The sequence below is a fragment of the Myxocyprinus asiaticus genome, chromosome 40, assembly GCF_019703515.2.
Source record: "Myxocyprinus asiaticus isolate MX2 ecotype Aquarium Trade chromosome 40, UBuf_Myxa_2, whole genome shotgun sequence".
NCBI classification, from domain to species: Eukaryota; Metazoa; Chordata; class Actinopteri; order Cypriniformes; family Catostomidae; genus Myxocyprinus; species Myxocyprinus asiaticus.
The window spans coordinates 25,802,523-25,946,701 of NC_059383.1; the positions used below are offsets into that span (position 1 = coordinate 25,802,523).

Consider the following 144,179-nt stretch of genomic DNA (forward strand, 5'->3'; position numbering starts at 1 on the left):
GGAGCCCACAGGCATCCTAATAAGTCCATGTATTGTCATCATCTGTCTGCTGAATTGACCCAGGGAACAGCTCTGTCAAAAGATAAACCCCTAATTACTTTGGGTATCAGTCTTCCTCTGTTTGTCCACATTCTCCTATGTTTATCTATTCAATCTAATTGAACAAAGCCAGCATATGTAAAAGGCCATGAATATGTCCTTGGAGAATGTGCTTAGACCTAATGGTGAACTAAACAGCTCCCTTGTAGCTCATTAAGTTCTTAACAGCCAAAACTGGAGGATAATGGGAATAAAGGATGCCTTCAATCTAAATCGAGGGAGCTTTAATGTGGAGATGCATCTCCATTTTATAACACCTTTGAATTCATTCATACGGACAAACAATCGCAGTAAAGTGAGATCTAATGGCCCATCCAATTCATTGCTGTGTAATTCTTGCTACAAAGTCATGCCAAGCAGATAAAGATTATTTTATGTGTTAATTATCTAATTAATAGTTCCTAGTCAGTGATGTTCTATGTAATTACTTTCCAGCCAAGCTAAAAGTCCCTTACATGAATCTTAAATTTCTCTCAAAAACCACAGCATTTAAAATTAAATCAAACTGATCAAGAAAGTGTATGATATAATTTTCAATTGAAACAATTAAGACCTAAAAAGAAGCAATAGTGAGGTAAGCCATAGTCTAATGCTACTTCCACAATAACCTGTTTTAGTTTGAAAACTCTGTTTTAAGTTTCCTAACATCATAGTTTTTAAAGTTTGCGGTAATACAGAACGTTTTCAAAGGTCTCCATTTTCAGAGATGCTACACGACTTTAAAGTCTGAACAGATTTTAAAAATACTAGGTAGCCTATCATACACTTACAAACTTTGTAAATGGCTACAGATAAAAACTGGCCATTCACATTAAATGACTGAAGATCACACACTACCTGACTGTCAAGTTTATTCAATCCAATCACAAACTTGTATGGAAACAAACATGTACAGAAGCATTGCTGTTACTGTTGCTGCTACTCTGTGTTCTGAGTCATGAAAGACAAAGGCCAAACACATTTGGGTGTGGCCTTGTGTGGGAAGACATGGTCTCTAGAGACAGCAAAGCGAGTTGGAGGTGAGTGTTGTTAAAAGGCAAAGCAAAGTTTATTTATATTGAACATTTCATACACAATGGTAATTCAAAGTGCTTTACATAAAAAAATTACAAGATACATAAAATACATTTTAAAACCAATTTAGAACAAGAAATGACAAAAAAAAAAAACAATAATTAATTATTAAAATGAATTTAAAAAGGAAAATTATAAAATGATACAGAGATAAAGTGATACAGCAATCAGAAAGTGCAGAGCTAAACAGATGTGTTTTCAGTATGGATTTGAATTTGGCTACTGTTGTAACACATCCTACCTCCTCTGGAAGCTGGTTCCAGCTGCGGGTGGCACAATAGTTAAACGTGGTTTCACTTTGTTTTGACTGAATCCTCTGTATTTCTAACTGACTTGATACTAATGATCCGAGAGGTATGTTAGGTTTGTATTTACATCAAGCATATTCATAATGTATTTACATCCTAGGCCATTGAGTGATTTATGAACTAGTATTAGTGCCTTAAAATCAATTCCAAATGGAAGCCAGCATAAAAACCTGAGGACTGGAGTTTTTTGGTTCAGGTCAGAATCCTGGCGGCAGCAGCATTCTGACTGAGCTGCAGGTGTCTAATGGTCTTTTTGGGAAGGCCGGTGTGGAGTCCATTGCAGTAATTCACCCTGCTGGTGATGAATGCATGAACAAGTTTCTCCAAGTCTGACTTGATACAAAACTTCTAATTCTCGCTATATTTTTTTAGATCATAGTAGGCTGATTTGCACTACCGGTCGAAAGTTTTGAAACACGACTGAAATGTTTCTCATGATCTTAAAATCTTTTGATCTGAAGGCGTATGCTTAAATGTTTGAAATTAGTTTTGTAGACAAAAATATAATTGTGCCACCATATTAATTTATTTCATTATAAAACTAAAATTTTATAAAAAAAAAAAAAAGTTTTTGAAATTGATGACTTGGACCAAATAATAAAGAAAAGCAGCCAATAAGTGCCCAACATAGATGGGAACTCCTTCAATACTGTATAAAAAGCATCCCAGGGTGATACCTCAAGAAGCTGGTTGAGAAAATGTCAAGAGTACATTTCTGAAAATTCTAGGCAAAGGGTGACTTTGAAGATGCTAAAGTATAACACACAGTTTGGATTTATTTTGGATTTTGTTTAGTCACAACATAATTCCCATAGTTCCATTTATGTTATTCCATAGTTTTGATGACTTTACTATTATTCTAAATGTGAAAAAAAATAAAAAATAATAATAATAAATAAATTATAATAAAGAATGAGTAAGTGTTTCAAAACTTTTGACCGGTAGTGTAGTTATTGCTTTGATTTGACTTTTGAAACTAATGTCAGACTCCAAAATGACACCAAGATTCTGGACTTGGAGCCAAGGTATGTGTTCACCTTGGGAAATTCACCTTTGTTGCCAAATACGATGACCTCTGTCTTGTCTTTGTTTAACTGAAGGATGTTACGACACATACAACTGTTATTTTTGTCAATGCACAGGCACAGAGTGTCTATGGGGCTGTAGTCATTTGGGGATAGTGCTAGGTAGAGCTGGATGTCATCTACATACCTATGGTACGCAATCTGATTCCTTTTCATAATTTGGTCTAGTGGGAGCATATACATGTTGATCAGGGGTGGTGAAAGAACTGAGCCTTAAGGGACTCCACACATCATGGATGTTCACTCAGATTGATGGTTGCCTAACCCCTCCCTTCAAGATGACTGACTGAAAAGACTGAAAATTGTCCAAGCAGCCATTTGAGTGTAAGAATTTGTTCAGCTGATTAAAAACAACTTTTCAGTTCCACTTTGAGTGAGCACTTGCTTTCCACTGCCTACTCACAATATGACTTCAGATTTAAGTCATGGAGCATCTTACACTAGGACATTTCCTCTGTAGTCATAGATAGTTGGATCAAAAATATCAAACATTTTGAATATACTGTATATGGGTAAGAAATCAGAGTCGGTACCCATCATATTCTAAACGATTTACTCTGATTGCCCAAAAATCTGCAGACTGAACCCGACAAGCCCGGACTTGTGCTGTCAAAACAATCAAAACTAGTGCTGATGAGCACTGACTCAGCCTGAATGCAAATCGGGGCTAAAATTGCCGTTGAAGTCATGTAGTGTAATCCAGCCTTTATCAAATTAAAAAGTGTAAGTGTGGTGGTGGCCTCAGGTCTTGGAAAATTCTTCGCCTAAACAAGCAGCACACTCAGAATATAAGGCTGCATCCACACTAATCCGTTTTCATTTGAAAACACATTGATTTGCCATCCACACTGAAACAGCATTTTCCTCCACTGACAAAGCTCTTGAAACACTGTCAATTACTGCATGGAAAACAACGACATTAGGAAACCAAAAACTGAGTTTTCAAACTAAAACTGATTAGTGTGGATGTGGAAGCCCATGAAGTCTATCTAGGAGAAATTAGGTTAAACAACAAGACAACACAATCTACAGTAGGTCTTGCTTTGGTACCTAGTACTTAGGCAGGGTTTCTACAGAGTTTTTAAAATCAAATTTAAGACCTTTTTCAAGATCTGAACAAATAAAATGAATACCGTATCCCCATACCAAAACAAACCCAATCAATCTCAAAATAAATAATGCATCACAGACTCTTATTTAAACTGGCAGGGGCACACATTCAGCATGGCCTTAACATTGCTTATCAGTAAAACAGGGTAGGATATACTGTATGCAAGTTTAAAATACTCAAGGCATGTTTCCCACACAAAAGATTTGCTGATACAATAATTTGTTGAAAGAAAGGCAATTAATCTGCTAATAGTTTATACAATTGTAGGGCTATGGGGTTGAGAAAATAATAATAAAAAAAAAGGTTTTGTGATTCATAGTGTGGAACTTTTAACTTTAAAGGTTGAAATACACTGGGGACTCTTATTTTGAAATATTTGCGCTCCACTGCTTCCAGCTGCTCATTCAAACATAAGAAAAATAAAACATACACTCCTACAATGATCTACAGTGTATTACAATATAAACAAAAGTAAACACTGTCATATTTCATCAACACTATATCATCATCAACAGGTGATCATTCTGATTAGTGATCACGTGTCATAAATTTCCGATATGGCCTAATGATTGCGAACTGCTCTGCAACAGCTGGGAACACTCACAAGCCCCCGCGTGCTTGGAGAAAATACAACAGTTCCACGTTTTCACTTTGAAAGATGCAGCGCATGCATTTATTGAATTAAACTGTATTCTTTTTAAGTTTGATAATCACATTAGGTCATATCACGATTCCTGCCTTTCCGCCCCCAAATTTAAGACCTCTTTAAATGATAATTAAGACTTTTGTTGTATCATTTATGATATTTAAGACTTTTTGTGACCTTACATTTTGGAAAACTGAATTTAAGACTTGAGACTTTTTAATGATCTGCGGGAACCCTGGTAGGTTTAAGGACTTAATGGTTCAAATCATGCTTCTCCTTAATTACAACCACAATTAAATCAATAGGGGTCTGTGTTATGATAATGGACAAAATGTCAGAGCTCTAATAATCGGCTGGTAAACAAGGACTAAACACCCACCTTTCATAATTTACTGAATCATCCAACCACACTTTACATCACATCGTGTCACACACATGGTCCCTTTCCGTAGGAAGGTAGAATGACCGTACTGGTATGAGCCAGTCCCTGATAAGCTTTCATTAATGCTTAGCAGTTCAGTGGGGTTTGTCAAGCATGGAATAAAATGCGGTCAGATGCAATTAGGCATCAGGAAAGCTCCGGTAATTGTATCATTTTCATCGTCAGCATGCTTTATTGCCCCACGTCTCTGAAAAGCAAGAGTCTGCAAATTATTGCATTAGAGCTGGTACTCATCTTGTGGCCTGCACACTGCTTGCTTATTAAAGTACCGTCAGTGCAGCCACTCAGAGTTGATGAATCACCAGCTAATCACCTCTCTTTGCCCTGCTCCATCATCTCCATACAACCTCCATCTACTTCCCTAAACACTCCAACCATTTCTGTCTTTTACCCATCTTGCCCTCCATATTGTATCGTGCGACACCAAATCATGAATTTCTCAAAAATGCGTTAAGTTGTAGTTAACTGACTTTTCACCATAGTGGCAACTATTCCTCAAAGGAATAGTTGACCCAAAAATTAATATTCTGTCAACATTTACTTACCCTTATGTCGTTTCAAACCCATATAACTTATTTTCTTCTGAGGAACACAAAAGGATACTTTTTGAACCATGCACTGGTTGCTCTTTTTCATGCCATTACAATGAATGGGACTGGAGATTTTAAATAAAAAAAATTAAAAAAAAGATGCAAAAGCAACATAAAAGTATCATAAAAATGGTTCATACAACTTGTAAACTACATTCCTAGTTATACAATAGCTTTGGGCGAGGGACAGATTGAAATTTAAACCATTATTTACAAGGGAAGCAGCGAGGTCTGATTTATAAACAATTATTATTATTTGTATCTTTTTAATGAATCAATTGAAACTGGTTCACAAAACGGCCTAAATGGTTTAATTCACAATGATCCAGTTCTCTAGTTAACAGCTCCCTGGAAAGACTATCACTAAATAAGGACTTAAATATCTGTATGTTTCTCACCAAAATCTATCATACGGCTTAAGAAGACTTGGAATATAGCACACAAATCGTATGGACTACTTTAATGTTGGTTTTTCATCCTTTTTGAACCTTAAAGGCTCCAGTCCCCATTCATTGAAAATGGAAGGAAATGAAATGAGCAACTAGAACATTATTCAAAATGTCTCCTTTTATGTACCACAGAAGAAAGTAAGTCATATGAATCAGGAACAACATGAGGGTGAGTAGATGACAGAATTTTAATTTTTGGGTGAACTATTCCTTTAATCAGAGTACTGAACACAATGTCGCATTACATTGTATCTTAATTTGAGAGAATACTTCTAATCCCATCCTAAATGGTCAACTGAACGGTGTCCCCACAAGGGGGTGAGTGCCCAGTGAAACCCAGTCTGAATGATGACTTGTAATTTTATGAAAATAGGCAGCGGGGAGACCTGGAGAAAGGAAATTAGATTTCCTCAGTCTGTCACTGGATAGACAGGGTCGCTGAGAGTAGAGCAGGGTTATGTTTTATGAAGATTTCTTTTTTGCAAGCTTTCATCACTCATGTGTCACTATTTAAAGAGTTCAAAAGAACTGCAGCTTCTGAGTCTAACGTCCCATAGAATGCTCTCTCTGCTTCCAATAATCCTTGGGTCATCTGTTAAAATCCAACCAACTGTAGAATCAATCTACACTTGTTTAACATCTTCACGAGAGTTACAAACAACAGAATTAAAGCTTCCAAAAGCCCATCAACAGGATTTTCACTTTCCTCCTCCTCTCTGTGTTTTGTCTGCACTGGCGCAATTCAATGCAACGTGTTATTCACTTTGAGAAACTGAAAAAGTACACAGGGGAAAGCAAAATTCATCCCACACAAAAACTGCCACCATTTAAGGCAGCATAAAACAGACCTTTCATTTTGATTTCCATCCCATCTGAGGAAAGAGCTATGATGTTGTTTCTTCAGTTGACATTTCCTTTGGATTTCTGTTTTTTGGATGAACACCAAACTCTTTTTTTTTGAGTGATCAACGTTCAATGGCTGCAGGTGCTAGCTCCCGCTGACAATGACAGGCCATTTCATTTTATGCAGCCCCACAGTGGAACTCCCGCACGTTCTTGCCATGGATGAAAGCATCATTTTCACTGGCCATCAATTTGCTCCAAGTTCCACACAGCAAGCACACCACCAAAAAGCTCTCGAAAACTCAGGAGCAAATCTCAATCCATCTGTTTGTTTGCCCCATGTTCGGCAAATATAAATTCCCAGGTTCAAAGCAGTGGGCTATTTTTAAGTGTATTTCTCCTCAACAAATAACAATGTCATGGTTTCCTGGAGGGAAGATTTTTTTTTCTAAAGCATAAATAACCTAAAATTTTACTGGTAAAGAAGTTAAAGGAGCTTTACGGAGCTTTTCATTATCATGGACATACTATAAAGGCAGAATCAAGTATTACAAATTATCTTTACTTCTTCAAATCTTACAAATTGCTTAGAATATCTAAAATGCTTCTGCTTAGATGCTATTATGTCACAGGCATCATTTTTTGCTGTTGGTGTATTTTTCTAAATATGTATGACTTCTTGCAGCAAATAAAACTATCACATAATCCTCCCACTTCCTAAGCAATATACTTTTATATTATGTTTACTTGCATTAACATGAAAAGGTTAAAAAACAGTGATGATTAGGAAAATAACTCCAACATTCTATTTTAATTCTAAGTGCCACATCTGTTACTTTGGCATAGAATACAGATAAAAGTTTTGACATCAAATGTTTTATTTAACTGTGGATCAGTTCAATGAAACGATGTCTAGAATTGGATTAAGAAACACTGTTTATATTAAAATCTTTAAAGGTATGAGCTTGCAAACACTATCTTAAGAACTTTAACACATTGTATATCTTGATTTTACGTGATTTTGTGTGAACACGCCACATGACTTGACAGCAAAGCAGCGCGTAGCAATATGGAGACATCATCAGTCACGTCTTGTCTAATGAATCTAAAGTTTACAGTTTGAAGATTGCTTACATTGTGCGTGCCGTAATGTCAAACAAAATAAAAAACTAAATTTGACTTCAGATTGGCCGCAGAATTGAGCAAACATTCAAATAAAACAAGCAAAAGCTAAACAGACTTAAATCTGTTCTGCTTTGTTGAATACCAAAAATGACAGGCTGAATTATCATCACATCTTCCGTCATTAAAAGAAAATGACCAATTATGTGCCCCTGTGGCTTCGCACATTCACATTTCAAAGACGTCAAAGAAACTCGAGTGAAAGCTTCATTCTCTCTCATTATCGAGTCTGAACCTGTCCAGTGATTTTTCTCATTTCAGCAAATGAAACATTTGTGCAGACATGTTGCATGTCAATATTCATTTGCAGAGAAATCCTTCTTCACAAGAACATTGTAAAGCAACAGACCTGAAACATCTGTTTGAAACATCTGCGTCTGTTATGTAAATTGAAAGGAAGAGTTTCTGATGGTCTCATAACAGATGTGATTACCACCAATCCTCAGAGTGCTCATATTCTCCATTTTGTTTTACAGCAGTCTGGCTTCTCATATGTATACTCTCATTTGATCTAAACATAAACGACTACAGGCCTCCACTATTTCACCATCCACAAATCATTTATTGTCTATTCAAAGTGACAGTGGTAGCACCACATGGACTTGCCTATTTCAGGTGGAAAATAAATCAACGACATTAGCACCATATAACCTGAACCAGTTAGCCACTCTTAGCAGGTGAAAAATAGGACCACACCAATATCCTTCCTGGCTTTGAAAATAAAATTAGTTTGAGTGTTGATGTTCTTTTTATATCCGTGCTTCAGCTCTAAAATTAATGCTTAAAGGGTTAGTTCACCAAAAATTTACATTTCCTCATGATTTACTCACCCACCTTGCATCCCAGACGTGTATGACTTTGTTCTGCTGAACTCAAATGAAGAGTTTCAGAAGAATATCTCAGCTCTTTTGGTCCATACAATGTAAGTGAATGGGTGCCAACATTTTGAAGCTCCAAAATCCACATAAGGGCAACATAAATGTTCTCCAGAAAACTCTGGTGGTTAAATCCATATCTTCAGAAGCGATATGATAGGTGTGGGCGAGAAACAGATCAATATTTAAGTCCTTTTTCACTAAATTCTCCTCCCTGCCAAGTCAATCTCCACTTTAACTTTATGTTCTTTTTGTGTTTTTGGTGATCTACATTCTTCATGCATATCACCCCTACTGGGCAGGGAGGAGAATTTATGATAAAAAATTACTTAAATATTGATCTGTTTCTCAACCTCACAGATCATATCATGTCTAAACACATGGATTTAACCACTGGAGTCATATGCATTACTTTAGTGCTCTCTTTATGTGAATTTTGGAGCTTCAAAAGTTTGGCATCCATTCACTTGCATTATGGACCTACAGAACTGAAATATTCTTCTAAAAACCTTAATTTGTGTTCAGCAGAAGAAAAAGTCATACACATCTGGGATGCCAGGAGGGTGAGTAAATCATGAGGGAATTTTCATTTTTGGGTGAACTATCCTGTTAAGCTCAATTGGTTCTTAAGGTCTGAAATTAACCAAGGCTTGGGACAAAATGCCTCATATTTAAAATGTAGGGCAAAAAATGTCCTCATGTGGAGGTCCTTTATTTATAATCTCTTATCTTCTATAACATTTGGTATGTTTCATAATATTCTATTCCAGTTATGGGCTTCAGACCCCACATTGACCCATGTGCATGCATTTGCTGTCTCAAGAGTTGAGTGTTGTTGAAAGTAGGTTATAAATGTTTGTATATATATATATATATATATATATATATATATATATATATATATATATATATATATATATATATATATATATATATATATACATACATATATATACATATATACATATATATATATATATATATATATACATATACATATACATATACATACATACACACACACACACACTTATTGGATATATTACAGCTATAATTGTTCCAATTGAATTTGACAAATAACATGTTTTTTATATGGTCATAAAAATATGCCATCATGAAGGCTAAAAAAGGGTTTATTTCAGACATTAGTTCTTACAAAATATTTGTCACATAAAGGAACAGCATAATTCTTCTTTATTCTGGTAGGACTTGATATTTAAGTAAAAATTACATCAAATAGTGCACAAACTGTCCAGTAACTGGTTGCTATCTAAATGCTTGAATGTGTCATTGTAACACAAGGTCATTTCTTCAGCCATGACCCAACAGTAAAGGCTCAGCTACCAGGAAAATCAATTAATATAATTTTCAAAAGTTCACTGTAAAGATGTTTGTGGTGATGCCAAGCATGGATTTGCAAACAGCCTCCGAGTCTCCGTTTGACGGGAATAATAATAATGTTGAACAGCTGCGATTTTGCATTGGCTTATTTGGTGAGCATTAACTAGAAAACTTTCCAAGAAGTCAAAGGCAGCAGTCGAAGGCACTGCTATGTTCTTCCCCTCAGACTGAGCGGTAATTACACTTGCAGCCCAAGCCACATCACAGACAAAACAGAGAGAGAGAGGGAGAGGGGAAAAGAGAGGGGCAGAGAGCTGTATTATAAGCTGCTGTCTCACTACTAATTTCAATTAAACAGTCATCATTAGCAAGAGCCACACTCTCCTGTGAATTCCCATTTACTTTGTTTACCTGCAGTGGTTGAGACATACACACACACACACACACACACACACACACACACACACACACACACACACACACACGCACTTAGCTGCACACTGGCAAACATACTTTCACAGAGACACCATACACATCAATACCAATACATTTCATATGCTCGGTCCCTTCTATTGATGTTTCCGCACTATTTAGAACACGTCTTTAGTCAAAAACAACCTACACTAATTGTACAGGTACAGTCCCTCTGGCATAGCCTGGAGTTAAGTGCCTAAATTAAAGCAACAATGGTGATAAATCAGCAATCAATATTTCTCCAGAGCCTGGGAATGGGATCGGTTTAGAAGTCATGCCTAGTTCATGTCCCTGTACTACCAGTAGAAAGAATCTGGCCCCAGCTCCATTTTTTTCAAATATCAAAACTGAATGATTTTTATGACTTTCGATTCTGTTAACGGTTCTTGCACGAGCATCTCTTACACCGATGCGGACAGAACGGCGCATCAAAATCCTCTGTCAGCGTTTCCCGAATTGTTACTTAGCGGCGTCGCAACAGCACTCTAGAATCTACAGGATGAAACATACAGCGCAACTAGTGTGGTCCGATTCCCAAATGAATGACAATTACAAGCCCATTCTTTTGAGTTTAGAACGCGAAACACATAGCGCAACCAACGTAATTTGATTCCATACTTAAGACGGTTCTTTTGTATCTACAACGTAAAACAAATAAATAATGCTTTTCAAATGAATTACTTTTATCAGCCAGTGTTTTCAGTTAAACAAAAACATACCGAATTGCACGTCATTCATTTCACCATGTCCAACTCTTGAGACTTCAGAGTAATTACTGACTGGTTGTTCTTACGACAATGTGTAGAAGATATGAGTTTTTTTGTAATTAGTGGTTTTTTATAAAAATGAATGAAATGTCTTGTGCATAAAAACCTTTTGCAAGAATCTGTTCTATAAAAATGTTAAATGATCTCATCATTTGGTAAAAGACTGCTGAGGGCAGTAAATATAAAAAGAGTTGCCATTCATATTTTCAAATAGTTCTTCCACAAAAGTACTAAGAGTCAGTTAAGAACCGGAATCGTTAAGGGGAATTGAAATAGGAATCCGAAGTGTAAAAAATCCTGTTGATTTTCATCTAGTCCAGCATACTGTATATGATAACTCCTTCAATACTGTAAAAAAACATCCCAGGTGGCACCTCAAGTAGTTGGGTGAGAGAATCTGATCTAGGCAAAGATTCTATTTTTTTTTTTTTTTTTTTTTTTAAATTGAGTCACTACATAATTCCCATACTTCTATTTGTGTTTTCATAGTTTTGATTAATTAACTATTGTTCTAAAACCAAGGAAATTGTAAAAATAAAGAACGATAGTGCATGAGCACACATCTCACCTCCCTCCTATTCCTGCCCAAGTTATGGGTTGTTTTTCAAGTATTTTTAGCCATATTCTTTAACGTTGAAGTGGCTTACATACTGTAAGCCCGCCAATGGACCACACATTCTTCTTTCATTGCGTGGCAAAACACTTTGCATCTCTCATTTCAGAAACACTAGGGAATCACCAAATACAAATCCTCCGAAGCGGCAAGTCATTGTGGCCCACTGTGATCTGGAGATCTATGTGACCACACTCGATGGTCTGCAAAAAGATTCTCACCCAGACAAATTGGCAGCGGTTTGTGTCGTCTTGTCATGACCCATTTGCTATGTCAATATGCATCTTACTCACAAAAATATGAGACAGATACCCCAGCATCTGTAATGGTGCATTTGGGGATGCAAAAAAGGTGTTGGTGATGCACTTCTGACATCTTTCTAAAAAGACATGTAAAAATACACTCCTGTTCATACTCTAGCAATAAAACAAAACCCTGCTGAAACGAACAGCATTGCTGGTCACACGCATATGTTGTGTTTCGGATGCTGGTGTACTAGAGTCCCTAGGCTTTTTATCTAGCTAAACCAGAAAGACTGACTTAATCAACAAGCTTCAAAAGAAAAACCATGCCAGTCAACCAGCTAGATCAGCACCAAACCAGCATAAACCAGCCTGGACCAGCATGTAAATTCACACTGGTCTAAGTTGGTCTTTTCAGCAGGGTATTGTACATTTTAACAATGTTACAAGACTGAACTTGCATAATATAAACAAGCAACCTCCATTTTAGATAATGCTCCTCTAAGGGAACTTCCATATGTAAACTTCACTTGAGCTGACCTGAACTTTATTACCTCACCCCACGGTCTTATGTTTTCAATTACAAAGGATTAGCAGTGCTTTCCTCAGCCAGAACATGCTTTTCTACATTAGAGTAACTGATTCAGGTATTCCATGTCTGAGCTCCAAGTATACACCCGCTTTTTGCAAAAGTATACACCCAAACAAAATGAAGGATAAACAAATGTAATGCCTCTATAATGCCCCCTAAGCCTCAGGAGAGATTTATAGGGCAGGTGTCCACCGCACCACCCACTAGAACCATCACAATGACCTTTACATTTCATGGGAACTTTGGGTATAGCCTCAGGATGCTGATAATAATATAACAATATAGGGCAGATACTGTATATTCGCATCCCTCAGGCCAAACCTGCCATACATATGCATGTACCAAACAAATTGTCCTTGACCTATAACTTACATATCCTGTGTCACTAAAGTCGGATCACTAATGACACATACATACCGTCACATGCCTGCACGTACATATAAATACACACATCTGGTTTTTGCAGAACATTGCTTATGCACAGTTAAAGGGATAGTTCTCCAAAAATGAAACTACTGTCATCATTTACTCACCCTTATGTTTTTCCAAACCCGTATGACTTTCTTTCCACCGTAGAACACAAAAGGACTTTCACTGAATCTCTTTTGCATACAATAAAAGCAAATGGTAACTGAGGGTGCCATTCTGCCAAATGTATGCTTTTGAGTTCCACAGATGAAAAAGTCACATAGGTTTGGAACAATGAGGATGAATAAATGACAGAAGTTTCATTTTTATGTGAACTATCAATTGGTCCATGCCATTAAGAACTTGTGCACTTTGCCTATACCTTGTAGGTCAATGCCCGGTGATAAATGTGGCATAGTTAGCCATTTCTGACAGTAAACACATTAAGACAAAGCAAGCGTGCTTAAGGGCCCTTTGAGTCTCTACTGTACAGAGTGTGTGAACTAATTAAACAGTCTCACAGTGTGCTGTTTGGAGTACACTGCCATAACCTGTCAGGGCCATGTTGTATCACACCACAGGGAGATCAGCAGTAGACTAACAAAGAATCACCTGAGAGCATTTATCCACATTCAATAAGCTAGATGATGTGGCAGGACTCGGGTAGGTCAGACCACACACTGTCTGTGAGCTGAAAAGACAAAAAACAAACTGTTGTACAGGCACCTGTCAAGCTGCAAATTAGGGAAGACTCGTGGGTGTTTTAATGAAAAAGATTACAGAAAGTCATTTAAACACCGTTCCTGAAGTATTTTAAAACGATCTAAGATATCTAGAGAAGCCCATCTCTCTGGTACTGGAATATTAATATTATATTTTGATTACCGGTAATCATATGTCAAGGTAGTCACTTTCATCACAATGACAGAAATTAGAAGAACCATAAAGATATGAGTTGTACTTAAAAAATATCACGCTCAAATGCAGCCATGGAAACGGGAGCATGAACATAGCTCGTATTTGTCTCCGAGACAAGAAAAACACATTCAAATTTGTGGATTCTGAATTTGATTTTCTCTAACATAAATAACAGTTTGCTTTAAGACATCGGTCAGCTGATAAACAATTTTTACACTTTTTAGTAAAATCTACTTAAATTACATGCTTAATAGATGACACTGAATAATAAGATGGGATATGAGAACATTTTATTTCTGTCTTTTGACAGTATTTTTGTCTTTTTAAAACAGTAAAAATATCTAAACATCCTTAAATATGATACATTTTAGACATAGTAAGACAAATACTTGAAGGAAAATTTAATACATTTCTCTTGTTTTAAGCACAAATCTAAGAATTTAGCAAGGTTTAAGCTTCAAACTAGAAAACAATTTGCCACTGGGCTAATGAAAATAAACAATATCTTGTTTTAAAGACGTAGCTATTTTTTTTTTTACTGGAAAACATTTTATATTTGCATAAAGTGTAAAACAGCACTGCATCTTAGACTGAATTTTTAATGTCTGTAATTCTATATTTTCTGTCAACATCTATGGACATCTCATGCATATGTTAATAACTCACAGCGATGATGAATCTTACTTGTTGCTTAAATACATTTAACATAGTATACCCAATCGATACCAAGAAGGCCAAATTGTGATGGATGCACTTTGTGCCGACACAGCGCTCTGAACTCTGCAGGGTAGAAAGCTAAGAGGTCCCTTAGCTACTGAATTAATAATGAGCATGGGTACTGCTGATTAGCCCACATCTCTCCCCGCAGGGCAAAAATGACCCTTGTCTTAACAGCTCAAGAGCCCTGATTGATTAGCTCCTCATTATTAATAGATAAGGGTTAAGACTTTGATACGACTGGCCTGTTTTAAAATACGCATCACACATTATCAAAGGTATACGAAAATAGTACAAAATATATGCTGCATGCATACTAAATTCAGCACAAATATAGTCAAGAATACCATTTGCTAACACTTGTTACTCTTGGTAGCTAAAATCATTCAGTTTGGTCAAATTTCTTCACCCACTAAGTGTGAGATGAATGAAACCAAGCCCAAAAGCACAATGTAGTTTACCAGACTCTGTTTCCTTAGTCGATGAGTCTCAGTAGTACATGCTCTGCAGGATTCAAGGCTGCTAACAGTACTAGCCTTAAAGCCGTAATCAATATGTTGGGTTTGCCACTTTGAGATCCACAACTGTTTACCACGGAGTCCAACCTTGAGACACCTAAAAAACTGAGAATTTTAATGAGTAAGAGAAGACCCGTATGAAAAACTGAAATCTGTATGGATTAAGGCAAATCTTAGTACAGGTCAGGTGCAAGTACGGTCAAAGGGTCTCGTTCTCTAAACACATGTACAATTGTGTAAAAATCTGTGCAAATGTTATGGAGAAATTATGATTATGAAGTCAGCACATCCATTTTTTTTCTAAATTTAGATACATTTTTACACCAACTTAAATCACATGTTTGCAAAATCACAGACTCCTGGGGACCTTAAGGCCAAAGTATATTTCGGTTGTCCGTGTTGCAGATCGGAACGCACACAACTTCGGCAGACATGGACAGTCCTTGTCTGTGCGCAATGTCAACTGTATTAAAAGAGTATCAACAAAGCAGTTACAGGGAGCATGCATTTTTTTGAATGTTTTGTGTAATGCCCTTAAGTAGAAAGGGTTAATAGTTTGGGAATGTATTAAGATAAATACTAAATGCGGGCAGGCATGCGTGCTCTCATTTAGAATAATCCGGACTGATCAACATTAGAACTACTTTGAGAGAATCCTCCTGTTGTGAATCCGGTGGAAATTTTGCAGAACAGTCTTTGTGCACATTAAAACAATTTAATTTTAAGTGAATGAGAGACCCAATGTGGTTTTGTACTTTCCACTTAAGGCAATTCAAATATGTTGCATCAATCACAAAAGATGTGACAATGGCAGTTTCATTTTGATATCTGCACACAGTAGAAACTGACTAACATTTAATGAAAAGTGAGAAAATAAAAAAACAAAAAACAACGAAAGGGGTGGTCACACTAGGCTTTGAGCATGCAAAATTATTTCAGACACCGCAACAGACCAGGATAGGATGTCACGCGGGAGGGCTTCTGGTTTTAAAACAATTATATTCAAAATGTTAAATACACCATGTCCTCGCTTTCCTACAACAATAAGAACACATAGCTTTTAAACATGTATCCTTTGCATTGGTCAGTGTGACATTTTGATCTTCTAGTGGTCACTCGTATCACTTATATTTGCAGGTCAGAATTCAACAAACTTTTGAATGCAGCAAAACAATTTCCCTGCATGAGTTTGCGGTTCCGGTCTCCTGCATTCAAACACATTTATATGGGAATGAATGGTGCGCAAAGTGTAGTGTGACTGTCCCTTGAGGATTTTAAAGGTCAGCTCAGATCATCTCAGAATGCTTACAGGACCTGTGCTATCATCAAGCAAAAGTCTGGATCATTTTGATCCAAGAGTTCTACTGAATATGAAGGAAATTAAGATCCCACTTGATTTATCCTAACATTTGTTCAGGCATATATAACCAAAAGGTGCAAATGCATTTTTGGGGTTATACCAAATTCAACACTTTACTGAATTAATATCAAAGTGCCTGAGACCAGCAATCAATCACCATTTGTTTTCTGTGCCCCAATGAATCCATATCAATTCAAAAAAGTTTACAGTTAATTAGTCATACACCGTTCTCAATCTCCACAATGTCCCCTTGAAGACAGAGGGAAAGAAAAAGCTGGTAGGGCTGACATGAAAATATAAGATGCAAACCAAGATAAAGAAAATGTTGGGCTTAGGTGCAGAAAATATTGTGTACACATCCTTCCAATAATCACTGCTTTATCCATCTGGAATCAATCTGTCAGCTACATTGAGCTCATGCCTGTGTGTATTACACCAGCTCAACACAATCTACAGAGAAAAATAGCCATGAGAATGCAGAGAGAACACTTAAGCCTAACATTTACAATCACCTCAATGTTAACCCAGCCGCGGGAATTTGGCCCAATCCCCTTTAAAAAAAAAATAAATAAAAAAAAAAAGAAAAAACACTCTTCAAAGACTTAAACGGAGTGTATCATATGACTATATTAAGACAAGACTTCTATAGCACAAAAGAGTAGGACAGCAATCAAGGGAGGCTGAAAGAGGGAAAAAAAGAAAAAAAAAGAAAAAGATTTAGACAGATGTGAAGTGTTCTCACAATTGTCCATTTTCTACAATGAAAAATTTGATTCCAGAGTTCACTTCTTTGGTGTGCTAGTAAAAATGCTCAGCACAATTGGGCAGGACAGGGCTTCAGTTTCTTTTGTACAAAACTGACTATATTGTCTAGCAAACTGTCAGAATCTATAGAGATGCACAGTGAGGGAGGAAACAGCTCACTGTAAATTGAATTTCCCTTCACTGTATGTCTAGCAGTGAGAGATTCTATCAACAGCCAAGCACTGTGATGTTATGAAGGAAACTTGTCAACCCCCAAAAATAAGAAAAGGGCTGCTTGACAAAGACTTTTAGACTTTATTTATCAAACAGTAGGATACACATGACATGGTGTCAGTGAAATACTTTCAAGATGTCTCTCCATGGCTTAGTGTAGTGTGCAATAAGATTTTTACAGGAAACTACAAAAGGAATAACCAACAAACAGTAAAGCAGCAAGGCACCGATTTCAGTTATTCTTTGGGGTATTCAGCCCTCTGGTGGTCAAATGAAGTACTGTATTGAGAAATGCTGTGATCAAATAGTTTATGAACTAATGTCCAGCAAAACCTGTAACTTGACAAGTTTCAATATGCACCAAGAATGTGAAAATCACCAAAAACAGAAGAGAAAGTTAAAAGGAAAAATTACTTAAATATTGATCCGTTTCTCACCCACACCTATCATATCGCATCAGAAGATATGGATTTAAACAAGAGTCTTCCGGAGTACTTGTGTTGCCTTATGTGGATTTCGGAGGTTCAAAATTTTGGCACCCATTCACTTGCATTGTATGGGCCGAAAGAGCAAAGATATTCTTCTAAAAATATTCATGTGTGTTCTGCAGAAGAAAGTAAGTCATGCACATCTGGAATGGCATGAGGGTGAGTAAATGAGAATTTTCATTTTAGGGTGAATTAACCCTTTAAATGTTGCACAACATCTGTGCAATCCTATGCACAAGGTTCTTTGTCTTCGAACAAAGTGTATCCCATAACACTTAGGGCAATAAAGTGTGTTCTCAACATCAGTAAATGCATTCATTAATTTTCTTACTTTAGAACAATCTTTCCCCAGCCACTTGAAACATTAAATCCAAACAAGTGCAGAACTCTTGGAATGATACAGTCGGATCAATGCAAACAAACGTCTTTGCATATTTTTTTATTTTTGCCAATTTCAAGAGCACTTTCCCCATTTCAGTGTTACCCTGACAGGTTGCAGAACAGTTTGAACTTCACACTCTTCCTCTGAATGAGCACTATGCCAGTGCAGGGAAATCCTCTGGATCATCTGGGTTTGGAGCCTTAGGAAACAAAATAATTTAGCCCCAAACCACTGCAATGCATGGAGTCTCACACAACATTAATATTTAACATTTAGTTTCAATTCCTACCTTGCAAAGTCCTTAAATTATAAGCCTTGCATTTCACAGGACTGTGTATTGGTTGCATCAGAAAATGAATGCCCCAAACAATATTAAAATTTACCACTTCATATTTTTGTGGAGATCTTTGTGATGGCATGGAGGGAGCCCCACGGCCACGACCGCCTCGTCCACCTCTCCCACCGCGAGAGGGCCGAGCCAGGATGCCAAAGTTGATTTCCAACTGACAAGTGATGTCATTGGTCGGGCGGCGGAAAACCACATCCTCATCGTCAATGCCATTATATTGTTTCTAAAAAGAATGATGGCAAAATTAAACGGTCGTTATGAGATTAATTCAATCAAAAAATGAATGAACTTTCTTGCTGGAAAAATAAATAGTACAAATTCCATAAGAGCTCATCTGTCTCACAAAAGATAAGCCAGTGCGCTGCTCTGCCTCATTCTGTACCTCTGGAAATGCTTCAATAAAATTAAGGCACATTAAAAATCTGCATCCAGAAAATGACTCTTACCTCAAGGAATTTGGATTTATGAATCACCACAGCCTTTGATGGCATAGCAGAGTCTGCCTTACGAATATTTAGCTCCACCTTGGGCCTGCTTTGCTCCTGTAAGGCCTTCCACTCATCCAGTGTCATCTCTATGGCTACCTCAATCACTTCCTCAGTCTCAGAAGGCCTGCAGGAAATGAGGAAGCATACAAAACCATCCATTAAGAACCATGAGCGGAAGTTCCAAATACATAAAGCTAGATAATATGATTCACTGTCAAGTATCATGTGCATAACAAAATATTCCTTGAAGTTGTGTGAAATGGACCTGTTTTCTCCATCAGCCTCTACTGCCTCGGGGGTCTCATCGGTTTCACAGACCTGTTCGCTAGGTGACACCTCTTCAATTTCACTACAAGAAAAATGAAAACCATTTCAAAAGAAAAATCACTAATAATGTCATCCAAACCTGTGAGATAAGAGTTTAAAACTTGGTATAAAAAGTGAAACTTCACCTCATCTGGTCTCTCATAGAACCCCAGTTGCGAGAGCCACTGCCACTACGCTTCTCTTCGGAGCGGACACTCCTGATTTAAAGTAACATCTCATTTATTATCAGAAATTGTGTTTCCTTATCATCTTGGAGGGAAATTTGACCAAAAAAAAAAAAAAAAACAACTCACCCCATGTCATTCAAAAAATGTGCACTAGATTCCAACTCTTCTGAAGCCATATAGCTCTGCGCGAGTAAGGTTTTCAAGATAATAACGAGTTAAATTTTGGTCTGTTCATCACACAAAGCCATTCAGAAGACTTGGAATTTAGCAGATGAGTCATATGGAGTATTTGTATTATACTTTAGGTGTAAAGATTTACAAGTTTCTCCTTTTGTGTACCATGGATTTAAAAAAAAAAAAAAAAAATAAAAAAAAACTTGGTTTGCAATGCCAACAAGGTTAGTACAGGTGCATCTCAATAAATTAGAATGTCGTGGAAAAGTTCATTTCAGTAATTCAACTCAAATTGTGAAACTCGTATTAAATAAATTCAATGCACACAGACTGAAGTAGTTTATGTCTTTGGTTCTTTTAATTGTGATGATTTTGGCTCACATTTAACAAAAACCCACCAATTCACTATCTCAACAAATTAGAATACATCATAAGACCAATAAAAAAAAATCATTTTTAGTGAACTGTTGGCCTTCTGGAAAGTATGTTCATTTACTGTACATGTACTCAATACTTGGTAGGGGCTCCTTTTGCTTTAATTACTGCCTCAATTCGGCGTGGCATGGAGGTGATCAGTTTGTGGCACTGCTGAAGTGGTATGGAAGCCCAGGTTTCCTTGACAGTGGCCTTCAGCTCATCTGCATTTTTTTGGTCTCTTGTTTCTCATTTTCCTCTTGACAATACCCCATAGATTCTCTATGGGGTTCAGGTCTGGCGAGTTTGCTGGCCAGTCAAGCACACCAACACCATGGTCATTTAACCAACTTTTGGTGCTTTTGGCAGTGTGGGCAGGTGCCAAATCCTGCTGGAAAATGAAATCAGCATCTTTAAAAAGCTGGTCAGCAGAAGGAAGCATGAAGTGCTCCAAAATTTCTTGGTAAATGGGTGCAGTGACTTTGGTTTTCAAAAAACACAATGGACCAACACCAGCAGATGACATTGCACCCCAAGTCATCACAGACTGTGGAAACTTAACACTGGACTTCAAGCAACTTGGGCTATGAGCTTCTCCACCCTTCCTCCAGACTCTAGGACCTTGGTTTCCAAATGAAATACAAAACTTGCTCTCATCTGAAAAGAGGACTTTGGACCACTGGGCAACAGTCCAGTTCTTCTCCTTAGCCCAGGTAAGACGCCTCTGACGTTGTCTGTGGTTCAGGAGTGGCTTAACAAGAAGAATACGACAACTGTAGCCAAATTCCTTGACACGTCTGTGTGTGGTGGCTCTTGATGCCTTGACCTCAGCCTCAGTCCATTCCTTGTGAAGTTCACCCAAATTCTTGAATCGATTTTGCTTGACAATCCTCATAAGGCTGTGGTTCTCTCGGTTGGTTGTGCATCTTTTTCTTCCACACTTTTTCCTTCCACTCAACTTTGTTAACATGCTTGGATACAGCACTCTGTGAACAGCCAGCTTCTTTGGCAATGAATGTTTGTGGCTTACCCTCCTTGTGAAGGGTGTCAATGATTGTCTTCTGGACAACTGTCAGATCAGCAGTCTTCCCCATGATTGTGTAGCCTAGTGAACCAAACTGAGAGACCATTTTGAAGGCTCAGGAAACCTTTGCAGGTGTTTTGAGTTGATTAGCTGATTGGCATGTCACCATATTCTAATTTTTTGAGATAGTGAATTGGTGGGTTTTTGTTAAATGTGAGCCAAAATCATCACAATTAAAAGAACCAAAGACTTAAACTACTTCAGTCTGTGTGCAATGAATTAATTTAATACACGAGTTCCACAATTTGAGTTGAATTACTGAAATAAATGAACTTTTCCACGACATTCTAATTTATTGAGATGCACCTGTATATGGCAAAATGTTCATTTTTGGGCAAACCATTTCTCAACATGACAGCAATAGACCTTATTTACAGTAGTGCCATATTTGATTTTTAATGGGAATGACAACAAGGCAGTGAGGGATAGACGTAAGGTCTCTTCAATGGGCTGTTCTGCAGTTTAAAGTGTTTTTGGATCGTTCCAGGAACAACACATTCAAAAAATATATATATTTTCAAGAACACCCAGTTGACAAAAAGCTCCAGACCACATGAGTTGTGGAATATCAGATGTGTTCTAGGAGCTTTTTGCAGCTTTATACCGTGCGTGCCATTGAAGAGATGGTATGTCTACCCCTCACAGCCTCCTTGTCATTCCCATTAAAAAAATCAAATATGGCGCTACTGTGAATAAGGTCTATTGATCACTGCTTACGTTCTGTCACTGCCACTATGCCTTTCAAATTCCCTCTTTCCCCTCTGGTCAAATCCATCATTGGATCTTGGATATCCTGGGCCTCGGGCTCCTCGTCCTCTTCCAGTAGCTCTTCCTCTATTAGCCCTGTCCAACACATCATCCACTGGCCTTCACAGAGGAAGACAGATTAAGGTGAATTCACATTAATTCAGGCAGGATTATAAATAAAAGACAAGCCACCTTATTAGTACAGAATTAGAGACCTTTACCTCTCAACCGAGAAACTAAGGGGGGTGTCGCCAACATTGCATTTGCGCTCAAAAGTCACACGTCTTTCAATTTGTTCCTCAACCTCCCCATGAACAAGACGCACTTGGGCTACAAATAGAGATACAAATTACTGAATGGGACAGTTAATCCAAAATTAAAATATCATCCTTTACTCACCCTCATGTTTTTCCAAACCCATATTACTTTCCTCCATGGAACACAATAGTAGATTAGACAAAATGTTAGCCTTAGTCACCACTCACTTTTATTATATTGAGGGGGTTAGATGCAATGAAAGTGAATGGTGACTGAGGCTTACATTCTGCCGAACATTTTTTTTTTCCCCGCATTGAGAAGGAAAGAAAGTAATAAGTGTCTGCAACAACTTGAATACACAAGTAGATGTATTTTAACACTTTTCAAACCTAAAATAGTCATTGACCCTTATGTCCCAAACCCATACGAATTTCTTCAGTGGGACACAAAAGGAGAACGTTAGCCTCTGTCACCATTCACTTTAATTGTATGGGGCGGGAGAATGAAAGACACAATGAAAGAGAATGGTGACTGACCCTGTAAGTACGTATTTGTTACATTAAAGTTAACACATACAGGTTTTGAAACAAAAGGGTGAGTAAACATGACTATTTTAATTTTGGGTGTACGATCATTTTAAATAGTGACAGTTTAATTTAATTTTGGGTGAACTACCCTTTTAGATAGTGACGGTTAAATTTTCCTTTAAAAAAAAAAACAAGCGACAGTTGTTATAAATTAAACTAACATAGGTTTAAACGATTCTGAATAAAATAAATGTATCGCTAATTTATCAAAGGCATGTTTACAGAAAATTATTCGCCTTTGCGTTGAAAAAAAGTACCAAACGCCATATGTTGCCTGTACTTCACCCACCTTGTCCACCTCCACCCGCGGAAAAAGCGATTTTCCTGTCCATTTGAGACTCTTTTTTTCCAGCTTTCGTGGTGGATGAAGTTTTCTTTTGCTCTTCTTTCTTCTTCTTTTGCTGTTTTCCCACCTGCGCCGCGTGTAAGATGTCAAAAGGGTCGGACTCATCGTCGAGCAGCTGGCCGAAACGATTAGTCACGGCGCATCCATATCCCTCATCAGGCATCTCCTCCACTAACTCCTTCATCTTTCTCGATTATTTCAAGCGAAGTGAAATAACCGATTTACAAACGATTTCGATCATGGAAGGATCGCAAATACTCAAGAAGGTTGCTTTACAAAGCGCCCATAGATGGAAGTATAATCTCTCAGCACCAATTAGCATAACCGTCAGCTGTGACGTTAAGCTAATTGAGTTCAGGTATATTTATAAGCAACTAGTCTCCGCCCCGGAAGTCTACATAATTTTCAGAGTGCGCTCATGAATATTAAGTTCTGTTCAACCAACCAAATTTATTTGAAGTCATATTATATAAAATTAGCTGTCGGAGCCTCTAATGCCTTATACATTTTATTGCCCGCATACTGAGAGGTTGAATGTTTTTAAATGATGACTTTGTGAGCAACACAATTCTAAATCTATTGTCATTCTATGACAAATAGGTAACATTTGTATACATTCCCGATGTCTTGATGCATTCCTATCTCTTTGACACACCCCTTAAATTTGACCATAAAGTTATAAGAAACACTTTCCAGTAAATAAAGATGCATTTTTTAAATATTTGCTATCATAAACTAAGTGCTGATAAAGTATTGGTAGTTCATGACACCTAATGTCAACAAATACAACCCCGTCCAATGTCTCTTATAAGGCCTACCATTTTAAAAGCCTTTATGGTGGGAGCACACCTATGCCTTAAAATCCTGCCTACATAGGCAGCTCACTAAATTTTAGAATAAAACCAACGTTTACTTTAATAATACGTTTAATCTGCCACCTAGTGTTAAATCAAAAAAAGAGAGAAAAAGACAGAGGTTCTTCATGGTGTTTATTGCATTCAAACACAACAATTGTTTCCAGTCTTTGTTTGAAAATACAATTGTTAAAGTGATAGTTCACCCAAAAATGAAAATACTCCCATCATTTACTCACCCTTATGCCTTATCCCAGATGTGGATGACTTTCTTTCTTCTAATGAAAACAAATTAAGATTTTAAGAAGAATATCTCAGCTGAGTAGGTCAATACAATGCACGTGAATAGTGACCAGGCCTTTGAAGCTCCAAAAAGGAGATAAAGTCAGCATAAATGTAATCCATAAGACTCCAGTGGTTTAATCAATGTCTTCTGAAGTGATCCAGTTGGTTTGGGGTGTAAATATATTTTTTTTATCTTTTCCACTGTACATCTTGGCATTGCAGTCTCTAGGCACAATCATGACTTCAAGCTCGATTACACTTACTAGTGCTTGACGCTTGCGCAGAGCGCCATCTAGCGCTATAGGAAGTGTAATCAAGCTTGAAATCATGACCACCAATGAGACTTCTGTCAAGATGAAAAAGGAGTTATATTTTGGTCTGTTCTCTCCCAAAACCAACTGGATCACTTCAGAAGACATTGATTTAACCACTGGAGTTTAATGGATTATTTATGCTGACATTTTGGAGCTTCAAAGGTCTGATCACCAATCACTTGCATTGTATGGACCAACAGAACTGAGATATTCTTCTAAAAATCTTTGTTTGTGTTCTCCTGAAGAAAGTCATACACATCTTAGATGACATGAGGGTAAGTAAATAATAAGAGAATTTTCATTTTTGGGTGAACTAACCCTTCAACACCTTAAAAATGCACAAGCGTACAATCTCATTTCATTTTTCGTCCCCAAGACTCTATAGGTCATTACCAATTAACATTATAATGCTATGCATTTAATTAACTATTTAATAGCCCTGAACATAAGATACATAACATGTTTTACAGTGCATCCTTTGGTTTTGCATAAAGGTAACTGCTACTGAAGAATTTACAAGGTGTATTTACATTTATGTTGTTTCAGGTTTCTCTGGTCCACAAAGTTCTTTCCACAGCTCTCACAACTGAATGATTTCATCCCAGTGTGTACTCTCTGATGGGTCCTCAGATGTACAGCCTGATTGAATGTCTTACCACATACATCGCAACCAAAAGGCCTCTCCCCAGTATGGATTCTCATGTGCATTTGAATACTGCTTGCATACCCAAAGCTCTTTCCACATACGTCACAACTGTAAGGCTTTTCTTTAGTGTGAACCCTTTGGTGCACTGTGAGGGCAGCTTGAGAGTAGAATTTCTTTTGACAATGATCGCAACTGAACTTCTTCAGCAAAGGACTGACTAATCTTTCATGATGCTTCTCTCCTGTATGTACAAGCATGTGTTGATTAAGAGAACTGGGGAAGATGAAAGCCTTATTACAGATCGAACAGACACAATCTCTCCTTCCTATGTGAATAATTCGCTTGTGCCTTTTCATGTAGTCTGAACTGGTAAATCCCTTCCCACAAATATCACAAAGAAACGGTTTGCTTGAAGTGTGTTTGTGCGTGTGAATTTTTAGAGCGTATGCAGTGGTGTACCTCTTCAAACATATAGGACAACCATACAGCTTCACTCCTGTGTGACCTGCTCGGTGTCTGTTGAGATTTCCAGAGGTGGCAAACTTCTTGTCGCAGATGTCGCACGCATACCGTTTTTCCCTCGTATGCACAAGCATATGTGCTTGCAAATGTTTTCGAGCGCTGAATCGCTTGTTGCAGAGGTCACATCCGAACTCGTACGTTTTCTCAATGTGACTCTTCTGGTGATTTTTCAGATATCTCTCACAACTATAAAATGCACCACATATCTCGCAGCAGTATGGCTTCTCTCCAGTGTGCAGCGTTTGGTGATCAAGCATGTTTTGTTTAATTTTGAACTGCTTGTCACATACAGGGCAGCTGTAAAGCTTTTCGAGTGCTCTGCACCTGTGTCTACCGTAAGAGCGCTTGCCAGGAAAAATCTTCTGACAGTTTGGGCAAGTAACTGTCTTCTCTGCCGTGTGCAGACGCTTGTGCTTCTCCAGAGAGGCCTGAAATACGAATGACTTGGAACATATATCACATTTGAATAACTGAGCTCCAGTGTGCATTGCTACATGTCTGATAAGGCAGCTCCTCATGGTAAAACGCTTATCACAGTAGGAACACTTATAATGTTTAACATGAGCCCGAACATGGTTAATGAACTTCCACCTAAGTTCAAAACACTTCCCGCAGGTTTTGCATCGGAACAAGCCATCGTTCGATTGCTTTACTATATTCGTGTTGGAGGTAATGTCAGGCTGAATGTCTGTGTTCTCGATGATGATATTTAAGCCTTGCACAAGTGATTCGTTTACATCCTGACTGGTTTCAAAGTAAGCACAAGATTCATCTTCATTGTCGTAGTTATTTTGGAGCAAGCCTGTTAGGAGAAAAATAGTGTGTTTTCAGAATAAACTAAATTGAAAAGGTACATTTTATATATTATTCTATTCTATTATTATTATTAGTTGTTGTTTTTTAATTGAAATATTGGTAGACGTGTCTTTAAAGGTGCACTCAGAAATTTTTACCACTTTATAAAAAGTTTTACACACAATTTTTTTTTTTTTGAAAAATGTTTGAAGTCATATACACTCACATGAGATGAAGTCATTTCAGTAGCCTAATAAAAGCAGTTTTATTTTAGACTACAAGGATTGGGTCTCCTCATGGGGGCCGCCATGTTGAGATCAAATGACCAGCCGAATACTATTCACTTTACCTGAGTATCCCCTTTATTGGACAAAATCATTCACTGAATAAATGTATCATTGTTGACTGTTAAAGGGATAGTTCACCCAAAAATGAAAATTCTCTTAAGTTTGTTTGAAATCTTTGCAAATTTATAAAAAATAAAAAAATAAAAAAAAGATGTAATGACATGAAAAAAATCACATCTACATAAGTATTCACAGCCTTTGCCATGACACTCAAAATTGAGCTCAGGTGCATCCTGTTTCCACTGATCATCCTTGAGATGTTTCTACAACTTGGAGTCCACCTGTGGTAAATTCAGTTGATTTGACATGATTTGGAAAGGCACACACCTGTCTATATAAGGTCACAGAGTTAACAGTGCATGTCAGAGCACAAACCAAGCCATGAAGTCCAAGGAATTGTCTGTAGACCTCCGAGACAGGATTGTATCGAGGCACAGATCTGGGGAAGGGTACAGAAACATTTCTGCAGCATTGAAGGTCCCAATGAGCACAGTGGCCTCCATCACCCATAAATGGAAGAAGTTTGGAACCACCAGAACTCTTCCTAGAGCTGGCCGCCAGGCCAAACTAAGCGATCGGGGGAGAAGGGCCTTAGTCAGGGAGGTGACCAAGAACCCGATGGTCACTCTGACAGAGCTCCAGTGTTTCTCTGTGGAGAGAGGAGAACCTTCCAGAAGAACAACCATTTCTGCAGCACTCCACCAATCAGGCCTGTATGGTAAAGTGGCCAGATGGAAGCCACTCCTCAGTAAAAGGCACATGACAGCCCGCCTGGAGTTTGCCAAAAGGCACCTGAAGGAATCTCAGACCATGAAAAACAAAGATTGAACTCTTTGGCCTGAATGGCAAGCATCATGTCTGGAGGAAACCAGGCATCGCTCATCACCTGGCCAATACCATCCCTACAGTGAAGCATGGTGGTGGCAGCATCATGCTGTGGGGATGTTTTTCAACGGCAGGAACTGGGAGACTAGTCAGGATCAAGGGAAAGATGAATGCAGCAATGTACAAAGACATCCTTGATGAAAACCTGCTCCAGAGCGCTCTGGACCTCAGACTGTAGCGAAGGTTCATCTTCCAACAGGACAATGACCCTAAGCACACAGCCAAGATAACAGAGTTGCAGCTATGGGACAACTCTGTGAATGTCCTTGAGTGGCCCAGCCAGAGCCCAGACTTGAACCCGATTGAACATCTCTGGAGAGATCTGAAAATGGCTGTACACCGACGCACCAACCTGATGGAGCATGAGAGGTCCTGCAAAGAAGAATGGGAGAAACTGCCCAAAAATATGTGTGCCAAGCTTGTAGCATCATACTCAAAAAGACTTGAGGCTGTAATTGGTGCCAAAGGTGCTTCAACAAAGTATTGAGCAAAGGCTGTGAATACTTATGTACATGTGATTATTTTTTTCTTTTCGTTTTTTATTTTTAATAAATTTGCAAAGATTTCAAACAAACTTCTTTCACATTGTCATTATGGGGTATTGTTTGTAGAATTTTGAGGAAAATAACGAATTTAATCCATTTTGGAATAAGGCTGTAACATAACAAAATGTGGAAAAAGTGAAGCGCTGTGAATACTTTCCGGATGCACTGTAGTTCCTCACAATGGAAGTGAATGGTGGCCAGAACTTTGAAGCTCTAAAAAGGACATAAAAGCAGTATAAAAGTAATCCATATGACTCCAATGGTTAAATCTCTATCTTCAAAAGCGATATGGTAGGTGTGGTTGAGAAATAGATTAATTCAATATTGAGGTAATTTTTTTAACTATAAATTCTCCTCCCTGCCCAGTAGATGGCGATATGTACAAAGAATGAGAATCACCAAAAACGCAAGAAGAATATGAAAGTGAAGATTTATAGCAAAAAAGGACAAAAAAGTGTTTCTCATCCACACTTTTCATATTGCTTCTGAAGATATGGACTGAACCACTGGAGTCATATGGATTACTTTTATGCTGCCTTTATGTGCTTTTGGTGCTTCAAAATGTTGGTACCCATTCACTTGCATTGTATGGACCTAAGGGGCTAAGACATTCTTCTAAAAATCTTCATTGTGTTCTGCAGAAGAAAAAGTCATACAAACTGGGATGGCATAAACAAGGTAAATGATGAGAGAATTTTCATTTTTGGGTGAACTATTCCTTTAATGGCGCATTCTACAATTGTTATTGCTTTTGTGTTATGCTGTATCCACAACTGCAACATCAGGCGCAACATTAACAAAAACATGACTGAGTCCACCTTTAAAGGGATAGTTCACCCAAAAATGAAAATGCAGTCATTGTTTACTCACCCTTTTGTTGTTATAACCCCATATGACTTACTTTCTTCTTAACACAAAGGGAAAAATTGTGAAAAAAAGTGTGTTCAGTGATGTCATACAATGGCATTTTATGGTGAAGACCTCTTCAAGTTTTGAAGGCATACAGTAAGGTTTAGTGAGAACCAAACCGAAATCGAATGTATTTTTAGTGAAAATGCAACAGAATTTTCTGTAGAACAATAGCAACAGAATGCACAGCCGCCGCTCACGAGATGGGCCATCCAGGCGAAAACTCATTTTGTTTCGCTTCAACAGGACCACCAGCACTATTAACAACAGAAAACACAACACAGCTGCACACTAACCAGAAAGCAGAACTTACAAAACATGTCTATAGAGTTTGAAGTCGAAGAAAAGATGCATTTCTATGCCCAGCCTTAATTGTTTAAACTGGAGTACTCTGAATCAAACAAAGAGTTGGAAAAGGCTGATGTAGCCATGCATTCACACTCAGAAGCTACAGTCAGACTTACAGGAGACCAGAGTGTTTTGGAGGTTTGGGATGTTTCTCCAGAGAGAAAGGCAGAGGGCGCTCATATGTGTCCCGTCTTCTCCATGCTGAACCGGTGACAGACCTCAGCCTGAAGAGAGCTGAAACTCAGCTAAACATTCGGTAGGTGTTGGTTTTAGCTGAATAGTGAGATGCTGGCTTCAATATTCTGTTATGAGAAAGATTTTAGACCGGTGCCAGTTCACAGCGGACGGGGCTGCACGGTGCAACACCACAAATAAAAACTCTGATCGACAGAATGTCCTGTTGCTCATCATGGCTGGCTAGGAGAAGAACTCTGATTAACACAGAAAAGACACATTTATCACGTGTTGTTTAGTGTCTGGTTAGGACACGTGTGAATGTGGCTGCCTGCCTTTTGGTTCTTCCATCTCTCTGTTTTCCAAGTACTCTGGTTCAAACAATTAAGGCTGGGCATATAAATGCATCTTTTCTTCGACTTCAAACTCTATAGACATGTTTTGTAAGTTCTGCCCTCTGGTTTGTGTGCAGCTGTGTTGTGTTTTCTGTTGTTAATATTGTTGATGGTCTGGTTGAAGCGAATCAAAATGAATTTTCGATTGAACACCCTATCTCGCTAGGAGGGGCCGTGCATTGTTGCTATTGTGCACTCTAATGAATGCGTACAGAATAGTAACGGTCGGTGAGCATTTTCACTAAATTCACTAATTGTTTACTAAATAATACATACGATTTTGTTACCTTACTGTATGCCTTCAAAACTTGGGTCGCATAGAGTAATTTATTATACTTCTGAATTATCCTTTTGCATAATTTGTAAGCTTGAAGAGGCTGTCACCATAAACTGCCATTGTATGACATCAATGTGCACAATTTTTTTCACAATTTCTCCCTTCGTGTTAAGAAAAAGAAAAAGTCATAATGGGTTCTAACAACACAGGGGTGAGTAAACAATGACTGAATTTTCATTTTTGGGTGAACTATCCCTTTAAGCACTGCATTGTCATCTAATGTATGTGTCTTACTTTGAGTGGTCACTTCAATTGTTTCCATAGATGGATCGACTGAATCACATGTTTCGAGCTGCACAACGAATTCTTCGTGAAGAGTTTCAAACTCAATATTTAAATCCGGAATTGTGTGAAATCTCTGGTGTTTCATTAAGCATTTCATCATTTTGAAAGAATTCCCACATGTTAGACAATTGAAAGGTCTTTCTTTGTGTAAAGCATAGTGAATGTCCAACAAGGCCACATCGTTGAAAGACATTCCACAGGAGTCACAAATTAAAGGCTCCTGCCTCTCTACTGCAGCCACATTTGTGCTTGTAGAAGGTTGGCTTTCACCTGAACACCCCACTAGATTTACTGCCTGTGCAGAGGAAAGCTGTTGGTACTGATTATTTGCTGCAAGTCCAGAGTCAACATCATGATGCTCTGTTTCCACTTCATCACCATTGTTCTTTTCAGGCTCCAAAGGCACACTATCAGGCTCAGATGTGGCTGCTTCACCCTCTGTGAGGAGGATACAACACCAAGACCTCAAATCATTAATACACAAACACACACACACACACACGCACACACACAAACACACAGTTGGGTCCAAATATCTGAGACCACATTGAAAATCTGTGATTCACAATATAGCATGTTCTCAAATGCCTTATTGCTTTTATAAAATTGTAAAAAAAATAAATAAGCTGCACTGAATTTTATTAAGCAAGATATTACTATTTAGGCAGACAAAGTCATAAAAAATAAAAAATCTCATCTGTATGACCAAATATCTATCCTTCAGACTGGCAGGATGCTGGCTGTCAGCATTGTAGGGGCAGATTTCTAGAGCAACCGTTTTAGTCATCTTTTTTTTATTAAAGGAATACTTCACCCAAAAAATGAAAATTCTCTCAACCTCATGCCATCTCATATGTGTATGACTTTTTTCTGCAGAACACAAATGAAAATTTTAGAAGAATATCTCAGCTCTGTAGGTCCATTCAATGCAAGTGAGTGGTGGCCAGAACTTTGAAAATCCAAAAAGCATATAAAGGCACTTTCACTTCCACATTCTTCCTCTTTTGTTTTTGGCGATTCACATTTTTTTTTGGTGCATATCGCCACCTATTTGGCAGGAAGGACAATCTATATGATTACCAATCACTTGAATTGTATGGACCTACAGATCTGAGATATTTTTCTAAAAATGTTTGTTGTGTTCAGCAGAAGAAAGTAAGTCACACACATCCGGGATGATGAGAGAATTTCATTTTTGGATGAACTATTACTTTAATCAATTTCTACGAAGTACACTGCATTGTTGTGGAGCATCCACTAAAATTTGCACCATCTGTACACTCATGGTTATGATGCTGTGACAATAAAGTGATTTTATTTTATTTACCATGACAATAAATGACCATAGTTAAATTTTGAAATCTCTGGAAACATGCCTAGTAATGAATAATTGTTCATCCAGAAAAAGTTAAACTTGTCAAACTCAAGATTTTACATTCAAGTTGGGTGATTAAGCATAAAGATTTACCATTTGACGTGTCTTGTTTTGAGAGCTGCAACTTTGCTGTAGCTTCCAGTATTTGAGCCGTGATGCGATCATAAATCAGCTTTACCATGGTCTCTACTGTTGCTTTACTCAACATCTCCATGAATGCTGAAAACTCCTTCTGAAAATCAAGCAAATTTGATGACTCGTTAATTGCATGCACCTTTTAAAACTTCCTGCATGAAAGTACATGGTTAAACTAGATTTACATTTTCAGCTATCTATTCTATTGTTTCATTATCCTTGTGTTCTGTCCAAACTCTGGCTTTCAGAGTGCATATGATGCTCAAGGGTCTTCAAAGGTTGCACTAATGGTTGTTTGGGAAAAATTAGAATTCAAAGTAATAAATAGGGTCACAGCTTATAACCAAAAAGGAAGGTTGCATAGGCTCAGTATAAATTAGCCTACTAGGCAAGCCAAATAAACAGGTTTTATATATTTCTATCTATTCTATTATGCATTTTCAAATAGATCCATTAGACTCATTATGGTGCAGTTATTTACACTTAATTAAAACGGTATTTACAAGACAAGCAACCCTTCACCAACTTATAACCAGAAGCTTGCTTAAAAAAAAAGTTTTAGAAACTGCAAACATTTTTCTGCTCTAGAACTTACAGTTTTGGCTTGATTCGCCTGCTTGAGTTTGTTTTTGTTGACAGTCCCGCCCTTGTTGCTCTTTAACTCCTCTGATAAGACAGTGGTGAAATCAGAGAGATGTTTGCTCAACTCCGACACCACACTTTCAACTAAAACCCCCATTACGGAGGAGAGCAGCTCATGGATTGCTGCCGTCATGGTCGGGAATGATTAGTCAGCACTTTAAAAGCAATATGTATATTTACTACCTCAAATTATGGCGTAAATGCACGTACAAAAATATCTTAGCTAGCCCGAGCCATTTTCTTGTTTGTGGCGGGTGTGCGAACAAACGGAAGGAAACGTTTTTTTCCACACTGAAATATCGAATGTATTTTGACAAAACAATTCTGCCACCTACAGGATTGGAGTACGTAAGATACTGCGCTCAAGTGGTGAAGTTCACTGTAAACTGTAGAGAAGTGACGAATTTAAGTCAAAAGTCTGTTGTTTTTAGTGAGAAGTTTTAGCTTGCCTTCTGAACTGAAGGTATAAATCAATTTTAGGCCCCAGCACTCTGCGGAAATATAAGATGTTCTGTAGATCAGGGGCATGTTGTGGGAGCAAACCTGAAAAAGGCATTCAACACTGTTAACCATGATACTTTTTTGTCTAAATTAACTGCTTTTAATTTTAGTAATCAAACATCTGAGTGGTTTCCCACTTACCTACAAAAAAGAGAGCAATGTGTGATAATTGAGCTGGAAAAAATCTTGTTTTTTAACAATAAACTAGGAATACCGCAAGGTTCAATTTTAGGTCCACTGCATTTTAGTTTAATTATAAATAATTTGCCAAGTTGCTGTTCGGATATTAAGTGTCAGCTTTATGCTGACGATACCGTTTTTTACACATCAGCTAAAATACCAGCAAAGGCAGCTGAGATTTTTTAAATGCAAACTTGGCTCCAAAATAACCACCTCACTTTGAACGTCAGAAAAACAGTTTCTATGTGTTTCTCTAATAGAAAACAAAAAGGAACAATGAAAATTAAGATACAAAATAAAGAAATAGAAGAGGTAAAAGAGTTCAATTTCTTAGGAATTATTTTAGATTCTCAACTCACATTTGATAGACACGTAAAGAAACCTTCAAAAAAAGATAAAGATTAACTTACATTTTTTCAAATATATTAGACTGCATTTTAAAGTGGGCGGCTCAGCTCTTTATGCATGCAATGATTTTGTCTCATATTTCAAGTGAACAAGTGAATCCACAGTAAATCGTATAATGTCACTTTACAATCAGGCTTTAAAATCGGACAATATACCAAATCATGTGCATCATTGCAATATTAAAAAAATAATAATAATTAAAAATTCTTAGGTTTAATTTTATATATATATATATATATTTATATAAATTTGTCTTACATAAAATTGGTGTATAAATGTATCCACAGTAAAGCCCCACAGGTATTATGTAAATTGCTAAATAGACATGATGATAGTAGAACAACAAGGAGCACAGCGAATAGTAAATGTAGGGTTCACTATCGTAGAACTACTCAGGGGCAAAGGGCCTTTTCTGTGAAGGGTTCCCAACTCTGGAACATACTACCATCTGAAATAAAATCAATAACAAACATAAAATCTTTTATAATATTGGTTAAGCGTTGGTTTAAAAGAAACCAGAGCTGGACTAATTTTTAATTCCCAAAGAATTTAAAGAATCTAATGTTTTATACTACATATGTCACCAGGGTTGGGAGTAACCTTAGTATATATTTAGCCATTTTTTTGTAAATTTTATATATATATATATATATGATTAGTTTATATTGCTTAATTTATGTAGTTTTTAATGAAAAAAACCTATCTTGGGACCGGAGATGCAAATTAGTATGTGCTATAATCTCTATGTACAAGGCATCTTTTTTAGCTTTTGTGCTGAAATCATGTTTTTGTAATGTCCCTATACAAATAAACCAATAAATAAATATTAATTAGCTAAATATTTCTTATATTTTCTTATATTTTTATTTCTTATATATTTCTTATAGGCATAAAACATCATTGTGAAGTTTATATTAATTAGCTAAATATTTCTTCTATTGCTTTTATTGCTCTTCATATATATATATATATATATATATATACATACATACATATATACACATACAGTACTGTGCAAAAGTCTTAGGCACATAAGATATTTCACAAACATTTGTCCTAAAACAGTTATTTATATTTTCAACTTTAGTGTGTCACTAGGAAATATAAATTTTAGACTCCCAAACATTACTTTTGCAAATAGAAAAGATTAGAATAGAAGAACAGGGAGCCCTGCAACAGATGTCATGACCCCTACAGAGCTCCCCTCTGAATATCGTGTCTGTCTGAGATTACATGAAGAAGCAGAAGCATTTGAGATAGCCTAAATAGATAGAAGAACTGTGGTGAATTCTCCATGAAGCTTGGAACATCCTATCTGTCAACAACCAAGAAAAACTGTGTCCAGGTGTACCTAGGAAATTGGTGCTGTTTTGAAGGCAAAGGTGGTCAAACCAAATATTGATTTAGCTTCTTTTTTTTTTTTTTTTAACTAGACTTTGTATGATGTTAACTGATAAATGAAAACTATTCATGAAATTATTATTGAAGAAATCCTTACTATGCAACATTTTTGACAAGTGCTTAAAAGTTTTGCACAGTACTGTATATATATATATATATATATATATATATATATATATATATATATATACACACATAAATATTCCATATTTTAATATAATATAATATAATTCTCACCTAGAAAATTTAATAGAAGTTGTGAAGTTGTGAATTAAGACATTTATGAATTAAAGAAAATATCAGGAGATACAGGTCATTTAATTACATTTTGTGGAAAAATCATGAAGTTATTTTTACAAGTTGTGAATTAAGAAAATTATGAGAAAAATGTAGCGCTAATAAATTATTTAATAATATCTTGTGGAAAAATCATGCGTTACATAATAGTGGTGGTCAGCAAACCAAACTTTGATTTTTAGTGTATTGGATTCACAAAAGACAAGAACATCTCTTGAATTTTGACACAACCTAATATAATATTTAAATACTATCAGAGGAACTGAACTGAAGTATTTGACTTCTGTTCTACTAAATGTTAATACAAGTTAATACAACAAACAAATTGTTAATACAATGCTACAAAATGTAATTGACTTCAAAAATGAATAAAGGTAGAGACAAGTCAGTCTCTTTTAAATTAGAACAGTATATCAGTTTTCCATAGAGTCATTTGTTCCGTTGTTGCTGACAGTGTTCACAGAGAATAAACTCAGTTATTTGTAGACTCTGCTTCAGCTGCTTGGCCCTCAAGCTGTGGACTCTGAGGAACAGGACTTTGTGGAGTGGAATTCTTCACAGCAGGAGTGTACGTAATGGGAATCACTCTCTCATTGCCTGTAGATGTAGCTTCTTTAGGTGCTTGTATTTGCAGCTGGCCATTACGTAAAGCACAGGTCACCGCCTCAGGACTGACACCTTCAGGAAGGTCAAACTCTTGCCTGAATTCTTGGCATTTGTACGAGTATGATCCTTTCCCATCTTCTTGCTTCTTCTCTGTTTTGCCGCTCACGCGCAACTTCCTGCCCACTTGTTTGACAGACAGCTCCTCTGGAGAGAAATCCTTTGTGTCTAATGTTAATGCATATTGGTTTCCTTCCTTTCCGAGTTGGAATGAGATGGGTTTGAAAGTTGTCATGGGTGAAACGTGGTCAATTTCATCAAAAATCCTTTGATGCAGGCGTTCCATGAACTCCAGGTTGTGCCTCATCTCCTGCATGTGCCTCATCATTTCTTGTTCAATCTGAAAGAAAAGAGGTCTCGTCTCGGGCCAGAGACTGCGCACTGGCCAGTGGAAGTCCATGAATGGGCTGAGATGAGGCTGAAATGTGCTTGGGCAAAGCATTTTCAATGGATGTTCGGTGCTGTGTTGAGCTGGTCAACTCTTCTAAGCTTCTGTACCAGTAAACAAGCCACGGTGCTTTTATACGCTGCCACAGAACGTTCCAGTAACATTCTTCTATTAGCACTGCAGTGTGTGTCAGCCAGTGGAGGGCTGCTATGACTGAGCAGTTGCAATCATGTTCCAAAACAAGTCGGTTGTATTTTTGTGATCCATCTGTTAAATTCCAGAGAAGTACATCATTGTTCTATTTACAGTGACCACTCAAGCTGTCTAATGGGTCTGCATAACTTTCTATAAACAGAAGAGGTTAATGCAAGAGGATAATACAACCTTCTGCATTCATACTTTTTTGGCTTAGAAGTTATCACTCTTTGAAAACAATACAAATAATATCCAAAATGATAACAAATAAAATAATGGAATTATAAATAAAATAGTGGTAATCAGTACAATGGTTACTGAAATAAATAGTTCAATGACACATACCATATTTTCTTTCTGTGTCAGAGCTTATATCATATTTATCTGTCATGTTTAAATTTAACTTATTCCAACATGCTTTCTAATTCAACAGGATTCTGAAACTGACACCTTGTTGGCAGTGCCTCTAGCATCATCACTTCCTGAAATAGATTCAAATGGAAGGAACAAGTTTAACTCAAGTGGAAACAAATATCAAAAATGTTTGGACTTTCTTAACATTTAATCTAGAAAAACAAACAAAAGGTACTGTTTGGTGGAGACTGATGCCTTACTTAAGATGTATAATAGAAATAAACTAAAAATACCGAACTGGGCAGGGTGGCGGCATTTGAAAAGATGTCATATAAGCAGCTTGGGGGATTGGACGCATATGTTAAGAAATGAGACAGGTATTTGTCCTTTCTGGAAGGCTCTTAGTGTGGAATACGTGGAGAGACAAAATTGTGGTAGTAATTGTGGATTTTGTTCTTTGAAAATGTAATTTGTAACGTATTCTGTTAGATTACTCAAGGTCAATAATGTATTGTAAATACATTGGATTACTTCTTCAGCACTGAAGATTTTTTCTCTTGTTCTGCCAGTACAGTAAGACAAAATACACATGTTAAAAATACATTCTCTAAAAAACCTAAATATCTTATGCAGTGTTGTTTCTAAAACAAGATCAATCAAATTGATCTTGTTTTAAGGATTTTTTGATATTTTTACAGGAAAACAATACAAAAATTATTACCAATACGATTTTTACCCTAATATCAAAGGTCTTATTAGAAAAAAAACATTGCCTGAAATGTTTCTCATGATATTAAAAGTCTTTTGATCTGAAGGCTTATGCTTAAATGTTTGAAATTAGTTTTGTAGACAAAAATATAATTGTGCCAACATATTAATTTATTTCATTACAAAACAAAAATTTTATAAAAAAAAAAAAAAAAAAAAAAGAGTTTTTGAAATGGATGAGTAGGACCGAATAATTAAGAAAAGCAGCCACTAAGTGCCCAGCATAGATTTCTGCAAAGTCTAGGCGAAGTGTGGCCACTTTGAAGATGCAAAAATATAACACAGTTTTGATTTATTTTGGATTTTGTTTAGTCACAACATAATTCCCATAGTTCCATTTATGTTATTCCATAGTTTTGATGACTTCACTATTATTCTAAAATGTGGAAAATTAAGTAAAATAAAATAAAATAAAATAAAGGATGAATGAATAAGTGACCCTAAACTTTTGAACGGTAGTGTATATACATATGTGTGTGTGTGTGTGTGTGTGTGTGTGTGTGTGTGTGTGTGTGTACATTGTGTAATTTTAGACTTTGACCACAGGGATGTTTGTTGAGAGACAGGGTGTTGTTGGGGAGGGGGAGGGGGAAATAATGGGAAATAAATGGGAATTAAAGTTGATTCTTGTTTATTCTGTTTTTGTATATACACAAGAATCAATAAAAAGTGTTAATAACAAGAAATAAACTAAAATTAACAGTGACATATCTTGTCACACTTGTCAGTGTTTTTTAATGAGCCCTACCTACCGATTAACAGAGTTTACATGGTGGCTTTGGAAATGAAAATTGAAACTGAAATATAAATGATAAAATAAAAGATAAAAATAAAATTAAAGGAATGAATCAGCTCTCCTCACTTACTCACCCACACTCCATCCACGATATGAATGACTGCTGAACACAAACATATATTTTTAGAAGAATATTTCAGCTCTGTTGGTCCTTTCAAAGCAAATAGATGGTGGCCAGAACTCTGAAGGTCCATGAAGGATATAAAGGCAGCATAAAAGTAATCCATAAGACTCCAGTTGTGAAATCCATGTCTTCAGGAGTGGTATGTTAGATGTGAGTGAGAAACAGATCAATGTTTAAGTCAAATTTTATACTATAAATCTCCACTTTCACTTTCTCTTTCACATTCTTTTTGTGTTTTTGGTGATTTGCATTCTTTGTGCATTTCACCATCTTCTGAGCAGGGAGGAGAATTCATAGTAAAAAAGGACTTAAATATTGATCTGTTTCTCACCCACACCAATTACACTATATCGCTTCTGAAGAAAAATATTAAACAACTGGAGTCTTAAGGATTAATTTTACTTTTAGCCTTTATGTGCTTTTTGGAGCTTGGTACTAATTCCTTTGCATTGTTATTACCTACAGAGATTAAATATTTACACATACCTTCTCACAACGAAATTCCACAGGCGAAATACAGTCATCTCAATGGAAATCCGCACGATCGTGAATTCCGCATGATGGACTTCCAGTGGCGAAGAATTTCTTTGCACTGATTTCGAGTTCAAGTGTGGTGAACTTTGATAGGCGAAATTACTGCATTGACAAGTAGGAAGTTGCTTGGTTTGGCAGTGACCTCTGTGTGGTGGTGCATCATAAATAGCTACACTGAAAATTCACAATGGACAAGGATATAATTTTAGCTGAATTTTTTTTTAAACTTAAGTCTCACAGAGTTTAAAGTGCAGCATTAAAAAAGGCTGCTTGACAATTATATTTTTGCTAGATTCACACATGCCCTACATCCGCCCACACCACGTGGAATTTCACCATAAGAAGGGCGCCTTTAAAATCTTCATTCTGCAGAAGACAGAAAGTCATACACATCTGGGATGGCATGAGGGTGAGAAAATCATTTTTGGGTGAACTATACCTTTAAAACTGAACTTTGTGTTTTAATTTGAATTCTGTCACTATTATTGTGTTAACATTAAGAAATTGCTTTGAAAAATATAATTTGCCATTTATGCCTCAAGATTGTATTGAAAATGGAATGTCAAATCATCAGTTTCATTTTACTTTTTAATGTGAGTGACAATGCATAGTCAAAGTGAATTTTATTTTATAATAAATTCATAATTTTATTGTTACTTATGACCAGTCACAGCACCAACTGTATACGTTCCCTTTAATATTCATAGATTTAAACAAAAATGTTGATGTTTGGGTTAAAAAAAAAGTTTATGGCAACGATTTCATTTGTCAACTACCCCAACACAAGTAGGTACTGGCGTGTGAGTCTCTCCAGACTCCAGTCGTTGGAGACTCTTCGACTCCATTCCAATCTAAAATTTCGCCTAGAGTTCCAACAGAGCCTGGGCCGGCCAGCTCACTCAATCCACTGCTTGTTGCATCTGATTGCCACTCCGTGATAAAGTTGAAGTTTTTCTGTAACTGCTGGTCAGTTTATCCTACCCAAATCCAAACACTAAAGTTAGTGGGGTGGGAGAAGCTTACTTTAGTCTAGATGGCTTCCATGCCGATGGAAAAACAAATCGCACATATTTTCTTGCTTGATTCACTTCAATAACAATTAAAAGGCATATTACTCCTGCTATTATAACAGCACACTTTTAGTACTGTTCAAATTAGAGACATTGCATAACTTTACCTTAAAATGACTGGTAACTATGTCATTCCCTTGTTGCTGCTCATTTCCACAAGAAAATAACAAGAAAAAGGCTGGGTCGGAAATCATTTCATTGTCATATAGAAACTAGACAAATTGAGAGAATCCACTTCCCCAACCACTGTCCCTTGCATTGATGTTATACTACACAAACTTCCAGTAGCGGATCCTGGCATAGGCGATATAGACAGGCGCCTAGGACAGTAACGCTCTCAGGGGCAGCACGACAGGGTACCTGTCTCGCCTAGGGCACCATGTAAGCCAGAACTGCCACTGCAAACTTCCGAAAGTTTTAAAATCTGTCACAACCTCTCTCTCTTTTGCAGGGCCATAGCTAGTGGGGTGAAAGGTGGTAACGATTCTAGGGGCCCACAGGTCCAGGGGGCCTCACAACAAATTCGAAACTTTATTATTTTAGAAGGAAAGGGGCCCTGACCAATATACAGTCAGGAGGCCAGAATACCTTGCTACAGCCCTGCTCTTTTGCACGTACATTATCTCTCACTCAAACGCACATGATGAATGAGGTGGTGTCCCACCAACCAACAGGTGTTTGTAGAGGATGTGATTGGTTCTTAAGAATGGCAATTCATTATTTTGAGCCAACCACAATGTCCTGTTCGTAAAGTTATGGAGTCAAACAAAAGAATTGATTCCAGTATCAGAGTCGACTCTTCAGTATCAGACTCTTATGGAGTCGACTCCCCATCACTAATTGACTTCCTCTCCTGTCTCTGAAGATGTCCGTACAAACATGGTTCCTCTTGTACAAGTCTCCCCACTTATCAAGGTATATTTAGTATTAATCGACAATGTTCCTTGCACCATAACTCTTGTCACACGTGTATTTTCTATTCAGATACTTTACACTTTGTTAGTTTACGTTGGTGACCTATCCTAAGTGAATAGTGCTAAATGTGTAGCCTAGCTTAGCTTAGCCTGGTTGGCATTGGTCAGTGCCAATAGAGCTAATCATGTTAGCCAGCTAGCTGTCTATCCATAGCAATGCAATGTCAGTGCTAATGCTAACTGTGAGTAAAGTGTACGATGTGTTTCCATGCATTAAAAAAAAAGGAAATGAACGCTTCAAGTATATTGTTTGTGACTAAACAGATTGTTATTTGCATGTTATTGTCCAAGAGTCTGAATGTAACTCATTTAGTTAACAAGGTATCTGTGGTCATTCTAGTGTTTTCGCACTGAAACTGTATTTCCTTTTTTATGTTTATCGACTTTGTTGGTCGTATTATTTAGTAAAGAAAGTGGGTTGTCCTTAGCAAGTTCGTCAACAAGCTAGCATGGACATGAAATCTTCTTTCTCATATTTCAGACAGTGGGCTGGTCAGCCTTACTAATTGGTTTAATCTATGGGAAACAGAGATATGGTAAGTGCTGTGTAGGTGACTTATTAGAAATAGACTGGCATTCAAAAATCTGAGACCATTAGTGATCAGCACATCAATCCGTGTTAAACGTGTACTTTTAGAATTAACATGTTTATCCATGTTATGGTTAGAGAATGTTCCAAAGAGCATCATGTGTGCTTCACTGTGCTTCAATCTGACTTTTGTGTATAGAGGCCAGTGTCACTAAATTGCATATTTGAATAATAGCATAGAAATTGTACAGAACTGTAAGTGGGTCGGTGACGTGATGCCATTTGTTTGTCCAGATCTATTAAATAATTCAAAAATACATGAAACACAAAAGTTACTAGAATACACCTCTTCTTGATGAGCATATTTTCAATTTCTGAGTTTAAAGTCATTTTGGTATTTTTTCTGGGGCTTAAAGTAAAAAATGTCATGTGTCTCATTAAAAGCTAAAATTCTTGAAAAAAGAAATTTTGGCATGAGTAGAGCAAAATAATCTTCTATTAATATTTCTTTTAAAAAATATCAGTGAATCAATTGTTTTAAAAAACAGGTGGCCATTTTATTGTTTATGTTGGCAAAAACCATAAAACTGATTACTCCACATGGCATTTTAAAGTCATCTTTTTTTCCTTTGTAGAAAATGCTATAAAGGTTTTTCAAAAAGTTATGAAACCAAACTAGACACAATGATTACATTTCTAAGAACTTGACACAAGTGTTTTAAACTAGATTTTTAACATCTTGAACAACCTTATTTGTCAATGACCCAAGTATTTCTCATTCATTTTATTCCATACTCCTCCTTTGTGATAATTGTCACTTTGGTCTCAGACTTTTGTACACCATAGTACAGTATGCTTGTTGACATTTTGATACAGGCTTTTACTTTAAGTTCCACAGGGTATCGGGGTGCCTTGTTTTCAGCCTCAATAAAGTTGTGCTTTTACTGTATTTTTCAATCAAACTGCTTATCAGATTATCTGAAACCCATTGCTGCTGAAGAAAGGAGGATTGAGAAAGAGAAGAAACTCGGAGAAGAGCAAGAGCTGATTTGCTGAAGGTTTGTAACCCCCTCTATCACATTTTATGTATTAAAACATTATTTGTGTGTTATGTTATACAAATTATAATGTTAAGCATCTCTTAATGTTTTGTATTTAAAATGAACAAAACTGAATTAGAGGGAAGATACAGTAATGATTAAATGTGTGCTCTCAACATGATGTCTTACGAAAGGATTTGGTCAGTTTTATTTATCTATTTTGTAAGAGATTAACGGCAATGGTTTAGCGCATTAGAATACACCTATGTAAAATTTAACTTTGGGACCAAAGTTGGCTTCAGTTTAATTTGAATTCAGCAAGTCCAGGTATACAATGTAACAGTTTCCATAAGAATGCAAAGAAGTGTTATTCATGGAAAGGAATTTCAGGGCATGTATTGCATCGTGGGTTATGATTCACAGAAAGTAATCGAAGCTCAGAATGTGTGGCAAAACTTTAAGACATACTGTATACTGTAGTTGTAATGCAGGATGTAGACTTGATCCATTTTTTATTTTAAAATCTTAAATCTTTATATCTCTCTTTACTTCCACAGCCAACTCTTACACCATTCTCAAGTAACTCGCCAAGATGTATCCATTCCAACAATGCTCTGAGATGAATTACTAGGACAGTTAACATATCTATTTTTCAGTAAAGGCAGAGGAAGTTTGAAAATGTCTTTTGCATGTTTTTTGTGTTTTTGTTCAGTTGTCAGTGTTCAGGTTATTCTGATTAGCTATAGGCAGCACATGGACCTTCCTTTTTACAATAACGTGAAAAAGAATGTTTGAATTAATATTTTTTTTTTAAAATTTGGTATTCTGATGTTTGACTGAATTCAGTCAGACTCTTGTGTGTGTCTGACACAACAAGAGAATCTCTCTGATGAAAAGGAACAGTTAATTTTTAAAATAATATTGTATTATTTTTATCAAATGAAATGCTTTTATACAGAACCTCACAGGACAATATAAAATACAATATTAGAGTTTATTTTTTCAAATAAAGTACTGCATAAAAGAGCATCACAGATGTGTGAGGTTGCTTAAATATAATACAATTACTATTGATTTATTATTATGAGTATTACAGTGAATATTAAATAACTATACAGAAGTGATATTTCTGTAGTACTTTTTTCCATTTAAATTGAGCTTTTATTTTGGAGTCATGCCCTTTCCGTTTCTGTGTGTTTTGACAGTAGTTTCTCACTTCCTGAAAATCAGGTTGCTTCGTGACCCAATGTGATTATTAAACCACAGATACGCTGCTTTTTAATTAAATTAATACAAAGTGAATTACAAACAGACAATGCTCATGATGGTGTGTTTTGTGTATGAGCCAAAGAGCTGTAAAAGGGATGAGTAGCCAGTGTCAGCACAACACCCGCTCCACACATTCACAAGCGCTCACATTTGAAGCGTGCAGAACATGCAAACTATATATTTATCTCATTAAATCACAGTCTTTGCGGTTTATAATCACACTAAGCCATAATGTAATTTTTATTTGTACGTCAGATGGCATCGGTTTTTGGTATATGAGCATTTTTATGAGCACAAGTACAAGTATGCGCGGTACCAGTTTTGTTATTGGGACGTCCCTACTCTCTGGGTAAAATATGATCATTTATCATGGGGATTATTCAGAATGTGTAGTAGACCATTTTCTTTTTTCCGCACCACTGATGTTTATAGTGGGAGGACAGTTGTGTAACCTGACCATGGTTTAACATAAATCCCATGATTTAGGTCAAGCCAATACAGCAAAGAGCTGATTTTGCACAAACGCCTCATTGCTGCTTAGCTGCAATGCTACACTTCCTTTACTATTAAAATAAGCAAGATAGCTATTTTTTTATTTTATTTTTTAGAACAACTCTTCTTTATTCAACTTATGTACTACATTTTTGAAAAGGTTTTAGTTCATCTGAGAAGCCAGTATTGCCAATTTTGGAGAAAGATTTTAATAGAGACAAAATATTGAAGGGTGAGCATCAAGTATCAAGTGTGTTGTAAAAGATTCTCAGAAGATTTGTAGTAAAATGGAACTGTAAGTTGAGCAATTCAAATAACCTCTACAGATGACACCCTGACATCTAGGAAGGGAAGGGTGGAAATTGCTGATGGTTCTGACTGGATAAGAGGCTTTCTTAGCGAGTGAGCCATTCAGTAGAAAATGTCACCATCTCTCTAGTATGAAAAATAAATCTTAAATTAGAAGAACAGTTTGTTATTGTATACAATGCTTATTATACACATTAACTTGTTATACTATGCAAAACAACACAAAAGTTCATAAAAATATATGCTTTAATTGTCACAGTATTGAGCATACAGAAGTGAATCTTAACATGTTTACCAATTTATTTGGAATCACCCATATTTGATGCTGAGATGTGGATGGCTTCAAAGCATTACATCTGACATATATCATGATTCTTGTAACATGGTGAAACTTGCTCTGCAAGTGATTTAAATTTGTGCCACACAAGCCTTATTACTGAGCCCTCACTTTCAGATCTGACACATTGATTTAAATATCAATTTACTTTCTTACTTCTGGTCCTTCACTACTTAAATTGATCCTTTTATTGAATACAAATAGAAGCAGCAGCAGTTTATACTGATGTAGAGCATGAAGAATTCATTAAGTGTGCTAATAACACGACTTTGTAGTATTTACTTTCAAACAAGTTTTTTTGTACCTTATACCGTTTATAATATTTACATGATTAAATTCACAGCTGACATCTACTGATGTTTTTGTACAACCAGTGAAAGAGAAACACTTGCTACCTATAACAATTAGAAATAAAAGGAAAATGATGACCAAATCTGAAAACCTTTCTGAATTTAATCACAAACAGTTAACTTCTCAAGGTTCAGTTGTAGGTCAGCTGAGAAGTCGTTGGAAGAATGGTATCAAGGCCACTGGAATTAGTTTTCTCTGTGAACGCATGTCCCAACAGTGGAGACACTGAGCAACGGGACATTTCTCAGTAAAACACACCCATGACAGCACTTGATAAAAATACATCTGAAGGACAATTGCGCAGTAACTTACAGCTTTAGTGTTCTGATTCAGGGCAGATAGTGACAGAAATGTAACATTTAGGTGGAGAATATATTCTTAAAATTACAATTATGATGAATTAATCCCTTGATTTAAATGGGCAAAACTGATGATGAATCAGAACCATCTTTGCAATAGTTGCAATATGCATCTCTGGACTTTTTTGTAAAACAATTAATGCAAATGAAATAAAGCTGATTGCCTGATAGAAATGCTTTTAACACAACATCTTGGCCCAAAAGGTTCAACATGCAATAGTAATACTAACTGTAAGCAAGTTGAATTGCCTGAGCAGCCTTGTTACCAAGAAGTAACAGGTTGTCCAATGGCTTGCTTATAGCAAATGCATTGATAGTGTTTGTCCAACTCTCCAATTCTTTTTCATATTCCCTGTGTTCTTTGAGGCTAGGTTTTGTCCCAAGCTGACTTGTACTTTGCCCTCCTCACTGTTCGCTGTTGCCCTTTTCTCTAGCAGATTGAGCAGGTCTTGGACTCTGATCCCGATCCACTGGCATTGTTGGCATTTCCAGCTGTGACCACACACACACTCCAAATTAAAGAAATGCATCACACCATACCATAGCAGAGTGGGGTACATTGGCAAAATGACTGGGGAGCTAAAAAAGGGGTCTGATTATAGGCTTCATCAAATGTAGATGCAGTGAGTGTGAGCAAAATGAACAATGTAAAGTTCAAACCTTTCTTGGCAGCTGCCTCCTGCTTGGCTATAGCTGCCTCTTCTAATGCTTTCAATTTTGCCTCATATTCCTCCTGTCTCTCTTTCCAGTGCTTCCGGTTGTTCAGAATGCCATCAAACATTGGCTGGATGGCTATGTGGAAACGAGAGAATTCCTGTGGAAAACAAAGAATGAAAGAAAGCGAAGTAATTTCAGTAACGCTTTACAATAAGGTTCCATTTGTTAACATTAGCTAACAACATTATTTAACATGAACTAACAATGAAAATACTTTTATAGCATTTATTAATCTTGGTTAATGTAAATTTCAAAATATACTAATACATTTTTTAAATCAAAAGCTGTATATGTTAACATTAGTTAATGCTATGAAGTATTAACATAACTATGAAGTAACATGAACTAACAATAAACAATTAAATTTGTATTAACTAACATTAACAAAGATTAATAAATGCTGTAAAAAAAATATGTTGCTCATTGTCAGTTCATGATACCTATTGCAACTAATGTTCATGAATGGAACCTTACTGTAAAGTGTTACCATAATTTTAAGTGACCAAAATCTTTTGTTTTTGACATAAAAATGGATAGTTCACCCAAAACTGAAAATTCTCTCATCATTTACTCGCCCTCATGCCTCACGCCTCATGCCCTCAAAGATTTTTTAGAAGAATATATCAGCTCTGCAGGTCCATACAATGCAAGTGAATGGTGACCAGGCCTTTGAAGCTCCAAAAAGGAGATAAAGTCGTCAAGAAAGGTAATCCATAAAACTCCAGTGGTTTAATCCAAGTCTTCTTTTTCACTGTGCATCTTGCCATTGCAGTCTCTAGGCACAGACTAATCGAGCTTGATATCTTGATCGCCAAGGAGACTGCTGTCAAGATGTACAGTGAAAAAGGAGTTACATTTTGGTCTGTTTTCACCCAGAACCAACTGGATCACTTCAGAAGACATTGATTTAACCACTGGAGTTTAATGGATTATGTTTATGCTGACTTGATCTGCTTTTTGGATTTTCAAAGGCCTGGTCACCATTCTCTTGCATTGTATGGACCTACAGAGCTTAGATATTCTTCTAAAAAATATTTGTTTGTATTCTGCCGAAGAAAGAGAGTCATGCACATCTTAGATGGCATGAACGTAAGTAAATGATACGTTTTTTATTTCTTGAAACAAGAATTTGTCAGTCCCCTTTATCTAAACTGTACCTTGTATACAAAAGTACAGACGAAGTCGATAAAACCACACTGAAGCTTGGGCAATTCTGCAGCTTTGTTCCTGTCCATCATGGGCTAGGTAGAGTGAAAAGATATTAGCAGTGCAGTATTAGCCTTTCAGATTTCAAATTTTTAATCATGTTTTATTCTAGTTACGTATATAGTACTCACAATGGGCTGCTGCTCAAGGACAGTTCTCTCAAGATCACCCTGCTCCCAGAATTCTGCTGCTACAGAGAGGGCAACCTAGGTATGGGGGTGGTAAACAGATCCAGTGCAGAAATTACACTTAAGAAGACATCTGAATATTGCAGAGATGCTATAGTTTAGTTGTTCTTTAGCTGACATTTCTTACCTTGCTCTGTACCTCCCACGGCTTAGTGATAGCTGAGAGGTCACATGCTGTCATCATCATGGCCCTGGTCAATACATAAAAATATATTAAGAAAAATAAAATCAAGTGTAATTATAACTGGACATACTTACATTACTATTTCTTTCCTGGTTGTTTCAAGAGACATGAAGTCCACCCATTTCTTTTCATCCTCATATGTCTCAGAGAGATCCACGATTTTCTGGAACATTGTTCTCTTTCTTTAAGGTAGAAACAGAGTCGAGTTGAGTAAGGTATATTTTAGCCAACTTCCCTCTGTTTAGCTTCGATTTAGTTTAAATTCTTTAAAGGAGTAGTTCACCCAAAAAATCTGTCATATTTTTCTCACTCAGCAACTCAATACAACTAGAGTTCACAGTGACCATGGCTGTTAAGCCAAAAAAAAAAAAAAAAAAGTAGTCCACAGTAATCGACATGTCACGCCGGGTTTGTTGTCATTGATTTAAAATGCCACATGTGCTGTAATTGAACATGAAACGGCAGTTTGAAAATGTAGTATGAATAAGATTGGAGAGCTGCATTGGATTTTAATTTAAAGATTTTAAGTGAATAATGACCTAAAAGCTATCATGGCTTCAAATATTTTTTGCTACTTTTACAGTGTTTTTGTCCTTTTTGGACCTCGACAACCATGATCACTGTTATTGTTTAGACCAGAGCTGTTTGAAGATTCTTCAGAAATTATCATTTTGTGCTCCACAGAAAAATAATAATATACAGGTTTGGAAAAACATAGGCTGAGAAATTTAGTTATTTTTTTTTTTATTTTTTTTTTTTCATGAACTATTCCTTTATTAAAACTTTATTTCTTAATTATATGCGAATGCATTTAAAAAAGATCATAACATAACAGTATTACATATTGTCATAACTTACTTGAAATACAAGGCAAGATCAGTTGCAATAATGGCAATATCAATGAGGTGGAAAACATGTTCGATTTGTCTTCTGTTGAGGTTTTGGAAGATGTTTAAGGACTAAGAAAAAATGTTGATTTGATAAATGTCAGTATCAAATCAAATAAGCAGGCAAAGACTTATATTTTGGGCAACTTGCTCATACCTCATCTGCTAACAGGAATTTGCCAAATTCCAAGTGATGCCTCTCTAGAATGGAGGATCCATGCAGCTTGGCTAGAGGATTTTGAGATCTGATTACAAAACATACAAATATGATGATGATGATGATGATGATGATGATGATTGAAAATTAGTAGTGATACTAGAAGTACTAGTAGTAGTAGTAGTCTACTGACTTGACTTGGTAGAGATTATTTGTGCCTCTGTGGTCGATATCATGCAGGAAGCCAGCAGTGATCATGGCCATCACCTCCAAATCTGTGTAATACCGCTTTAGTTTGCCTGTCTGGCTCCATAAAAATACAGATATTATTTTCTCATTCTGATTCTCTCTGAGATTTAGAGTATGTGTATCAAAATGTTACCATAAAAACAAAAATGCAAAAATAAATGGTGAAGTTTGTCATTTCTACAGCACTACATGTTTTTGGAAATTATTTTTTATTTTTTCTTGGTGGCGCAAGTGGCACAGAAATGACACATTTAATCTTTAAATATTAACAATTGAATTCAATTTTAATTTAGTTTAGATCCTGAGAAAGCTAAGTGGGTCATACCGTGAGTAATGTGAACATGGTTTGCCCCACGTTGAAGCCGTGGCGCCAGTTGTGATAGGTGATTTTCCTGTAGCCTTTGCTGACTGAGTACATGAATCTCACCAAAACCTGGCAAAAGTAAAGAAGACAGCAGCTTAATTACATTTAAGTTACGTGTAATTTCACGATAAAACTAATGCTTCTTACAAAGCTGGTATCTCCATCATCACAAAGGCATCACAAGCAAGCAAGTAGCATTTACCTCCTGAGGGATCTGGAACTTTTTAACCACTCCAACTTCATAGTACATTTGGATTCCACACATTACAAGTTCCAATTCAGTGCAGTCAAAGTCTGAGAAATGAAAGGCATAGATCTCGAACTTCTTTGGACCAGGCAGCTCTTTTTTCTGCATGAAAAATAACAGATGAACAAAACAGAAGTCAGAAAGGCTACAGAGGTGAAATGAGTAATAAAAATGAGCTGGTCATGTGATCTCAACATGGTGGCTTCCATAAGACGACCCACACCATATAAAATAAATCAGCTTTTATTAGTCCACTGATATGACTGTTCATCTCATGTGAGTGTAAAATCATTTTAAAAATATTTTTGCTAAAGTACTTTTCATTTCTTTAGGGGTAAAACATTTTTAATGAGGAAAATATTACTGAGTAAAAGTTTAATAAGATAATAAGAGAAGCTTTTCAGTGTACCAGAATTTCCAAAAGCTCATCCTCTTCACAATCCCATGGCTCTCTGTCAAAATACTCTCTTGTTTTCTGCAATAGAAATACCAAGCAAACAGAACAAAAAGATTGTGAATCAAGATCCTAATTAAAGTAATAAAAGGTCAGTAGGTCTTCAATTAAAGCAGCACTTGCACTTACAAGGATATTTTGAATCTCATCATCTCGACATTTGACATGGTAAAGTACCATGTCCTGGGCAATGCCTTTCCTGTTCTCCAGCTTATTCATTTTGTCGTAGGTGTCTGTGTTGAGGGCCGACCAACCCAGAAACTGTGTCAAAGCCTGTCAAGACAGCAATGCCTCATTCCATGACTCAACAAGTCAGTGATCTTTGTACTCAATCAACTCAATCAATAAATGTAATCTATCTATCTATCTATCTATCTGTCTGTCTGTCTGTCTGTCTGTCCGTCCGTCCGTCCATCTGTCTCTCATCTATATATCTATCTGTCTGTCTGTCCATCTGTCCTACCTCCATGAGTTGTTCATCATGGTCATCGAATGGTTTGCCATCCTTCCTGTTGTAGAAAGTTGCAACGCCGACAATTTCTTCTTTTTTGTTGACAATTGGCAGAGACAGCACATTCTTGATAGTCCAACCACTGTCATCCAGGGCCTCCTTCTACAGAGACAGGAAAAGTCAAAGTTTTTTTTTGTGAAGCCCTTGTTATAATACTACAAGAAAACAAAGTATGTGCAAATTGTAGGTGTGTGCAAATCTTTGATAAACATTTTTTTTTTTAAAAAAATGCATAAAAAGTAACCGTAAGTGAAAAAAAATAATAATAAAAAAAAGTTTTAAAAACAGCTAGTAAGACTCTAAAATCCATTAGTTTTATATAAAAAGTGTTATTACTGCAAAGCAAGGAACTTCAACCATTAAAGGTGTCATGACATACCTTTTTTATTATTTTGACATGTTCTTGAGCCGTTCTTTATAAATAATTTTTTTGTAAAACATGATAATTTTCCACCCTCATTCTGACCCTCTGTCTGAAACACTCGGCTTTGGTGCTACTTCTCCTTTAAGACTTGACAGTAAACGCCCACTGTAATGATTGGATCTTGGCTCTTGATTGGCCCGCATCTCACTGCTCACCACTACTGAGCGGGACTACGCAAGTGATAAGGTAAAGTAGGAGGTAATAGGTGTGCTCGACTTGAGCTGCATTTCCATTTGCCAGTTAGCGAGATTTGACGGTTGCAGTCGGTGGAGGAGTTGAAAAGAGAGCTGTCAAGTTGGACACTTTGTGCTTCCAATCGCATGCTGAACCCACGCATGTCACGGAAGATTGCACGATGTTTGATTTCTTTATTACAGACGAAGTGAAATTCAGATAGACAGATGTTTAAATTTTACATAAAATAACCAGAAACATTGTTCATTTGAAAGGTTTATGTGCTGTTTAATACAGTATCTGCTGTGTGTACAAGAAGAAAGTCCAATAAAAGCCTGTAATATTTAAAATACCAATAAAAATACCAAGGAATAAACATGATATTACTATGAAAAACATATTATAGCATGATATAAACATGATGTACTGTTATAAAAACACGTTGTGAGAGTTTAAACCGAACTTGAGATGTCAGAATAAACACCATGGTAATGGCATACTAATATACTACTCTTATTTCTGTCAAAGACTGACATAGCAGAAGTAGTAAGAGTAGAATGTGAAGTATGCAATTGCGATCGCAGCCCATGAAACACATGTAACTGTTGTCAAGTTGTAAGTTTGTCCAATCGTGAATGCAGTTGCTCCAGCTGCTGCACCAGCCAGCTGCTCTCGAATCACTTTCGCGGTATTTTGATGGCAGACGTCACAGTGATGCAGTGGTGGCGCCGTGTCAAAAAGGATAAAATTTCTAACTGACATGCACTGCTTCAAGTCCAGCGCTGATCGGTCTGCGCAGTGCTGCATGAAGTTGAACACACATGAAGTTGATGTGTTGTGGAGGTGGCCAGATGCAAATGTCTACTACAGTGTGACATCACAATGTTGAGGAAGTAGAGTAGTTTTGGCAGCTTGGTTTCAACAAATGCTCTTTTCGCAGTGAGGAGCAAGTTTTGAGTTCTGAAACTTACAGTGTGTTTTTATAGTAAAATGACCTCTTATATGTCAAAAGATCAGGGAAAATTTGTTTCCTTATGTCATGACACCTTTAAATATCACGCTTTACATAGTTAATATCTACCTGAAAGTTGAACATTTCCTCTGATGCTGCATTCATGATGTTGCAAATCTTGAACACACAACAACAACAATAAAAAAAATTAATTGTAAATTGATATTTGTACATTTCCCAAAACAAACATGCATACTTCATTCCCAAAGAAATTAAGATTTACTTACCAATCCGCTCTCTGCTACATATGTGGGTAGTCCACTAGCTAAAGCCCAGTGATCTGCAGGAGGATTTCTGTGGAAGAAAAAGAGGTACATTATATATTTAAGGCATGCTTTGGAAATAGCAATTAGAATAAGAATAATTCTGAAGAAAAGGTCACTAGAAAAAAAGGGAGGAAAAACTTACGGTATGACCTTGATGTCCTCTTTTCCATGCAAAATATAATCAATAACTTTGTAGAAAATGACTTCCTAAATGGATAAATATAAAAAACAATCAATAATTATTTGGCTTTTTAGAGACCTTAAAGGGATAGTGCTCTTTCCATACTGTGAAAGTGGATGGTGACCAGAGACAGCCCTTGTCACCATTCCCTTTCATTGAATGGAAAAGAGCAGCTTGGACATTGCTGTGACTAATCTTTTGGTATTCCATGCAAGAAAGAAAGACATTTGAGTTTGGAATTACATGACGGTGAGTAAATGTTTGGATGAACAATCCCTTTAATGTAAAATGTGAAACATGAAGCTTACCCTTCCATCTGGAGTTACAGGGCCAGAATACGGTGGCTGTTCTCCCATCAACACAGGCCAAACATCAAAGAACTCCTGCAGGAGAACAACCAATCAGTCTGACAAAGAGAGAGACTGAAGCCTCAAAATTCAGTGTTTCCATGATTGACGTACCTTTTCCTTTGTCATGTCCAGCAGGCCAACAGAGTACCTGTCACAGTTGAGGTAGGCTCGCACTGTGTACAAAGCTTTGTGAAACTGTCGTTCAATGTCTGTGAGCTCTTCAAACACCTTGTTAGCTGACCACAACAGCAGCTATGTATGGGAATAATGGGATACATGAAAAAGTTTTACAAATGTGATCTTTTTCAATTTGTATGTAACAATGCATACAAATACACTTACAGTATATTGTTTACTGCATTCTGAAACTGACCTGTCCTTTACGTGTTTCGCAGTTATGAAGGTAGCTCAGATGAAAAATCTTCAGGTTCAGAGAGCCAACTTTCAGATACTTTAAAAAAAGCTTTGAGAAAAAGACATTCTGACTTTCTTTTAAAATACTTAATAAAATAAAGAAATTAGGTCTTTATGACCAATAAAATTGCTTATATTTGAGGGTTCTTTAGGGTAACTAGAGACGTACTTTGGGAGGTGCTTTGTAGGCGGGGACCATTTTTGTTGATATACAGGTAGTTAAAATGGGTGGTGGAAAGTTAAGGCAGATGGCACTTGTAACTTACATCCTCATCTTCATCTGTAAAATGGGGTCCAGTGGTCTTGTTGACAGCCATGATGACAGCTACTACATCCTTGCCATTCATGATGGGTGCGGCCAAAATGTTGCGTGTGGTGTATTCAGTAAGTTCATCAACAAATGAGCTGAAGTGACTATCCTAGAATGAAAGCAAAGCCACTTTTGTCATTAACACTGTCCTAACATATTCAATTGTAGGACAGACAAGTTCATTTCAGTGTCAGTCTGCAAAAACTGAAAATTCTGTTAAATATAATTTATTTCTTGATTTATTTTTATTAGAATTTGCTTTCTGACTAATGAAGCCCAATATTTAATCAGAGGGATTACATACACTGGCACATTAATGTACACAATGAAAAATGACTTCAGCATTAATCAACAATGCATAATGCCTAGTAATAGTTTTAGACTTGGCACATTCTTATGCACACCTGTAAACATTTAGAGGCAACTAATTATTGCTAATGGGTTAATTGCTTGTAGATATTAGAAGATGTAGAAGTAAATTAGGAGGAAATCATTATGTTTTTTAACAAGGTAATTAATGACAGAGTAAACAAATCAAAATATTTAATGTAAAACTTAAGTAGAGACACATTTTTAAATGAACAATCATTTCAAAGTTTATTTTGTGTGTGTGTGTGTTTGTGTGTGTGTGTGTGTGATTCAAAATCTGAGAGTAGATTTGGTCTTTTAAAGAGTCCTGCTGCATCCCATTTATGTCACAGGGGAAATAATCCTCCATGCTAGAGATGGGTCATGCAATACTGAAATAAATGGATTATGTCAAGAGGATTTTCCAAGCCTCAAAATATGGACTGACTATACCTGCAGTTATGCAGTTAAGATAATTTATAATAGTTTCTGATAGGCATAATAAACAGACATCCATATTCATTTAAGTATGACTTGTCTGGTTAAAAGTTACTTCTACAGAGTTTGCAATGTATGATTTGTGTACATGTATTTTAATCTCAACAATGTTCAGTTTAATGCGCGCATTTTTACCTGTTTGGCATCCTTGACATTGATGGGCTTCTTGGTTTGAGCAACATATCCTACTATGCCGATATCAAGAGGGAAGACAATCTCAGAATCCGGAGGCACTACACAATCATCAAGCGCCGAATCTTTGTTAATGTTGAAGAGTCGTGTAGCCAGCTCGGCAACACCATTCCGCTGTCGATACATGAAGAGGCTACATCTGTCGGCATGTATCAGAGCACTGATCCTCTGCAGAATCTTAAAAATCACTTTCTCCATATTAACGTTCTCCTGCATGTCTGTAATTAGATCGTAGAATATTTTTCCCTCCTCTGCTGAGCTTATGTCCTTAAAAGTATCCAGATCCACTTTGGACTCGGGTATTCGCATGATTGAGGCCACGGCACCAGGCTTGAGCTTTTTATCAAAGTAACTCCTGGCAAAATCTGGATTTCCATCCAGGAACTTTTCCACGTCTTCTTTTTGGATACTCATCTTGGGTATGGGATCTTCTGCCCCAGTCCCAGTACTGGAAGGTGAGGATCAAGTAGTGAGTGTTCAAATAAGCTTTCAGGGTGGAAAATAGAGTATTTACAGTATATTGAGGAATCGTGAGATGAGACGCCTGCAACAGCAGGGGCAACCCAAGTCCAATCCAACTGTCATCAGCAAGGTGTTTTCCTAATAGTGTTGAAGGTGAACCATGATCTGCTGTAGTAAAACTGATCAGGTGACCTGCATCAAAGCCTGAGCAAACAGCTGAAACTGAATGACATCCTGCTCTTCACACTCTCTCTGTCCTGGGAGGAGAAGAGATGCTCTTAATGAATGTTTTAGAGTCAAAGATGTGCAATCATAAAGTATGTGTGTGGCATATATGCACATTAATTGACTTTGTTCCTCTCTGTATCCTCTCCCACAAGCCTGGTCTTCACAATACAATCTCTTTAAGTTCTTATTAAAAACTAACTCCTCATTTCTAAGCCCTATTTAACCAGGCCACTAGCTGATTATCTCAGCACCCCATTTGTCTTCTTACTCAATGTGACTGCTACCAAGAGAGCAATGAAAAAAACTGAAAATAACCTATATACATATGAAGATTTGTCAGTAAATAAATATGACCAAAAGTTGAGAGGTCCCTCAGAGTGTGATGACTGACAAAAATTTGACTGGCAAAATGACAATTTTAAAATATTCTGTGTTCAATACAAGTAATCAACAGCATTTGTGACAATGTTAATTACTACAAAAATAATATCCTTCATATTCTCAAAAAAAAAAAGTTTATGGGGCCAATCCGTAAACTACTGTAAAATACTCACTAACACAACTGTGATGCGACACAACAATGGCCAAATACATTTTTAGAAGATATTCCATTAAGTTCCTCCATTTATGTGCTTAACAGCATACACAATAATTGTAAGAGTGTACAGCTTGTTTGTAGAAAGTAGAATATAAATAAATGAAACGAGTATCCGATCTAAAGATATACTTACTAATGCATTGGTAAAATATGTTTTTATGTTTTATTTCTATGACTTATGCTATATTATTTATGTTATGAGACATATTCATCATTTATAATCAGTTATGAAATCTTATTTTTGTATCTGCATTTCTGTAATCATTTATCTATACATTCATGTTATCAATGTACTTGATAATCCTCAAAATATATGCAGAAATATTAAGTATTTCTTTTATTATAATGTTAAATAAGATGTTCATGGTTACTTTGTTGCTTCTAGAAGCCTCTGAGACATGTTTATGTGTCCTTTGTCTAAACAATGTGTAGCAGAGATATGAGAACAGATGTCTTTGCCAATTGCTACTGTATGTTTTGCTCTGTGTTATAGTTTGCGTCAAACAAACCTGCAGCTGGGGTGTTTTAGTGTGCCTCTTCTTGACCTCTTCAGCCTAACCACACATTTCTCACACTGTGGCACAATATGTTTAGCTTAAAATTCTTAGAATTGTGGGAATATCACAAGCAAACCTCAAAAGCAAACTTCGCAGAGACAGTGCTTACGAACATATGCATTATTATAAAGGTTCGGACGAATATCTCCTCGTCTCTTCTCCTCTTCTCATCTTGCTCTCTGCACTGACTGCATCTCTTAGGCCTCAGTCTATCTAGACTTGATCCTTTCATTTATTTAGTTTATTAGACAAGACTACATACTATAGACTTAGTTTATGTGTTATATCTTTAAGATTTATTTGTTCAATATATATTCAACATTTATTACTTTTGTTATTGCATTAATACAGTGCTCATTTTAATTGATTTTATTTCATTTATTTAAGTTTTACAAATTAAACTTGTCATTCCTTCAACAAACCATCTGGTTGACTGAAATCATTTTCTTAAATTATTTAATTAATCAGTTATGTGACATTCAATGCTCTCTTTGTTCAAAAGAGAATCTGTGTTTGTTTTGGAAGAGGCTGTATTTCAATTTGGTGCATGCTAAATACTACAACAAATAATTGAGGGATGCCGTCCTAAATGAGATAACAATATGGAGTCTAAAGTTCATATCTATATAAAGTCCCCATACCCTAACCATCTTAAGCAAAAGGTCATAAGGATAATCAGCATTTTAATAGCTCCATACCTGCACAAAGCAAGTCAAAGCTTTGGCTGCTGAGGGAAACACAAAATCCTGTGTGCATCTTTGAGTGTTGGTATGTGTCTGTGTGGTGTCTCTATTGGTTTAATATGTCTGTCTGTGTTATTGTATTAAGAGAACAAACCTTGCAGTTTTTCTATACAGACTTTGAGATCAGCTTCGAAGCTGCACATGATGAATAGTCATACAGTTGTAAGGTAGTTGCCATTTAACAGATGATTTAACCAATTCAATTTACGTTACACTAAATGCAAACACAGTTTCTTTGGAGCAACTTGGGGATTAAAAGGAAACAGGATTGGGATATTAGTAACTCTCCATTTTCTGAGTCACTCCTGCTAGGGTTTGTACCTACAATCTCTGTGTTAGCACCTCAGGTCCACAATCATTAAGACATGACCACCCCGTGTGTACTGATAATTAAAATATAAGGGAAGACAAAGGTCTTGAGTTAAATCTAGATTAGAATTGACACTGAGAAGTAAATCAACCAGACGTAGTCATTCTGTTGACATAGTTTTGGATAGAACTGCTATTAATTCGATGGGAAATCTGGTCCATTCACAGTACCCATAGACAGAGGGATATCTGTAAAAAGCTGAACCCCAAGTCATTTTTATTAGAGGTACCAGTGGGGTTTCTGTACCAGTAGTAATCAGTATCTGAATCCAACCCTCAATGCTTTTCTCTATGGTTCTCTTGCTGGCTGGTGTGCCACCTAGTGATAGGAATCATATGATAGTTATAATGTCCTGTTGATGCAGAGTGCAAATATGATAGGCCTACCACACATAAACAGAGATAGCCTACCCAGTAAAGTAAATGATTACAAATGATCAAGATTAAAAAAAAATATATATTCCATAATGACTTAAGGTTTTAAAGATAAGATGAATACAATATATCGACTGTCAATCTAAATCACTTTGTCATTGCCTAAAAAGCCTACAAGGATGCACTAGACCACACAATTTGTCTGATTTGAACCAGGGCTAGCTCTAGCTCTAAGATGTAAGGTGGGCTATAAGACTCTTAAGGTGGGCCAAGCTCATGATTGGGTGGGCCTGGCCCCCCTGTGGAGCTGGGCCTGATTTGAACCTATTGCTCTTGCATCCAAAAGACCTTGACTTTCATGATTCTCTCCTGATTCGACTGAACATATGAACGCGCTATCTATCTGCTAAATATTACAAATAGGGAGACAAATCTTATCGCACATAACTTAATTTTTTTTGTTCATTTCAATGTTCATAATGTTTAAGACAAAAACATATCAAATTAATTTATATTCAAAAACACAGATTAAATCTTACAGCAGGCTATAAAATCTCCCAATTGGAGACCCATAATGCATTATCCGGAGTTTTTCTCTCTTGTGATTTTCATTTAGATTCGCAAAAGAATCGAATTGGTCTAAAGATTTGACTAATGATTTGTTCACAAATCGGACCCTAATATCAAGGAGTCACAGGAGAAATAGATCAGAATAAAAGTAGTAATTTTTACATTAAGTATTTTACATGTGACATGAAACAAAAGAAGTTCATAGTACATGTGAGGTCCCAATTCACCTTGGTCACATTTGAAATCTGCTCAACATGCAACCTTAGACACAGTTACAATAAATGAAACAAAAGAGTTAGGCTACACCTTACCATACTTTAAACACATTTTATCATCGTTACATTGGCTACCTGTTAAATTTCATATTAATTTTAAAATTTTGTTAACTACGTACAAAGCTATTTTATTTATTTATTTATTTTATCCCCTTTTCTCCCAATTTGGAATACCCAATTCCCACTTCTTAGTAGATCCTCATGGTGGCGTGGATACTCACCTCAGTCTGGGTGGGAGGACAAGTCTCAGTTGCCTCTGCTTCTGAGACCGTCAATCCGTGCATTTTATCACGTGGCTTGCTGTGCATGATACCGCAGAGACTCACAGCACGGGAGGCTCATGCTACTCTCCGCGATCCACGCACAACTTACCATACGCCCCATTGAGAGTGAGAACCCCTAATCATGACCACAAGGAGGTTACCCCATGTGACTCTAACCTCCCTAGCAGCCGGGCCAATTTGGTTGCTTAGGAGACCTGGCTGGAGTCACTCAGCACACCCTGGATTTGAACTCGCGACTCCAGGGGTGGTAGTCAGCGTCAATACTCACTGAGCTACCCAGGCCCCCACATACAAAGCTTTACTTAGCTCTGCAGTACTTAAGTGACCTTCTCCCATGCTATATTCTATCATGTTCATTACGATCACAAAATTCTGGCTATTAATAGTTCCTAGAATATCAATATCCACAAAAAATTAGGTAGATCATTTTCCTATTTGGATTCTAAACTATGGAACAGTCAACCTAACACTGTTCGGGATGCAGACACACTCACTCAGTTTAAGTCTAGACTAAAGACTCATCTATTTAGCCAGGCATACACCTAATTTATCCATCAACTCACAATAAGGCGGCTTTAGTTAGGTCTGCCGGAACCAGAAACATTTATCAGAAACATTTGTCATGCTCTATAACTCTGCAAAAAATTTAATGGCATCTACACTAATATTATTCTATTTGTTTCCCTGTCTCATCTTCGGGATTCATATCGCGAGGTTACCAGAGCCGGCCAGATCCACCTCCGTTCCTGCTTGGTGTCTCTGAGTGATGACGACTAAATGCAGATTAGTGCAGTTCTGCAGTTAATCCAGGATGGACTTCAAAGACATTAGTCATTAATCTTACAGTTCATAAAAAATCTTTGTATAAACACTGTCCCTTAACACTTACTTAGTTTACTAATTTTAAACGATGACTTGCACTGCACATAAATAACTAATATTGGCATTATATTCATGCTGGTTAACCAGAGGGGAACTGGCCCCCACAGTGAGCCTAGTTTCTCCCTAGGTTATTTTTCTCCAACAACCAACATCTTATGGAGTTTTGTGTTCCTTTCCACCTTCAGCTTGCTCACTGGGGTTCTAAATACAATTATTATTTAATTATTTAATTATTTATTTTTATAGACAATTTACAATCATATTTAATCAAACTACACAATGATGGCTCTAAGACTTTACAGATATTACAGTTTCATTTTCTGTTAATGCATGATTTTCTGTAAAGCTGCTTAGAAACGATGTGTGTTGTGAAAACTGCTATACAAATAAAAATGACTTGACTTGACATTACAATATACAATCTAGAAACTGTGGAGATGTGCAATATTTTAGAGTTTTTGAAGATGATCATCTTGATAGACATATTGGTCAACCAATTGGACCACCAACAAATTTTACCCACAAGACGAAACAATACTCCATTGCAACATAAATCTGTGTCTTTCTCATAACTGGAGCATGAAAGCAACTGATGCATTTAAAAAAAAAAAAAGACATTAACTTGCCTAGTTTGCCTAGTTTGACAGCCAAAGTGGCAAAGGGAACTTGTGCTTGGTCAGCACTTGTGTGTAGTAAGCCTACAGTAACAAGTGCCTTTGTTTGAATAGTTTAGGTTGGCAATGAGCAAGCCCGAACACATGGGGGATTAGCCTCAGGGTTTATGAGGTGAGGTGCATGTAAACCACAAACAAAACAAGAGGGTTATGGATACATTTCTCCATGATTTAGTAGGGAGTGAGGATATCCCTTGAGAAATGGAATTCAGATTTATAAGAAAGGAAATTTGGGTTAGGGACATTAATTTGCAGAACAAAAACCAGTAATTTGCCAGGAAATTAATGTATTTTGACACCAAATTTGTGAAGAGAGGTTTAAACAAGAAGCAATTGTTGAACAGTAATTTCTAAATATTTCAAACAATATAAAATAAATTCTAGGCATAACCTGTTACAGTTCTCATACTGGTTATTAGTACTTTTTGTTAAAAGGTGCACACTTTTTTATGCATGTCTTCTTAGACTTACACTGACACTTAAAGGCTTGGATGCAGCATCATTCCAACCGCAGAAATTCAGCTAACCTTGTCTCACAGAATGAACGTTACTATAACTACATTATTGCAAATTTACTTTTAAGTGCCAAATTCTATGTTTCGCTGCAGTTTCCAGGTGAAATTAACACTAGAGGTGCTACAACAACTGTACGTTTTATTCACTTTCACACAAATCACGATTGCAATGGCTGATTATGACTTTATAAACATATTTTTCGCACTATTACTCACACATTGCTATGTTATGATATCGAAACACTTTTACAATAATCCATATTTTTCATGGTAGCTCACCTGATATAGTGTTGGACATTGGACTATGAGATTCACGGTTCAAGACCAGCCAGACACGCAAGCTGACACGTGAGACGAAAATGACAGAAACGACACAAAATAAAATGTGCTTTTCATTTCTTTTTTTTTTTCTTTTTTTTTTTCTTGTTTGATTTAAGACACTGTTGGTTACATTTAGGGTAAGTGTGTCGAGGAGGAGGGCGTGGCCAGGCCGTGAGGGTGCACAGCTGGCGCTGAATCAGATGATCAGCAGGAGAGCGAGATAAAGGGGGGCCGGAGACTCCAGTTCGAGAGAGAGAGACACGCACGTGGCCGCGCTGCATGTGTCTATGTTTGTTTTATGTTGTTTTAAGTTGAGTTTTACATTAAACTTTATGATGACTGTTCAGCCGGTTCCTGCCTCCTCCTTGCCCGTCCTTTACCTGTTACAGTAAGGATGTCTGTTTTGTGACTACCACTCATTTAGTTTTAGAACACTATTGGTTAGGTTTAGGTTAAGGTTTTAAGTTAGGGAGGTGCGTTTTACTAATTTAAACCTCCATCTTATATTCACCTTAAAAACCTTGTCTGATTACGACAACATGCCACTCGCCTTTGGAGCCCCCCGCTGGACATATCACTGGGAAACTGCAGCAAAACGTGTATTAAGGCACATAATTTCGATTTACAAAAATGGTGCCACGGTCACGTAATGTTCATGAGATCAGACTGTTCATTATTCACTTTTCAGAGTCAGCAGTGATTCATTTAATCCATGAGTGAAAGTGTCCAATAACAGGGCGGTTACTGAAATTTAGCGAGAAATATTAAGCTGGTCATGTGATCGTAACACGGCAGCCCCCTTGAGGAGACCCTCTCCATGTAGATTTAAACAGAATTTATAAGGTTATTGATATGACTGGAGTCTTCATCTAATGGTCATGGTCATGGTTTTATAAATATGTTTCAAAATTGCTATTCATTTCTTAAGTAGTACAACTTTTTTTAATGAGGAAAATATTAATGAGTGGTCCTTTAATTTTAAAGGGCTAGTTCACCCAAACATTTAATGTATGTCACCATTTACTCACCCTCTTGTTGTTCCAAACCCATCCAGTATGTCTTTCTATTGTGAAACAGAAAATGAGATGAATGTTAGCCCCAGTCACTATTCACTTTCATTGTGTGGATGGGTAAAGAACCTCCATCCTCTAATTTGTTGTCATTACTTGCAAAGGAAAATATGTTCCATTGAATTAGGAACCATATGCTGTAAAACAGTTATTTCAAGTAGCCCAAAAATGCCTTAATGTGGAAACATCTTAATTAACTGGTTTTATTCAAGTCAGAAATATTAATTAAATGGATTAAATCAACCTGACTAGGTCACACCCACAAAGTCATTTTTAATGGTCAAGTAAGGTAGAAATAGCTCCTTTGAAATATACAATGTTACTTTTTACATTGTAACATCAAATGCCATCTACAAACTTCTTTATCATCATTTGTTTACATTCATATACTGTATATAGCTGAAAGCTTGAGAAGCTGTGGCCAAAAAAAGACATAACGGTCTATAAAAAGGACTTAACTAATCTACCTAACCTACAAATAGATAATAACGCTGTGTTTCTGTTCTGTGCCAGGAGAGGTTAACCAGGTCAGCTGTATGTTGTAGTTTTAAGCTATATACTGTATCATCTTTAGAAACAGCTAAACACTGAACTAGCATGTGAATGAAAATAGATGAATGACACCCCCACTATGTAATTACCCGTGAAGCTTAAGCCTGAACCTACCGAAAATATACATTATGCAATGGGAACATTTACTTCTCCAGCATACTGGCCACTGTATGGACGCATGTGATGTCTGAATCACCCCAACTGAGACCAAAGTTCCTTTAGGACACAGTTGTGCCTGAGCCAATAGTTCTCAGTGCTGTAGCCTGTCATACCTGTGGCCCCACAATCCTAATACTGTTAATTCAGCAATTGTTGGCCACTCAGTCTGAAATTATATGTGTTGGAACAGGAAGTAGTCACAAGAACAGCCCAGCAAAAGGCTTCTGAAGATGTTCTAGAACAATTTACTTCTAAATAAATATTAGTTATATTTACAAAGATCATATTGTACAGGAGGAATAAAAAGAGGAATAAAAAACAACAAATTAAACTTTTGTGTGTGTGTTTTTAAATGTGTCATTTGTTGTTGTTTTTCATTCCTCTAGATTGAACAATATAATCTCTGTACACATGATTCATTTCTATTTAGACATAAATTGCTTAAGAACATCCTCAGCAGCTATCAACAGCCAATAACATACAACTGTTAAACTTGTCAATTGATTACTACTTTAAAAAAGTGAACACTTTAAAGCTTTTAAACAATAAAGGTTTTATGATCTCATGAGGGAGACTAGGTAGAGCACCATAATGAAGAAATATGGAACAGAATATCTGATAAATAAAATGTGTTTACAGTATATTGCTGTGGTGTAATTACATCATGCCAGGATAGCTGAGGGTAAAGAAAGATTATATATTTAATTACTATACCTGGTTTTTATAACAAAATGATGCAGTTACTATACAGTAAACAATCCTCTAAAAACTTGCTATATGTGAGACTGATGTGACCACAGCATATAAATCTACTACTAAGTGCCATATACATTATTGCATAATGGATTCTCATGATGAGGAAAGCTGCTTCGTAATCATGTCCATCTCATCAAACAAGCGCTAAGCCACTAGGAGCCTACTGTAATCAAAATAATACTGGAAAATGCACCATCACCACCCAAATCAACAATCACAGTCCTTCCACCAAAACAATGGAGTACACGTGCTAGGTCTTTTTTCTGATTAGTAGACAATAAGTATATTCTGCATTAGCTTAAACTTGTTCTATACTGGAAACCTAACAAGTTCACAGGAGTGATTTTAGAACAAGAAAACTTCAATAATAACAACTTAATTGACCAATTTAATTTAGCCTTCTTGTTTATCTTGCACTGTTTCTCTCATTATTAGTTGAAATTTTAACAAGGATGTAGACTTAAACTTGAAAGTGCAAAATGTTATATTAGCCTATATTGCAACAATATACTTGTTAAGAATTTTCCAAACTTAGTTTACATTCTAGCTTCACTTCATAATTTGTGATGGGATGATATAGACCAGTAACTCTTTAATTTGCCAAGGGATATAAGAGTTTAACATGAGTTTAGCTCATTGTAATCTGTGAAGGAAAACATCCCATAAAACAGTTTTCACTGTTTTTATTCACTAAAATGATCAAAAATTACTTTTACTTCATAGATTTAACCCCCTTTACATATATATATATATATATATATATATATATATATATATATATATATATATATATATATATATTATGTGAGCTTCACTTAACACTGTTCCTGTAGAGGTTTTCTTTTTGTGTAGTTAAACAAAGTCTTACTATATTCCACTTTGTTATATAAAGCATTAATTGTTTATATGGCAAGCATGAGAGGATTCAACTGAGAAGCCAGATTACAGTGAGGATTTCTACAACCGGATTAACCGTCGATTTAAGAACCTTAATTAGTCACAAGAAGTGAAAATAACCAATAAGCCTGCCTGTAGAGTTGGTATAAAAGGGCTCTTGCAAAGTGTAGACAACACAGCCTAGCCTCATAAAGACAGCATCAATTCGTTCACTCCAAACAACATCAAAACAAACAGGTAAGTCCATGCTTTTGTATATGTCCTTTTGGCCATGTGGTTAACTAAACTGCAGTCCAGTGCACCAGTAACTGTAATTGTTAACAAGAGAAATACTTGAAGGAGAATTTCTCATGAAAAGATCCTGACTGTTAGAGCAAGCTAATGTCTTGATTAGAATGTTTGCACAGTTAACAGAGGTTGTTTAAGTGACTGCTTCACCTGTGTTGCACAGAATGGAATATTACAAGTTTGCCCTGCTGGTGTTTTTCCTGTCCTATGTTGAGCGTTCTTGGTCTGCATCCTGCGTGGTGGACAGTTTTACAGTCAAGGAGAACTTTGACCCAAAGCGAGTATGTATGCCGTCTGAATGAGCTCAGACGGGACATAAGTTTGCTTATTATTTTATATAATACTTAAAATGTTAATGTAAGACAAAAAGGTTGATTTGACCTGGTGAACTGTATCTTGTAGTATGCAGGCAAATGGTATGCTCAGCAGAAGAAAGACCCAGAGGGACTCTTCCTTCAGGACAACATTTCTGCTGAATACACCATTGATGATGACGGCACCATGACTGCCTCTTCCAAGGGCCGCGTAACTCTTTTTGGGTTAGTGAATTAATGATGAATCTGTATGGTAAAATTCCTAAGGGTCCAATTTCATAATTTAATTTAGAAACCAAGTTTGAATATAAGATAGTTGTGACATCACATGCTAATGCTAATATTAATATTATAATTTTCATTTTAATTACATAAGTCTCCAATTCCATCACATTTGATCTAGAATCCAAATTAAAATGGTGATGACATCACATGCTAATGCTAATCCTGCTACCTGTCCACAGATTCTGGGTTGTGTGTGCTGACATGGCTGCCCAGTATAGCGTGCCTGACCCTGCCACTCCTAGCAAAATGTTCATGAACTACCAGGGCCTGGCTAGTTACCTGTCTAGTGGAGGTAAGAAAACGCTCACATTAAAACATCCTATACCCATTACAACAAACAACTGATGCACATATGCTCCAGTGGTTCAACATCAGAAAATAAGCAAGCTGTCTTGCTTTCACAAGTGTTTGACTTACTTTGGCTGGTTTATTCTTTATATAGGTGACAACTATTGGGTCATCGACACAGACTATGACAACTATGCCATCACCTATGCTTGCCGCACCCTGAAGGACGATGGCACATGCGATGACGGCTATGCCCTGATTTTCTCACGAAACCCCCGTGGCCTGCCCCCCACAATTCAGCGCCTTGTTCGGCAAAAACAGGAAGAGATCTGCATGGCTGGTCAGTTCCAGCCCGTGCTGCAGTCCGGTATGTCCACTTGACAGCAGTCAAACAGGCATAGAGTAGAATTTGTGTGCAAAAAAAATTAAAAGGATAAAAGCTGAAAAAAGAAAAATCCGTCATTTATCCACCCTCATGTTGTTTCAAACCTGTAGAATTACATAATTTTGTGAAACACAAATAGAGATGTTAGGCAGAATGTCAGCCTCTGTTACCATTCACTTTCAATGTATCTTTTTCCATACAATGAAAGTGAATGGTGACTGAGACTAAAAATTCTGCCTGAACACCTTGTAAGTTCCACGGAAGAAAGAAAGTCATATTGGATTTGAACAATATGAGGGTGAGTAAATGATGACACAATTTTCATTTTTGGGTGAACTATGCAGATACAGCCTAAATGTGAATTATTTTTGAAGTAAGAGAAAAATATGATCCTGTCATGTCGGCTGTCCTGATTTTTTCCATCTCTTATTTTGCAGGGGCTTGCTAAGCTCTTGGAACAAACTAAGAGGGATTCAGTTAGCATGCTGGCATGAGAAGAGTCATCCTTGGCCGTCCAGTGTTATAGATATGCAAGAAGAAATCATCATGCATCAGGGAGAGTCCATTTGAAGCATCTTAACTCAAGGGAATGTTGTGTTGTTTCTGTGACAATAAATATTTTTTAAATAAAACTAAACTCATTTGGAATTATTTAGGGAAGGAAATAGGGCAGGGGGGATGGTTATGCATTTTTATCACATTTAAAAAATATATTACAAAGGATATACACTTCGGAATGCATCTTTTGTAAGCAATGTTTTATTATATTTCTTTTGGTATGACTATGGGAAAAATGTCTGTAGAAGGTTAAAGTTTATGAGGCCTCTTGAGATCTAATTGGGTTCAAATGGGAGAGGTGTTGTGTTTCTAAAAGAAGACGGTCATCCACTTAGTTGTCAACACCAAGGCTTTACAGACGATAATTCCTGTAAACTGACAGTAGACAACTCTTGAAAACAAATGGGAAAACTCCAGCTCATTCTCTCAGAGAAGTGAGGAAGCCCATTCAAACTGACAAACGTTTATGCAGAAAATGAATTACCCACTATAGAGGGGAATTGAGTAAATCTGGGACATTGAATAATGTGGGACACCCAGGTTCTGGTGTTTACATTTCTTGCTCCATCACAATAAAGTCTCATTATCATATTCTAGCTAGGTTGTCATGTGATTGGTACATGCTGAAATCATTTGTGGGTCTGAAGTGTTGGGGTGACAATCATCACAGATATTATTTGAGGCATAAAAATCTGTATTTAAATGTTTTGCAAGTTTGAGAATATTTTATGTAGATGTTTAAAGATTGAAAACAACAAAAAACAATAGTCAAGAGTCAAATATGCCTGAGGCCTCCTTAAAGAAGCATCTCCATCCAACATTCTGAAAATATGCCCTACTATAAGAGACCCTAATTTGAGGATTTCCATTGTGATATGAATTTAATAAGTAGATCTTTCAAACTTGAGTTTCAGTGATAATTTCAGGCATGTGTTTTGCAGACCAATCACACTGTTAATATACATGTTGCCATTGCAATAACATTTTAGGATTCAAAGAAAAAAAACCTAAGTAGGTATGAGCTTATCTTGTTTATGGTTATCCATGGTCATCTGAGGCCTAGCCAATGGCAAAGACTCCATCTCCCCAATCTACAATGAAGCCTTTGACAGATTTACCTACAGTACAACAGGTTATTACCTTCTGTGTACTGTTCTTGTTATGACTGCCAGTAAGTATTTTCAGGCCAGCTGGTGTCTCCTGTAGACAGAACAGATTGTCTGTACTGAGCTGAGTCTTTTCTGGAGAGAGTCAGGGTTAATGACATGCATGTAAGGGGCTTTTAAAGCTTGGTCAAACTTGCATGATAATGTAGGTAAACATGATGTAGAAAATTCCAGACTGGATGTCTGGCACAGCTTCCTTAAGATGTATTACTTAAATCCAAAAATGAAAATTCTCTCATGATTTACTCCCCCTCATACCATCCCAGATGTGTATAACTTTCTTTCTTCTGCAGAACACAAACAAAGATTTTCAGAAGAATATCTCAGCTCTGCTGGCCTATTCAGTGCAAGTGAATGATGGCCAGAACTCTGCAGGTTCAAAAGCATATAACGACAGCATAAAAGTAATCCTTACAACTCCAGTGGTTTAATCCATGTCTTCTGAAGCGATATTATAGGTGTGGCTAAAGAACAGATCAATATTTAAGTCCTGTTTTTACTATAAATCTCCACTTTCACCTTCACATTCCTCTTCTTTTGTACTCTGCTGGTCGTGGCTGGTCAAAGGTGGAGATTTATAGGAAAACAGGACTTAAATATTGATCTGTTTCTTACTCATACCTATCATATCACTTCTTAAGGCATGGATTTAACCACTGGAGTTGTATGTATTACTTTTATGCTACCTTTCTGTGCTATTTGGACCTTCAGAGTTCTGGCCACCATTTACTTGCATTGTATGGACCAACATATGGACATATGGATCTTTCCCAGGTTACAGTGTTGCTGTTTGGTGCTGCTAGTAGCACAGAAATTACATTACCTTCAAGCATTCTACGTGCAAGTACATGCTGCAATGATTAAACAGTAATACAAACGGAGATGCTATCATGCTATTTCTGTAATGTCCTGCAATAGGGAAGCTGAATCAAGCTGAATGGTGCTATGACATTGTATGGTTCTCCATGAAGACAGATTCTTTAGTTATAAATAATAACAAAGTACTTTTCGTTAATGCCAACCAAAAAGAAGCAATTCAATGGCAAACCCTAGTAAATTTGCTATCTCTGGGAACCATTTACAGAACTGCAGCCATGAAAATTCACTGAAGTGCATTGCAACATCAGACATTTTTAGAACACTGTGATAAAAGCAATGAGTAACCATAGTTACAGTACTGCCAAACCATTCATGAACATTAACAAGATGGCAGAATGTCAGCAAATATAATGAACATACTGACCTGGGTTTAAAAGATAATTAACTTGGGTTCATGCTCTATTTGCTGTTGAAAAACATATCTTTGAAAGGTCATATGAATCTTGTACAGCAAAAAAAGGCACTAAATGAACAAATCAGTCAGGCAAACACAGAATATAATTTTAGCATATATATGTAATCCGGTAGGGTGATATGGACAAAATGGGACACTTTTGGAAATGTTACTTGTCCTTGCATTTTTAATTATGATTCAAATGCCATATGACCTGAGCTTCAGAAATCTTAGGATGTCTCCAACCTTAGTCAAATGCAAAAATGATTAAATACTAAGTACTCGGGAGAACCTTGAGAAATCCCCGATTTTCTCAGGCAATTCTGGTAAAGTAGGACCCTTGTATTGTCAAAGTGGGAAACTTAGTAATTAATAAACTCATGACTCATCTTTAACTTTACCAGTATCACCAATTGCCACTTTGACATTATGCCTGGTAAAGTGGGACACAGGAAAAATGACTCTATAGAAATTATCAACAAATTATTTGGAATTACATTTTCTGATAACCCTTTACATCATGAATCATTATATCTAACATTTACAGTTAATAAAGGTATTGTACGTGGGACTTCCACCAGACTAGCTGTTGTTGATTGGCTGTCATGTGAAAAAACACAATGACTGACAAACAGAAAGTCTTCTGACTGGCTAAACTAAAAATCTGATCGTGGCCCACAGACATCTTTCCCCCCGCTGTTTAACAAGCTGTTACAGAGACAGGTGTGATATTTCATGGCACCTTTTTCAGGTAAAATCACTTACAGCAACTTTAAGTGAAATTTTACTCTTTTATACCCTTAACAAGATTTACCTCAAATTTCTATCAGTTTCTTTACAATTGCTTTTCCCATCGGTAGTCGTGAAAGGAGCTCTGCCATGCATGCTAAAGTTAACTCATCAACTTAAAAGCTCAAGGAGTTTATTGATGACTTCCCAAAAATTAGTTTAGTAATGAATTTTAACTGTTGCCTCAGCTTAACTGTCCCACTTTACCCTTTGTTCCTCTTTCCCCATATTCACCTTACATCTATGACAAGAAGACATTCCCAGGAAGAGTTTGCAATGAGTAACTTGGTTGGTTTAAACTGAGCTTATTTAAACATTTCCATGTAAACTTGTTAGGCTTCTTTTAAAGAGTTAATAAGTAAAGGACTTTCTGTTCTCACAACATGTTGTAGGACTAAATACTCGGATGTTTGTTGCATTAAATCTGCAGAATTTGAATTATGATGTTCAAGCATTAATAGATAATATGTAGTACAGTGCATAGTACACTTACAATATACTGAAGCCCTGCCAATAAATCTAGTATGCATTTCAATTATAATAATAAAGGCAGTAGTCTTGTTCTAAGAAATACATTGTACTAATCCACTGCAAGTGTACACAACAAATAAAAGTGTCCTGTTTTCCAGTAGAAATATCTAAAATTTCAGAGAATGTATCTTGAATTAAGTACATTTTTCATACTCCATTGGCAAATTCTTTTTACTTGTTTTAAGCATAAACCTCACTAAATTTTGTTAGATTTATTCCTAAAATAAGAAATTGCCAATGAACCAAGGAAATAAACTTAATTCAAGATGTATTATCTGAAAACAAGTCTTATTATCTTACACAATTTTGCTTCTCAAGTAAATTCATCTTGTTTTAAGGATGTTTAGATATCTCCACTGAAAAACAAGGCAAAAAATACTGATTAACACAATGTATTGGCAGTATATGTGAGCAGACTAATGAATGAATCATGGTGAAGTCATGTCTATACAGATAATCATCAAATGTATGCTAACTAAGTGTAGACTACACATGGGAAAGAAAAGTTAGCATCAGTGCAATAGTTAAGTTAAGCAAAGAGAATGTGATCTTATTTCTTCTAGCAGAATACATTGCACAAGTCATCCTCAGATGCATTCAGCCATATATTCAGAAATTCTATCTGGTGACTGTGGGTGGCACTGTTTCTATGGTGATCAGCTCAGCAGCAACCCACAGCTTCCCATTCACTCTCTCTCTTCCTCTATCTCTATCTGTCTATGATTGGTTGCTGAGGGTTAAGCAACCAAAGCAACATATTTACCCATAATCCTTTTCTGCATTCAGCCAAGCTAACCAGGCAGCAACTGCATATAGGGAAATACAGCAGTGAAGGCATGGCAAATGTGTTCTCCGTTCTACTCATCCGCTCCTATAAGGGTGAGTCCCTGTTTCTGTCCCAAGATATTCTTTCTCAGGAAATATATGGGGGAGGGCTTCCTCTTAGAACAGGCAACCTTTATTAGTATGATAGCACAATAACCCTTAATAGGAAATGTACTGCTGCCAGACATTTTCCACATTTATGTCATGTAATATGTTGTGTTTCATTTATTTAATGACATAATTATGACAATTTTATTCATTCATAATTTTATTGATTTTCAGATGCTTTACAAAATGTGGCAAATAACCAGTCCCCACACATTATCAAAATTTATTTTCCACTACACTGGGCAGAATGCCTGAAAATGGGAATTCATGATTTTGCCAAGAACCATATTTGGTTGGTCTGTCCATGTCGTTCATTCATAACTTAAATTGCATGCCTCATAACTTTCATATAGAGTGGACAGAGTGGATATCTTACTATACAGCCTGCCAGACTCGACAAAGGAATGACTGTAAAAAAATAACCAGAAAGGACAAAATTATTCTTAAATTCAGAGTCTTTCCACCACATTACAATGGAGTCTCACAGTTCGTAGAATGAAACTGAGAGATTCCCTGAACTGGCCTTTTGTTATTTATTGACATAACAGTAATACATAATGAAGTAATAGAAAAAGAAAAAAATAACCAAAGTATATGACAAAATCATACTCTTTCCCCTGATGTCAGAAACTTGCAAATCCACAAATATAACCAGTGAGTACACTTTTTGAGTAAACTTTTCAAATATTCTATAATACCATGATTGCCATTAACCTTTTAAAGCTTTTCACTGATAAAATGCTCCTACACCATTATTTCTGTGAGGCACCCATCACGAGGGACCTTTATTTAAAAGCAGAACATTTACAACAAGTGACAGAATTATTTGATTGAGTCATCCTAAATGTAAATCTTATTTAACACAATTTCACGCAGTATAGTGCCATGGAGCCACTAATTATCATGGTTCTGATGATGCACAAAGAATTAAACAATGGCACCTTGATATCTTCAAGTCAGCATGAAATTTTACATTTTGAATAGACTGTAAAAGTAATTTCATAAAAAAAGAAAAAGGCCAGAGAAACTAAATAATCAAAGATCTTACAGCAGTGTATCTTTTGGACATTACAAGTCATTGACCGTCTTTGCATTGCCTGCACTTCTATGACTAGTTCTCTAAGCCACTCTATAACTCATTTAACTAAACGGTTCAGATGAAACTTTGATTCCGTTATTTTCATTGTGTTCGTGGAATTAGATTATGTCTGAACAGAAATGTTTTGCTCTGTCTGATAAGAACCAATAAAAGATTGACTCTTTGCACCCCATTGTCAGGATGCCCCACTATTGCACAATGCAGTGCATTACAAACTAGCATATGTTTAACCCAAGAGGGGACACAAAACTACCACCTTCTTCTTCTTCAGCCAATGAAAACAAATGATGGCTGGAAGGGGGGACTGCATCAAGGTTTTTTGGCTACTGAGTTGCACCATTGCATTTCATTTTGCTAGAGGGAGGCGGGGCAGAGAGAGGTGACTGCATAAATATGAGCTTTGTTCTTTTTTATAACTCATGCAACTTTTGTGGTCGTGTCTTTAACAGACCACTTATTGAGGTGAGTGTTGCATTTACTAGTTTATCACTTAGATTGTAATTTCTCCCTCTTATGTCCTAACAGTCTTTTTCCAGATACCTTGAGCATCTTTACATTTTTAAAGGAAAATTTGCAGAGGAAACAGAATAGTTTTCGTATGTCAATGGCAGTTAAATTATAGACCTATAAACTTTATGAGATAACAACATGGAAATTGTCTTATGTTTAGGTGGAGATTTTATGAACTTTTTATGAGAAATGCAACCTGAATATTTCGATAGCATGCACAGAGTTTGATTTGGTTCAAGTCCATTTTCTTTCATTGTCAAGAAGGATAGGCACATCCATGACGGTTCAACGGCAGAGATTTTAACTGCTCCCTGTTTGATGAATCAGTCCTGGGAACATATTAACTAATGAGACATTGGACATTATAACTCTGGTACTAAATTGCTTTGAACAGCCTCTTCCCTCTGGTAAGCACACAGATGCATATGTTGTGGTACATTGGTGCAAATATTACATTTCTACTTGTCATGTGTTGAGTGAAGGTTGCTGCTTATTTTTACTGACTATGAAAGGTAAGGTATTTTACCATAATTACCACCGTAATACTACCATGTACTTCTGCAAATACATTCAATTTTGTAAATGTCAATAAACCGTATAATAGTGTTAGGTGATGAATCATTAAACGGTACAGTAGGTGAGATCAAGCTTTGTTTCCTGGTTTTGCAGCTGTAGACTCAGTGATAAGGGAAATTTGTAAGAATCATTACTAACGATTGGTTAATCTTGTCACAAGCACTTAATGATACCTGAAGAACTGATTAGTGTATCAACTTTGATAATTGTGTTAACTCGTGTTACTAATTTTTACATTCACTCTATGCACAGTGATTAATCAATTTCCCCTAAGCATCCTGTTTGATCTTGGAGACCACTTTTTGATCAAAGATCCCTTTGTCCCTTTTCAGGAGATGTCCTAAAAGCCTCATCAGTGTATGATGGGCTGCTCATCACTGGAAGCCATGGAGGACCTAAAGTCGGTGGCTGTAGGCCCTTTGAAGCGCAAAATACGACAGAGGAGAAGAATTAGTGAGATTATCAAGGCCAAGTTGCAGCGAAACCTCTCCTGCTCAGTACCTAAAGTGAAGAGTACTCTAACAGGCCTCTTCCCTGTAGTGCAATGGCTTCCAAAGTACAAAGTAAAGGAATATATTTGGGGCGATGTGATGTCTGGGCTCATTATTGGCATCATATTAATTCCTCAAGCCATCGCTTACTGTCTTCTGGCTGGCTTGGATCCTATCTATGGCTTATACACATCCTTTTTTTCAAACATCATATATTTTTTCATGGGGACATCAAGACATGTGTCAGTGGGTATATTCAGCCTCATGAGTCTGATGGTTGGACAAGTTGTGGACCGAGAGGTCTATCTAGCAGGCTTTGATATGAATGAAGACACTAAGCAAAATGCGTTTGACGTTGGGTTAAATGGCACTGGAGACACCAACAGCACTGTAGTCAACTTGAAGATCATGGCGTTGAATATGGAATGTGGAAAGGAATGCTATGCCATTAGTATTGCTGCAGCTTTAACGTTCCTTGCTGGTGTCTACCAGGTACGTACTCTAAATTCTTAAAGGATGAATTCACTCAAAAATTCTATCATCATTTACTCAACCCTGATGTCGTTCCAAATCCACATGACCTTCTTTCTTCTGTGGAACACAAAAGGAGAAATTTTTAAGGATTGTACTGGTAGTTTTTTCCCTATGCAGTTACAATTAATGGGAACTGATTTTCAAGCTTTAAAAAGGACACACCATAAAAGTATCATTCAACTCCAGTGCTATATTCAGAGTATTCTGAAGTCATGCAATAGCTTTGTATGAGGAGCAGTCAGAAATATAAGTCATTCATATAACGCATGAGTCGTATGGCCTACTTTTATAATACTTTTATGGTGCTTTTGCATGTTTTTTGAAGCCTGAACACTCCAGTCCCCAGTGTGTGTAATTGCATGGAAAGTATGACCAATTCATGCTTCATAATTTCACCTTTTGTGTTTTACGGAAAAAGTATGTCATATTGGTTTGGAACAATATGAGATTAAGTAAATCATGACAGAATTTTCATTTTGGTGTAAATTAAATTATATCTGCATAACAAAACAAAGATGCAGGTCATTGCATTCACGTGTTGTATTTCTTCCTCAGGTACTGATGGCCGTGCTTAGGCTTGGGTTTGTCTCAGTTTATCTCTCTGCCCCTATGCTTGATGGCTTTGCCACTGGTGCATCATGCACTATTCTCACTGTCCAGGCTAAGTACTTGCTTGGCCTTAAGATCCCTCGCCACCAAGGCTATGGCACAGTTGTGGTCACTTGGATCAACATTTTCAAAAACATTCACAAGACAAACTTTTGTGATTTGATAACAAGTGCCATTTGCATTACAGTACTGGTTGCAGGAAAGGAGCTACAGGATCGGTACAAGGACCGTATAAAGATACCACTTCCCACAGAACTGGTAGTAGTGGGAGTTGCCACTATAGTTTCCCACTTTGCTGATCTAAATGGACAGTATAGCTCTAGTATCTCAGGTGCCATTCCAACTGGTTTCATTCCCCCAAAGGTGCCCAGCATTGAACTGATGCCCAGGGTAGCATTTGATGCCATTCCATTAGCTGTCATCAGTTTTGCATTTACCGTTTCCCTGTCAGAGATGTTTGCTAAAAAGAACGGTTACACAGTTAGGCCCAACCAAGAAATGATAGCAATTGGGTTCTGCAATATAATTCCATCTTTTTTCCATTCTTTCACTACAAGTGCTGCTCTTGCCAAAACAATGGTTAAAGACTCAACAGGATGCCAGACTCAGGTCTCCAGTGTAGTGAGTGCCTTAGTGGTTCTTTTAGTCCTCCTCTTTTTTGCACCATTTTTCTATGCACTGCAGAAGTGTGTCCTCGCCTGCATTATCATTGTCAGTCTGAGGGGCGCCCTGCATAAATTTCAAGATGTCCCTAAGCAGTGGCGTGAAAGCAAGATTGAAGCAGTTGTCTGGATGGTTACCATGAGCTCATCTGCTCTAATTAGTGTGGAGATTGGATTGCTGATTGGGGTGGTCTTTTCCATGATTTGTGTGGTGGTCCAGACTCAAAATCCTAAGGTTGCACTACTGGGACAAATTGAACAAACCAATGACTATGAGGACATGGAAGAATATGATGATCTTTTGCCAGTTCCAAAAGTCAAGATCTTCAGATTTCAGGCCCCTCTCTTCTATGCCAACAAAGACTTCTTTCTAAAATCATTATACAAAGCAATAGATCTTGAGCCATTCCTTGAAATAACCCGCAGAAGAAAGCTGGAGAAAAAAGCAAGAGAAAAGGCTGCAAAGAAGACCAATGGACTGGAGCAAACAAACGGAGATGTTAGTATAAACTTGATTTCAAAAGAGTTTGATTTTCATACAATCATCTTGGACTGCTCCTCCATCTCCTTAATAGACACAACAGGAGTGAGCACCCTTAAAATGGTATTAAAAGACTATAAGGAAGTTGGTGTGAGTGTAATTCTAGCTTGTTGTAACACAACAGTTATAGATTCTTTAAGAAGAGGTTGTTTCTTTGGGGCTGGTGAGAAAGACATGGAAAAATTGTCATTCCATACCGTCCACAGTGCTGTTTGTTTTGCCACTGGTATGGCACAACCAGTTAATGACTCATCTGTGTAATGTGTCCACAAAAGGGCCTCCACAGCTAAAAAATAAATAAAAAAATATTTTCTATTAAAACAGATAAACCTATGTAACTCTTGAAATATTAAACTCTGTGAAAATGTCCTCATGTTAAACGGAAAACTACTCCTTTTTGAGTGAAAACTTAATTCTGAATGTTCACCTATAGTGCAGACTTTGCACAGTAAAAAGTTAAAATGTTGTTACCTTAAGGAGCTAAATGAGGTATTCCTTATGGAGCTAAATTAGGTATTTCTACATAGCTGACTTGACCCTTAAAATGACTTTTATAGGTGTAAATTAATGCAGTCAAGTTGATAGAAAATAATTTAAATAATATTTTTGACTTGAATGAAACATGAAGCATTTTTAAGGTATTATTTTACACTGTGGGTTTTTATACATACTGAAAAACAAAACTGCATTTATGCTTCAAATTAAATCTGTGTGTGTGTGTGTACATATTTATACTACATTGTGGGGACCAAATGACCCCACAAGGATAGTAAAATCTGAGATCACCTACCTTGTGGGGCCTTGCCAGCAGTCCCCATGAGGGAAATGGCTTATTAAACATACTAAATGGCTTATTAAGCACACTTTTTTGAAAATGTAAAAAGGTTTCTGTGAGGTTTAGGGGTAGGGTTAGGGGACAGATATTATCGTTAGGTCTGTATAAAATCCATAAAATGCATAGAAGTCTATGGAGGGTCCCCACAATGATATAAAAACAAGGGGGGGGGTGTGTGTGTGTGTGTGTGTGTGTGTGTGTGTGTGTGTGTGTGTGTGTGTGTGTGTTGTGTGTCTGTTTTACTAGATTAAAAAATATCTGTGTTTTCTGAACTGTTTTGAATGACAAATCAAGCCAAATCTCTTTGGAGAATGTACATAATGTGACAGATCTCTGTAGTATTAAGTGCGATTTTCATGAATAACTTTCCGTTAATTAATGTCTTTTCTTTAATGTGTCATTTTAGTAGCACGCGAGGAGATTTTGTTATTGTATTTTTATTTTTTTTCACCTGTCAGTGATAATGGCAATTACAAACATGAAGGACCATGAGAAGTCAATACAGCTCTGTGATTTTATAGTTGCCTGTTATACCTGTTATACTGTATTTTAAATGTCATGGTGTTTTATGGTCATCTTGGGGAAATAAAAGAGACTGTGAGAGGTAAAAATTCGAGTGGAGATGCAATTACATTTTAAACCAGTGTCAATAGCTGGAATTTGAATTCCAAAGTGCTACACTTGAGGTTGCCTCAAGGAACAACTGGCCCTATCTTTGCATAGAAGCACACACAAAAACAAAAGTTGTATTACAATATACTAACACCTTTGTCGAAGATATTCCACAGACTACACTACTCCATCAGATCTTTTGGTTTGGTGGAGATAATTAGGCCACTGTTTCATGCCACCATAGTTCATCGTTTATGTCAGTCTTGTTACAACACAGGTGCACAGTTTAGCTATGTGCTCATTTCACAAGAAATGTTATCACATAAACATCGTAATAGATTATGAATGGCCAACCAGAATCATTTATATCACAGCACTGGCTGTCTGGAGGACATACAAAAAGCTAACTATTTGCTTGTGATAAGGAAAATATTCCACTCCCGAACGCGTGGTGGCGCTTTACCCTGAATGAAATATGAGTCACTTTTTCTCTTTGCATCCAGTGAAGAAGAACAGAAGACGTCAGCTGCAATTCAAATTTTTAGCGCTCGTTATCGGAAGAGAGAGAGAGAGAGAGAGACGGGTGTCTTTTAATTCATACTTATATAGGCTATTATACAGTTTATCGACGTAGGGGTGCGTGAATACAGTACAACGATGTCCTGTCGACGAAGGTAAGTGTGTGTATTACACGCAAAGACTGTTAAACAGCCAGCGCGAACTAAATAATGTTATGGCTCTGTCTCAAAACCTAGTGAGCTGCCTGCCTAAACAGTATTTTGGGGCATGATATGTGCTTTAGAACGTTTGATGTTTGCCTTCCAATTCGGTTCCAATGTCATTTTCGAACGTTCGACCTTGAAGTTTGAATTTTCGAATCTTGAATGATTTGAAACAAATGTATTACATGCGTATTCTGAGGCTTTTTGCATGGCAACGAATTTTTCCACATAAATTGAATTGTTTTAGTCTTTAATAAATTAAAAGACCAGCCTTTATTTAACCTTTAGTAAGTGTAATTTATTACTTTAAGTACAGTTGTCTAAAATGTTGCTGATATGTTTCGATGTTATCAGCCGTGTTTACATGTAGGAGTTTACATGAACCCTGTTACTTGGTAATTAAAAACCATATAACATAAACAATAATAATGGATGTATTATCCATGAATTGCTGTCCCCATATGTTTTTTGTTTTTTTGGCATGTAAATCTACCTCAGTGTTCAGTTCATTGAATTTATATCCTTGTGTTTGCATGAGCAGTGAAGCTTTGGCATTCTCTCTTGTGACCGAGATCAATCATGCAATGGCGAGACTGGTGGATATATGGGACAGCATTGGCATCATGGAAGATCAGAGGGTGGAGAGAATGCAAACTGTGAAAAAGCATATTGATGTAAGTTCTGCCTTGTGGCAATCATACCATCTCCCTCTCCCCTATTAAGATGCAGGCTTAAAACTTTGCAATTACCCATGTTCTTCCAGGGTCTTTTACATTCCATGATCATGGAGGAAGAGGCCTTACGTCATCGCATCAGGGCCGATATCATTACCTCCCAGAAACAATTGGATACATTGTGCTTGGAGCTGGCAGTGGAGCCATTTAAAGTAAGTCTTGTGATGTAATGTTACATTATGTAGAAGAGCCTAGAATGACACTTTCCCCTAATCGATAAATCTTGTCACTTTTGACCTTCTCAACTCTCCATCAATTAAAGTCATACAACACTGTCATAATTGTGACATTGTCTGTTGAATTGATATTTGTCAGAACATATTAAGCAAAGTCCAAGGAAATAATTTCATTACATTTTCCATTTTATTGTAGTTTTGACTTGTTCACAGAAAGTGCCAATTTTCCTTTCAAATGTTATATTACAATCTTTTATAGTTGGAGGAAGGCCTTACGGTTCTGCAGATGGAGAAGAACCTGCGTTGCCATGTTGAATCTCTTCAGAAAGAGAAGAATGACCGTCTGAGAGAGATGAACGATCTGAGAAAGCAGGATGAGGAGCTGTGTGTGACTCTGTGTGCCACCCCATATTACATCCCAACAGGAAGTGTGCCCTCTCAAACCCAGCTGCGGGAACTCCAGGAGCATGTAGAGAAACTCTGCATTGAAAAAGTACACGTCACTTTGAACAACTGCTCTGGGAGGGATCTGTCATCCTTTTTTTTTTATTTGGAGTTGTTCTTCTGGTTAGGGCTGCACCAGCTGTGCATACGGTCTCACTTATGTTGAGACGTAAAGTTCACACTAAGGGCTTAGTAACTACTAGTTAGTTTGTAACTAAGTCAGTGCTTAATTTGGTTGCACCACCTGTTCTTAAGGCAAGACTTAACTAGTAGGTCGTAAGCTCTCCGTGAAGGAATGTGTAGTTGCATAATATGACATTCACTTACATTGATCCAATAAGCAGCTTTCAAATTTGTACACAGAAGTATTAAAAAGCTGTGAATTTCAGTTTGATCTTGTTACGGTTGATGTTCAAACCGTGTTTGCTCTCGTGACTGTCAGCTGTAATAAATTATATCCCCATTGAAATATGATACTTAATAAAACAAGATTTCATTAATGGTATATTTAGCCCATGTAAATAACAATATTCAATAACTGTATAGAAAATGAAAAAGGGGCAATAAATAAATACTAATACAACAGGCTGGAAAAATAGACATTTATTCATTTAAATATTTTGTATATGTTGAAACTTGACACTGGGCGGCATACACAGGAAAGTGCACCATTAGATCGGTTTTATGCTGAAGTTGTTTTCTCCCGTAAATATAAACGAGTGTAATTCAACATCATCATATAGGCTATGTCGAAAGGACTGAAGCTTGTCAACCAAAACGAGCTCATTAATGTCACAAAATATCAGTCTGCTTTTTTATTCCAACCGTTACTCCTTGTTGGAGTCTTCTGTAAATATTTAGTTTACACATAGGGTTACGTTCTACCTAAGTTTGATGGTGCAACGCTCACATATTTTGTAGTTCGTAAATTGTGACTTAGTGCCCATTTACGCCACAACTAGGCTAAGCTGAAACTTGCGTATAGCTGGTGCAACCGGCCCCTGATCGCTTGTGAGTCTGTCATGAATGTTTTTGTAACTTGTCATAGCTTAATTTGAGCTTTCTCTCTGTTGTAGGAGAGCAGGGTGAAGGTGTTCTCTGGGCTCAGGGAGGACATCAGGAGTCTGATGGATGAGATGGGACATGAACCTGAAAACAGTCTGGAAAGGGAGTCTATCTGCCCCGATACTGACATTTTTCTGCTCACACATGACAATATCAAAGCCCTGAAGCTGCTGCTCAGCCAGGTACTACAGTTTAAATGTTAATTTATAATAAATACCTTTTTTTTAAAAAGGTGAAATGTGTAAAAAAAATTGTATCTGTCCCAGCTTAATATGTAGCAACAACTATAAGTAGGTTTATTCCCCTGAAAAGTGTAAACACTGTGGCTCTGAGTTACTATTTTAATATTGCTCTGTTTCTTTGGGCATCCTGACCAGCCTGATACAGATGCGGGTTTTAGTCTGGTTTGCAATGTGTCTTGATCGCATTCTGTCTCTCTTCCTCCCCAATAATTTCCTGTTGCACTCCACTAAAGCTAACTCAATATAGAAGCAACCCCCCCCACCAAATAAAACAGAAATGGGCAGGGTCTTGTGCTGACTGCAACTAATATTTAATAAATACTTACTGCCCACAGCTGGAAATGAAAAAGGAATCCTTGATTTCAGCCAAAGACAAACTCAAGGAGCGAGCTACGAGCCTGTGGAATCGTCTGAGTTGTCCAGAGCCGGAAGGCGAGGCATTCCATGAGGCTGCCATGAGCACTCTCTCTGATGATATCAGACGGGTGAGAGCTAATTTGTGTCTAACCCACAGGATGTCATATCAGGATACACAGATCTTACCGTTCCTTGCGGTTTACCAGTGCAATGTTAATGGAGTGCATTTCCTCTTGCAGTGGAAGGGCGTTGTAGAACATCTGGAGGAACTGCAGATGGCTCAGCTCGAGGACGTGATTGATAAGGTCCGACAGGAGCTTGTGGTTCTGTGGGACAAATGCATGTTTGGACCAGAACAGAGAGAGACATTCAGTGTTCACTTCTGTGATAGTAAGTTGCATTTACTTTAATGAACGATAAATGGAATAGTTAACTTCCAAACCTGTATGACTTTCTTACACAATGCAAACACAAAGAAGATATACTGCAGAATGTACTGGTTGCTCTTTTCCATGCATTACATTGAATGAGGACTTGAGCTTCCAAGGTTCAAACAGGATGCAAAAGAAGAATAAAAATGGGTCCATACATCTTGTGTGCAATATTCCAAGTAAAACGATAGCTTTGGTTAAGACATTTAAGTCGTTATTCGTTATTCAAGCCTGGCTTTCAAGGAAGTCAAACAGCTGGACAACCCCGACATTATTCAGCACTGACATGGAAAATAGACGACACTCTGCATGCGCCAAAATAAACTTTTTTTAAATTACACATCATCACTCTCCTACGTTTATCACGATTTTACAGTCCCAGCCCTTGCTATTCACTATAAAACTTAACATTTTGCTTAGCTTTCCTTTGAACGTTCATAAGTGAAGTAGCAATGTCCGATTTGTGAACAAATTGTTCACTTACTAATGGAATAGGGTATAATAGGATATTCTGGTTACCACCCCACTGCTGTTGAACAGATCATTACACAGAGGAGCTACTGGCCCTGCATGATGAAGAGCTGCTGAGAATGAAGGCCTTCTATGAGACCGCTCAGCCAATTCTGGAGGACCTGGAGAAATGGAAGAGGAACTGGGCTCTCTTTCAGGAGTTTGAGGTTCTCGTAGGCATCTTATGGGCAAAGTTTACACTTAACCTGATGTGATTTCACATGTTTCATTATGTTTAATATGTTTGCCTTGTCAGAGAAAGGCTGCAGATCCAAATCGATTCAGCAACAGAGGAGGGTCTTTGCTCAGAGAGAGTAAGGACAGGGCCAAAGTGCAGAAACTGCTCCCCAAGGTACTCAAAATAAATATTTCTGTTGAAATAATATTGTAAATGTTGTGTACAGTGTCAGACACCAACTTTCCCATTGCCCCCTTGATTTGATTTTTGGTGGCATTTTCCCTGATCTTTTATGAGGGCTTATTTTTTTCTAATCATATAAAAATGCTGTGTCATCCTTTTTATGTCAAATACTTAAATAAATTCATTAACAAATTCTCAATCTGAATAATTAGTTTGGACGTGTATCAACTGTTACCCATTAAATTTAATTAACTATTTTATGTGGTAATATGTATAACTAAGCCTAGAAAAGAATATCATGATCTTTTTTTAGATGTTGCGGAATTTCTGATCCTAGTTGCGAACCAAAAAAAAAAAAAAAAAATTATCTGACTAGTATTTATGGAATATGTATTTATACATGCACAGCTGGAGGAGGAGTTAAGATGCCATGTGGAGGAATGGGAAAAGAATAAGTGCACCGCCTTCCTTGTGCAAGGGCAAAGGATCATGGATTTCATCTCCAGCCAGTGGGAAGAGCATCGTTTGCAGAAAGATAAGGAGAAGAATGAACGGGTGAATTTGACTTTATGGCTGTTTGCTCTGCTGTTAAAGGATTTAATTAGTTTTACTTAAGATATCAGATAGTTTGTAAACTCACAATACGTGCCATAAAGTAATTTAGTAGAAATAGTAAGTGAACTGTAATTCATATGTTTGGGTACTTTATTGCATGAGCGCTTTTTTAGACCATGATGATTTGTGCATTCCAGATGACAAAGAAAGCTGAAATCTCTCAGTTTAAAACTCCAACAAAGAGAGCTCTTGGGTCGGCATATACCACCACAACCCCCAACAAAATTAGAAAGGTAACTATTTTCTCACTGATAGTGTTGTATTCAACAGGGTTCCCAAGGCCATGGAAAACCAGGAAATATAAAGTCATTTTAAAACTGGGATTTCCAGGCCTGGAAAAATCATGAAAATTAATGCATACTTTTTTTTTTTTATATAGTAATGGGAATATCTAAGGTGAAAATGTATTTTAGTATGCACTCTTTGTGAATGCAATCTCTTAAAAAAATAAATAAATAAATAAATAAAATAATCATTATCCAGTTATTTGAGTATTTATAAAAGTCATGTAAATTCATTGGTCAAAAGGTATGGGAACTCTAATTTAAAAACAAGCTTTTTAATGAACAAATGAGGCGGGGGGGTCTTCAAATTGTGTAATCACCATTCTGTAACCATCTTTCTGCCAGATGCCCAATATGCTGGTACCCTGCACTGCCACAGTAAGCAGTGTCAGTAGTGCCAGTAGCAGCGGTTCCTCCACCACGTTTCTGTGTGTGCCAGGAAGGCCTCAACTCTCTGCCAAGGTAAAACGCCTGCTTGTGGCAATCAAAACTCTGTTCAGCCCTATGCTTTCGGCTTAAGATCAGTCCAAAACACTTGTGGTTAAAATGAAGTGAAGTGTGAAAATAGAGACGTTGTCTTGGCTAACACTAGATGACACTGTTGTGTAAAAACAAAATTCAGCACTGTATGCAAACAATCCATCGCAGGGTCAGAAATGAGCTAGTGTCCAGGACAAAAATGCCACCGGAAGTGACAGAAATGTTCAAGATATTTAAATTCTGGGGGCAAAATTGGCTTTTAAAAATATTTATATTATATAACATTTCATTTTTTATAATCTAGGTCTTTGTAGTTAGGGGTTTAGTGCCTCTGCAGACACTGTTGTGACTTGTATCTAGTATGACAAATATCTGTATAGCAGAGCTTTTATTGTGCTATGATATCTTGTGCATTATTCAGGGATGCAAACTTCTCACCTTTTAGCTGAAGACACCTTTTTTAAAGCTAATTCCAAAATTGGTTTGGTAAAACTTCCCACATTTTATTTATTAAAATCACTTGAAATGGGTACTTTAAGCTTAAAAGCTTTAAATACAACAAACAAATCAACTGAAAATACACCCCTAGCACACCTGCATTGACTTGCTCACCTTTTTCACCTCTCATGAGTTTGCATCACTTATTGTTCAGATTGAGAATTTAGTTTAATTAATTGATTCAAATGAAGTATTTGAAATGAATGGATGACACACTGTGTGTTCTTGCATGCTTTGAAAATCAATTCCAGGGCTTAAATATTGCCCCTTAATAAAAAATATTAATTTCTCATTCTGACACTGATCTGTAGTCAAAGAGAAGACAAGTTCATAATAGACATAATGTCACATCATTTGAATTTTCTCAGTGGTGCAAGAAATTAATTGGTGTAATTTTTCTTGAAGACTGGCTCTGAGGGTTTTTTGTCTTCTGGTTTGGTCCAACAGAGGAATAAAACTACAGAGGCCAGCTCTGGACCCCGTGTGCCGCTGCAGGAGTTCAACAGTGACAAAAAGCCGGTTCCTGTGAGCTACTCAGACTTTACTGTAAGTGCAATCACTCAGCACTCAACAACTTCCGCGGATGTTTATTAAACGTAAATGGAACATCAGTAATCAGAAAAATAATCATTTTTGACTACAAATTCACATAAGATTGTTAACATTTTAAGGTCCATGCATTATTCTAATGAGTGATGACTCTGCTTAACTCAAAGATGTTAACAAATGTATTTTCATTTTTGTTTCTTCCACTACAGAATGAGCTCTCCAGGAAAGCCAGCTATGATGCTTTTCTTAATTCTACTGTTAAAGACATGCTGTGATCGTCTTGTCAACATTGAAACTATTTGGTTTTTATGTATTTATTTTCCATGAAGCTTAGGTCACAAATGGTCATGTTTGTATTAAGACTGTACAGCACATTCTCTGTTATTCTCAGGTGTTTTTCTTATCTAGATTTGACGAGTGTAGTGACTTTTTTCAAAGACTTGTTTTAAATACTTTTTTTTTTATCTTGCCCCTTGCTCTTTTATCCAACTTCTTTTATGCTTACTTATCTAGTCAGAATATGTATATATTAACTCATAATAGGGTCAGTCCTTTGCATTTCTTTGTACATACAGCACTTTTTTTTTCCCCTCAAAAAATAAAATGCTTCTTTATACATTTCTAATTAAATATTAAAATCTTTCTTTTTTTAGTCTGCACACTTTATACATTTCTTCACCCTGAATTCTCCTGAATACCTAGACGTAAAGGCTTAAGTTGTTTGTAGTGATATATGGATATGTGGAGTGGATGCCAAAGCAATTGCACTTCAGAGAGCTTACTGTTATTTTTTTTCAGATTATCTCTATTACCACATCAAGTTTAAGTGAAGCTGGAAAAGAGCAAAACATCTGTGGCCTGGTGATTGGATGTCTGCTGTTTAATTCAATCAGAATAAACCCATATCTTTTTTGTTTTGCAAATTAAACAGATCTTTGATGCTAAAGTTTAAATATTTGAGTGGTGTTCAATGTCTAGACATGTAATTGGCTCATTTGAGCAAAATGGTGAAATGGGCTGATCATGCTAATGCTTTCAATGCCATATGAAGAATTATACAATTAAAATGGTTCACCATTTAGCTGTCTCTTAGGAACCTCCATCGAGCTGGAAGGAGCACAATGAAAAGAACAATGGCATATCCATCAAACACAGGCTTTTATGTAATGGATAAGACAAAAATGTTATTTAAGTGCTGAACAGATGCAATGCCGAGTAAGAATGTGTTTGTTTTTGTTTTTTCGAAACAACAGATATTAGATCTTCCAGATACACTGTACAATAAATTCAGTCAGATTACACAGTGATACAATAAAAGTAAAAAATGTCACACAGTGACAAATCACTACTTTTCACAGAAGTGCATTGCAAAAACTGCATGTAAAACATAAATGCATTAATGATTAAAGATGGAGTATCTATTTTCTCATTAGTCAGAAAATCTGCATTTAAGGAAATGGTTTGCAGGATGCAAGAATAATCCCATGCCTAAATGATGGGGCGCTTTCACCCACCTGCTGAGGAGTATGTACTGAATTTGTCATTGTTTGTCATACTTTACTGCTAAAGTAGACATGTTCCTCTGAACTTGAAAGATGAGAACCACTTGAAAAATTTTCAATCTGATCAAGAGACATTTCTCTTTAAAGTGCAGTTTTTGTCTTCATTTTTGTGTGTGTGTGTGCTTTCTCAAACTTTCCCCAGCTCCTTGAAACATTCCTGGACATATATTTTTTTACACTGATTTAAGCAGTTCTGTAAAATGCCTGCATGCCAAATTCATTTTAAAAGAAGTTCTGTGAAACAGGCCTACTGGATATAGTCAATCATAACCCTGTTATGTATCATTGAAAGTGAACACCCATGAAAAAGGAAATTAGAATGAATCGAGAATCTCTGGTTCGAAATATTTCCTATGTGGGCTGATGGATGTATAATCATCAAATGGCATCTGTAGGCATGTGAAGTCTGAGGCTATTAGGCAACAACAGACTCCTGCGACTCCAGCTCACTTGACAGGATTCGGTTGGAATTGTCACTGTACCTTCGGTTTGGTAGAAATGACGATCTGAAGGGTAGAAACACAGAAAATGTTAATATAATATTCTGCTTTCTTAGAAAAGAAGCAAATACACTTCAGTGTAAGTTTTACTTTTGTTTGCTATTGGCTTTGTAAAAAAGTAAATGGGTAGCCGACGCAACGTGTCCGTGGACTGTATCTCTATTCCAGATAAAAAATTGAAAATTTAAATCATAATAAACAATTAGGATTTCCAGCACAATTGTGGATGGAAATAATTATAATCAGGACCATAGCCAGGACATGATCCCCCCAATATTCAGATGTGGTCGACTCGTATATTATTATTTGCCTAAATCGTTGGTTGCATCCTTAAGTAGATTTAATCATGAGACACATATGTTATAATTGGTGGCTGTGACACATAGCTGAGCATTTTTTTACTCTTAATGGATGTTTGTCCTTTTCATGCAATAACACTTTAACAAGGTTAAGTTAGACGTAAATGAAAGTGTCTAAATATGGTCAGAGAAATGCATTTCTCATTAAGTGACACAACTGCTTGTCTTGACATTTTGTACAAAACCATTAAGACTGTTGCTTCTAGGGATCCATTTTAAATCAGCTTTTTGAAATTGTGTTTTCTCTAAATCCTAAAATTCTCTAAACATATGTAAATCAAAGAGAATCTAAAACAAAGTGTCTGGTTTAAAACAATTTGGACTTATTAAGAGTTCTTGTGTATTTGAGCTCAACAACGTTTTACCTGAAGAACAATATTAATCACAGTGAATGTTGATGTTACTTAAATCCCAAAGACATTATGACAAGGAATTTGTACTCAGCATGTCCGAAGAGACTTATGTTAACTACAGTACATGAATCTTCGCCAAAATCATCACACAAGTTTCTTTCCTGCCAATGGACAGGAAAGAAACACTATCTGGAAGTTCACAGGAACAAATTGAATGTACAGTTTTTTGTTGCAAGCTTTCCGTTTTTATTTATTTTTTATCTTAACATTCTAAAAGGCTCTATAAGTACAAAGAATCTGTGTTCCTGTGAGGCAGCTTTAAAATTTCATATTGTGTTTGGTCCATCTCTATCTTTACTTTCATTACTCTCTATATTGTAATGTAGAGTATGTCCACTTTAAACTTATTTTCAGCAAATCAGTGACTTTCAGCAAATTATTGGGAAACAGGGTCAGAAATTAACTAAGGCTTGGGGCAAAAATACTGTTAAAAGTGACAAAATGGCCCACACATTTCAAATGTGCCGAAAAAATGCCCATGTTGAGAATTCAACTTTTTTCATATCTGCTGTCTAACAAATTTGATGTTCTATTCTAGGTCTGTCTAGTTGTAGAATGAGTTTGGAGCCTCTGCTGATACTATAGTGTTTTAGTATCAGCAGATATTAGTGGGGGCAAATATTGTCCCATAATAAAGAAAAATAATGACACTGGTTGTGAACATACATTGGCTAATTAATATTCATGAGTAAAGTTGAAAAGGTTTATTGTCCTCTCAATTATTTCCTACACCTATGGTTGAATCAGCCCATGGAAACTTAATTTTAATAAAAACATGAAGCATAATGTATGGCAGAAACTCTACAGCACTACAGCAAGTATTAGGAAACCTGTGGTGCTCACTGCAAATCTGCAGAGGATCAAGTTCTGCATTCAAGAGCATATCTAACGACTCAAACAGTATCTTAAACTGAACATTCTAAAAAAAAAAACATTCTAAAAGACATGGATAATGAGCATCAAATTCAGTTTATCGAGCATGAACAGGGCTCCACAGGGTTCTATGCACAACATGCCGTTCATTTAACAATGATACAGCACAACAACAGCTGTCTGGCAGAACGACACAGCTAAAGAATGTGTCATGGGGTTGCTGGGGGAGTATAGAGTAATTGACTCATGTGAGTTTGACTTGAGGAAAGTTTGGCAGGGTAAGACTGAGGAATTCTCAGCCTGACTATGTCACACAAGCCACAAACTCACTAAGTTCCTCAGCACATTCTCAGCTCTCAGGCTGGTTTTCTTTCTTCAATAAAAATATGACCTCTCAAATTGTAACTCTCAGTTAATTGTATGACACCCCCATAAACTGATCGGTGTTTCCTAAAAGTCAACAAAAACACTAAAGTTAGGGGGAAGTTTTTCATAATCTTAAAAGCCTTTTGATCTAAAGGCTTATGCTTAATTGATTGAAATTAGTTTTGTAGACAAATATAAATTGTGCACCAGTATGAATTTCTTCCTTTTTTTCTGAATAAAATTTTAATGAAATTTGCTGTAAATTAGTCCTGATTTATTAGAAGCAAGTACATGTTCTGTGATATCCAGAAGAAAATTTTAATAACTTCGAATGACTTTGAAGAGAAATCTAATCAAATCATTCTGATTGAATTAACCGTTAAACATCAAAGAATGGGAACTTTATTTAGAATGCCTTGCAACTGTATGGAACAAAGTTGTTATATGTCATTATCCAAAGTTTAACAGGGCGGGATAATTTGCTAAAAGATGGACTTTGCTTAGCCCTTCAAAAGCAGCAAAACAGTTGGTTAAGTTCAGTTCGGAAAACAAACCGTGAGTATGAAGTTATATTCTTGACCAGAACTTCTTAAAATGCCATTTAAATTAATAATCAGTCATTTTACCACATAATGTCTTTCACACTGGATAATGCAATGAAAGACACTTTGCAGTTCATTATGAATGTCCCAAAAGAAACGAGGTACCCTTTGTGTCAACATGCAATTTCTAGAAACCTTTTTCAGACAGTTCTCACGAACTGTTCTATTATAAGACTCCAACTGATAAAATCAGTAATCCAGTTCAGATGAGTTCCCCCCTTTATGAGCTACATTATTCTCCTTAATGTGAAGTAATACTCCCCATATGCCAAAACAGATTCCCACAACAGGCCAGACATGCTTTGAGCTTTGATATCTTTTGGTAAAAAAGAGCTGCCTGTCTGTGTCTCAAGTTGTTGTTTTGTTTCCTGATCCCATTTCTGACCTTTGTCAGATGTGAAGCTCAAAATCAAGTCTCAAAAATCTTTCAACATTTCCAAGAACAGGATGGTAGGATGAAAAACCGCTCAAAACTTTGGTTTGAGTCTTGTTGAATTTACCACAAAAGTACAGAGTAACTAAAATAACCTTGCATTTAGCACAACAACACCATATACCCCACAATTCAAAATTAATATTGATTGGGCAAACTATACACAGGCCAATGGTAATAAATAAGTGTTAATCTGAAGATGCACAGTGACCTAGTAGAAAGTTGCTGTAATCCACTCTTGATTAACTTCACAGATCAATAAGTGCCAAAGCAATGGACCATCCATATACATCTACAACTCTCTGCTCTTAAAATAATTGTCTGAGTGCAGTAGTTAATCTATCTCAGTCTGCACTTCTTTTAATTAACACAATTATTAGTCAAATGTCCCTTTTAAACTGAATAGTTCCAACTCTAAATTTTGATTGGATGAGCCAAAGCATTTGTAAAATGACTAAAAGCGCACCCCTGTGACCCCACATTTTAAATTAATGTGCCAAGTTGTTTGCTTAGCAATCACAACTAGCCTACAGTTAGGAATATGCTAATTAATACAAGGAATTGTTATTCCAATAATTTTCAAAAATATATTTAATGATTTATTAAACATAAGTGCCTTTTATCGTATTGCTATTGCCACTATTTTATAAAAGCAATAAGCCACTCAAGTCTGTGAGTCTGTGTGGCTCAAGTCAAAATCAAGTGATTTGATTGGATTTTAACTAGAAAAACCACCCTTACCAGTGATAGAATCACTTTAAAGCACAGCTTATCATGGCTTATTGCTTTATGTAGGTATCCTGAAATAATAATTTGGAACTAAGTGTGATTTGAAACTGAGCTCACAAGTTTATTTTCATAGCAACTGCACTGTGCTAACTGTGAACTGTGCTCAAGATAAACCAAGGAGTACGGGTGGTCAAAATTATGATGGGTCCAGAGAATGTGTGCAGATATATCTAACCAAACAAACCTTTGCGGAGTTCATTTTGATATCCAAATCAAAACATAACCACACTGAAATAGTTCGATCATTGAAAAACATCCAAAACATCTGTAACAGATGAAACCCCAAGAGGATATGGATTCCTCGCTTGGCCACATTCTTGAATAATCCGTGCTCATTTCACATGGGAAAGAAAGGATTCCAAACAAAACATTTTCGATTCGTCAGTTAGAATTTGAAAAGGGGCATATACACTGATACAGTATATTGGCCTGTACTGCAGTTCAGCCCTGCCAAATCTCTGTTTTACATTTATGTTCTAACAATCATCCCTGACAAATTTGGCACTGCTTTTACATTAGGTCCATATGTTCCCACAGACACCAGCGGTTCAAGCACTCTGGTCCCCTAAACAACCTGTCACTGGCTGTGAAACATGTTAGTCTAAACTCTACCTGTATGGTGTGTCAGTCATTATAAAAGTTCAAGTATACAAAACAATTTCAAAATTATTTTACATGCTGACTGGAGATCCATTTTAACATAATATGTTTTTTAGTCATAATTGAATAAATAAAAATGAGTAAGCCATTGACCTTTAGATTTGCAATTTAACGCATACCTACACTACTATGAAGATATAGATATTGCTCTAAAGTATCTATATTTTCATACTAGTGTAGATATGCGTTAAATTGCAGATCTAAAAGTCAACAGCTTACTCAGATGCACTTAAAAATATGAAACGTGGCTGCTCTTGGCTCAGAGCATGTAAATTAAGTTGAAACAAAATAATGCAGTCATGTATGTATCTTAAAAGTGAAATGATTGTATGAATTGGAAAAGTTAGTTGTCGCATTTACTAAGCTATCTTCAGTTGGGTGAATGAAATAGAGTTTCTTCTGTAATACTGCACACAGGTCGACAAGTTGCGCTAAATTTGCCCATGTGCAAATGGAAAACACATGGACAGGAGATTTCAAGTTTCCAGCATGCTTTACATGGGACTTGATAGGGAGAGTAAATGTTCAAATGATGTGCTATGGTATGTGTTTTCTGAAAAATTTATATTCAGTATAGAGTTAGTGTTAGTGTAAGTTTAGTTATGTTGAGATTTAGAAAAGTTTCTGTTATGTTGGAGTTTTGGGGGTTATCATTATGAGGAAGTGTGGAGCTTGAGCTTAGGTTGAGGACAGGTGATAGCTTAAATTAAATAATGGCTATTAATCCAATAAGTTTTTATTGTGCTGATCATTATATAGAGGGATAAAATTACATGGTCATTTTTAGGAACTTATGTAGAGTGATTGTCATGATTGAAAGAAATTCAACTTGTTAGGGTGTAATTAATTGATTAAACAGTCTAAATTAAAATGTTTGCTTTGGTTAAAAGTGAGAATCTTGATTTTAGGATAACTGAACTTAAGTGGCTTTGGACATAATTTTGGACAAAAGTAGATATTTTATTTAGATTCAATTAAATAGTACTGGATTAATCAAGAGTAATTAACTTAGGTTTATTGAGGTTAATAGAGTTACAGTATTTCTATGTGACTTAACTCAGTTACGTGTAATCTGTCGACACAACAATGAACATTAAATCCAACATTTCATTTTTTTTTTTTTTTTTTTTTTTTGAGAGTGGAGAGCAACAATCATTTAATTGTTAATTGGAGTAAAAATAAATTTCAGTCTCAGCTTGTGCAGTTGTTGGCTGTCATAACTCGAAGTAGTCAATGATATCAACATAACTAACCTCAGAGAGTCGCTTCATGTCATCTACCTACTCGAGTAAGGCACTGTCAAATAAAAACAGTCATCTTGACTCTGTGAAATATCTGCACTATTGAGCCACATGTTTTTAATTTTTTTTTTTACAAATCACATTACCTGCTAAGAATATACGCAGATGCGAGTGAAAACATTGGAGATCGAAAGTTGAAAACAGGCGGATCGTAGAACACTTTCACGTTCGGGAAAAAGGTGGATATTCCAAGTCTGAAGTTTTGATAATCAAGTCTGAAGTCATTCACTGATAATCTATTCCCCCCACCGCAGTTATGAAATCTTATTCACATTTGGTGTAGGGGAACGTTAACTTTTGGAAGTGAATCACTTAATTTTGGTCTGTTCCTCATACAAAGTTAAATAGATTTCAGAAGACTTGAAATATAGCACACGTCGTAAGGAAGGCTACTGTTATGGTAATTTTATGGTGCTTTTTTTGTCACTGTTAGAACTTGACAGGAACTGGTCACCATTCACTTTCATAGTATGTATAAGAGCAGTGACATCATACATCTCCTTTTGTGGCCTATGGAAGACAGAAAATTATATGGGTTTTAATTGACATTAGGGTGCATAACTGACTTTCCTTTTTGGATGAAATATCACTTTAACAATTTACACAGAAAAACAGCACATACTTATTATTACCGCAACTTTATGGCACAACTCCTTTGTAATTGCAAATTAATTAATAATAATAACAACTAATTGCTTGATAATTAGGCCATTGTTGGACATAACGAGGAGATATGCTCAGCATTGGCACCGTTTGTATTGTGGGCTGCTAAAACTTTGACACTCTGGGATCAATCTAAGCTTTAAAGGTGCGCTCAGTAAATTTATAAATGTGTCGTATATGACTTACAATGACACCTAGGGGCTTGGATGCATCATCATTTAAACACAACAGCTTTCAGTTACCGATGCCATTGTAGAAATTCACTATTCACAGTCAGCCATGATTAATTTAATCCATGAGTAAAAGTAAGATTAAGCGAGTAGTTATCGGCTGGTCATGTGATCCTAAAATGGCAGCCCCCATGAGGAGACCCTCTCCATGTAGAATAAAACCTTATATAAGGTTACTGATATGACATGATTTTATACACATGTTTTAAAATTACTATTGTATGTCCCTCATCCATAGAGAGCCTGAGCTCTTAATGAAACTCTGTTAGGCCTAAAAAATAAAAATAAATAAAACTACAGTCATGCTAGTTATTATGGCTGACACCCTAAAACATCTGAATCAATATTTAAGGCCCTCCAGTATCTTTATTGCAGTGTCAACTTCATTACAACGCTGAGTTCGTTAAAAAAAAAAAAAAAAGAAAAAACAACAACACCCCAAACCCTTCCCCACCCCGTATGACGATACGAACAACCCCCTTTTTTGGGTCGGCACTCGATATCCAATCCAAAATCTGGATAAGGCAAAATAGGTTGGGAACCATTTTTCTAGACAATAGAAAGCATTCCATGAAAACAGGAGTGTTCTGATTCCTGAATGAGGCTCCTTATTAAATTGTAAACTTTCTCTCATATGTTAGGCTGCATTTTCTTGGTTTGTGTTTCATGGGTGTGTCTGTGCAAGTCCCATGAACCCAAGTGTTTTTAACAAGTCTACATTCAAACCTATTGAAATGTACATAAATATCTCTCTTGAAAACCTGTCCAGAGGCAAAATTAAGGTTTTGGGCAGATTCCGGCATTATTCATTCTTGGAATACCACAGTCTTTAATTTTATTCTGAAAAATGCTGTACCTGTTTCTGCCTAAGTGAGAGGTCCAGAGTTCCTCAAAGGTGAAGCTTTTTCAGTTACACAGAGCGAAACGTGAGTCTGGTTACCACTGAACGGATTCAAAGAGCTCAACTAAAAAGCTCTCTGCATGAGTAGAGAGCGGACTTGAACCACATGGCTCTAGCATTAAGCTGTCCAACTGTTCCTTAGGAGAATGTCACATTCCAGAGATGCCTTAGGAACATTCATGGAAAAAAGTGTAGAATAAGGAATAATATGAAAAGAAATCAAAGGGATGTGATTGACAGTTAAGGTGGGAGGTTTGAAGGTATATTGGATTGTGGCAATTAAAGTTGTCTCTAGGGAAACAGAAGCAGGGACAGAGAGAGATGTTTTGGTTTTTTTTTACACCTTTTCTGCATCGCCAATCACCAATCATTCAGTGTTAAAATGCTTCATTTAGAAGACCAAGGCTGTAGCTTTCAGATAAAAACCTCACTTCACCTCACATTGTGTATTTGCTTGTGTTTCACAAGGACTGATTCAGTAGCAACCCCTCACATAGGACTAAGTGCAACTCTAAATCGTTCTATTTATAGCTTTTGAAAGCTGCTTTGATATGAAACACTCGAATAAGCGTTTTTTTTAAAGCAATCAAGCGAGCGGAATGTTTTTTGTTAATTGAGATATAATCATTTCAATTTCAGAGAGGACAAGCAACAGAATTTGTTATGTTGATGATATTTTAAAACTAACAATTTTTAGTTGCTTGGTCATTTTTGACGTACACTGCCATGGTAGAACAAGGATTAACTATTTAACTAATAAAGCGTTTTAACACACCAAACATTCTAATTACTGTATGTTGTAACAGCCTATTTAAATCCCAAAGAGTTGTACAAATTGTTCTAACTAATTCAGACCATATTCAAAACAGACTTGCTTTCTATTGGCACTCCTCTACCCTTGTTGATCTCAAACGATAAAATTTAGCCATGACTCCAAGAAGCACATAATGAACACATCATAAACACACACTTTCCACAAGTATGAACAACACTCTAAACCATAAAATGACATGGAGCCCACTGAGCAATGCCCTCCACTACACAAGAGGCACTTCTAAGTACACGTACAGTATCAGTATAATGTGGAATATCCTACAAGGAGCTTCTATTATCTCTTCAGTAATTGCATACAGTGTGGGAAAAAAGAGCCATCTGCTTCATGTCTTAGGTTCATTTCAGAAACAAAAGCGACGCTGTGTTTCTAATCATATTATTTGTTTTGGCCTTCCAGGATTACACTCTCTAATTGAACACAATTTACCACCATAAACACTTTGAGTGGTACAGAAAACCAAAGGTACTTTTTAAATTCTTTCTAAAAATAAAAAAGGGACAACTCATGCAGACTAGACATCAGGTTTCGTCTACAGCCAATTAACAGTAATAAAATGGGGAATAATTCCAAAAAATAATCATTGTAAGAAAGCAAATCATAAGAATCCACTCATTATATTGGTGCATAGAACTACAAGCCCTTCGCTAGGAAGAAATAAACCCAGAAAAGGTCAAAACATCAATGAAATGTGCTTGAGGCGGAAAAACACACAAATAAACGAAATGCACAAATAAAGGATGGGTATATAAATTGTGGCATATTTACACAAATCCTTAGGTTTTGGGGTGATGAAATTTCAGTCACAATCATGTGCTTTTTGTTTTGATCAAGAGCCACAATTAAGTCATCTCGCCCAGTACCACTTATGCAAAAGCAGTGGGGAGGTAATTGCCATTGTAATGTGAGAGCTCACTTAAAACAGTCTGAAACCATGATGGAAAAAAAACAACTAGATGTGTGCAAATACTTGCTGCTGAATATTCTACCAGCAATTGTGGCTGAAGCTTTTCAATTTCAAAGTTGCAGAGCATGTGCAGAGCTGATTACTGTATGTCACATTAAGTGTCTTGTAAAAGGCTGTTTAGAATTAGCATGGCTCTGAATGGGTTTTATAAAGAGCATTTTTATAGTCTAAGATTACTGTACATGCAAGTAGCAATCTCATTTATGTTGGCTTCTTATCAGGGTTGTGCAAATTTCAAAATTTAATAGAGAATGCCTTTTAAAAGCTTTTCGATTCCAATTCCTGAATTTGAATTGATGTAGCAAAAAAGATGCAGAACTGTATTTTGAATTTAAGGAAGTACAATTAAAATATAATTACATTTAAATACATTGATGAGTGGAACTGCTTTTCATTTAAAAGTTACATATTGCTGATTATGTCATTTTTAAGTGTCTTTGAATGTCTTTGGAATTTGAATGTTTCTAAATGGGTTTTATAAAAAGTATGCTTGTGTAAAACTACTGTACATGCAAGTAACAATTAAATTTTTAGAAGATTTTTATCAGGGTTGTGCAACATTCAGAATTGCCTTTTAAATTTAATTTCAATTCCTGAACTCGCAACTGATTTGAATTGAGGTAGCAAAGAGAGTGATGTAATTTTTTGATAACAGAATACATGCTGTACAATAATTTTTTTTAATATGAACAACATTACATCATAGACACAATGTATGTGATTTTCAACAAACATAAGATGATATTAAATAAACCAACGTTTGAAACACCACCTACCGAAATTCATATTTAACTTGCATATATTTCATTACACCCAATAAATTAACTGGTGAAAGAACACTTTTTTTCCCCAGAACTCTCTAATTTCCCTTAAGGTCTTTAAAATGGAGCCAAACAACATGAAACAGGCTTACCAGGCAGAAACCTTATGAAATTATCTGTTCTTGCCCATTTTGTTGTTGATTTAGATTAATGAAAATTCTCTGTTGTGCGACCATATTTCTTTGAATTGCAATTCAGTAAACTCATCTTCCAGTAATTCCAATTCAGCATTCTGTGTGGCGTGGCCAAATTCTAACTCATAAATTGAAAGGAAGCCAATTCTACATTCTGACCATCTTTCACAACCCTGCTGCTTTTCATTTCTGTAGAATTTAACTTTCATTTCACAAACCTTCATGTAAACGTAAAAAATAAAACAACAACAACAACACATTTTTGTCTTTTCCATGACTTTTGGCAAACAACAGAATGAAAAAGCAAAAAAAACATAATGATTTAGTAGTGCATCCAAGCCGAAATCTCTATCATGGAATCTTTAACAACATTCTTACATGCAGTTCTCATATATAAGGTTATTTTTCATCTCTTTCCTCACAGAACTCATTTCTGAAAGCTCAGTGTATTCAGGAGGGACTAACTGTACCTGAGAGAAATGGAGGTCCCGTTGACAGACTCTGAGAACGGTCTGCTCGGACTAAAGCCTCCCTGCCGGGCATAGCGCTCATCCCCACAGCACAGAATCATGAGGAAAGCTCTCTGAAAAGCCCGGTTCAAAAAAGCATAGAGGAATGGGTTTAATCCCGAGTTGATATAGCCCAACCAGAGCCAAGCTGTCCACATCTGCGTGGGCACGGTGTAATGGATGAAGGGGTCCACCACGTTGGTGATAAAGAAGGGCGCCCAGCACAGACAGAAGCAGCCCATGATGACAGCCAGTTTCTTGGCCGCCTTGGTTTCGTTCTTTATACGACTGGAGCCGTGTTGATCTTGGTTAGGGTAAGTCGCGGGGGCCGAACCTGCCCGATGTAGCATGCCGATTCGTCGAGCATGGCCCATAGCGGTGATGTAGATTCGCTGATAGGCAAGAACCATCAGCACCAAAGGCACATAGAAGGCCACAGCCGAACAGACCAGGGCGTAGGGTTGGTTCACCATGAACACGCAAGAAGTTGTATTATGAGAAATGTTGAATTTTCTGTGTTCGACCTGGAAAATGTAAGCATAGAAAGTTAAATTAATATAATGATATATACTGCAGACTCCAAGACTTTTGTGTCTTGTAGTCCATGTCTGTTAGATGTGAATCCACCTATATACTAGTGTACTCCTAATAGTGGACAAAATAAAACAATATCTAGGGATGCACCGATCCTGGATCAGTATCGGCTCCGATACTGACATTTTTAAATGGATTGGGTATCAGGACGAGCCTGATCCAAATCCGATACTGTGTGTTAGTCATGTTTGTTACTATCAAGCTCCAAAAATGACATAAAATAAGCATAAAAGCACCAGTTAAGCAGTCCATATGACTCGTGCATTTTATTCAAAGCCACTTGAAGACATGCGGTAGCTTTGTGAATCGCAAAAGGCTGTGTTTAATAAGTAAATATATAGTATGCATGTGCAGTGCGTTAGTGAATTACGCGGCTCTGTTGACACACATACATGGTACACGAAGGCCGCATAACGAAACTTACCTGTTCGTACCTGAAAGAACACGGGACAAAACCGGCTCAACCTGGAGATTGTAAAATCTCACGAAGGTATTGGGTGTTGCCCAGCCCACTGCTCTACAGATGTCTGCTAGAGAGGTGCCATTGGCCAGTGCCCACGAGGATGCCACACTCCTTGCAAGGGGGCGGGTATAGACTGGGTCTGGTTGGCCAAAGCGATGGCGTCCACGATCCAGTTGGCAAGCCTCTGTTTGGAGACAGTGTTCCCTTTCCGCTGTCTGCCGAAGCAGACAAAGAGCTGCTCAGAGCGTCTAAAGCTCTGCGTGCGATCCAAGTAGATGCGCAAGCATGCACCGGACACAGCAACGATAAGGCTGTGTCTGCCTCCTCCAGGGGCAGCGCTTGCAGGCTCACCATCTGATCCCTAAAAGGGGTCATGGGAACCTTGGGCACATAGCCCGGTCGGGGTCTCAGGGTCACGTGAGAGTCTTCCGGACCGAACTCAAGGCACTCTTCACTGAAAGAGAACACTTGCAGGTCCCCGACCCTCTTGATGGAAGTGAGTGCAGTCAGGAGGGCGGTCTTCAATGAGACGGCCTTTAACTCGACTGACCCTAGGGGCTCGAACAGGGCTCTCCGTAGGCCTAAAAGGACCATGGAGAGGTCCCATGAGGGAAAGAACCACGGCCTAGGAGGTTTCAACCTCCTGGCGCCTCTCAGGAACCTGATAATCAGATCGTGCTTACCGAGAAACTTACCTTCAACAGCGTCGTGGTATGCTGCTATAGCAACTACATAGACCTTGAGAGTGGAGGTGGACAGCCGCCCGTCCAACTTCTCTTGCTGGAAGGGAAGCACTGACCTGACTGCGCACCTCTGCGGGTCTTCGCTATGGGAAGAACACCACTTAGCGAAGATACGCCACTTCAGGGAATACAGCTGTCTTGTAGAAGGAGCTCTGGCCTGAGTGATTGTGTTAACCACTGCCAGTGGTAGACAAGTTAGGTCTTCCGTGTCCCGTCCAGGGACCAGACATGGAGATTTCAGAGGTCTGGGCGTGGGTGCCAGAGGGTGCCCCGTCCCTGAGAAAGAAGGTCCTTCCTCAGGGGAATTTGCCAGGGAGGTGCTGTCACAAGGGGCGTGAGGTCCGAGATCCAGGTCTGGGTGGGCCAATACGGAGCCACGAGAATGACCTGCTCCTCGTTCTCCCTGACCTTGCACAGAACCTATGCAAGTAGGCTCACTAGGGGAAATGCGTATTTGCGCAGCCACCGGGGCCAGCTGTTTGCCAGCGCATCTGTACCGAGGGGAGCTCCCATCAGGGGATACCAGAGCGGGCAGTGGGAGGATTCCCGGGAGGCGAACAGGTCTACCTGTGCCTTGCCGAATCGACTCCAAATAAGCTGGACCACCTGGGGGTGGATTCTCCACTCTCCCCTGAGCGTCACCTGCCGTGACAGAGCATCTGCTGTGGCGTTGAGGTTGCCAGGGATATGAGTGGCCCGCAGCAACCTGAGTTGCAGCTGACTCCAGAGGAGGAGGTGACGGGCGAGTTGCGAAATGCGACAAGAGCGTAAACCACCTTGGCGGTTTATATAAGCCACTGTCGTCGTGTTGTCCATCCGGACCAACATGTGCTTGCCCTGGATCAACGGCAATAGCCTCCGCAGGGCGAGCTGTACTGCCAGCAACTCGAGGCAGTTGATGTGCCAACGCAGGCGAGGTCCTGTCCAGGAGCCAGCGGCTGCATGCCCGTTGCACACGGCACCCCAGCCTGTCTTGGAGGTGTCCGTCATAACCACGACACGCCTGGACACTTGCTGTATGGGGACTCCAGCCTGCAGGAACGTAAGGTCTGTCCAAGGGCTGAAAAGGTGGCGGCAGGCGGGCGTGAGAGCCACGCGATGTGTGCCGTGGCACCATGCGTACCTCGGGACTTGGGTCTGGAGCCAGTGCTGTAGCGGTCTCATATGCATCAAACCGAGCGGCGTGACCGCCACTGAGGATGTCATATGCCCCAGGAGCCTCTGAAAGTACTTCAGTGGGACCAACATTTCCCACCTGGATAAGTTCAGGCAGTTCAGCACCGACTGCGCGCACTCGCATGTGAGGCACGCTATCATTGACACCGAGTCTAACTCCATGCCAAGAAAAGAGATGCTCTGAACCGGGGAGAGCTTGCTCTTTTCCCAGTTGACCCGAAGCCCTAAACGGTTGAGGTGCGTGAGCACCAGGTCCCTGTGTGCACACAGTAACTCTCGAGAGTGCGCTATAATCAGGTAATTGAGTATGAGAATGCCCACTTCCCTTAACGGGGCAAGGGCTGCCTCTGCGACCTTCGTGAAGACGTGAGGGGACAGGGAAAAGCCGAAGGGGAGGACCATGTACTGATATGCCTGACCATCGAACGCGAGCCGTAGGAAGGGTCTGTGTCGAGGTAAAATTCGAGACATGAAAGTACGTGTCCTTCAGGTCTACCGCCGCGAACCAATCTTGATGTCAGATGCACGTCAAAATGTGCTTTTGCGTCAGCATCTTGAACGGGAGTCTGTGCAAGGCCCGGTTCAGAACTCGCAGGTCCAAAATTGCCTGCAACCCACCGCCCTTCTTGGGAACAATGAAGTAAGGGCTGTAAAACGTCATGGTTACTTGTGTAACCTCCGTTCCCTGATGGAGGGAATGAGATGTTGTGTCTTGCAGGAGAGCCATGGCGTACAGGGCGGAGGTGGCTTGTCCAGCGGCACCATAGGCCTTGGCCGTCAGAAACGACGTAAACCTACAGGCCTTGGACTGCCAATATGTACTTATGCACTTCCGGGTAGAAAGGAACGGGGGCGGGGCGTGGCTTTGAGCGGCGCCGCGAGCCCAGGAACCAATCATCGAGCCGCGAGGGTTCAGGGAAGAGCGGAGGGTTCCACTCTAGCCGACACTCGCGGTTGCCCGGGAAAGCATGTCGTCATCTCCACGTCAGCCTGTGACTGGGCAATCGGCCCCGAAGGGAGGAGCCCAGCTGAGGCTTCCGCGTCCAACTGAACAAGCCCACTCTCCGATGCTGTGCTTGAGAGCTCATCACTTTTGCGGGCTCCGAATAAGAGGTCGAACTTGCCATGAGACGAGCCGGCGGACTCATCCGTAAGCCCAATCGGGGCAGACAAGCATGCTGGGGAATGGGAGGTCCGTGGGGGGATACCCGGCAGAGGCGGTCCCATTGGGGTCCCCAAATCGCCCCCAGTGCTAGCCGCACTGGCCTCATACCCGTGGGTAAAAGGACCGAGACGGGGAGCCTCTGGGGTGGCTTGCTTTCTTACGGAGGTGAGCCGCAACCACATCGTTGCCATGGACATGTCCTCGCAATGAGTAAATGACCATCCATGAACGCTGTCTCTGCGTGAGCAGTGCCCAGACACGAAAGACAGTGATTGTGACCGTCAGAAGGTGAGAGATAATGAGCGCAACCAGGAATAACACACAAAGGAAAGACATCTTTAAAAAGAGGTGTCTTTAAAAAGACGTTCCGTGTGTGCCGCTCTTTTAGAGAAATATACTCTTATTTCTGCTGAAGCGCCCAAGGGCATTCTCTGCAGTGCACCAGTGCAGAGGTGGGAGAAGCTGCTGAAATGCGCTGTCAGATCCAGCAGAGGTGAATGAACAGTTGTGGGAATTCAGCTCAGTGAGCATGACCGTTCGGCTCCAAAGAGAAAATCTGAATGAGTGGTTGCATACCAGCTCCTTTTATACCCGTATGTCCGGGGAAGTGGCATGCAAATACCACTCGTCAATTTTCATTGGCCTTTTATCAAAGACCAGAGGTGTCTCGGACTCCCAAGAGTGACCCCTAGTGTCACTACATCGACACAATGTCGAGTGAGTGACAGATAGGGAACCCCTGTCTCACCTCGGCTGAGGGGACAGGCTCTATCACGGCCGTCTGTAGGAGGACCGCGATCTCCGCCCATGGGATGGCGGCACTCTCGTTCTTCACTGACGTGAAGAGAATGCAGCGGAACTGGGGCGGGCTCCTGGCGAATTGAATTGCATAGCCGAGTCGGATGGTTCTGGCCAGCCAGCGCGACGGGTTGGGAAGCGATAGCCATGCGTCCAAACTCCGAGCAAGGGGCATTAATGAAAGGATCGCATACCTCGGTGCTCCGACCCGAGGCAGCCACGCAGAGGGGACCCTCAAAGCACTTACCTTGCTCCGCGCGCCCAGTGTAAGGCAGGCCAGTGACTGAGGAGGAGGGCCTCTCGGGCCGTCCTCGAGACTCGTCGCCACCGGCCAGCCGGGGGTGTGGTTTGTGTGATGCAGCGGGGCATCCGGCTCACGAGCTCTGAAAGAGACATTAGGCTGGCACTGAGGCGAGCTGCCTGTCTCATCCCAGAACTGGACGGGCGCAAACGAGCATACCAGGGAGTGGGTGGTCCGTGGGGGTTTACCCGGCGGAACCGTACCCATTGAAGCCCCCAAATCGCCTTCAGCGTACCCGTAGGTAGAAGGACTAGCAGGGGGGACAGCTGAAGTGGCTTTCCCCCGAAAGAAGGAAAGCCATGACCGCAACGTTGCCATGGTCATATTCTCGCAATGAGAACATGAACCATCCAAAAACGCTTCCTCAACGCGATTTTGGCCCAGGCACGTGAGGCAGTGATAGTGATCGTCAGAAGCGGAGAGGTAACGACCGCATCCAGGAACTGCACAGAGACGGAAGGGCATCTTTAAAAAGACGCGTCTTTAAAAAGACGTTCAACGTCACTGTGCCTGCTCTAATAGAGGAAATATACTCTTTAGAGGAAATAAACTCTTTTAAAGCGCTGTCGAAGTGCCCAGGGGCGTAGTCTGCAGTGGAGTGCAGAGTGGAGAGAAAGCCGCTGGAATATATCCAACAGCACACGCTTCTGAAGAGGTGAATGGATCAATAGTAGTATTCAGCTCGCTGAAATACAACCGCTCGGCTACAAAGAAAAAATCTGAATGAATCCGCATTCCAGCCTCCCTTTTATACCCGTATGTCGGGGGGAGTAGCATGCAAATTCTACTCGCCAATTCTCATTGGCCTTTTCTCAAAGATCTGAAGGTGTCTCGGGCTCTCAAGATCGACCCCTAGTGTCACTACATCGACACAACGTCGAGTGAGTGACAGAAGGGGAATTGGCTTCTTTTCTACTGAAGACTTTCACTAGAATTACTGTTCATTTTGCTGCTCTATTATCTAGTAGACTAGTTAACTATAAAGTTTTTTCTTAATAAGCTGTACATTTATATTTAAATAATGTGTAGTTAACTTTGCCAACCAGGAAAGAATTTCTTTACAAAACTCTGGTATAAGAATGTAGCCTAAAGAGATCTAGCAGAGAGTAATTACTTTAACTTATTTTGTGAAGACTTCAGACTAACAAGAAAGCATCCGACTGATCCGATCTTGAACTCCTCACTTACAATTTTCTCAATTCCAAACGTATTCCAGCTTTGCATGATGGGCAGGAACGAGATGAAAAAGGGGATGACCCAGCATCCAATCAACATCAGTGACACTCTCACAGGAGTCATCTTGTTACTGTAGACCAGAGGCTGGCAGCAGATTGCATAGTACCTACCAGGGACAAGAGGTGCAAATGATATTAAGACAACTGTATATCTCGAGAATGGCTCATGAATGCTGCCAGGCAGTACAGTGTCTTGCGTAACCAACGCATTCCTACATACTTTTTTATTCCCCAAAGGTTTTGCTAATCTTTCCTTGAAAAACAAATGCTGTAAATTGTACCACCAGAAAATAAGTGCTCATTGGAGAATGCACAGGCAAACACATTATGAGTCATGGGAATCATATGAATGGAGATAGGACTCGGTGACACAGTGGGATAGATAAACGAAATTTGTTTCAACAATGTTTTGTTTGGTTATGTTTGGAATGGAATACTAGCTTATTGCGTACTGAATACTGCACAATATACACTGTATGCTGCCTACTATTTATTAAAAATAGTAAGTGACAATAGGGGTTATTCCACAACAGCTATTTCAAATAGTAGTATGCTACATTGTTATCACATGACTTCATCACGTTGCATGTTTAATTCATCAAGTGATGTCCAGTTTTCATATCAACAATTATTTTGCATTTTAAATCCATTTTTGAGTACAAATGTCTTAACATATGACAGTCTGACCAAATAAAGAATAAAAAAAAGAGATGTTAAAGTTAAAATTGTTCTGGTTAATTCATTACACTGGAAATGGAAGGTTAAGTTGAGGGCATAACATTGTGGTATACAGTATTACATACAGTAAGCATACTGTACAGCATATACTGTATACTACATATACTGTATACTACATATACTGTATACTATGCTAGCTGCACTAGCTGCCGACCAGAGAGAACAACAGCATGTGGTGAAAGCAGCCCAACGGGTCATCGGATCTGAGCTCCCGAATCTGGGTTAAGTCTACATCAGTCGGCTGCAAAGGAAAGCTAGATGCATTGCCAGCGATGTAACTCACCCTGGACACTCCCTGTTTGACTCTCTACCATCTGGCAGGCGATACAGGACAATACAGTCCCATACAAACAGACTGAGGAACAGCTTATTTCCAAGAGCTGTAGCTTCCACTATCCAGGATAATTGTGTCTAGACTGTTGGAGCACTTCCCTCACTGGAAATCACACACACGCTGCTACCAGTATTCTTTTAGTACATCTTATTTATTGACTTGATTTATTCATTCATTTATTTACTTATGCACTTTAATGATTACAACAGTCTCTTATCTTGACTTTTATCCTGACTTTTAAACTAACTTTTATCTTGTTAATATATCAGTGTTAAATTATTGATTTTTATTACTTGCATTGTGTTTTATAAGCTGCTGTCTGGACTGACTGGAAAGAATTTTGTTGTAATTTTGTTACAATGACAATAAAGAAGTCAATCAATCAATCAATCAATCAATCTATCTATCTATCTATCTATCTATCTATCTATATACTGCAGCAATAGTACGAGTAGTATGGTAGAATGCTATTCATGTTACTGCCATATGGACCATGTGCGGTGCATAAATCACAGCTGCTCTCTTTTGGGCCAAGGGAACTGCAGTCTTCTTAATGGGTGAGCAAGAGACGATTTGCATACATATTGCAGCAAATGACATAATTAGCTGACATGCTGAAAAGCCCCTGGAGTTAGTATGAAGACATAAACTATGTTTCTTTTTTGTGCACATTTAACATACAGGTCACTCTATGAGAGCATTGTTGTACATAAAAAACACAACTGTACAATCAAAGAAACATAACAATTAGAAACTGGACAAAATATAAATTAGAGGTCACAATTTAGAACAATTTAAACAAATTCAGCCCAGCATCTCTGTGTATAGCACAGCAGGGGACCACAGAAGAATTACATCACATTGTAATTTGGTGATACAAGATTACAGTGCTTAGACCCAGGGCCGTCTCTAGGCATAGGCAAACTAGGCGGCCAAAACACCACCACGCCAAAAACACCACCGCGTCTCCGCACTACCGCAACAATCACAATCTCGCCTAGGGCGCAAAAATGGTCAGAAATGGCCATGCTTAGAAAATTGCTAAATGCCAAAATGCAAATCCTGAAATTTAGACAAAAAGATGGAAAAATATCCTAAACAATATGCAAATATGACATGGCATGTTATGTGTCTTAATTTTATATTGAGAAAATTAATGATCAAATAAGGCAAAGACATTTACACAGCTTTCTCAAAACAACACTTTTTTTTTTTTTTTTTTTGCCAACAAAGTCTAATTTGGGACCTCTTTACTCAAATTGCCATGGCAACCTCAGCAGTTCTTTATGTACGCAGACAACATTAGTTATTTTTTTAAGTTAATTAAGGTTTCTTACCCCAAGTAAGCAGACTAAAATCAAAGAAGATGCACTGTTCTGGAATTTGTCTATTGAGCATCTGACAGCTTTTTAATCAAAACCACTACTTTTTGTCACAATAGCCAAGCTGTTTGTATTAGAAAGCTTCATGAATGCACTCACCTATCGAGTGCAATGCAGCACAAGTGCAGGATAGATGCAGTGGTTAGTAGAACATCCAGTGAGGTGCGGACCAAGCAGAATGTGTCTCCATAACTCCACTGACCTGTGGTCAACTCTATGGCTGCCAGAGGCATCACAACAAGTGCAACTAGAAGGTCGGCAAATGCCAGTGATACAATGAAGAAGTTGGTTTTCTTCTTCCTATATTTAGGTTCAAAGCAATAAATAAATAACAACTAATATTACTAAACACAGACCATGAAAATTCAAGTTCTAGTGTCCATTCTCATTCTAAATACTCATGTTTGACTTTTAACAATATATTTTTTCATACTTTTTGGATCTTCGCATTAAACAGTTCCCTTTCAGCATCTGCATGATAACTGAATTAACAAAATGACCCTTTTCCTCTTAACCACATAACAGGAGACACAAAATTTAGGCTAAACTATTGTTCATCCTAACTGTTTAACATGGTGTTGCATTGAAATTCAAATGCTTCATTTATCATGGTAGCAGCATCGTGCTAGCAATGCCAAGTTCATGGGTTCGATTCCCAGGGAACACACATCCTGATAAAATGTATACCTTGAGGACACTCTGAGGGGTCATTCAGACAGAATGTGTTCTTGCATTAAAAAGAGCTAGATGCTGCACATATCTTAAAAACATGGACTCGTTTGCGAGATGCTAAAAACAAAAACTGAAAAGTGTCATAATGGTCAAACATGTGCATTTAGCACGTATTTATATAGAAAAACAATTACAAAAACAGTGCAGATAGCGAGTAAAGATGCTGACTACCACCCCTGGAGTCACGAGTTCGAATCCAGGGCGTGCTGAGTGACTCCAGCCAGGTCTCCTAAGCAACCAAATTGGCTCGGTTGCTAGGGAGGGTAGAGTCACATGGGGTAACCTCTTCGAGGTTGCTATAATGTGGTTCTCATTCTCGGTGGGGCGCGTGGTGAGTTGTGCGTGGATGCCGCGGAGAATAGCGTGAAGCTTCCACACGTGCTATGTCTCCGCGGTAACGCACTCAACAAGCCACGTGATAAGATGCGCGGATTGACTGTCTCAGACGCGGAGGCAACTGAGATTCGTCCTCTGCCACCCGGATTGAGGTGAGTCACTACGCCACCACGAGGACTTAGAGCGAATTGGGAATTGGGCATTCCAAATTGGGGAGAAAAGGGGAGAAAAACAAAACAGTGCAGATGAATGCAAAAACATATTCAGTGTTAATTTCCCTTTGGATAAAAGCATCAGCCAAATGCAAATATGTACACAAAATGCATACCTAAGAGGAGGGTCTGTTTGGAGGGAAGAGTGACAAAACATGCACTTTGTGTTAAAACTTTCACTGATTTGGTTTGATAAATTTAACATCTAAATATTGCATTATTGACATAGCAAACCTAAATCTGTATGAAAGCACCATACCTTAGCTGTCTGTCTTTACAAAGTGCCACCATCACAAGCAAATTTCCAAGTGCAGTCATTATAATGATGGCCACCAGGAAGATAGATAGTGTGATCCTCTCCACAGGGTTGAAAATGTGTTTAGACACAATTTCATCCACTGAACTGCAGACAAAAAACAAACAAACAAACAAACAAAAAGATATAGTAAACCGGTTCATGTTATAAATGTCTTTAAAATCATGCATTTTCCTTTTTTTTCCTCCCCTTTTCTCCCCAATCTGGCATGCCAAATTCCCAATGCACTCTAGGTCCTCATGGTGGTGTAGTGACTCACCTCAATCCGGGTGGCGGAGGATGAATCTCAGTTGCCTCCATGTCTGAGACAGTCAATCAGCACATCTTATCACGTGGCTGGTTGAGTGCGTTACCGCAGAGACCTAGCGCATGTGGAGGCTTTGCACTATTCTCCGTGGTATCCACGCACAACTCACCACGTGCCCAACCGAGAGCGAGAACCACATTATAGGGACCACGAGGAGGTTAACCCAATGTGACTCTACCCACCCTAGCAACTGGGCCAATTGGTTGCTTAGGAAGCCTGACTGGAGTCACTCAGCACGCCCTGGATTCGAACTTGCGACTCCAGGTGTGGTAGTCAGCGTCTTTACTTGCTGAGCTACCCAGGTCCCCCGGCATTTTTCATTATTATTGTTTTTTCCTTTGTTAATTATAATTATAAAAATTATTAAATAATTTCACACCACTTGTATGTTGAAACCCCCATACAAAAGAGCAATAGAACCAGCCTGACACAGAAACATTGTCTCAACTAATAGTGTGAGTTTGGGGCAGGACTATCTATTTGTTCAGCCAACGGCAGACTGGGGGAGCATTTGGGAAACCTGTTTGAAAACATACAGTACTGTGCAAAAGTGTTAGGCACATAAGATGTTGCACAAAAATATTTGTCTTAAGATGGTTATTTATATCTTCAGCTTTAGTGTGTCAATAGGACACATATATTTTAGACTCACAAACATTTCTTTTGCAAATATAATACAACAGAAAAGAAGAACAGGGAACCCTGCAATAGATGCACATGCCCAGAGAATCCACAGCCACTTCCAGGACAGAGGCGACACGCAGCGCATGTGGCAGGGCATCCAGGCCATCACCAATTACAGGACATCATCACCTGCCTGTGACAGTGATGCCTCCCTTCCAGATGCGCTGAATGACTTCTACGCTTGTTTTGAGGCACAGAATGATGTGGCAGTGAGGAAGACCACCCCTCCTCCCACTGCCCAGGTTCTATGTCTTACCACAGCTGATGTGAGGAAAACTCTACGCAGAGTCAACCCAGGGAAGGCTGCTGGACCAGACAACATTCCTGGCAGAGTGCTCAGAGGATGTGCAGACCAGCTGGCGGATGTTCTTACTGACATCTTCAACATCTCCCTGAGCAGCGCTGTCGTTCCAACATGCTTCAAGGCCACCACCATCATCCCCGTGCTGAAAAAGTCTTCAGTGTCCTGCCTCAACGACTACCGTCCCATTGCACTCACTCCCATCATCATGAAGTGCTTCGAGAGGCTTGTCATGAGGCACATCAAGACCCAGCTGCCCCTCCACTGGACCCCCTACAGTTTGTGTATCGTCCCAACCGCTCAACAGACGACGCCATCGCCACCACCCTCCATCTGGCCCTCACCCATCTGGATAAAAAGGAAACATATGTTCCAATGCTGTTCATAGACTTTAGTTCAGCATTCAACACAATCATTCCTCAGCACCTGATTGGAAGGCTGAACCTGCTGGGACTGAACACCTCCCTCTGCAACTGGATCCTGGACTTCCTGACTGGGAGACCTCAGTCAGTCCGGATCGGGAGCAGCATCTACACCACCACCACACTGAGCACTGGGGCTCCCCAGGGCTGTGTGCTCAGTCCACTGCTGTTCACTCTGCTGACTCACGACTGTGCAGCAATGCACAGCTCGAATCACATCATCAGGTTCGCCAATGACACGACCGTGGTGGGTCTCATCAGCAAGAACGACGAGTCAGCATACAGAGAGGAGGTGCAGCGGCTAACAGACTGGTGCATAGCCAACAACCTGTCTCTGAACGTGGACAAAACAAAAGAGATGGTTGTTGACTTCAGGAGAGCACGGAGAGACCACTCTCCACTGAACATCGACGGCTCCTCTGTGGAGATCATCAAAAGGACCAAATTCCTTGGTGTTCACCTGGCGGAGAACCTCACATGGTCCCTCAACACCAGCTCCATAACCAAGAAAGCCCAGCAGCTTGACTTGACTTGAGATGGCATGACCCTAACAGAGCCCCCCCACTGAACATCGACTTAGTCTGGGATTACATGAAGAGAGGGAAGAAATGGAGACAGCCTAAATAGATAGAAGAACTGTGGCGAATTCTCCAAGTTGCTTGGAACATCCTTTCTGCCAACAACCAAGAAAAACTGTGTCCAGGTGTACCTATGATAATTGGTGCTGTTTTGAAGGCAAAGGTGGTCACACCAAATATTGATTTAGCTTGTTTTATATTTACTGCACGTATGATGTTAATTGATATATGAAAACTATTTATAGCATTATTTTTGAAGACATCCACACTATGCAACAGTTTTCACAAGTGCCTAAAATTTTTGCACAGTACTGTATATTTTTGCAATTCCATTTGGTGATGACAGTGGCACAGAAATTACACACTTCAGTTTTAGGCAATATTGTGAGGTGTTTAATGGGGCTCTTACTCATCTGTTGAGTCTGATGCAATGGCCATCACTGGTCATCTGTGTGGAAGTGGTCAGATGGGCTTTTATTTTTTCACACAAGACACTGCAGTCCCTCTCCTGAGAGTGAGATGAAGATATTTTGAGTTCAAACCCAATCATATTCTATTCAGCATTGAGACTAAACAGTCAGCAGCACATTTGTAAATTAAACTCAGGCATTTGGGATGGAACATGTAAATATGAGTCAAAACAAAGTACCTTTAAGGCAAGTCGGTTCACTCAGCGGCCATCTTGGTAACATCCCTGGCAGCTATTTTCTATGTAGGTAATAGGAATACAGTACATAAGACATAAGTATATAATACAGGCGTAAGTTCAGCTCCTATTTACTTGAATGGGCAAAGACCAAAATCTCCAAAATTGCTTGTCAAGCTTGCATTTCGGTTACATACTGTATCTCACTTTAGTTACAAAACCGGACGACAATGGCAGGGGCGAATTAATACACAGCCTTACACAGGCTGAAGCCCAGGGGCCAGCAACTTGCTGCGTCTACCACCCAATTCTCCCCCATCAATATTCATGGGAAGAGTGTATCTAAACGCTTTCAGTGGAAAATGCTGATATAAGCACGGACATGGTGTGCAACGGTGAAAGCTGTCCGTGCAGTGCATGTTCATAGAATAACTGTACATATCCACCCACTCTAGGGTTAAAAAACAGGCAACATATCTATCAAAAAGTGATTGGCTCTTTTAACTGAAAGGAGGGAGTTCCATTCCTACAACCGCCATATTGTCTGTTTTCTCCCATTCAATTTTCTATGAGTGGACCGTCTCATTCTCCTATATTGTCTCTGGCCATGATAAAGAGTTCCTGACTCATTTATGCTTTCCTCCTATCAAAAATCTCCTACAGTAGTCGGTCAACTCAGCAGCCATATTGAAAATGCCACAGGGCAGCTATTAACAGTAAGTACAGCTCCTATATACTTGAATGGGAAAGACCGGATTCTCCAAAACTGTTGGTCAATATCATGGTCAAACTATATTTTAAATCAGCAATAAATTCGGAAGACAATGGTATCATATATTTACCTTCTTTAGCTCAGATCACACATTTTTCAGGTTGATCCTGTTAATACGCATTCAAAAGTAAACAAACATCGGCTCTTTTAACTGTAAGGTGGGACTTCCATTCTTACAGCTGCCATACTGAGCATTGTAATGCCTCTATTAAAAAAGCAATTTGCTCTTTTAACTGTAAGGCAGAACTACAGCCACAATATATAGCATTACTATGTATTTCTCCCATTAAAGTATACATACAGTTAAAGTGAGTGGTCAGCCTCCTCACCTTATTATTTTCCCTGGTTACAGGCCCTCAATAAATCAAATCAAATCAAATCACTTTTATTGTCACACAGCCATATACACAAGTGCAATGGTGTGTGAAATTCTTGGGTGCAGTTCCGATCAACATAGCAGTCGTGACAGTGATGAGACATATACCAATTTACAATAACATCAAATTAACACAACACAATTTAAAGTCTAATATACACATAATTACACACTACACAATATACAAATAATAACATACACTGTACAGTATACAATACACACAATATAGATACACATTATAAAAATTATATATAGTATATATAGAATGTACATTAGGTTGTATTGTACTGTATTGACATTCAGGCTGTCGGTTGATAGTAAGTTGTTAAGAGAGAATATAATATAATTATAATATAATTTATGACAGTCCGGTGTGAGATATAAGAGTAAGAGTAATAAAGTGCAGTGCTGATGTATTTTGATCGTGGGAGATCAAGAGTTCAAAAGTCTGATTGCTTGGGGGAAGAAGCTATCATGGAGTCGGCTGGTGCGGGTCCTGATGCTGCGATGCTGCCTGCCTGATGGTAGCAGTGAGAACAGCCCATGGCTCGGGTGGCTGGAGTCTCTGATGATCCTCCGAGCTTTTTTCGCACACCGCCTGGTATATATGTCCTGGAGGGAGGGAAGCTCACCTCCGATGATGTGTCTGGCAGTTCGCGCCACCCTTTGCAGTGCTTTGCGGTTGTGGGCTGTGCTATTGCCGTACCAGGCGGAGATGCAGCCAGTGAGGATGCTCTCTACAGTGCAGGTGAAGAACCGTGTGAGGATGTGGCGGTTCATTCCAAACTTCCACAGCCGTCTCAGGAAGAAGAGGCGCTGATGAGCCTCCTTCACAACGACTTCAGTGTGGATGGACCATGTGAGTTCCTCAGTGATGTGGACACCCAGGAACTTGAAGCTGCTGACTCTCTCCACTGGTGCTCCATTGATGGTGATGGGACTGTGTTCTTTGTCTTTTCATCTGAAGTCCACCACAAGCTCCTTTGTCTTACTAACGTTGAGGGAGAGGTTGTGCTCCTGACACCAGTGTGTCAGAGTGTGCACCTCCTCTCTGTAGGCTGTTTCATCACTGTCAGTGATCAGACCTACCACCGTCGTGTCATCAGCAAACTTAATGATGGCATTGGAGCTATGTGTTGCCACACAGTCATGTGTGTACAAGGAATACAAGAGTGGGCTGAGAACACATCCCTGTGGGGCTCCAGTGTTCAGGGTCAGTGATGAGGAGATGTTGCTGCCTATTCTAACCACCTGGTGTCTGCTTGACAGGAAGTCCAGGATCCAGCTGCACAGCGAGCTGTTTAAGCCCAGAGCCTGGAGTTTCTCATCAAGCTTGGAGAGCACTATGGTGTTGAATGCTGAGCTGTAGTCTACAAACAACATTCTCACATAAGTGTTCTTTTTTCCAGGTAGGAGAGAGCAGTGTGTATTGTAGATGCAATGGCATCATCAGTGGAGCGGTTGTTGCGGTAAGCAAACTGCAATGGGTCTAGAGAGAGAGGCAGCACAGAGCAGATGTAATCTCTGATTAGTCTCTAAAAGCATTTGCTGATGATGGGGGTCACAGCAACAGGACGCCAGTCATTTAAGCAAGTGATTTTTGATTGCTTTGGAACAGGCACAATGGTGGATGTTTTAAAGCATGTGGGGACTACAGACAAAGAGAGGGAAAGGTTGAAAATGTCCGTAAAAACACCAGCCAGCTGGTTCGCGCACGCTCTGATGACGTGGCCCGGAATGCCATCTGGACCCGCGGCTTTGCGGATATTCACCCGTCGGAAGGAACGGGTTACATCCGCTACAGAGACGGAGAGTGAACTAACCTCTGTAGCTTCGGCCGCGAGAGCTCTCTCCGCGAGGGCGGTGTTATTTCCCTCAAAACAAGCATAAAAAGTTTTTAGCTCATCCGGGAGAGAGGCAGCGGTGTTCGTGGCGGAGTTTTTATTCCCTTTAAAGTCCGTGATGATGTTAATTCCCTGCCACATGCTTCTAGAGTTGGTGGTGTTAAATTGTCCTTCAATCTTGTTCCTGTACTGGCGTTTTGCTGTTCTGATAGTTTTTCGGAGGGCATAACTGGCTTGTTTATGCTCCTCCGCGTTCCCGGAAGTAAAAGCGGAGGTCCACACATTAAGTGCCGCGCGAACATCGCTATTTATCCATGGGTTCTGGTTCAGATAGATCCGTGTTGTTCTGGTCGGAACGACGTCCTCTACGCACTTTCTGATGAAACACATTACGCTATCAGCGTAAAGCTCGATTTCGTCATCAAAGGTGGACCGGAACATCTCCCAGTCTGTGTGATCAAAACAGTCTGTAGTGTAGAGTCTGATTGGTCCGACCAGCACTGGATCGTTCTGAGGGTGGGTGCTTCCTGTTTCAGTTTCTGCCTGTAAGCGGGCAGAAGCAGAATGGAAGAGTGGTCCGATTTGCCAAATGGTGGGCGGGGGAGGGATTTGTAGCCATCCCGGAAGGGAAAGTAGCAATGGTCCAAAACTCGGTCCCCTCGTGTGTTGAAACTAATGTGCTGGTGGTATTTTGGTGCGACTGATTTGAAACTGGCTTTAATAAAGCCAATAACTAACTTATACATGCTCCTAATCGCATTTTTTGTTACCTAAATTGAAGTCATATGTCTTATTGTCCCCTTAAAACACACTAAGGATTGAAGGCAAGTTCAACAGAGGAAAATTACAACTCAAAGTTCATGCACTTCATCATCATACTGTTAATACTCAGTTCTCAGTGGCCAAATCGCACCCAGTGCCTGTGGCACTCAAGCCATAATTCACGCAGAAGTGGAAAGAGCTCTTGCAGGGTAAACAGTGGAAGCGTGTGATGTGTTTGCCCAGCTGGGGGGCTCAAGTGGGCATTAGAGAGACAGCTCGGATGCTTCTTTTCTGTGCTAATTGCTTTAGTTTGTATTTTAAATGAGTTACATGATCACAGCCCTGTATTAAGCACGCTGAAAAAAAAAAATTTTACACCTGATTTTTATAAGATTCATAGTGGGTGCAGTTTATCAGAGGAGTGTAAAAGATAGCTTGAGCAGAAGCACGTTCAAAACCTGATGCCATGTGACATGACACTAACTTTCACTAATCTTGTCTCATAAGAAGTAAGGACTCTCTATTCACTCCAGCTCAAGTAATTTTAAACATGGTTAAGTGATTGAGTTTGAAGCATACAGACCTGTCCTAATTAAGAACGTGGGGCTACTGGAATCAGGTCATTCCTTTTTATAGGCTAAATGCCTTAAAAAGATGGCTAGTACAAGGATGTAACCAAATAATCAAGACTAGGGTGGAACCAAATGTCGGGGGGATGCGTACCTCTCAATTTCTATGGTGGTAACGACCCAAGTACAACTCTTTCCTTGCAACTCAAAATCAGTAAAGGAACAGTTCAACTAAAAATGAAAATTCTTTCATCATTTACTCACCCTCATGCCATCCCAGATGTGTATGACTTTCTTTCTTCTGCTGAACACAAATTAAGATTTTTAGAAGAATATTTCAGCTCTGTAGATCCATACAATGCAAGTGAATGGGTACCAAAATTTTTAAGCTCCAAAAAGCACATAAAGACAGCATAAAAGTAATTCTTACGACTCCAGTGGTTAAATCGATATCTTCTGAAGCAATGATAGGTGTGGGTGAGAAATAGATCCTTTAAGTCCTTTTTTACTATGAATTCTCTTCCTTGCTCTGTCAATCTCCACTTTAACTTTCACATTCTTCTTGTGTTTTTGGTGATTCACATTCTTCACGTATATCACCCCCTACTGGACAGGAAGACGAATTTCTTAGTTAAATATTGATTTGTTTCTCACCCACACCTATCGTATCACTTCAGAAGTAATCGATTTAACCACTGGAGTCATATGGATTACTTTAATGCAGCCTTTATGTGCTTTTTGGAAATTTTGGTACCCATTCACTTGCATTGTGACTACCTACAGTGCTGAAATATTATTCTAAAAATCTAAAAAATGTTCTTAAGTCATACACATCTGTCATGGCATGACAGTGAGAAAATTATGAGAGAATTTTCATTTTTGGGTGAATTACACCTTTAAAATGCCTTTTGGTAATAGATGGCAAATCAGGATGAATCAGGAGAGCCATCTGCTTTATTTAGGCTAGAAAAAGTAAAAAACTTTTGAATAAACATTCCAAGTGAATGTGTTATACTTAAGAGCACACTCAAAGTAAGAATAAGGTATCATGACCTGGGTGCTTAAAGGTGCAATATGTAATATACTTACTGTACTAAAGCATAAAATTATCATAATATGTTATCAGAGATTTAGGAAACATGCTAAATTAAAATACTGGCTTCACCAAAAACAATGCTACAGCCAGTATATTCTACTTTGAAATATCCGTTCGGGGCCGGAATTTCTGTTTGTGTTTTGGCATGTGTGATCCTGTCCACTGCCCATTTCCCAATAGTATTTCAACACCCCGGGTTGCCAGATTTAGGACAAGTTAGTGGGCAAACACAGCACACTGCAGCCATGGAAGCCAGCAATACATCTGGCTAACATTGACAGAGTTATTAAAAAAAATCCACATGAGCTGGTTTATAATTTGCAAACAATAAAAACATTGCAAACGTATACATTAGCTGGTCAACTTACAGCAGTGAGCATAAGCATCATAGACAAGTTATGAGTGATATATTCACCAAGAACAGAAACATGAAACCCATATTTGGGAAATGGTAGTCTGAAAGCTCGTGTTGACTATGTAGTCTTGGATCCGAGTATATGATATAAATGAGAGCTTCAGTTTAACTTTAAAATGCTTTGGTGGTTTAATCTGTTACCACAAACAAACAAATGGGTTTCAATCACAAAAATGTCAAATAAAGTCATATAATTATTTTTTTTGTATTTTTCTTTTATATTAACTGATGTTCTAAATATGGATACATTCTCAAATGTTTGCTGCTTAATAATAAAAAATAAAAAAAACACAAGAAAATGTGTTAATGTAAGTGGTTTTAGATTAGGACCAATCCCTCTAGACTGATGGAAATCTCATCTTTGGGTGTTACTGTATGCACAAGCGAATCAATGACACTACATCACATACTGGGTCTTCAGCACAACACAAAAAATGCATTTAATGTGTGATGTCAAATAAATGATAATTTTTTATCCATATAGCCTACAGTTTGTAGCCTAACTTAGACTTGGCACTACCATCAGACAAATTCTTGTGAATTCATGACTGTTCTAATCACTTCAGTCTGTGCAGGCAAATGCAACAAATTCCTCCAATAATCTAAACAGTAAAAAATGTACTCTGATTATTTCAAATTTAATCAAAGAACTCCAATCCTCCCATTGTAAAAAGCATGGACTTATATTGGATAGACTATAACTTGTCAGTAAGCTGTGTAATTTAAATAAAGTCACCACTTGCTAAAATACAATAAATACTTTCTTAATAAATATTAGTTTTTAAATGCGCACGAACAGAAGTTTATGGCGCTTATAATTACCTGTTGCACATTTTGACACTTCAAGACATTTAAGTTGAACGAGGCAGCGTCATTCAGATGACTTTACTCACCCAGGGGCTCCGTGTTTCAGATGTCTTTGTGAATCCACATTGGTTTCTGTGAACTGTCATATGCCATCACAGCTTGTCGGAGACTGAAGGGCTCTTTTCTGCCCTGTCACACAGCTACGCCAGGCACAAGATCATCTGTTGATGTAAGGTGCAATCGGGCGCCTAAGTCTGTGCCGTTCAAATGCTCACAAGTCTATACACCAAAGCACAACAGAACAACAGCGCCATACAGTGTTTGACCACAAATTACTGGATATCAATGAGTTCAACTTCTGCGTTTCCAGCGTCCCATCTTTACAAAAAAGTGCTATGGATGTAGGATGTACCATGTTATGATGATGGAATCCGATGGTAAGATCATGGTACTTTAAAGGAATATTCCGGGTTCAGTGCAAGTTAAACTTTATCGACAGCATTTGTGGCATAATGTTGATAACATCAAATAATAATAAAGTAATAATAATTCCACTCGTCCCACCTTTTTTTTAGAATGCAAAAATCGAGCTTGAGGCACATGCAATAGAATTGAATGGGGCCAATTTGTGGACGGACTGAAGGCAGAAAAGTGAAGCTTATAAGTTTATAAAAGCACTTATATAAATTTTTCTGTTAAAACTTGTTTTATTTGAGCTGTGAAGATTTTTAAATCGTAATTTTTACCGTCGTTTTCGGGTTTACGTCATCACGACAACGAAATTGAAATATTGGATATAACTTTACACAGAAAATAAGTGATTTTTTTTTCACACTAAAATCATGGTAGCAGTCATATTGTTTACGTCTTGTGGCTATACTTTTGGAACAGTGAGTATTTTAATGTTTACTGATTGGCCCCATTCACTTCCATTGTAAGTGCCTCATTGTATATTTTGTTTCTTTTCTTTTTTTTTTTTTTTTAAAGAAAAGGGGGGAAACTCAAAATTCATTTTTGTGGTAATCAAGATTAGGCCACAAATGCTGTCGATTGAGTTTAGCTTGTATTGAACAGAATATTAATTTAATATAGGCTATATCATGGTACAGGATGATTACCGTTTAATGCATCAGGAATACCATTGTACTAATGTGTTACATGTCTTGAAAGACTATGGGATTACCATGGTAGGCATAGGCTATACATATGTTTTAAGTTTTACATATAATAATTTAGCAAACGCTTTTATCCACAGCGAACATGAAGAACATGAAGATACAAGCAATTTATCATTGTCAACAATATTTGCAGTATGGCAATGCCAAGAGTTTGATTGCTAGAGTGGTACAGAAGCTGGGGCAGAAGTATTAAATGAATCATGACCGATTGTGAATAGTCAATTTCTACAATGGCATCACTAACTGAAAACTATTGATTTTGAATGATGTTGCATCCACACCACTAGGTGTCACTGTAAGTCGAAGATGACACAATCAAAAAGTGACTGAGTGCAACATTAAGTTTATAGGAAGTGCTTTTGTTTATGGTTGTAGGCTAGTTAAGTGCTCATGGAGGAGGTTTGTCTTTATTAGTGCAAGGATGTATAATGACCAATAGGTATAGCTTAATAACCCAAGCTTCTGATTAGAAAACAATACATACACTTAGAGTTTCACTGAAAAGCCCAACTAAGAATTTAGAACTTGTGGCTGACATCAACAAATCTTAAAGGAATAGTTCATCTGAAAATGAAAATTCTCTCATTATTTACTCACCCACATGATATACCAGGTGTGTATGACTTTCTTTCTTCACCAGAACACATTTGAAGAAAAATAGAAAAACAAATATCTCAGCTCAGTAGCTCCTTAAAATGCAAGTGGATGGTGATCCGACTTTTTGAGCTCCAAAAATCACAGATATTCAGCATAAACTCCATTGATATGACTCCAGCAGTTAAATTAATGTCTTCTAAAGAGATGCAATCACTTTTGGTGTGAAAAAAGATCCATATTTAAGTACTTTTTAACTATAATACCAAGCTTCCGATAAGCTTCACAAGAGGGTGGAGATCACGAGGTCTGTTGTGTGATGTATTTGCATTGCCATGTTATGGATGTAATCTCATGTGAGTAAAGCAGTCATATCACCCTGCAGCTCTTGCCTGGTTGCCCACTAAAGTTAAGCAGGGTTGAGCCTGGCCAGTACCTGGATGGGAGACTCCCTGGGGAAAACTAAGTTTGCTGCTGGAAGTGGTATCAGGGAGATCAGCATGGGGTGCTCATCCTGTGGTTTGTGTGGGTCCTAATGCTCCAGTGTAGTGACAGGGACACTATACTGTAAAAAAAAAAAAAAAAAAACACTGTCTTTCGGATGAGATGTTAAACTGAGTTCTTGGCTCTCTGTGGTCATTATGAATCCCATGACATTTTTCGTAAAGAGTAGGGGTGTACCCTGGTGTCCTGGCCAAATTCCCCCCATTGGTCCTTCTCAATCATGGCCTCCTAATAATCTCCATCCCTGAATTGGCTACATCACTCTACTCTCCTCTCCACCAATAGCTAATGTGTGGTGGGCGTTCTGGTGCACTATGGCTGCTGTCGCATCATCCAGGTGGATGCTGCACACTGGTGGTGGTTGAAGAAAGTCCCCCATACTATGTAAAGTGCTTTGAGTGCCTAGATAAGTGCTATATAAATGTAAGGAATTATTATAATTATTATTTAAAAAAGAAACTGATAAATACAGATCTAAACCAAAAGCAACAAAGCTTCTGTACAGTGTTCCTCCTACTCGGTTGTAATTAGCACTGCTCTTTCACGTGAGTTGCACGTACCTAAGTTCTCGCATGTCTCACGTACCAGTGCGATTACATCACACGAGCATACGCTGGTGACCGGAAGCAATGATTTAGAGTTAAAAAAGTACTTACATATAGATCTTTTTCGCACCAAAAGCTATCGTGTCGCTTTAGATGACATTAATTTAACAGCTGGTGACGTTTATGCTGACTGTTCTTGGAGCTTCAAAAGTCGGATCACAGTCCACTTGCATTTTAAGGACCTACTGAGCTAAGACATTTTTCTAATTTCCTTCAAATCCATTTAATGGGTTAAACAAGTACTACACCATTTTAAATGGATGAGCAAAGTGAACAGCCCATATTTCAACTTATCCCAAAGTTTTTATACTTTTCATCAGTAGAAAGTAATATTATTACAATAAGCATATAGGGAGTTACACTAAAAGTATACAATAAGGTTCTATTTGTTAACATTAGTATCATGAACTAACAATGAACAATATCTTTTGACAGCATTTAGTTGGTGTCAAAACTGGAACATAACTAATATTAAACTAAGGGGATAGAGTTTTTTTTAAAGGTTTTTTGATAGATTATGTGTTTAGAGAAATAATATATAAAAAAGTCAAATTACAATGTGGTTTAAGCAATCAGTCAATAATCTTTATGTATCACTGCTTGTCTGCCTCTCACACCTCTGTTTCTCTCACAGACCTCTTATGTTTTGATCCCCCTGTATGAAGACCATTAACAGTCAGAATCAGACTGAGGATTCTGAGTCTGAGACAGACTTCTTTCTAACCACCAGATGGGGCAACAGCACCAAACATGTCCTGTACAATACTCACTGGCAAGTGTATTTGGCTGGTTTTGGGATGTCTGTGGATCTCAAGTAGATATTGACCAGGTTTATAAAACTATGAGATGCAATCTACCTCATTCTAAGGATCATAACAGACATAGTCATGTGTCTGTGTCATATGTAATTAAAGGGGCCCATGTTTTCATCAAGATGCTGCTTTGTGCAGGGAGCCTAAAGACAAGATAAGTATAATTAAAGAGAGACTGTTAGTATATGAACAGATAAGAAAAAAAAAACCATGATAGCAATGTAGTTTCGCACAGCACTGCACAACATGTGCTGCAAAAATTTACATTGACCTGTTGATGCTGACCACAAAAACGTAAGACTGATTTATTGACTAAAGTGGGAAATGATGAACATACAGTTTACAAATACAAATAATATATAATATAAAATGTGCTAAGGTTTTGTCCACCAGGTTTGTCAGTAAACAAGGATGGGTCAGGTTCTTTATTATGTAAAATAAATAAATAAACAAGGCAAACACTTTTGTAACAGCACTCAATTCCAGCTCATGAATTTGAACTTTTGTTCTGGTTTATACTTGTAGCTTTCTAAAATCTCTGTTGTCTTCAGTTTGTGTTCATTCTGTTTAATGAAATGAAATATAGCTTGCATTCTGTGACCTTATGTGACAACTTACTATGAGTTATTGATATTGCTGCCATTGATTGAGCTGCTTGTGGCTGTCTCTTTACTACGACATGAAGGCCAGCTCCTTTTCAGCTTATCCTCCATAGTCAAATTTATCTAAATAACAAGTGATGGGAGAAACGTTAGAGTGAGGACAATGCAGAATGCAATTTAATCTACTTCAATTCAGTGACACAGGACAAAAACAATTGCAAGCATTGTCATTTATCAAGACAAATGTGCGATAATGAAAATTGCTTATAAATATTAATAGACTCAGTAGAAAGAGTGTCTTTACTGCACAGCAGAAGAGAGGCACTGAGTGTAATACTGCTGTATGTACATCAATATGCAGACAGTGGTGACATTTCAGATAGTGTAGACTCTGTTTCTGGTGATTTTGCACTATCCAATATTGAACAGGCTTTAAAGGGATAGTTCACCCACAAAATTATAATTATGTCATCATTTACTCACCCTCATGTGGTTCCAAATCCATATTAATTACTTTCTTCTGTGGAACACAAAAGGAGATGTTGGGCAGAATGTTAGTGACTGACAGCCTCAGTCACCATTCACCTTTATTGCATCTTTTTTTCCCCGTACAATGAAAAAGAACATTGACTGAGGTAGTCAGTCCCTACTAGTCTTCTTTTGTGTTCCATGGAAAAAAGAAAGTCATGCAATATAAGACTCTGAAGGCAGTAAATGTTTGTTTACATTCTGAGAAAATCTGAGTGGTGAATTCTTTCATTGTAACAACAGAAAACACCCACACACACTTGTAGTACACATTCAATACAGCTTTTCAGAATGAAGTTTGGTCAACTGTAGCATGTCTCAATAGAAACCCATATAAAAAATAGCTTAATATCATCATTACTTTTTATAGCTTCACATTGTTTGTATACAGGATCCAAAATTCAAGTCTTTTATGCCTTGGGTGGTTGTTAATTTTATATCAGACCATTAGATTTAATCATGGAACAAAATAGATGTTCCTGATGAGCTTTGTTGATGCAGGATGGAGTTTTTCTTAAATGTTTTACCGGGGAGTGTGTGTTTTTTCTAAGACATGTGCCTCGTTTACTCGCTGGCTGAAAACAATGATTTGCATGAATCTTGCACAGTCTGTTGTTATTGATTTACTCTCAAGCAGTTGAACAGACCCTGACATTCTCTTAGTACTGTTGTAAGCAATGATCCAAAATAAAGGGAACAGACTGAGCACTCCTACACCATGGCGTGAAAAGGCAAAACATTTAAAGACTGATGGTAATCATTGCGTGCTGATATTCAAAACAACAGCAGTCTTGCTGGTGTGATACTGCTTTTATACAGCAGTTACAAGCAAGAAGATTTACAGAGTATTAGTATTCAGACTGACAGCCTGTCTGGAATACCGCAAACACAGACAGGTGGAGTGATACAAACAGTGAAACATTCAAGTGCTGTAAAACTAAATATCAGCACTCTTGGAATGTCACTTGTCCAATCAGATCGAGGACTAAGTGTTGTAGCCACAGTTTTCCTGACCAACCGCTGGGTGGCACCATGATGATTCTAATTTCCGCTGGAGTGTTTTCTGGTTCTGGTCTCCATAAGAATCAAATGAAAAACTACCAAAACAAGCTATCCAGATGGAGAATAACAACCACTTTAAGTGTTTTGTAGAGTACAATTGAGTTCAGGCTCAACTTGTGCAGCTGTTGGCTGTCATAATAACTCAAAGTAATTAATGATATCAACGCAACATGTCATCTACCCACTCGTGAGGAACTGTCAATAGACAATTTCGACTCTGAAAAGTATTGGCACTATGGAGTCACATATTTTTATTTGGCAATTTTGTTTTCAAATTGAATATGCTTAACATCCCAATATTCGTTAAAACTTAAGCCAATGTGAGTGAAAACACTGTAGACCATAAAATGGAAACAGGCTTCAGTTATGAATCGTGGTGGAAAACTTCTGCGTTCAGGAAAAAGGTGGATAAAAGTTTTTAAGGAATCCTAAGACAAATGTCTTGTTCCAACATCTTCAATCGCTGTGGTTACAGAGAAGCTTAACTGTAGATTGGTAGAAGAGATCAGAGTTAAATATTCATGATTTGTGTGTAGGGTCCACTTCCATTGCTTGCCCTTTTTCCTCTCATGAATAATGCATAGGTCAGTGCTTACACTAACTCTTGGGTTTTGATTAGACATTGATTATTGTAAGCAGTTCATTTGAGCAAGGTGACATGGGGTCAGGGGCTGAGGTCATTGCGCCACATCCTCTTCAGAGCCCTGCCCCATTTACAATGTCCCATAAAACTAAACATACACCTAAATAATGGTGGTAAGTCAAGTCACACGCCACCTGCGCTTAAGCCTGGGCGTGCAGGTTTAAGATTCCCCGGCTGTTTGGGTATGAGTGAATAAGCCTGGCAAATGGAGTAGTCTGTGTGTCTAGGCATTTTTTTAGCATCCTGTGTCTACACTGCCAGAGTGTATTATTAACCACGGTAGGGTCAGCGAGTCAGGCTGTTCTCTGTAAAGGAGCAGAGCAAGTTTCCATGGAACCGGCTTTAGAGTGGTTGTTTCTTCAAGTTTATTACACTGAACTGATAGATCTAGCTTGCACAAAGAGTTAATATTCAAACTACTGAGAGGAGCTGTTTAATACATTGTCTGAGCTCTCAGACCTCAGCCTGTTTTTGATTATTTATGTTTGTCATATTGTTAGGCCATAAGCCAAGTCTGTCTCATATGCTGTCCTAATAGGGTTATACATTAAACATCAACATCTGCTCCTTTCTCAGGTAGGATTGGGATGTCACAGCAAATCTGGCAATCCCAGAGGAAAATTCTATTGCTCAGAGATGTTGCTCTTTTGAAGCTCAGGAGACTAAATGGATATCTCAATTATGTTTCTTTGTTTCAACATTGTTTCTCCTAAAACTTCTTAGGATAAATAAAAGTAGACACAATTGAGACAATTGTTGAAATACAGTAAGAGTACAGAGCTTTATAATTAATGTGGATAGCATAGCTCAGAGAGTTTGGTCTTGAAGAATTTGGTGAGAAATGTCTGATTCATATTGAAATCTCTGACTTTTGATCACAAACGTTGGTATTTGAGCAAATCTGAGTTAACTCATTTTTACACAGTGCATGACAGTTGAGATATTTACAGAAACTCTAGAGGAGATGCCTCCATTTGTTCTCTGAGGACTCTTCTCCTTACTGCTTTAAAAGCATTGTTTACTCTTTATATGGTCAAGTGAAGCATATTAGACATGTTCAAGCTGAGACCGCAGTTGAAGATCATCATGGAGTATTAGTATTCACATCTGTGCAATTGAGAAAACCAAATAAAGATAAGGCATGTACAACTAAAGCATATAAGTGCTTGTTTGCTTATAGGTGGCAGGTTGTTTTTTATTTCCTAACAGTCTATTCAATGGTGACAAGAAGTCTACTTTCAGTAAACAGGATGCTGTAGCTTCTTAATGGCACATTAGTGCCACCCAGACAAGGTCAATGCTCTGACAAACACTGAGTCAAGAGTGTAATTGTCCCACTGGGTGCTCTGTTTAGATGTAATGGCGCTGTCTTACCATAATGGGCTCATACTGGAAGTCTACAGCACACATATGTTTTGTGGCTGTTTAATTATTAATGTCAATTCAAAATTAATTGGCATTAATTGTCATGGGTGTTTTGTAATGTGGGTATAGTAATGAAACTACATGTTTACTAGACAATTCGCAATTCATTATGCTAATTGCAATTAATGACTTAATAACTGTGTAGTTGTTGGCCTTGTTAAAATGAGTTTGTTATACCTCCTGATGGTATGATGACACATAAGAAGCCTTCCATGTGTTTTAGGGAACAGCTGGCATATGCAGTCCTGTCACTCAGTTTGAAAATCCCTCCTTTCTGATTATATGGCATGAAAACATATTTTGGTTTATAGTCGCATACTGCCTCGCTGGATCGCTTGCCTTTTAAGGGCAGATCCAGCCCATTTTAAATTTTGAGTGGCCCATGTGAGTTTGCCAGTTCATTGCAACTTATGCATAATGTAAATTAGATCATAGAAATAATCGAAAATTATGGATCAAAGTTTGTCAGTACTCAAAACTGTAACATATTTCTCCTAGATGAACTTTCCTTGTGGTGAAAACAAACTCATTTTTATTTAAGTTGTGTATTATTTTTTATATTTTTATAGTATAATATATTATTACAATTATTACATTTATTTGCTCTAAGGCTATAGCGCCAGCTCTGCACTGTGGAGAATATGTGTCTCAATGTCAGGCAGGGAAAGGCAAGTTTATAAATAGTATATAGCTGATTGTGAATACTAAATTTCTACAATGGCATCTGAAACTGAAAACTATTGATTTTAAATAATGCTGCATCCAAGCCGCTAGGTGTCTGTGTAAGTCCAAGATGACACAAAGAGAAATGTTACTGAGTCACCTTTAATACATAGTGGTAATTCAAAGTGCTTTACGTAGACATGAAAAAGAGACAGAAAAAATAATTATCAATGTTTAAGTTAATAAATAACAATAAAAAGAAAGAAATCAAAGTTTAAAAAATTGACTTATCTGAATAAAAAGCAAAGAAAAGAATAAACAGAAAGACAAAAGAAATATGTATCAAATTTTTTTTTTCATTTGATTTTGGAGTGAAATATGTCCATTTATCTTCGCAGTTTTTGTGAGATTCACCCAGTAGCCTTTCACTGGTTTGGCCCTCATGTCCCACAAATATTTAAATTTGGCTTGCTTGTTAGGGAAGTTGAACAGCCCTGCTCTAAGGTCTGTTTTTTAAGGTCAGCGTATATTTCAGTTTTCCACGTGCGCAAAAGCACAGTAAGACTGTGTGCTCCATGATGCACCAGACACGTGGAAAAATGAAGTATACCCTTAGCCTTTACTCAGACTGTCGCCTCCCACATCACTGAAACTCCAGCCCGGTCTTCAGTTGCCCCATGTTATTAAGCTCTGAGCACTTATTTCCTATCAGTTATTATTCCTACTCTCCTTGACCCCGCTGAACCCTCGCTCTGCAGCTTGTCTGCTCTCACACTCATCTCAGACCATGTTTTAAAAATATACCACTGTGCTACACAATGTGTCAGCATTTCTTTGGCTCTCTCTCTCTGCACTCTTCCCCCTCTCTCTCTCAGACCTCTCAGTGAGTCGGTGCCAAAGATCTCCTTCTGCCCTATGACACAGACACAACTTGCCTCTGAGTGCTCTCTGGTTTTGTAATTTCCTGCGACACAAATTGTCCAGGTGCTGACCTTAATAATTCAGTGATGTCTCAAGATTCAAACTAAAGGAGAGAAATATAAAATAAAAGGTCAGTAATATAAGGGATTGTTCACCCAAAAAATTCATCATTTACTCACTCATGTTCTTCTAAACCTGTATGACTTGTTAAGCAACAAGTCAGCACAAGAGGAGATGTTAGGCAGGATGATAGTCTCCATCACTGTTCACTTTCATTGCATGTTTTTTCAATGCAATCAACGTGAATGGCAGTTGAGACTAACATTCTGTCTAACATCTCCTTTTGTGTTCCACAGAAGAAAGACAACATTGGGGTAATGACTCTTGAGTAAATAATGACAGAATTTTTATTTTTGGGTGAACTATCCCTTTAGTGATGATAGTCCATGTGATTTCAATTTAAATGCCTTCAGTGTCTCACTACTTCGGTAATGTAATTCATTGTAGATCACTCTGGATGATTATACAGCAAGTCTCAAGACAGTGTTACGTATCACAACGTTCCATTCAGTGCTATTGAAATTGGATTTCAGTCCATTATGTGCATCAATTTAGTAACTGCTTTATTAACAGTTTGGCGACAGACACATTTTCCGATAACTAAGTGAAAATGTTAACATAAAGTTCTTGGTTCACTCAAAGGCCAATTGTTTTATTCTAACTGTGTTAGCCTTGTATTTTATCTCTATACTGCCTCATATTATACTACACATATGCTAGTGCTGCACTGTATTTCGAACCACTCAAACAAACTGAGCATTGTTTTTTTTTTAAGTGCCACAAAACCACAGGATTTACAGTGTCGGGAAGTCAGCCCACAATACGCTCACGTGTAGATTTTTCTGCACATGAAAGTGGGATACAAGAAAGTATTTTAAACATTTCACTTAATATATTGTAGTTGTATAAAAGGCATTTGTGAGGCATGTTCACCACGACAAAAATTCCATCAAACACTTCTGAGTCAGTCTTGTCCCCTTAGTACACATCAGTAACTGTCCCAGAGTGTAGACTGCGTGACAGAACGATGTCCTATAGCAGACAGGGCTAGGGGCTCGTTTAAGGACATGAGGGTGACAGAGCCTGAGGCTTGAGGTGGCAAATGACACGTCATCTTTTTTTTTTTGGATTTATGCACCAATGCTGACCTCATGAGCATCTGACGGGTTGGCTCAAGTCTCCAACTCTAATCATGGGTGACATGGTTTCAGACTCAGTGGCAGCATGTAACTGGGCTAAGGGCTGGTGCTTACATGGAGATGAAAATAACTGTGTGACGCTGACCAGAAAAGCCAGTGGGAGCACCTCCATCCATCTATCCAGCCAGAGAGAAAAAGAGAGAGAGAGAGAGAGTGAATTGGAAAGAACGTGCATTATATGCTATAATGATCCAAGTTTTTCATGGGCTGAAGGTGACACTTATCACAGTCTATTTATTCCAACAATCACACATTAACAATGACTGCCATCATGTATGTTCTTTAAGAAGGAAATTCTTCCTATGTGGAACACAATAAGAGTTTTTCAAAGCAAAACGTTCAAGCTGCTCTTTTGCATACAATGAGAGTGCATTGTGACCATGGCTTCAGAACAGTGTTAATCTCGTCAACGAAATCACTGCTGAAAACATTCATTGAAAACGTTTTTTTTTTATTTGAGACACGAATATGAGACAAAAAAGACACATCAGGATGACAAATAAACAATCGACTCGCTCCAAGCAGGAATCGAACCGGCATCAGCCAACATGGGAGGCATGCGTGCTAACGAGGAGGCTAAAGGCTACAGCCTCTAGTGTTAGTTACTACTGTGCCTCTCGAGGCCAGGGGAGTGAGGTTTACACATACCACACAGCTATCTAATACCAGCTGGCTCCCATCACACATTTTTTTCCTCATTTAAAAAGTTTTCCTTCTAAAGAAATGAATAGTAATTTTGAAACATATGTATGAAATTATTACCACTCATGTGAGATGAAGAGTTCAGTCATATCAGTAACCTTATAAAAGCTCTTTTTTTTATTCTACATGAGGCAGGGGTGCCCTCATGGGGGTAGCCATTTTAGATCACATGACCATCTGAATACTACTTGCTTAATCTCTGCAGTAACTGCCCTGTTATTGGACACTTTCATTAATGTATTAAATGTATTTAATCCTGGCTTACTGTGCATGGTGAATTTCTAAAATGGCATTGGTAACTAAAAACCACTGTTTGAATGATGCAGCTTCCAGAGTGGACCTTTAAAGCATACTGATGACGAAAATATGACGAGAAAAAAAAAAATACTGCAAGATAGAATATAAACAGAAGAAGAAACATCTACAACTGAAACACATCCTATTTATACAGAAGATTAATCACTATATACACAACATACTGTATATGTAATATGGTAACACTTTACAATGAGGTTCCATTCATTAACATTAGTAAATACATTAGGTATCATGAACAATATATGTTTTACAGCATTTATTCATCTTTGAACCTCATTGTAAAGTGTTACCAATGAAGCGGATGAACAGGTGAAGGTGTTCTTGAACCAAGTTACGCACTAATCATAATATACTGTATGTAATTCTGTTTTGTGAATACACTGTTTCCATATAAAACATGCTACACACAATGCAATATCCAAAACTGGCTAAACACGGAAAATTTATAACAATCTCTAAAGCATAAAAAATTCAGAACTTCTAAAGAGTAGTGACTTCAGTATATTCATTATATGCTATTATTTCAGGAACTCATGTTTTCACAACAAGGACCATTAAATAGGTATGTAGAAAATTTGGTAGCCTATTTTTATTTTATTTTTTTATGGAATTTAATGAATTGCAATTCAATGAAACACAGTCACACAACAAAGGAATTTTATTAGTCCAACACAAGCTTTGTAACAAAATAAAAGAACATTATTATTTTGGACTAATTATGCCTTTTTATTCCCTGAAATGTAAATAATTTCTTTCAACTTATTACTGATTTTATTTCAACTGGCATTTATAAAATTCAATACTAAATGCAATACTTCCAAAACAACTAAAACATCAGATTTGCCACCAAAACGAATTAAAACATATTAATATTGAAAGCAAAACTGAAATATAGTGTGTATATATATATATATATATATATATATATATAGATGCTAATTGCACTTAAAACATTTTTTATTAATATCGTGGAAAAAACAATATGTTTCTGGAAATTCCCATTATCCATAATTTAAACAGAAAAAAAAATTACATGTATTTTTAAAAATTGCACATACAGCTTTACATTTTCCTTCAACTTTATTCAATTCAAATTCAAATTATGTTCTGCATCCTGTTGTCTAAATTTAAATTAATTTCTAAATGGAGTACACCATATCTTTGGAGAAATGGCCACTTAAGGCAGGAAATATGTTGCTTTTAAACTTCTAGAAGCATCTGAACAGACCAGTTAAGATTCAGTTCCCTCAGGTACTGGCTCTGTGATGAAAGCTTTAAGTGGTTTGAAGCTTTGTGAGATGTGTTGCATTCAGAGTGGGTGAGTTACTTCCGGGACGAGGCACAGGTTGTTACCAACTGAGAATAATGCATTTTATAAATAGACTCATTCATTACATAGATCTCTCTCTCTTCCTGGTCATCTGGTCTTTGCCATGGATAGTTGCCATACGTGGGTATCACACAGGGTGTCAGAAACACTGGGGTTCAATAGGAAATGGCCAGAAAAAAGGTACTTGAGTGATACTAGATAAATGATTCACTGTGATTCCTGATCTGAATGGTTTCCTGAAATCATGCCTTGATGCTTTGTGTTTGTGTCAGTTTAAGTGAACAAACTAATTACCAGTGTTTGTTGGATTTGCCAAATCTTTTAATTATTATTAGTGCTGTCTATTTAACACATATTTTAATTATCATGTATTTTTATGGAAAAAAACAGAGTTAAAAAATTTACGAAATTAATCAGGCCCCCGACCCATACCTAAATTCTGTAATGAGGAATGTTACTACCATCGGAGCAATTCATGATGATATTTTTGCGAATCTGTGGTAGAAGGGGACAGTTAGTAGTCTAGCTTTACAGGGAGCATGCCTTGTCAAGTCAGCAAGAGCAACAGGCAGCACAGCCTTCCACAGATGACGCACTTTTGCGCTTGACAGCTGAACTGAGCACATCAGAAGAGCTCTTGAGATGCGTTTTTCAAAGTAAATTTGATTTTTTTTAAGTTGACACAACTAGAGACACTGAAAACTAGTGAGACCCAACACAGCCAAAGTTAGATGCTCCAAACGTTTCGACTCATAACCCTGATAAAGGCCTGTGTGCCAAAACACATCGATTTTATTTAAATAAATTTTATCACTTTAAACAAGTGTTGCTGGATTTTACTTCTCAAATTGTTATATACTATTTTATATTTATTGTGGGGCCTTTCGAAGTCAATATTGATATACGATTAATTGCAATTAATTTGAATAATTAATCGGCACATCATGTAATTAATTCAATAAACAAAATTAACTATTTGACAGCCTTTTTTATTATACATGACTCCCACACTGCTATTAAGATTAGCTGTCTTTTTACTATGTACTTCCATGAAACATTTGAGCAACCTTCTATTGGTCAATGTGTCAAATTCACCTTTCAAAGTTCACTAAACTTGAACTCCTCGCAAAATCCACAAGAGGAAATTCTTTGCCACCTGAAGTCCATCGGTGAAATTCTTGATTGCGCTGATTCCCATAGAGATGACTGTATTTCACCTGCAGAATTTCACTGTGCAAAGGTAAACATGGAGGATGAAGGTCAAGAACCATGCCTTTAGTTCTACAGTATAACAGCGGCCTCTAAAGGTGAAATAAAAACAATCACTTAAACATTGGGGATTTGCTGTCTCTAAATCTTTTTCATTTATCATATTCATCCACATTTGTATCCTCACTTCAATGCATACAGTATTTTGTTATTTTGATTTAGTTAATCAAGTGTTCTAAACTGAAGCGAGAGCATGCAAAGAAAAACGTGACTGTATGGAAACGTGCCAGCTCATAAAGTGTGTCTCCAACTTCGTATCGTTTGAAAAATATGTAGCCAAGTAGAGAAATTTCATGTAATTTAACTCTGGTCGTGAATTGGACACGGGCCCTTTAAGAACCAGAGTTTTGCGACACCAGAGTTTTCCGACACCTGCTTTCCAGCACTCTCTTTTGTTAGAAACGTGAGGACATACGTTGGGCAAGAGAGCTCCCGGTTTTGTTCATCGGTTGACATTTCTTGGGTAAATATCAAATTTTACACAAAATGCTCATAAATTGCATTAAATATGTGTTCAGAATAGTTGTATGTTAAAACTGAGTGTTTGTTATGGATCATTTTTGAAGGATGCATATGGATTGCATGTGTGGAGTTTGACCACATGTTACACATGTGAAGACTGGGTATGTACATTTAGAATTAATCTTATTTGATGGTTTGTAGCCCAGAGTGTTTTTCAATTAAGTGAACATGTGTAGTGAGAATTTTATTGTTTTGAGCTGTTATATGTATCCTTAGAGCCTGGTTAAAAAAATGCATAAAATGCTTTGAATGACTTGAGCATGTGTTAAATTCATAAAATGCTGTGAATGATATAAGCAAGAATTAAGGTGATGAATGCTGAAGCATATGGGTAGGCTAATGCCCAGTTTGTATTTTTATTTTATTTTTTACATTTTTAAATCATCTTTATCATATTTCTTTGAACCATATTTAATTTTTGTATTTAATTTCCATTTTTTTTGTAAATTTTTTTTATTCTTTATACGGCCCCATCAACCGCTGTTTTGTTTCTTTTTTATAAACAGCCGTAAGAATAAAACCCCAAAAGATATTTTTGTACCTGTGTTGTTTCTTTACAACACACCAGCTACAAATAATAAACCTTTTTTTCTCATTGAACATCATCTGGTGAATTAATATACACAAAACCCTTCATCTGGTGAATATATATGCTATAAAAAGATTAATTTGGTGAATACTTGAACATAGAGCATTGTAATGGAGCCAGTTCTCTGTCATTTTAAGCTAAGAATCCCTGGTGTATTTCGTGCTTGTTAATTTAAGTCCAGTGTTATGCACCAAATCTTTATTTCTTTGTGGACACTTTTAGGATTTTGGTTGCACAATAAACTGCATTTAGGAGTTTATTCATGGACTCTTTTAGCCTCTATGTCTATGCCCCTCACAGAAGGAAAGGCTTTTTTTTAAAATATTCTAAAAAATCGATTTTAGAAAACTATTGGCCGATTAATCGGTTATGAGCCTTTTCCACGACCTTAGTCTTTGATATTGGCAAAATTCACTATCGGTCGAACTCTAGTACGTATTGTGTACATATTGTTACACTGTACTAAAACTTAAGGTGGGTGGCAAGATTCACATGTAACATTCATACATGTGATTATTTGGAGTCCTGCAGTGACCCTAACCCTACCCTTACCCCAACCCTAACCTCGGTAGCAACAAATGCAAATCTCACTCTGAACAACACATACAAGTACAGTACTTTGCATCAAATAATTGATAACTGATAACTGATGCTTAATTTTTAGATGTAAAAAGTAGTGAAAAGCACTTAACATAAAGTGGCACCTTTAAGTCTTATCAGTGGCTGGTCTAGAAACCTCAGTATGACCTTGATATTGATGAGTTGAGCAAGAATACATGGTTGCCACGGTGATGGTGAGCCTGCTGAGCCATGGAGTAAGGGAAACTGGAAGTAATGTTCGCCATCCTTCTTAAAGTGAGCAGCACTGCCAACTGTGCAGTCTTATAATAAAATCCAAATATTGAATGTTTTAATCATTTATGTGCATCTCGCTAACAATGTTAGATTATGAGCACTGGCAGAGAGCAGCAGTTGAGGGGTGGAGGTGCTGCATGTCACGTGACATGAGGACATGGGCTGCTCTAAATCACTGAAGGTGACTCACCCGCATATACTGTTCCGCACATCACTTTTTTTTTTTTTTTTACCTGTGTGTACAAAGTAAAAATTGCGTTCAGAATGAAATTATGGAAGATGTTATATTACTTGATTAAATATGTGCATATTGCTATTGGTGTTTATTATGGCAAATAGCAAGAATGAATCATCAAAGATTGTGTTGTATTGTAAGGAACAACATCATTATCATGCTTAATGAATTAGATATTACTTTCAAGAATATTTACCCTTTACATATGGGAGATTTTAGATTAGTCTAAGCATCAGTGAGATAATTCCACATGCTGTGGAATCCAGAAACTAATTTGTTTCCCCATGTTACCCAGTTGGGTACATTTTCAGCTGTGTAGCAGATGTTGTCTGTTGCTGTGTTGTGATATAGACTTTAAATCCAAAGCAGGAGATTGCTACTTACACACATACAGTATTTACACTCATTTAACTCTTAAAGGCTTTGTGCTGTTCTCTCTGACCGGGCTAAAAGACTGTCAGGTTTGACATCCTGTGTCACTTGACTTGACAGGCAATTACCAAAGCAGCCCTGGTTTAAGGACACCTGCTTCAAATCTTCCGTCAAACTCTGACGTTTGTATTGCTCAGACTTTGAAACTCAACATTTGGATTTTAGTCTTAATAAAAGTGGCTTTACTGATTCAGGTGGATCTTTTATTAAAAACTGAGTCATACACCCATGCATTATTTTCCTTACTCCTTGATTGACAGGCCTTCATTTCCCATAATGCAGAGTGGCTTATACAGATCTGTTCGAATCTATCCTGAGCTGCTCGGCTGTGTTTACAGTTAATGCACTTTAGAACACAAGCACCACCCCCCCCCCATCTGATTTTACTGAATGTTTACATTACCTCTGATATCATTTTAATAATTTACAAAACAAAAACAAAACAAAAATAATGCAAATACGTATGGTAAGAATATTTTAATTCATGCTGAATTTAGTGGGGAGTCCCCTCTCTCTCTCTCTTTCTCTCTCATCTCTGGTATTGCAGCGGATCTAAGAATGAGTCTCCTATACTCTTTAAGCTCCTCAGAGACAGGCAGCAGGCGGTTGTTGCCATGGTAGGTGGTCACCTGATTGTGTCTTTGCCAATAGGGATTCCCCATTTATAACCTGCGGTGTTGCTGGCATTCTTATTCGGGTGTGTGCATGAGTGTGTTTAGAGTGTATTTAGATGCACTACAGTGTTTGCATATATTTGCTTAGTGCATTTTCCACTATAATGAATTATCCCATCTTATATCCTATATGTATTTGTGTGAGTGCGCGTGTGTGTGTGTGTGTGGTGTCCTCATAATTCAAATCACTTAAAAAATATATACTAAACAATGTTTTTTTGAAAATGTAAAAATGTAGAAAGTTTTTTGTGAGGGTTAGGTTTAGGGGATAGAATCTCTAGTTTGTACAGTATAAAAATCATTATGTCTATGGAGAGTCCTCATAAGGATAGCCGCACCAACGTGTGTGTGTGTGTGTGTGTGTGTGTGTGTGTGTGTGTGTGTGTGTGTTGTTGGGAAGGGGGTATTCGTAGCTTCCTCCTATGATGCCCTGGGGAGGGGGGATGAGTCAGGAGTGAGTCAGAGAGAGCTCTAGTACCCCCCCCACCCCCCCACCCTCATCTCGCATACACAATCACACATGACTTACTTAGATGGAGGGACACTGTGATGAAGGGCAGATACTCAATTTATCACAGTGGGATGGATTTACACTATACCAGTGGGTAGATAAATAAACCTGAAGACATACAATAAATGACAAATAATATAATAATAATTAGATACAATTTCATTTTTACAAAATTAATGTATATTTTAAAGATGAGACCAAAAATATTCATATGATCATAAGAGACCCACACCTCATTTCAGTTCATACTTGGTACAATACTGTAGTTCAATTTGTCATTGACATATTATCATTGCTTACGTAACAAAAATGTATGTGTGTTAATGCGCCTGTTACATGACTGGGAAGGACAAGAGGAGAGAGTGTGGATCCAATTGCAGAACTATTTATTAAGGAACTCAAAAGATGAAGAAGAGGGAACTAAGATGAAACTAAAACACTGGAGCAAAAGGAAAATCAAACATAACAAATACTAGGTATTTACTAGGCTCACTAGGTAAATAACATCATATGCTAACAAACAAACAAGAACCAACAAAGACTAAGGGGAACATGAGGGCTATATATACACACATGGGTAATGACTAAACAGAACACCTGGGAACAAAGATGGAGAACAGATGAGTGTGATCAACAAGGTGCATCATGGGAAGTGTAGTCTAACAGTCCAAACAAAAAGGGAAGGTGATGGAATAAACACAAGGGAGTTCGTGAGTGCCACTGAGAGCACAGGTTTTATTTAAACACCAGCTTTGTTAGAAACTGTCACAGTGCCTTGTTGTTGTTGAATAATTAATGTCTCACAAACACTTTTGTTCATTTCTACATTATTCTCTGAAATCAGCATGCATTCTCTGTAAACACTACATAGTCTACAAATCTACCAACATTTAAGGCTTTTTATGCAGCATTTACACAACATTTTGTGTTGTCCATTCTCTTTTATTCTTATCCGTATTGATTCTTGTGCCACTGCTGTGACCCATTTTTGGCCCCTAATGGCTGTTCATATATTTCTGCTACAGACATCTTACCTATTGGCTCTATGAGTCTCTGTCCATCCAGTCCTTTATGAATGGATCAGTGACAATTAAGGATGTCAGAGATAATGCAAATAAGAAACCTTTTAAAATTCTAGTTCAGTGCCAAGTTCAATGTAATCTTTTTAGTCATATTGATTTCATATATCTAAAAAAAATGCTTACGCCATTTTCAAAATACTTTAATGATTCTAAAAATGTCAAGTGGTGTAACCATTGATTACATGTAAAAAGTAATCAAATATTTTTCTTGCACCATGAATACACTTGAGTGTATGTTGCATGTGTACATGTATCTTTATTGGGGCTGTCAATCGATACATTTAAAAAAATAATAATTACATGATATGGCGATGTATTAATTGAATTAATCGCATATATAAATATTTGCTGAGAAAGCCCCTTAAAAAACAATAATTCAATATATAATGAACCAATATTTATCAATATTTTTATTTATATAATTATAAAATAATTTATTAAAAAATAATAATTCAGACAATTAAAATGCATTACATTACTGTGGCAGATGAATAAAACATGAATAAGACAAAAAGTGTTTTTAGCAATATACAGTATCTATTTTCATATTAGTGAACATAAGCCTATCATTGGCCTGCAGTCCACAGCAATCCATTTTGCTGATGAATTCGTCAATATGTCAGAGATATATTTATTATAAGGGCATTTCTAAGGACGCATCAATGTACACACATCAGACAGACACTTTAGGAGCACTTTGGTTCTGTCGCATCATAAACACAGTTTTTGGGTTGCTGTGTCAAGTTAAACGTAGTTTGAAACTTAGAAAACCACTCAAAATCCCTGCATTTGGAATTGTGCTCCGTCCAGCTGTGTTAGAACGATAGAACTTGTTTTCATTTTATGCTCTCGCTAGTGTCAAGCAAGCCTGAGTGTGGTTTGTTCTCTTCACAGCTGCACGTTGCCTATACAGCTATAGTTTCGCTTACTGCCCCCTGCTGAAAACAGGGCTGTGTTCCACTTCACTTTAAATATGCATTAACTAACTTCCCTGAGCACTTGCCCTCAGGGAAATCCTTGCCACTATTTTGGAAGTCCGTTACACTTCTTTAAGTGGGCGAGGGAAGTTTCTGCTGACAGACCCTCAACCCCTCAATTTTGACTGAGGGAGTGAGCCTACACAGTTGTACGCTTCAGGCAGCTCCATATCCCAAAATGCAACTCAATTGTGACATCAAAGTAGATCGTCCTTCACCTGCCCCCACCTCACACAACTCTAATGTATGATGGAAGTGAAGTTAGGCCAATTAAGCAGTTTAGAAAACTTATAATGAGATTTAACAGCATAATACTTTTAGCTACCTTAAACTGACAGTTTGTTAAATTGTTACACAGTCATAGCCTATATGTTCATTGTAATGGTTAAATTTTCGTTTGTGTAAAACTTGATTAATCCTTTCTAGAGATCGATTCACTACGGTTAGCCTATAAAAATGATTTGTATTTTGAGCTGTCGGGTTCAATTTGGCACAAAACGCTGGTTTATGACGTTCATTCTTGTGTCATTACATCATGTCTGCACACACAGGAAAGAAGTGCCGGCTGTCTCATGTTCCGGCTGGAGAAACTAATTTGTAACCATGCTGTTTAACTCAGTTCAGTAACACTCACACAGTTCAGGACAGCATCGTTGCAGTCTAGATGGATGTTTATCTGTTATCCATTTGGCAAAGTTGCTTACCTGCTATAATGCTTGGATATGTTTTCTGGTAGGGTTCTTGAAGCTTATATTGCTTGTCATGCTTTTATGAAATGAACATTACTGGTGTGTAAACCGATCATGATGTATCTACGTTGTCCGGTGAAGTTACTGTGACATTAAATATGTAATAATATATAACATTGCATATTTAAGCATATTATTTTTATGTTTAATAAAGTATATTTTATCCCCATCATTACTGAGGGGGTTTTTATTTCACTGTGTTATTGTGTGCATTGCATAGACATGCTATTGTAGTAAGTGAGGCTTGACAATATAGTATAAAAATTATAAAGTCTTCTATTGAACTCATATCAGCCATATCACAAGTTGAACCTCTTAGATTGAAAACTGTATTACAATTCAAACATTAATAGTAGATAAAACACTTGAATAATCCTATTAAGATCTACTGGTGGTGGCTGAGGAGAGTCCCCTGTTCTCTTTTTAAAAGGGCTTTGAGTGTAGCGTCAGAAAAGCGATTTAAGTGTCAAATTAATTCAAATATGTAAATAAGAGTTTTGTTTATCTTCATCAAAGCAAGTAATATTTCCATTTCAAATGTTTAATCGTATAACATAATATCAACATGAAAATAGCACGTTATGACTCCGGCTCCAGTCATGATCACACACAGTTGATGTCCAGGTGGCTTAAATTGGGAGATTCATCCACCTGAAGAGCAGTGCCAGAACACGACTGATGTAATGTATTCTTCCGCAAATTGCTTGCTATTTTAAGTTTCACCCACAGAGGGGGGCCTGAGTAGCTCAGCAAGTAAAGACGCTGACTACCACATCTGGAGAGGCAAGTTCGAATCCAGGGCGTGCTGAGTGACTCCAGTCAGGCTACCTAAGCAACCAATTGGCCCGGTTACTAGGGTGGGTAGGGTCATGTTGGGTTAACCTCCTCATGGTTGCTATAATGTTTCTGCTCTCTGTGTGGCAAGTGGTGAGTTGTTCATGGATGCCGCGGAGAATAGCGTGAGCCTCCACATGTGCTAGGTCTCCGCTATAACGCGCTCAACATGCCACATGATAAGATGTGCAGACTGACTGTCTCAGACGTGGAGGCAACTAAGATTCGTCCTCCACCACCCGGATTGAGGCGAGTCACTACGCCACCACGAGTACCTAGAGCGCATTGGGAATTGGGCATGCCAAGTTGGGGAGAAAAGGGGAGAAAATCCACAAAAAAAAAAGTTTCAACCACAGATGTTGCTAGAGAGCACAAAGTTACAGAGTCCAGCTTTAAAAACTGCGCTGTCATACGGTGGTCATTCTGGGATTAGTGATGGGAAGTCCGATTCTTTTCCGTGAACCAGTTCTTTCGTGTGCAGTCATTCGGTTCATTTCAATGTACCGGTTCCAAAAAAGATTCACCAGTTCATTTACGTCATCGCGTAATGACGTCACTATACATAATGCTAATACGCCAGCGTCGGAGATTATATGCACAAACACATTCAATAAAGCCATATGTAAGCGCATATTGCTGATTATTACATTTTATTTAAGTTATAGTTAAGTTTTGCACCTAAAGCACCCAATACTGACACTGATATACAAATGCGGATGTTCTACACATGTATAAAGCATATAAAGTGATTAAACTAGTCTTAATCAACTCACCCTTTTTTACAGAAACCATGATCCAGCTCATGCATGCACAATACTCAATAGTAAAATTAGTTTACATTTCTCGATTGAAACGTTTTGCCCCCTCATTCAAGTCCTCGGTTCATGCATGCTCATCAGCTGCTCACTGATCAGCAGTTCTCAGTATTATGTCCGAAAGAGGCAATTCTCAGTTCAGTGTACTAGTGACTCAAGAACTGCTGTGATCAACTCAATGTACTTTTGACGCAAGAGCTGCTGTCCTCAGATCAGTGAACTGTTGACTCAAGAACTGCTGTGAACGACTCAGTGTACTGTTGACTGGAGAGCTGCTGTCCCAGTATCAGTGTACTGTTGACTCAAGAGCTGTAGACTGGATCATCTTCATACAATGATAAAATGGTAAATCAAGTCATAAACATATTTCCAGTATGTTTATGTGGTGATGGGGCATGGCCGAGCAATTATCTCTAACAGCTGTTTGTGTTTGCAGTGAGAGCTGAGGGGGATATAAAAGAGTAGTCCAGTCCACCGGAGGAGAGGGGGAGAGAGAGAGAGAGAGAGAGAGAGAGACACACACAGCAGAGCGTTCTGTGTGTTTTGTGTTGTACTGAAAAGCAAACCTCTGCCTTCCCTATCGAAGGAGGAAGTGGGAACCGGGTGAACACTTCACGTAGGACTTTAATGACAGACAGTTCAACTGTCAACACAACACAAGAATGCTTTTCAGCATACAGGAACACACACACAGCTTCATGTGACGCTCACACCGTTGGCCGTCCTGGCCCAATACAGAATGCACATGTTTAGACAGCTATGTGCATCTCTCTCTCTCCTCCGGTGGACTGGATTGCTCTTTTATATCCCTCTCAGCTCTCACTGCAAACACAAACAGCTGTTAGAGATAATTTCCCACAGGTGTCAATCCTTACTGTTCTTCCTCTCACGACCTCTCGCTCTCCACAGAAGTCGCTCGTCCATGCCCCCATCACCACAGTTTTATTTGTTACACTTTCTGTTGTTCAGCAAAATACACCTGAAACATACATTTCGCCCCTTAATCACACGCATGCTCAATGTCAGCAGCTCATCGGTTCTCAGTATGTCGGACACCTCTGAAAGAGGTGATTCTCAGTTCAGTGAACTGTTGACTCAAGAACTGTTATGACCGACTCATACTGTTGACTCGAGAACTGTTGTGACCCAAGCGTTCAGTCAGATTTGTGGCTAATTTTGATTCGGAGTGTCAGACACATCCGAGAGACAGGTTAAGATAGAGTAACTTGTGGATCAGTGTTGACTCGAGACGTGAACTGTTTCAAATGATTCAGTCCGATTTTGTGAACTGGTTCAGCTCGTTCACTAAAAAGAAAGAGATTTGTTCATGAACTGGACATCACTATCTGGCATACGGCCAGTCAATCCTATGGAATATGAGCCTCAACCTGAATGGCAACTTTACAAGACTAATAAACACAGACAACAAAGGATTAAATTAAATCATCATATTTCCAACATGCACTCATTCAAGGCTCTTCGAGTTGATTAATGTGAAGTAATGCTACGCCTTTGGGACTTTGTAGGA

General features: G+C 37.9%; 8 protein-coding genes across 14 annotated transcripts; 3 read left to right on the top strand and 5 right to left on the bottom strand.

The window, feature by feature from the left end:
* Positions 1 to 14,338: 14,338 nt before the first annotated feature.
* Positions 14,339 to 24,173, bottom strand: LOC127430893 (plasminogen activator inhibitor 1 RNA-binding protein-like). Its single transcript, XM_051681032.1, has 8 exons — positions 23,387 to 24,173; positions 22,474 to 22,582; positions 22,223 to 22,372; positions 19,792 to 19,863; positions 19,605 to 19,688; positions 19,298 to 19,463; positions 18,886 to 19,074; positions 14,339 to 18,701 (listed from the first exon to the last, which is right to left on the bottom strand). Exons 1-8 carry the CDS (start codon positions 23,625 to 23,627, stop codon positions 18,657 to 18,659), a joined length of 1,056 nt encoding a protein of 351 aa, XP_051536992.1. The 5' UTR covers positions 23,628 to 24,173; the 3' UTR covers positions 14,339 to 18,656.
* A 247-nt stretch (positions 24,174 to 24,420) lies between these two features.
* Positions 24,421 to 33,495, bottom strand: LOC127430891 (zinc finger protein ZFP2-like). 2 transcript variants are annotated; one of them, XM_051681031.1, is made up of 4 exons: positions 33,190 to 33,495; positions 32,553 to 32,688; positions 31,034 to 31,522; positions 24,421 to 26,866 (listed from the first exon to the last, which is right to left on the bottom strand). In XM_051681031.1, exons 1-4 carry the CDS (start codon positions 33,367 to 33,369, stop codon positions 25,410 to 25,412), a joined length of 2,262 nt encoding a protein of 753 aa, XP_051536991.1. In that variant the 5' UTR covers positions 33,370 to 33,495; the 3' UTR covers positions 24,421 to 25,409. The 2 variants fall into 2 exon arrangements, with proteins under 2 accessions (XP_051536991.1, XP_051536990.1); XM_051681030.1 differs by having other exon boundaries at positions 32,553 to 32,691.
* Positions 33,496 to 36,025: 2,530 nt separating this feature from the next.
* On the bottom strand, positions 36,026 to 37,267 carry LOC127430888 (heat shock protein beta-11-like). Its single transcript, XM_051681027.1, has one exon. The coding sequence runs from the start codon at positions 37,126 to 37,128 to the stop codon at positions 36,496 to 36,498; it is 633 nt and encodes a 210-aa protein (XP_051536987.1). The 5' UTR covers positions 37,129 to 37,267; the 3' UTR covers positions 36,026 to 36,495.
* Positions 37,268 to 45,778: 8,511 nt separating this feature from the next.
* On the bottom strand, positions 45,779 to 56,787 carry LOC127430746 (rod cGMP-specific 3',5'-cyclic phosphodiesterase subunit beta-like). The gene is made up of 22 exons (XM_051680770.1): positions 55,852 to 56,787; positions 54,827 to 54,979; positions 54,520 to 54,609; positions 54,258 to 54,398; positions 54,105 to 54,179; positions 53,758 to 53,822; positions 53,577 to 53,643; positions 53,419 to 53,466; positions 51,692 to 51,841; positions 51,358 to 51,501; positions 51,184 to 51,249; positions 50,730 to 50,876; positions 50,489 to 50,596; positions 50,108 to 50,217; positions 49,915 to 50,002; positions 49,729 to 49,829; positions 48,945 to 49,052; positions 48,814 to 48,877; positions 48,630 to 48,704; positions 48,450 to 48,533; positions 47,236 to 47,389; positions 45,779 to 47,067 (listed from the first exon to the last, which is right to left on the bottom strand). The coding sequence occupies exons 1-22, from the start codon at positions 56,320 to 56,322 to the stop codon at positions 47,006 to 47,008; spliced, it is 2,571 nt and encodes an 856-aa protein (XP_051536730.1). The 5' UTR covers positions 56,323 to 56,787; the 3' UTR covers positions 45,779 to 47,005.
* A 9,550-nt stretch (positions 56,788 to 66,337) lies between these two features.
* Positions 66,338 to 68,383, top strand: LOC127430806 (purpurin-like). Its single transcript, XM_051680885.1, has 6 exons — positions 66,338 to 66,432; positions 66,647 to 66,764; positions 66,886 to 67,022; positions 67,262 to 67,374; positions 67,525 to 67,737; positions 68,193 to 68,383. Exons 2-6 carry the CDS (start codon positions 66,648 to 66,650, stop codon positions 68,201 to 68,203), a joined length of 591 nt encoding a protein of 196 aa, XP_051536845.1. The 5' UTR covers positions 66,338 to 66,432; position 66,647; the 3' UTR covers positions 68,204 to 68,383.
* A 4,465-nt stretch (positions 68,384 to 72,848) lies between these two features.
* Positions 72,849 to 79,473, top strand: LOC127431243 (sulfate anion transporter 1-like). 5 transcript variants are annotated; one of them, XM_051681593.1, is made up of 4 exons: positions 72,869 to 72,951; positions 74,879 to 75,021; positions 75,523 to 76,173; positions 76,771 to 79,473. In XM_051681593.1, exons 3-4 carry the CDS (start codon positions 75,550 to 75,552, stop codon positions 78,286 to 78,288), a joined length of 2,142 nt encoding a protein of 713 aa, XP_051537553.1. In that variant the 5' UTR covers positions 72,869 to 72,951; positions 74,879 to 75,021; positions 75,523 to 75,549; the 3' UTR covers positions 78,289 to 79,473. The 5 variants fall into 5 exon arrangements, with proteins under 5 accessions (XP_051537551.1, XP_051537553.1, XP_051537552.1 ...); XM_051681592.1 differs by having other exon boundaries at positions 72,892 to 72,951; positions 74,884 to 75,021; XM_051681591.1 differs by lacking the exon at positions 74,879 to 75,021 and having other exon boundaries at positions 72,849 to 72,951.
* Positions 79,474 to 79,993: 520 nt separating this feature from the next.
* On the top strand, positions 79,994 to 87,528 carry LOC127431152 (protein regulator of cytokinesis 1-like). The gene is made up of 14 exons (XM_051681433.1): positions 79,994 to 80,148; positions 80,738 to 80,870; positions 80,960 to 81,082; positions 81,366 to 81,599; positions 82,627 to 82,797; positions 83,193 to 83,342; positions 83,454 to 83,604; positions 84,186 to 84,322; positions 84,412 to 84,507; positions 84,925 to 85,071; positions 85,269 to 85,364; positions 85,761 to 85,877; positions 86,841 to 86,939; positions 87,152 to 87,528. Exons 1-14 carry the CDS (start codon positions 80,132 to 80,134, stop codon positions 87,215 to 87,217), a joined length of 1,737 nt encoding a protein of 578 aa, XP_051537393.1. The 5' UTR covers positions 79,994 to 80,131; the 3' UTR covers positions 87,218 to 87,528.
* LOC127431153 (5-hydroxytryptamine receptor 4-like) lies at positions 87,282 to 120,195 on the bottom strand. 2 transcript variants are annotated; one of them, XM_051681434.1, is made up of 8 exons: positions 120,048 to 120,195; positions 113,324 to 113,382; positions 113,084 to 113,182; positions 110,326 to 110,469; positions 108,886 to 109,086; positions 106,286 to 106,439; positions 99,819 to 100,381; positions 87,282 to 89,010 (listed from the first exon to the last, which is right to left on the bottom strand). In XM_051681434.1, exons 3-8 carry the CDS (start codon positions 113,110 to 113,112, stop codon positions 88,920 to 88,922), a joined length of 1,182 nt encoding a protein of 393 aa, XP_051537394.1. In that variant the 5' UTR covers positions 113,113 to 113,182; positions 113,324 to 113,382; positions 120,048 to 120,195; the 3' UTR covers positions 87,282 to 88,919. The 2 variants fall into 2 exon arrangements, with proteins under 2 accessions (XP_051537394.1, XP_051537395.1); XM_051681435.1 differs by lacking the exon at positions 110,326 to 110,469.
* Positions 120,196 to 144,179: the final 23,984 nt, after the last annotated feature.

Excerpts from the sequence above, each read along its gene's own strand:
- LOC127430893 (XM_051681032.1), bottom strand. The coding sequence starts at position 23,627 with ATGAAGGAGTTAGTGGAGGAGATGCCTGATGAGGGATATGGATGCGCC. Across the intron at positions 19,689-19,791 it reads TCTATGAGAGACCAGATGAG|TGAAATTGAAGAGGTGTCAC; the intron begins GTGAAGTTTCAC and ends TTTTTCTTGTAG. Across the intron at positions 19,075-19,297 it reads ATAAATCCAAATTCCTTGAG|AAACAATATAATGGCATTGA; the intron begins GTAAGAGTCATT and ends CATTCTTTTTAG.
- LOC127430891 (XM_051681030.1), bottom strand. The coding sequence starts at position 33,369 with ATGACGGCAGCAATCCATGAGCTGCTCTCCTCCGTAATGGGGGTTTTA. Across the intron at positions 32,692-33,189 it reads AGGCGAATCAAGCCAAAACT|AAGGAGTTTTCAGCATTCAT; the intron begins GTAAGTTCTAGA and ends CTTGATTTTCAG. Across the intron at positions 26,867-31,033 it reads AATTGAAGTGACCACTCAAA|GCTTGCTCCAAAATAACTAC; the intron begins GTAAGACACATA and ends TTCTCCTAACAG.
- LOC127430888 (XM_051681027.1), bottom strand. The coding sequence starts at position 37,128 with ATGCTTTGCCCAAGCACATTTCAGCCTCATCTCAGCCCATTCATGGAC.
- LOC127430746 (XM_051680770.1), bottom strand. The coding sequence starts at position 56,322 with ATGAGTATCCAAAAAGAAGACGTGGAAAAGTTCCTGGATGGAAATCCA. Across the intron at positions 53,823-54,104 it reads CTGTAACTCCAGATGGAAGG|GAAGTCATTTTCTACAAAGT; the intron begins GTAAGCTTCATG and ends TTATCCATTTAG. Across the intron at positions 53,467-53,576 it reads ATGTAGCAGAGAGCGGATTG|ATTTGCAACATCATGAATGC; the intron begins GTAAGTAAATCT and ends TGTGTGTTCAAG.
- LOC127430806 (XM_051680885.1), top strand. The coding sequence starts at position 66,648 with ATGGAATATTACAAGTTTGCCCTGCTGGTGTTTTTCCTGTCCTATGTT. Across the intron at positions 67,023-67,261 it reads GGCCGCGTAACTCTTTTTGG|ATTCTGGGTTGTGTGTGCTG; the intron begins GTTAGTGAATTA and ends ACCTGTCCACAG. Across the intron at positions 67,375-67,524 it reads TAGTTACCTGTCTAGTGGAG|GTGACAACTATTGGGTCATC; the intron begins GTAAGAAAACGC and ends TTCTTTATATAG.
- LOC127431243 (XM_051681591.1), top strand. The coding sequence starts at position 75,550 with ATGATGGGCTGCTCATCACTGGAAGCCATGGAGGACCTAAAGTCGGTG. Across the intron at positions 76,174-76,770 it reads TCCTTGCTGGTGTCTACCAG|GTACTGATGGCCGTGCTTAG; the intron begins GTACGTACTCTA and ends TTTCTTCCTCAG.
- LOC127431152 (XM_051681433.1), top strand. Across the intron at positions 81,083-81,365 it reads TGGCAGTGGAGCCATTTAAA|TTGGAGGAAGGCCTTACGGT; the intron begins GTAAGTCTTGTG and ends AATCTTTTATAG. Across the intron at positions 85,878-86,840 it reads GGCCTCAACTCTCTGCCAAG|AGGAATAAAACTACAGAGGC; the intron begins GTAAAACGCCTG and ends TTGGTCCAACAG.
- LOC127431153 (XM_051681434.1), bottom strand. The coding sequence starts at position 113,112 with ATGGCCATTGCATCAGACTCAACAGATGA. Across the intron at positions 110,470-113,083 it reads GCATCAGACTCAACAGATGA|TTCAGTGGATGAAATTGTGT; the intron begins GTAAGAGCCCCA and ends TTTTGTCTGCAG. Across the intron at positions 100,382-106,285 it reads CGTTTGGAATTGAGAAAATT|GTCGAACACAGAAAATTCAA; the intron begins GTAAGTGAGGAG and ends TACATTTTCCAG.